This window comes from Ranitomeya imitator, chromosome 3, assembly GCF_032444005.1.
Source record: "Ranitomeya imitator isolate aRanImi1 chromosome 3, aRanImi1.pri, whole genome shotgun sequence".
NCBI lineage: Eukaryota > Metazoa > Chordata > Amphibia > Anura > Dendrobatidae > Ranitomeya > Ranitomeya imitator.
This window is the reverse complement of record NC_091284.1, coordinates 31,477,472-31,621,650: the sequence shown is the minus strand read 5'-3', so window position 1 is coordinate 31,621,650 and position 144,179 is coordinate 31,477,472. Positions and strand designations below refer to the sequence as shown.

General features: G+C 46.2%; 1 protein-coding gene across 1 annotated transcript; it reads left to right on the top strand.

Moving 5' to 3' along the window:
- Positions 1-44,159: 44,159 nt before the first annotated feature.
- On the top strand, positions 44,160-133,802 carry BACE2 (beta-secretase 2). Its single transcript, XM_069760713.1, has 9 exons — positions 44,160-44,560; positions 68,698-68,786; positions 82,351-82,567; positions 93,992-94,120; positions 95,358-95,492; positions 97,296-97,397; positions 100,782-100,931; positions 118,655-118,823; positions 131,573-133,802. The coding sequence occupies exons 1-9, from the start codon at positions 44,276-44,278 to the stop codon at positions 131,818-131,820; spliced, it is 1,524 nt and encodes a 507-aa protein (XP_069616814.1). The 5' UTR covers positions 44,160-44,275; the 3' UTR covers positions 131,821-133,802.
- Positions 133,803-144,179: the final 10,377 nt, after the last annotated feature.

Genomic DNA, 144,179 nt, shown 5'->3' with positions numbered 1-144,179 from the left:
TGCTTGCATCGTATATCGGGGCTCTCTGCTTGCACCGTATTTTGCGGCTCTCTGCTTGCATTGTATATCGGGGCTCTCTGCTTGCACCGTATTTCGCGGCTCTTTGCTTGCACCGTATATCGGGGCTCTCTGCTTACACCGTATATTGGGGCTCTCTGCTTGCACCGTATATCGGGGCTCTCTGCTTGCACCGTATATTGGGGCTCTCTGCTTGCACCGTATATCGGGGCTCTCTGCTTGCACTGTATATTGGGGCTCTCTGCTTGCACTGTATATTGGGGCTCTCTGCTTGCACCGTATATCGGGGCTCTCTGCTTGCACCGTATTTCGCGGCTCTTTGCTTGCACCGTATATTGGGGCTCTCTGCTTACACCGTATATTGGGGCTCTCTGCTTACACCGTATATTGGGGCTCTCTGCTTGCACCGTATATCGGGGCTCTCTGCTTGCACCGTATATTGGGGCTCTCTGCTTGCACCGTATATGGGGCTCTCTGCTTGCACTGTATATTGGGGCTCTCTGCTTGCACTGTATATCGGGGCTCTCTGCTTGCACCGTATATTGGGGCTCTCTGCTTGCACTGTATATTGAGGCTCTCTGCTTGCTCCGTATATTGGGGCTCTCTGCTTGCACCGTATATTGGGGCTCTCTGCTTGCACCGTGTATTGGGGCTCTCTGCTTGCACCGTATATCGGGGCTCTCTGCTTGCACAGTATATTGGGGCTCTCTGCTTGCACTGTATATTGGGGCTCTCTACTTGCACTGTATATTGGGGCTCTCTGCTTGCACTGTATATTGGGGCTCTCTGCTTGCACTGTATATTGGGGCTCTCTGCTTGCACTGTATATTGGGGCTCTCTACTTGCACTGTATATCGGGGCTCTCTGCTTGCACAGTATATTGGGGCTCTCTGCTTGCACTGTATATTGGGGCTCTCTACTTGCACTGTATATTGGGGCTCTCTGCTTGCACTGTATATTGGGGCTCTCTGCTTGCACCGTATATCGGGGCTCTCTGCTTGCACAGTATATTGGGGCTCTCTGCTTGCACTGTATATTGGGGCTCTCTACTTGCACTGTATATTGGGGCTCTCTACTTGCACTGTATATTGGGGCTCTCTGCTTGCACTGTATATTGGGGCTCTCTGCTTGCACTGTATATTGGGGCTCTCTGCTTGCACCGTATATTGGGGCTCTCTGCTTGCACTGTATATTGGGGCTCTCTGCTTGCACCGTATATTGGGGCTCTCTGCTTGCACTGTATATTGGGGCTCTCTGCTTGCACTGTATATTGGGGCTCTCTGCTTGCACCGTATATTGGGGCTCTCTGCTTGCACCGTATATTGGGGCTCTCTGCTTGCCTTTTTATAAAAATAATTTTTATATATTTTCCAGCTGTACATGTTGAACAGTCCCTTTATGTAAATTGTAGACGTCTGATGATCCAGAATTCCCGCATTGGTGTCTACGATCCCACATGTAATTTGGAGGACTGCGGAGGGTCTGCAGCATCTCCCACCTCCGCCCTCAGCACTCTGACTGTACGCCGCCCGCAGTCTCACTGTTGCCAGGGCAACCCTGGCCGGTCCAGCAGCTGATAGGAATACCAAGTCCTCCTGTGTGGGTCATTATACGCCAGCGACCGCCCTCCGGTAAACTGTACCCTGCACAGGACACATTCCCAAAAATGGATTTAAAGGAGCATTACTTATAGCAGAAGCTACTAAAGTGCAGACGTGTGATAAAGTGGAAAAACGCTACACTACAGCCTGGTTTAACTGATAACAGAGAGCAAAAATGAACAGAGGTTATAAACACTTTAGGGTCTGTATTATAATTTTTGCACTTTCGTTTTTCCCTCTCCTTCTTTTAAGAGCGGCAAACATTTCATTTCTCCGTCCACACTGCCATACGACGGCTCGTTGAATTGTACTTTTAAATTATTTTACCATATAATGTGCTAGAAAAATGGGGGAAAAATAATCAAAGTGCAGTGAAATGATGAAAAAAAAAAATTCCGGCATTAATATTTTTTGTTTTGTTTTTACAGCGTTCACCGGTCAGCGCAATTCTTGCGATAACAAAGTCGTGAAGTTTGTTTTAAAGTAATAAGAAAAAATCAGAACCTTGCACCCAAAAAAAAAATTGGTTTATTCCCCTACTGTATTTCCTGAGATCTGCATTTTTATTCTCTTTTTGCAATTGTGTGAGCGATAGTTTTTTTTCCTGTGGCGAGCTGATATTTATTTTATATTAAGTTGTTTTTTTTGCCCACCATTGGAACCTGAGGTCATTTGATCGCTTGTACTTTATTCTGCAATTTTACATATCGCAAAAATGATGATCTTCTATGAAGCCTGAGCTGTAGATGACCAAGATGGTGGCGGCGTGGATAATAATAATAATAATAATCTTTATTTTTTTTTTTATATAGCGCTAACATATTCCGCAGCGCTTTACAGGTTGCACACATTATCATTATAAGGCTCCAGGCTGCCATGGTGGCCACCCATTAGCTCAATCACAACCATTCAGGTGCCATTGGGCAATCGCCGCCTCTTAGGCGACTGTTTAGATGCAACTTTTAGAGTTTGACAGCAGCCTGTAAACTGTTCATCAGCAGTGATCTGAGCTAGCTCTGATCACGGCTGTTATGGGCAGGTGCCGGCTGTATAACGCAGCTATCACAGTTCCTGAGCCCGCTCCATACACCTATGTGTGTGACTCTGGGCCACTCTGCTAATAACTGATCTGATAATACCCCATCCCTTTAATATTACCAGGGGATGTGTTTTACCCCCTACCATTAGTATAGTGTTCAGAAGCCGCTGCAGATGGTAATTGTGATCGTACAGCGCCCTCTGCTGTCACAACCTTGTATTATTTTCAAAACCAGAACTGTAGAAATATTGTAAGCCCCTCATCCATCTCTTAAAGGGATAGTCTGTAATATGACAGTGATGGGGTCACATGACTTTATCTGCCCTCGGCTAGGTTGGCCTTTCTTTGGAGAGAACATGACCCATCCATTAAATATATGATAATATGAAAAATATTAAAATTGCTGAAATTTCAAGATAACTCATCTTTCCCCGACTCCCCATCAGGTCTTAACAGAGACTATCATCGCCTAACTAGTGAAATCTGCCATTCAGAAGTGTCAGAAAGTTGTGTTAGATGCCATCCAGCTTTCCCAGACTCCTGAATGAGTTCAGTGATGCAAGACGGATTGTAACGCCACATACAAATCTGGGAAAGCTGGATGAAAATTCCCAGTGTGAACTGTGGGAGAAAGTGAAACTAGACAATTTTATAAAGTCTTGTAAAGCTTGGTGACAGCTAGTGATGAGCGATTATACTCGTTACTCGAGATTTCTGGAGCGCGCTTGGAGGTCCTGAGATTTAGTTTTCATCGCCGCAGCTGAATGATTTACATCTCTTAGCCAGCATAAGTACATGTAACATAGTAACATAGTTAGTAAGGCCGAAAAAAGACATTTGTCCATCCAGTTCAGCCTATATTCCATCATAATAAATCCCCAGATCTACGTCCTTCTACAGAACCTAATAATTGTATGATACAATATTGTTCTGCTCCAGGAAGACATCCAGGCCTCTCTTGAACCCCTCGACTGAGTTCGCCATCACCACCTCCTCAGGCAAGCAATTCCAGATTCTCACCGCCCTAACAGTAAAGAATCCTCTTCTATGTTGGTGGAAAAACCTTTTCTCCTCCAGACGCAAAGAATGCCCCCTTGTGTCCGTCACCTTCCTTGGTATAAACAGATCCTCAGCGAGATATTTGTATTGTCCCCTTATATACTTATACATGGTTATTAGATCGCCCCTCAGTCGTCTTTTTTCTAGACTAAATAATCCTAATTTCGCTAATCTATCTGGGTATTGTAGTTCTCCCATCCCCTTTATTAATTTTGTTGCCCTCCTTTGTACTCTCTCTAGTTCCATTATATCCTTCCTGAGCACCGGTGCCCAAAACTGGACACAGTACTCCATGTGCGGTCTAACTAGGGATTTGTACAGAGGCAGTATAATGCTCTCATCATGTGTATCCAGACCTCTTTTAATGCACCCCATGATCCTGTTTGCCTTGGCAGCTGCTGCCTGGCACTGGCTGCTCCAGGTAAGTTTATCATTAACTAGGATCCCCAAGTCCTTCTCCCTGTCAGATTTACCCAGTGGTTTCCCGTTCAGTGTGTAATGGTGATATTGATTCCTTCTTCCCATGTGTATAACCTTACATTTATCATTGTTAAACCTCATCTGCCACCTTTCAGCCCAAGTTTCCAACTTATCCAGATCCATCTGTAGCAGAATACTATCTTCTCTTGTATTAACTGCTTTACATAGTTTGTATCATCTGCAAATATCGATATTTTACTGTGTAAATCTTCTACCAGATCATTAATGAATATGTTGAAGAGAACAGGTCCCAATACCGACCCCTGCAGTACCCCACTGGTCACAGCGACCCAGTTAGAGACTATACCATTTATAACCACCCTCTGCTTTCTATCACTAAGCCAGTTACTAACCCATTTATACACATTTTCCCCCAGACCAAGCATTCTCATTTTGTGTACCAACCTCTTGTGCGGCACGGTATCAAACGCTTTGGAAAAATCGAGATATACCACGTCCAATTACTCACCATGGTCCAGCCTATAGCTTACCTCTTCATAAAAACTGATTAGATTGGTTTGACAGGAGCGATTTCTCATAAACCCATGCTGATATGGAGTTAAACAGTTATTCTCATTGAGATGATCCAGAATAACATCCCTCAGAAACCCTTCAAATATTTTACCAACAATAGAGGTTAGACTTACTGGCCTATAATTTCCAGGTTCACTTTTAGAGCCCTTTTTGAATATTGGCACCACATTTGCTATGCGCCAGTCCTGCGGAACAGACCCCGTCGCTATAGAGTCCCTAAAAATAAGAAATAATGGTTTATCTATTACATTACTTAGTTCTCTTAGTACTCGTGGGTGTATGCCATCCGGACCCGGAGATTTATCTATTTTAATCTTATTTAGCCGGTTTCGCACCTCTTCTTGGGTTAGATTGGTGACCCTCAATATAGGGTTTTCATTGTTTCTTGGGATTTCACCTAGCATTTCATTTTCCACCGTGAATACCGTGGAGAAGAAGGTGTTTAATATGTTAGCTTTTTCCTCATCATCTACAACCATTCTTTCCTCACTATTTTTTAAGGGGCCTACATTTTCAGTTTTTATTCTTTTACTATTGATATAGTTGAAGAACAGTTTGGGATTAGTTTTACTCTCCTTAGCAATGTGCTTCTCTGTTTCCTTTTTGGCAGCTTTAATTAGTTTTTTAGATAAAGTATTTTTCTCCCTATAGTTTTTTAGAGCTTCAATGGTGCCATCCTGCTTTAGTAGTTCAAATGCTTTCTTTTTACTGTTAATTGCCTGTCTTACTTCTTTGTTTAGCCACATTGGGTTTTTCCTATTTCTAGTCCTTTTATTCCCACAAGGTATAAACCGCTTACAGTGCCTATTTAGGATGTTCTTAAAAATGTTCCATTTATTATCTGTATTCTTATTTCTGAGGATATTGTCCCAGTCTACCAGATTAAGGGCATCTCTAAGCTGGTCAAACTTTGCCTTCCTAAAGTTTAGTGTTTTTGTGACTCCCTGACAAGTCCCCCTAGTGAAAGACAGGTGAAACTCTACAATATTGTGGTCGCTATTTCCTAGATGCCCGACCACCTGCAGATTTGTTATTCTGTCAGGTCTATTAGATAGTATTAGGTCTAAAAGTGCTGCTCCTCTAGTTGGATTCTGCACCAATTGTGAAAGATAATTTTTCTTGGTTATTAGCAGAAACATGTTGCCTTTATGGGTTTCACAGGTTTCTGTTTCCCAGTTAATATCCGGGTAGTTAAAGTCCCCCATAACCAGGACCTCATTATGGGTTACAGCTTCATCTATCTGTTTTAGAAGTAGACTTTCCATGGTTTCTGTTATATTTGGGGGTTTGTAGCAGACCCCAATGAGAATTTTGTTACCATTTTTCCCTCCATGAATTTCGACCCATATGGACTCGACATCCTCATTCCCTTCGCTAATATCCTCCCTTAAAGTGGACTTTAGACAAGACTTTACATAGAGACAAACCCCTCCTCCTCTCCGATTTTTACGATCCTTTCTAAACAGACTGTAACCCTGTAAGTTAACTGCCCAGTCATAGCTTTCATCTAACCATGTCTCGGTTATTCCCACTATGTCAAAGTTACCTGTAGATATTTCTGCTTCTAGTTCTTCCATCTTGTTTGTCAGGCTTCTGGCGTTTGCGAGCATGCAGTTTAGAGGATTTTGTTTCGTTCCAATCTCCTTGCTGTGGATTGTTTTAGAAATGTTCTTACCTCCCTTCTGAGCATGTTTTCCTGGGTCTTCTTTGTTCGAGTCTAATGTTTTTCTTCCCGTCCCCTCTTCTTCTAGTTTAACTGTTGTGAATTCTGTGGCAGAGCTCCCTCCTGTGGTCACAAGTGGTACTGCGGCTTCTGAGTTTCCTTCCTCAGGTGATGTGGTGAAGTCGTTAGGTGCTGCTCTATTTAACTCCACCTAGTGCTTTGCTCCTGGCCTCCAGTCAATGTTCTAGTATTGGTCTTGCTTCCTCCTGGATCGTTCCTGTGGCCTGTCTGCTCTGCATAAGCTAAGTTTTGCTTGTGTTATTTTTGTTTGCTATTTTTTCTGTCCAGCTTGCTTTATTGGTTTTTCTGGCTTGCTGGAAGCTCTGGGACGCAGAGGGAGCACCTCCGTACCGTTAGTCGGTGCGGAGGGTCTTTTTGCCCCCTCTGCGTGGTTGTTTGTAGGGTTTTGTATTGACCGCAAAGTTATCTTTCCTATCTTCGGTCTGTTCAGTAAGTTGGGCCTTACTTTGCTAAATCTATTTCATCTCTGCGTTTGTATTTTCATCTCTACTCACAGTCATTATATGTGGGGGGCTGCCTTTTCCTTTGGGGTATTTCTCTGAGGCAAGGTAGGCTTATTTTTCTATCTTAGGCCTAGCTAGTTTCTCAGGCTGTGCCGAGTTGCATAGGGAGCGTTAGGCGCAATCCACGGCTGCCTCTAGTGTGGTTGGATAGGATTAGGGATTGCGGTCAGCAGAGTTCCCACGTCTCAGAGCTCGTCCTATGTCTTTTGGTTATTGTCAGGTCACTTTGTGTGCTCTGAACTTCAAGGTCCATTGTGGTTCTGAATTACCTAATCATAACAGTACTGGAGCCCCAAAGTACTAATGCTTCCCAATAGAGGGAAAAAAGAAGTTCTGAGACCATTTTTTTTTCTTTGCACTGTGTTTTGCCTTTTTTTTTCCCCTAGACATTTGGGTGGTTCAGGACACAGGTGTAGTGATGGACATTAAAGGTCTGTCTTCATGTGTGGATCATCTCACTGCAAGAGTACAAAATATTCAAGACTTTGTGGTTCAGAATTCTATGTTAGAACCAAGAATTCCTATTCCTGATTTGTTTTCTGGAGATAGAGCTAAATTTCTGAGTTTCAAAAATTATTGTAAACTGTTTCTGGCTTTGAAACCTCGCTCCTCTGGTGACCCAGTTCAACAAGTTAGGATCATTATTTCTTTATTACGTGGCGACCCTCAAGACTGGGCATTTTCCCTTGCGCCAGGAGATCCTGCATTATGTAATATTGATGCGTTTTTCCTGGCGCTCGGATTGCTGTACGATGAACCTAATTCGGTGGATCAGGCAGAGAAAAATTTTCTGGCTCTGTGTCAGGGTCAGGATGAGATAGAGATTTATTGTCAGAAGTTTAGAAAGTGGTCCGTGCTCACTCAATGGCATGAAGGTGCGCTGGCAGCTATTTTCAGAAAGGGTCTCTCTGAAGCCCTTAAGGATGTCATGGTGGGATTTCCCATGCCTGCTGGTCTGAATGAGTCTATGTCTTTGGCCATTCAGATCGGTCGACGCTTGCGTGAGCGTAAATCTGTGCACCATTTGGCGGTATTATCCGAGCATAAACCTGAACCTATGCAGTGCGATAGGACTTTGACCAGAGTTGAACGGCAAGAACACAGACGTCAGAATGGGCTGTGTTTCTACTGTGGTGATTCCACTCATGCTATCTCTGATTGTCCTAAGCGCACTAAGCGGTTCGCTAGGTCTGCCACCATTGGTACGGTACAGTCAAAATTTCTTTTGTCCATTACTTTGATCTGCTCTCTGTCATCTTATTCTGTCATGGCATTTGTGGATTCAGGCGCTGCCCTGAATTTGATGGACTTGGAGTATGCTAGGCGTTGTGGGTTTTTCTTGGAGCCCTTGCAGTATCCTATTCCATTGAGAGGAATTGATGCTACGCCTTTGGCCAAGAATAAGCCTCAGTACTGGACCCAGCTGACCATGTGCATGGCTCCTGCACATCAGGAGGATATTCGCTTTCTGGTGTTGCATAATCTGCATGATGTGGTCGTGTTGGGGTTGCCATGGCTACAAGTCCATAACCCAGTATTAGATTGGAAATCAATGTCTGTGTCCAGCTGGGGTTGTCAGGGGGTATATGGTGATATTCCATTTCTGTCTATTTCGTCATCCACCCCTTCTGAGGTCCCAGAGTTCTTGTCTGACTACCGGGATGTATTTGATGAGCCCAAGTCCAATGCCCTACCTCCGCATAGGGATTGTGATTGTGCTATCGATTTGATTCCTGGTAGTAAGTTTCCTAAAGGTCGACTGTTTAATTTATCTGTACCTAAGCAACCCGCTATGCGGAGTTACGTGAAGGAGTCCTTGGAGAAAGGTCATATTCGCCCGTCATCGTCGCCATTGGGAGCGGGGTTCTTTTTTGTGGCCAAGAAGGATGGTTCGCTGAGACCTTGTATAGATTACCGCCTTCTAAATAAAATCACGGTCAAATTTCAGTACCCCTTGCCGCTGCTATCTGATTTGTTTGCTCGGATCAAGGGGGCTAGTTGGTTCACCAAGATAGATCTTCGTGGTGCGTATAATCTTGTGCGTATTAAGCAGGGGGATGAATGGAAAACTGCATTTAATACGCCCGAGGGCCATTTTGAGTACCTAGTTATGCCTTTCGGACTTGCCAATGCTCCATCGGTGTTTCAGTCCTTTATGCATGACATCTTCCGAGAGTACCTGGATAAATTCCTGATTGTATACTTGGATGATATTTTGGTCTTCTCGGATGATTGGGAGTCTCATGTGAAGCAGGTCAGAATGGTGTTCCAGGTCCTGCGTGCTAATTCTTTGTTTGTGAAGGGATCAAAGTGTCTCTTTGGTGTTCAGAAGGTTTCATTTTTGGGGTTCATTTTTTCCCCTTCTACTATCGAGATGGACCCTGTTAAGGTCCAGGCCATCTATGATTGGACTCAGCCGACATCTCTGAAGAGTCTGCAAAACTTCCTGGGCTTTGCTAATTTTTATCGTCGCTTCATCTGTAATTTTTCTAGTATTGCTAAACCATTGACCGATTTGACCAAGAAGGGTGCTGATGTGGTCAATTGGTCTTCTGCTGCTGTGGAAGCTTTTCAAGAGTTAAAGCGTCGTTTTTCTTCTGCCCCTGTGTTGTGTCAACCAGATGTTTCGCTTCCGTTCCAGGTCGAGGTTGATGCTTCTGAAATTGGAGCGGGGGCTGTTTTGTCGCAGAGAAGTTCTGATTGCTCGGTGATGAAACCATGCGCCTTCTTTTCCAGGAAGTTTTCGCCTGCTGAGCGAAATTATGATGTTGGCAATCGAGAGTTGCTGGCCATGAAGTGGGCATTCGAGGAGTGGCGTCATTGGCTTGAAGGAGCTAAGCATCGCGTGGTGGTCTTGACTGATCACAAGAACTTGACTTATCTCGAGTCTGCCAAACGGTTGAATCCTAGACAGGCTCGTTGGTCGCTGTTTTTCTCCCGTTTTGACTTTGTGGTTTCGTACCTTCCGGGCTCTAAAAATGTGAAGGCGGATGCCCTGTCTAGGAGTTTTGTGCCCGACTGTCCGGGTTTGTCTGAGCCGGCGGGTATTCTCAAAGAGGGAGTAATTTTGTCTGCCATCTCCCCTGATTTGCGGCGTGTGCTGCAAAAATTTCAGGCTAATAAACCTGATCGTTGCCCAGCGGAGAAACTGTTTGTCCCTGATAGGTGGACAAATAAAGTTATCTCTGAGGTTCATTGTTCGGTGTTGGCTGGTCATCCTGGAATCTTTGGTACCAGAGATTTGGTGGCTAGATCCTTTTGGTGGCCGTCTCTGTCGCGGGATGTGCGTTCTTTTGTGCAGTCCTGTGGGATTTGTGCTCGGGCTAAGCCCTGCTGTTCTCGTGCCAGTGGGTTGCTTTTGCCCTTGCCGCTCCCGAAGAGGCCTTGGACACATATCTCTATGGATTTTATTTCGGATCTCCCCGTCTCTCAAAAAATGTCGGTCATTTGGGTGGTTTGTGATCGCTTCTCTAAGATGATCCATTTGGTACCCTTGTCTAAATTACCTTCCTCCTCTGATTTGGTGCCATTGTTCTTCCAGCATGTGGTTCGTTTACATGGCATTCCAGAGAACATCGTTTCTGACAGAGGTTCCCAGTTTGTTTCGAGGTTTTGGCGAGCTTTTTGTGCTAGGATGGGCATTGATTTGTCTTTTTCCTCGGCTTTCCATCCTCAGACTAATGGCCAGACCGAACGAACCAATCAGACCTTGGAAACATATCTGAGATGCTTTGTTTCCTCTGATCAGGATGATTGGGTGTCCTTTTTGCCTTTGGCTGAGTTCGCCCTTAATAATCGGGCCAGCTCGGCTACCTTGGTTTCGCCGTTTTTCTGCAACTCTGGGTTCCATCCTCGTTTCTCTTCAGGGCAGGTTGAGTCTTCGGACTGTCCTGGTGTGGATACGGTGGTGGACAGGTTGCAGCAGATTTGGACTCATGTAGTGGACAATTTGACCTTGTCCCAGGAGAAGGCTCAACGTTTCGCTAATCGCAGACGCTGTGTGGGTCCCCGACTTCGTGTTGGGGATTTGGTTTGGTTGTCATCTCGTCATATTCCTATGAAGGTTTCCTCTCCTAAGTTTAAGCCTCGTTTCATTGGTCCGTATAGGATTTCTGAGGTTCTTAATCCTGTGTCTTTTCCTTTGACCCTTCCAGATTCTTTTTCCATCTATAACGTATTCCATAGGTCATTGTTGCGGAGATACGTGGCACCTATGGTTCCATCTGTTGATCCTCCTGCCCCGGTTTTGGTGGAGGGGGAGTTGGAGTATATTGTGGAGAAGATTTTGGATTCTCGTGTTTCGAGATGGAAACTCCAGTATCTGGTTAAGTGGAAGGGTTATGGTCAGGAAGATAATTCCTGGGTCTTTGTCTCTGATGTCCATGCTGCCGATCTTGTTCGTGCCTTTCATATGGCTCATCCTGGTCGGCCTGGGGGCTCTGGTGAGGGTTCGGTGACCCCTCCTCAAGGGGGGGGGTACTGTTGTGAATTCTGTGGCAGAGCTCCCTCCTGTGGTCACAAGTGGTACTGCGGCTTCTGAGTTTCCTTCCTCAGGTGATGTGGTGAAGTCGTTAGGTGCTGCTCTATTTAACTCCACCTAGTGCTTTGCTCCTGGCCTCCAGTCAATGTTCTAGTATTGGTCTTGCTTCCTCCTGGATCGTTCCTGTGGCCTGTCTGCTCTGCATAAGCTAAGTTTTGCTTGTGTTATTTTTGTTTGCTATTTTTTCTGTCCAGCTTGCTTTATTGGTTTTTCTGGCTTGCTGGAAGCTCTGGGACGCAGAGGGAGCACCTCCGTACCGTTAGTCGCTGCGGAGGGTCTTTTTGCCCCCTCTGCGTGGTTGTTTGTAGGGTTTTGTGTTGACCGCAAAGTTATCTTTCCTATCTTCGGTCTGTTCAGTAAGTTGGGCCTCACTTTGCTAAATCTATTTCATCTCTGCGTTTGTATTTTCATCTCTACTCACAGTCATTATATGTGGGGGGCTGCCTTTTCCTTTGGGGTATTTCTCTGAGGCAAGGTAGGCTTATTTTTCTATCTTAGGCCTGGCATTTTCTCAGGCTGTGCCGAGTTGCATAGGGAGCGTTAGGCACAATCCACGGCTGCCTCTAGTGTGGTTGGATAGGATTAGGGATTGCGGTCAGCAGAGTTCCCACGTCTCAGAGCTCGTCCTATGTCTTCTGGTTATTGTCAGGTCACTTTGTGTGCTCTGAACTTCAAGGTCCATTGTGGTTCTGAATTACCTAATCATAACATTTAACGCCCTCCTGATGAGTGTAGCGAGTGTTCTGGCGAATGTGTGTTTCCCAGGTTTGTTGAGGTGTAGTCCGTCTCTGGCGAGGAGTCCATCGTACAAGTAATTTACACCGTGGTCCAGGAATCCGAATCCTTGTTGTCTGCACCATCGTCTTAGCCAATTGTTCGCATCAAGGATCCTGTTCCATCTCCTGGTGCCATGCCCGTCTACTGGAAGGATAGAAGAAAAAACTACCTGTGCATCCAGTTCCTTTACTTTCTTCCCCAACTCTTCAAAGTCCTTGCAGATTGTCGGTAGGTCCTTCCTTGCCGTGTCATTGGTGCCAACATGTATCAGAAGAAATGGGTGGACGTCCTTGGAGCTGAAGAGCTTTGGTATCCTATCGGTCACATCCTTGATCATCGCACCTGGAAGGCAGCATACTTCTCTTGCGGTTATGTCCGGTCTGCAGATGGCTGCTTCTGTGCCTCTCAGTAGCGAGTCTCCCACCACCACCACTCTTCGTTGCTTCTTGGCTGTACTTTTTGCAGTCTTGGCTGTACTTTTTGCTGTCACTTGTTGCTGTGTGCCCTTTTCTTTTTTGCTTGCTGGTATTGCTTCATCCTTAGGTGTGCCATCTTCATCCTCTACAAAGATTTGATATCGGTTCTTCAGTTGTGTGGTTGGTGATTTCTCCATGGTCTTCTTGCTTCTTTTGGTCACATGCTTCCACTCATCTGCTTTTGGAGGTTCTCTGACACTTTTTTCACCTTCTGTGACCAGTAGAGATGCTTCTGTTCTGTCTAGAAAGTCTTCATTCTCTTTGATGAGTTTCAAAGTTGCTATTCTTTCTTCCAGACCCCGCACCTTTTCTTCTAAAAGGGCCACTAGTCTACACTTCTGACAGGTGAAATTCGATTCCTCTTCTGGTCGATCTGTGAACATGTAGCACATGACATGTGGGGATTCCCTAGCAACCAGGCAACCCCCACATGTACTTATACTGGCTAACAGATGTAAATCATTCAGCTGCGGCGATGAAAACTAAATCTCCGAGCACTAAAAAATACTCTGAGGACACCGGAGCATGCTCGGGAAATCTCGAGTAACGAGTATATTCACTCATCACTAGTGACAGCCTTTATGCAGCGGCCACACCTAGCGGGGGTCCCAGTGCCTGGAAACACCACTGTGGGGATAGGAAGAAAATAAATAAAGGTTGTAATTTTTTTGGCCACCACTGGTCGGAGCTAGCTTCATATGAATTTATTATTGAGTTCAATGAAAGCTGTATAAACTATCTAGCAGGGGGTCCCCCTAGTGGCACTTACAGGAATATAGAATTGTGTCATGCTACACTATGGCTATGTGTATGTAACCCTGGATATCAACAAGAAAGTAAAAAGGAAAGACATTGTAGAAACACTATTAAAACTACTACTAGGCCATTTATTAACATAAAACAATCTAGAATTTTATATATATATATATATATATATATATATATATATACACACATACCATAATCAATTAAAGGGATTGTCTTGTAAAAGAAAGTTATCACCTACCCACAGTCTCTACCATTCACAATTAATGATGTCACAGCTCACCTCCGCCTCCTCCTGTACGATGACTGATAACACCTCTATATACAGTAGATAACACAGGATCCACCATTCACAATAGATGATGTCACAGCTCACCTCCTCCTCCTGTATAATGACTGATAACACCTCTATATACAGTAGATAACACAGGATCCACCATTCACAATAGGTGATGTCACAGCTCACCTCCTCCTTCTGTACAATGACTGATAACACATCTATATACAGTAGATAACACAGGATTCACCATTCGCAATAGGTGATGTCACAGCTCACCTCCTCCTCCTGTGCAATGCCTGATAACACCTCTATATACAGTAGATAATACAGGATCCATCATTCACAATAGGTGATGTCACAGCTCACCTCCTCCTCCTCCTGTGCAATGACTGATAACACCTCTATATACAGTAAATAACACAGGATCCACCATTCACAATAGGTGATGTCACAACTCACCTCCTCCTCCTGTACAATGACTGATAGCACCTCTATATACAGTAGATAATACAGGATCCACCATTCACAATAGATGATGTCACAGCTCACCTCCTCCTCCTCCTGTTCAATGACTGATAACACCTCTATATACAGTAGATAACACAGGATCCACCATTCACAATAGGTGATGTCACAGCTCACCTCCTCCTCCTCCTGTACAATCACTGATAACACCTCTTTATACAGTAGATAACACAGGATCCACCATTCACAATAGGTGATATCACAGCTTACCTCCTCCTCCTGTACAATGACTGATAACACCTCTATTGTTGTGAATTCTGTTATCGAACTCCCTCCTGTGGTCATGAATGGTACTTCGGCGAGTTCTGTCCATGGACTCCCTCTGGTGGCTGTGAGTGGAGCTGCTGCTTCTGAGGTTCCTTCCACAGGTGACGTAGTTTATTCTTTGGCTGGCTGCTCTATTTAACTCCACTCAGATCGTTACTCCATGCCAGCTGTCAATGTTCTTGTACTGGTTCAGTTCGCTCTTGGATCTTTCGGGTGACCTGTCTACTCCAGCAGAAGCTAAGTCCCTGCTAGATTATTATTTGTTCTTTGTTTTTCTTGTCCAGCTTGCTATCATTATTTTGCCTTGCTAGCTGGAAGCTCTGGGATGCAGAGTGGCACCTCCGCACCGTGAGTCGGTGCGGAGGTCTTTTTGCACACTCTGTGTGGTCTTTTGTAGTTTTTTTATGCTGACCGCAAAGATACCTTTCCTATCCTCAGTCTGTTTAGTAAGTCTGGCCTCCCTTTGCTGAAACTTGTTTCATTCCTGTGTTTGTGACTTTCATCTTAACTCACAGTCAATATATGTGGGGGGCTGCCTTTTCCTTTGGGGAATTTCTCTGAGGCAAGGTAGGCTTTATTTTCTATCTCTAGGGCTAGTTAGCTCTTAGGCTGTGAAGAGGCATCTAGGCCTGTTAGGTACGCTCCACGGCTATTTCTAGTGTGTGTGATGGGATTAGGGGTTGCGGTCAGCAGAGCTCCCACTTCCCAGAGCTTGTTCTGTGTTAGTTTTACTATCAGGTCGTTCCAGGTGCTCCTAACCACCAGGTCCATAACACTCTATATACAGTAGATAACACAGGATCCACCATTCACAATAGATGATGTCACAGCTCTCCTCCTCCTCCTGTACAATGACTGATAACACCTCTGTATACAGTAGATAATACAGTGTCCACCATTCACAATAGGTGATATAACAGCTCACCGCCTCCTCTTGTATAATGACTGATAACACTTCTATATACAGTAGATAACACAGGATCCACCATTCACAATAGATGATGTCACAGCTCACCTCCTCTTCCTGTATAATGACTGATTACACCTCTATATACAGTAGATAACACAGGATCCACCATTCACAATAGATGATGTCACAGCTCACCTCCTCCTGTATAATGACTGATAACACCTCTATACACAGTAGACAACACAGGATCCACCATTCACAATAGATGATGTAACAGCTCACCTCCTCCTCCTGTACAATGACCGATAACACCTCTATATACAGTAGACAACACAGGATCCACCATTCACAATAGATGATGTCACAGCTCACCTCCTTCTCCTGTACAATGACTGATAACACCTCTATATACAGTAGATAACACAGAATCCACCATTCACAATAGATGATGTCACAGCTCACCTCCTCCTCCTGTATAATGACTGATTACACCTCTATATACAGTAGATAACACAGGATCCACCATTCACAATAGGTGACAACTTAAGCACAACAGACCTTTAGGGATATTCCATCATAACCAATATTTATAACACACTTCAGTACTCCTACTTCTTCGCAGCCCACCAGAAGTATTAGGTATCCACATCTAAACCCCTGTAGACAACCAGGAATATGAGAGTAATACCATCTCTTACCCGGAACCATCTCAGGTTCAAGTGGATGATCTCATGTATGTACAAAGTTGGAAAGGTCCAGGGTCATGGTGCTGCCTCCATTGTGGACACTTCTTGAAAACGTCCTAGATCAGGAGGACATTACGGTTGTCACCCTCTTGGCCAGATAGGATGATGCAGAGACATCTGTGTTCAGGACATGGCTGACAGGTCGTAGGTATCATCCTGGAGTCATCCTGGCAAGAGATGTGTTTTTCTTTGAAGGTTGACAATGGACGCTTAATACAAGTGCTGTGCTGATTCTCGGAGGTCACCGCCAGCTCAGAGCTGGAGATAAACCACGACTATGCAAAAGTAAAGTCAGAATCTGCACAAACCATCGTCTGGCAGGAAATGGTCATCATCCATCTACAGATCAGAGCAATCTATGGCTGCAGGAGCGAAACTGAAAAATATGGGGCCCTATTGCAGAGCCAGGACCCCCACCCAGTAAAGGGGGTTTCTAAACTTGTTGAACTTACTTTCATGGGGTATTCCCTAACATCCCCTTCCCAGCAAGTTCTCCACCCTTTACTAGATTTGAAGTCACACTTCCCTTTCCACCCTCACATCTACATAGAGTGGGTACAAAAAGTATTCAGACCCCTTTAAATTTTTCACTCTTTGTTTCATTGCAGCCATTGGGTAAATTCAAAAAAGTTCATTTTTTTCTCATTAATGTTCACTCTGCACCCCATCTTGACTGAAAAAAGACAGAAATGTAGACATTTTTGCAATTTTATTAAAAAAAAGAAAAACAGCCATGAGTCTTCTTGGGAATTATGCAACAAGTTTTTCACATCTGGATTTGGGGATCCTCGGCCATTCTTCCTTGCAGATCCTCTCCAGTTCTGTCAGGTTGGATGGTGAACATTGGTGGTTGCCATTTTCAGGTCTCTCCAGAGATGCTCAATTGGGTTTAGGTCAGGGTTCTGACTGGGCCAGTCAAGAATGGTCACAGAGTTGTTCTGAAGCCGCACCTTTGTTACTTTAGCTGTGTGCTTAGGGTCATTGTCTTGTTGGAAGGTGAACCTTCGGCCAAGTCTGAGGTCCAGAGCACTCTGGAAGAGGTTTTCATCCAGGATATCTCTGTACTTGGCCGCATTCATGTTTCTTTCAATGGCAACAAGTCATCCTTTCCCTGCAGCTGAAAAACACCCCCATAGCATGATGCTGCCACCACCATGTTTCACTGTTGGGATTGTATTGGGCAGGTGATGAGCAGTGCCTGGTTTTCTCCACACATACCGCTTAGAATTATCACCAAAAAGGTCTATCTTCGTCTCACCAGAGAATCTTATTTGTCATTGTCTGGGAGTCCTTCATTTGTTTTTTAACAAACTCTATGCGGGTTTTCATATGTCTTACACTGAGGAGAGGCTTCCATTGGGCCACTCTGCCATAAAGGCCTGACTGGTGGAGGCTGCAGTGATAGTTGACTTTGTGGAACTTTCTCCCATCTCCCTACTGCATCTCCGGAGCTCAGCCACAGTGATTTTGGGGTTCTTCTTTACCTCTTTCACAAAGGCTCTTCTCCGATGATTGCTCAGTTTGGCTGGACGGCCAGGTCTAGGAAGACTTCTGGTGGTCCCAAACTTATACCATGTAAGGATTATGGAGGCCATTCTGCTCTTAGGAACGTTGAGTACTGCAGAAATTCTGTTGTAACCTTGGCCAGATCTGTGCCTTGCCACAATTCTGTCTCTGAGCTTCTTGGCCAGTTCCTTTGACCTCATGATTCTCATTTGGTCTGACATGCACTGTGAGTTGTGAGGTCTTATATAGACAGGTGTGCACCTTTCCAAATCAAGTCCTATCAGTTTAAATAAACACAGCTGGACTCCAATGAAGGGGTAGAACCATCCAATGAGTATCAATCTAAGATGCCGATAAAGAGACGATCCAAGGGCGGGATGAAGGCCAAATGAGCACAAAATCACAAAATCACTAAAAAAAATTTATATATACAGTGGGGCAAAAAAGTATTTAGTCAGGCAGCAATACTGCAAGTTCCACCACTTAAAAAGATGAGAGGCGTCTGTAATTTACATCATAGGTAGACCTCAACTATGGGAGAGAAACTGAGAAAAAAAAATCCAGAAAATCCCATTGTCTGTTTTTTTATCATTTTATTTGCATATTATGGTGGAAAATAAGTATTTGGTCAGAAACAAAATTTCATCTCAATACTTTGTAATATATCCTTTGTTGGCAATGACAGAGGTCAAACGTTTTCTGTAAGTCTTCACAAGGTTGCCACACACTGTTGTTGGTATGTTGGCCCATTCCTCCATGCAGATCTCCTCTAGAGCAGTGATGTTTTTGGCTTTTCGCTTGGCAACACGGACTTTCAACTCCCTCCAAAGGTTTTCTATAGGGTTGAGATCTGGAGACTGGCTAGGCCACTCCAGGACCTTGAAATGCTTCTTACGAAGCCACTCCTTCGTTGCCCTGGCAGTGTGCTTTGGATCATTGTCATGTTGAAAGCCCCAGCCACGTTTCATCTTCAATGCCCTTGCTGATGGAAGGAGGTTTGCACTCAAAATCTCACAATACATGGCCCCATTCATTCTTTCATGTACCCGGATCAGTCGTCCTGGCCCCTTTGCAGAGAAACAGCCCCAAAGCATGATGTTTCAACCACCATGCTTTACAGTAGGTATGGTGTTTGATGGATGCAACTCAGTATTCTTTTTCCTCAAAACACGACAAGTTGTGTTTCTACCAAACACTTCCAGTTTGGTTTCATCAGACCATAGGACATTCTCCCAAAACTCCTCTGGATCATCCAAATGCTCTCTAGTAAACTTCAGACAGGCCCGGACATGTACTGGCTTAAGCAGTGGGACACGTCTGGCACTGCAGGATCTGAGTCCATGGTGGCGTAGTGTGTTACTTATGGTAGGCCTTGTTACATTGGTCCCAGCTCTCTGCAGTTCATTCACTGGGTCCCCCCGCGTGGTTCTGGGATTTTTGCTCACCGTTCTTGTGATCATTCTGACCCCACGGGGTGGGATTTTGCGTGGAGCCCCAGATCGAGGGAGATTATCAGTGGTCTTGTATGTCTTCCATTTTCTAATTATTGCTCCCACTGTTGATTTCTTCACTCCAAGCTGGTTGGCTATTGCAGATTCAGTCTTCCCAGCCTGGTGCAGGGCTACAATTTTGTTTCTAGTGTCCTTTGACAGCTCTTTGGTCTTTACCATAGTGGAGTTTGGAGTCAGACTGTTTGAGGGTGTGCACAGGTGTCTTTTTATACTGATAACAAGTTTAAACAGGTGCCATTACTACAGGTAATGAGTGGAGGAAAGAGGAGACTCTTAAAGAAGAAGTTACAGGTCTGTGAGAGCCAGAAATCTTGATTGTTTGTTTCTGACCAAATACTTATTTTCCACCATAATATGCAAATAAAATGATAAAAAAACAGACAATGTGATTTTCTGGATTTTTTTTTCTCAGTTTGTCTCCCATAGTTGAGGTCTACCTATGATGTAAATTACAGACACCTCTCATCTTTTTAAGTGGTGGAACTTGCACTATTGCTGACTGACTAAATACTTTTTTGCCCCACTGTATATACAGTATCTCTATATACAGTATATATATAATTGTCTAAGGGGTGCTTCCGTCTGTCTTTCTGTCTGTCGGCAACTTCCATCACGGAAATTCCACGTCGCTGATTGGTCTCGCCAGCTGCCTGTCATGGCTGCCGCCACAAATCAGCGACGGGCACAGTCCGATTACTCCCTCCCTACTCCCCTGCAGTCAGTGACCGGCGCCCGCATACTCCCGAGTCCCCTCCACTCACCGCTCACACAGGGTTAATGCCAGCGGTAACGGGCCGCGGGTACTGCACTCCGTAACCACTTCTATTAACCCTGTGTGACCAAGTTTTTACTATTGATGCCTATGCCGTGGCTGTTTTGCGGTGACCAATCAGCGACTTGGATTTCCGTGATAGACAGAGGCCACGACCAATGAATATCCGTGACAGACAGAAGGACAGACAGACAGACAGACAGACGGAAGTGACCCTTAGACAATTATGTATATAGATGTGGCCTGTGCTATATACTATGTGACTGCTATATACATACATACATATTCTAGAATACCCGATGCGTTAGAATCGGGCCACCATCTAGTATATATATATATATATATATATATATATATATATATATATATACATACATATATATATATATATATATATATGTATATATATATATACAGTTAGGTCCATATATATTTGGACAAAAACAACATTTTTCTAATTTTGGTTATAGACATGACCACAATGAATTTTAAACAAAACAATTCAGATGCAGTTGAAGTTCAGACTTTCAACTTTCATTTGTGGGTATCCACATTAAAATTGGATGAAGGGTTTAGGAGTTTCAGCTCCTTAACATATGCCACCCTGTTTTTAAAGGGACCTAAAGTAATTGGACAGATTCAATAATTTTAAATAAAATGTTCATTTTTAGTACTTGGTTGAAAACCCTTTGTTGGCAATGACTGCCTGAAGTCTTGAACTCATGGACATCACCAGACGCTGTGTTTCCTCCTTTTTGATGCTCGGCCAGGCCTTCACTGCGGTGGTTTTCAGTCACTGTTTGTTTGTGGGCCTTTCTGTCTGAAGTTTAGCCTTTAACAAGTGAAATGCTGCTCAGTTGGGTTGAGATCAGGTGACTGACTTGGCCATTCAAGAATATTCCACTTCTTTGCTGTAATAAACTCCTGGGTTGCTTTGGCTTTATGTTTTGGGTCATTGTCCATCTGTAGTATGAAACGACGACCAATCAGTCTGGCTGCATTTGGCTGGATCTGAACACACAGTATGGCGGCTATGAAGACCTCAGAATTCATTCAGCTGCTTTTGTCCGGTGTCACATCATCCATAAACACTAGTGACCCAGTGCCACTGGCAGCCATGCATGCCCGCGCCATCACACTGCCTCCGCCGGGTCTTACAGATGATGTGGTATGCTTTGGATCATGAGCTGTACCACGCCTTCGCCATACTTTTCTCTTTCCATCATTCTGGTAGAGGTTGATCTTGGTTTCATCTGTCCAAAGAATGTTCTTCCAGAACTGTGCGGCTTTTTTAGATGTTTTTTAGCCTTTTTATTCTTGATGCTTATGAGTGGCTGCACCGTGCAGTGAACCCTCTGTATTTACTTTCATGCAGTCTTCTCTTTATGGTAGATTTGGATATTGATACGCCGACCTCCTGGAGAGTGTTGTTCACTTGGTCGGCTGTTGTGAAGGGATTTCTCTTCACCATGGAGATTATTCTGCGATCATCCACCACTGTTGTCTTCCGTGGGCGCCCAGGTCTTTGTGCATTGATGAGTTCACCAGTGCTTTCTTTCTTTCTCAGGATGTACTAAACTGTAGATTTTGCCACTCCTAATATTGTAGCAATATCTCGGATGGGTTTTTTCTGTTTTCGCAGCTTAAGGATGGCTTGTTTCACCTGCATGGAGAGCTCCTTTGACCGCATGTTTACTTCACAGCAAAACCTTCCAAATGCAGCACCATACCTCAAATCAACTCCAGGCGTTTTATCTGCTTAATTGAGAATGACATAACGAAGGGATTGCTCACACCTGTCCATGAAATAGCCTTGGAGTCAATTGTCCAATTACTTTTGGCCCCTTTAAAAACAGGGTGGCACATGCTAAGGAGCTGAAACTCCTAAACCCTTCATCCAAATTTAATGTGGATACCCTCAAATTAAAGCTGAAAGTCTGAACTTCAACTTCATCTGAATTGTTTTGTTTTAAAATTCATTGTGGTGATGTCTATAACCAAAATTAGAAAAATGTTGTCTCTGTCCAAATATATATGGACCTAACTGTTTGTATACAAATAAAAAAAGTTAAAAACACAAAAAGAAAGACATCCAAAAACAAGACGGTTAACTCGGACCATCAGTGGTTTATAAGACGGGGGCAAAGCTCAGGGATTCGTTGAGGCCCTTAGGCACCATAGTATCTAAAGCAGTAATCCACTTAGTCTCCATCTGGGTAAGTAGTTTTTTGTTATTGCCACCTCTAATGCCCAAATGGAGAATATCCATTCCCCAGATTTTAAGTGTCCTAGCATCACATCCGTGGTGAGACTGAAAATGCCGGGGAATCGTTTTCAATTCTGAAAGTTCAGCCAATGTGCCGCACATGCTCATGCACCCGTACCCGAAGTTCCCTTGTGGTGAGGCAAACGTATATCCTGGGGCAGCCACAGGTGGCATAATAAACAACATTGGTGCTGCCGCAGGATATACGCTGGCGACATGTATATCAAAAGTTCTCAAACCATCAGAAGATGCGAAACTAGAGCAGCGCAGGACATTGGCACTGGCGAGACAGTGTCCACATGGGACATAGCCCGACATAGGCCCACGTGTACCCAAGAAAGTACTAGGTGCAGGAGTGTAGTGGCTCCTAACTAGAAGATCGCTTAGATTTTTTGATCGTCTTGAAGTCATCAAGGAGAGTATCCAGAAGAAGTGATCCTAAGGAGGGTTCAATACTCAAAATGTCCCAATACTGGATTAGAATTTGGCGCATATTAAACCACTCATGATTATAAGTGGTGATGATGAGTCTAATTGGACCATCGCCACAAACTCTTTCCCAGGACGGACAAGTATGTAATAAGGTTGCTGCGTGGAGTCTTTCTTGCTCGATCATATCCACGCCTGATGCATCTACAGCTGTACCCCCGGGCCTCAAAACGGTCCCTCAAATTGAAGGCCTGAGTCTCAAACCTAGTGTCAGAAGAACAAATCCGCCTCACCCTGAGAAACTGTCTGACCGGGACAGCCCTAATGGTGTGCTGACTTAGCATGAATCAAAGAATTTACTGATGAGAACTTCCTGAAGACATCCGTCTGTACGCGACAATGAGGATCAACCTCCAGAGAGACATCCAGAAAGTCCACTTTAGTGTCACTATACATGTAAGTCAGCTGAATATTAAATGAGTTGCTATTTAGTTGTGTCCTAAAATACTTGAGTTGATGCACCGTCCTGTTACGGAGACGCGGGGTCAGTGGGTGCTCTCGTCCTCTGGCCCAGCTGTCTTTAGCAAGACTGCATGGACCACGGCTCATACCACTGAACGCCCGCTCTATCTCCCAGTGGGCAATACACTACACAGACAACACAGGGTCACTACTCCATCTGTGGATGAATGCACAGAGAAGGGGCAGCAACAAGCAAAGGGAGATGACCAAGAACTGTTCATAGAGTCTATACAAAGTCCAAAGCCAGTTGACATGATATCAGAGCTCCCAGGGTCGCTACTCCATCTGTGGATGAACGCACAGAGAAGGAGCAGCGACAAGCATAGAGAGATGACCAAGAACTGTCCATAGAGTCCATACAAGGTCCAAAGCCAGTTGACACGAGAGTCACCACCTGTCTTATCGGACCAGCTCCATGGAACCAGGCGACCAGGGGGTCCTAACCCTGTCTTTCTACAAACATTTCCATGGTGCAGAGATGGTCACTGGATCAGATTTGTGTCCTTCCAACCGGAACCGAAAACCCCTAGGTTGTATCCTATAGAATTCTAGATCAGTGTCCCTCGTGATGGTGCCATGATGAATTGGCTGCAGTCCGTTCTCTTGTCTGTTGGGTGGTTTGCAGAATGTCTGGCTGGTAGCACTGTGTACTTCAGTCTCCCCCAGGATGTGATTTCTGAGTCAATTTATACCCTAGGCATGTAAGCTATTTTTATAATTACCCAGTGTCCTTTAGTTCAACATCAAGATATGGAAAACAATGGTGATGGGATTAAGTAGCACTATTAGCATATAAGCACACATCAATAAACAAAGATTAACCCACTCAATGTACAGTCACTATTATAGACTTACACAGTATGTTAGATAGTATATCAGTGGGCAGTCTGTCTTTTTGACCCACCAGACATAAACACTTAAATTCACAAGCCAATATACAAATAAAAGATGTCCTTGAAGTCAAAGTAGTTGTGGGTAAGGACATAGTGCAGAAACTCGAGGATCAGCTCACACAAAGGGCTGTCCAGGTCGGAGGCACCCAGGAAGAGGCGGACTGCATCCAGACCATGGGAGTGATCAATACAAGTATAAGGCGACTCCACATCAGCTGTGACCAGAAGAACATGTTTGTCCACAAGGATACCATCAACCCGTGCCAGGATGTCCGCCGTGTCAGACATAGGAGGATAAGATTTTGACTATTGGTTTCAAATAAAAATCGATCAATTTGCATACGGCATAACACAATCCTCCAATCCCCGACACTATAGGACGCCCTGGGGGATTAAGGGCAATCTTGTGGATTTTAGGTAATAGGTAAAACATTGGAACCCTGGGTAGGTAGCTTGGTACTAAGGCCATCAAAGATACCCTTAGTAATAATATTTGCCTCGTAGGCCCTGAACAGAATAGATAAGAGCTCCGTCGAGAAGGAGGACATGGGATTATACGACAATTTGACATAGGTAGTAGTGTCTCTAAGCTGACGTAAATCTTCACGTTCGTATTTCTCCTTTGGCCAGATGAAGATGTTCTCCCCCTTGTCCGCCGGTTTGAAGACAACGTCAGTGAAAGTTTATAATTGCGTAATTGCCTGACGTTGGCTAAAGGTTAAATTATCATATTTACGTTTAGGTAACTATTTCTTAAGATCCTCAGAAACCAATCTGGTAAAGATCTCTACCTCTTTTTGCAATAGGTGTTGTTATCCATTACTGTTATGATACGGTGGTCTAGGAGCAACATGGAACGAGCTCTGAAGGAAGTGGTAACTGTACTGACCGCAGTCCCTAAGCTCAACACAACACTAGAAGTATCCGTGGAATGCTCCTAACTCTCCCTAGGCATCTCGTCACAGCCTAAGAGCTAACTACCCCTAAAGAAAGAAGCAGGAAAGCTATCTTGCCTCAGAGAAAATCCCCAAAGGATAGATTAGCCCCCCACAAATAATGACTGTGAGTGGAGACGGAAAAGACATACACAGAATGAAACCAGGATGAGCACAGGAGGCCAGTCTAGCTAAATAGATAGGACAGGATGGAATACTGTGCGGTCAGTATAAAACACTACAAAAATCCACGCAGAGTTTACAAAAAATCTCCACACCTGACTAAAGGTGTGGAGGGCAAATCTGCCTCCCAGAGCTTCCAGCAAGACAGAATTAATTCACACTGATAAGCTGGACGAACATAGAAAGCACAGAATGGATAAGTCCACAATCTATGGACAGAAAAGAGCAAGCAAAAACTTAGCTTTGCTGAACTGGTCAGGATAACAGGGAACTCCAAAGAGATGTGAATCCAACCAGGAACCATTTACAAGTGGCACTGGCTGAGGAAAGAGCCAGGCCTAAATAGCCGAGCAGAAGAGACGATAAGTGGAGGCAGCTGATGACAGCTAACTCCAAGGAGCAGCCATACCACTAGAAACCACAAGAGGGAGCCCAAGAGCAGAACTCACAAAAGTGCCACTTATAACCACCGGAGGGAGCCCAAGAGCGGAATTCACAACAGTACCCCCCCCCTTGAGGAGGGGTCACCGAACCCTCACCAGAGCCCCCAGGCCGATCAGGACGAGCCAAGTGAAAAGCACGAACCAAATCGGTGGCATGGACATCGGAGGCAACAACCCAAGAATTATCCTCCTGGCCATAACCCTTCCACTTGACAAGATACTGAAGCCTCCGCCTCGAAAAACGAGAATCCAAAATCTTCTCAACCTCATATTCCAATTCTCCCTCAACCAACACCGGGGCAGGAGGGTCAACTGAGGGAACAACGGGCACCACATATCTCCGCAACAAAGATCTATGGAAAACATTATGAATGGCAAAAGAGGCTGGAAGAGCCAAACGAAAAGACACCGGATTAATAATTTCAGAAGTTTTATAAGGACCAATAAACCGAAGCTTAAACTTAGGAGAAGAAACCTTCATAGGAACATGACGAGAAGACAACCAAACCAAATCCCCCACACGAAGCCGGGGACCAACACACCGACGGCGGTTAGCAAAATGTTGAACCCTTTCCTGAGACAACGTCAAATTGTCCACCACATGAGTCCAAATCTGCTGCAGCCTGTCCACCACAGAATCAACACCAGGACAATCAGAAGGCTCAACCTGCCCAGAAGAAAAACGAGGATGAAAACCAAAATTACAAAAGAAAGGTGAAACCAAAGTAGCCGAACTAGCCCGATTATTAAGGGCAAACTCGGCCAACGGCAAGAAAGACACCCAATCATCCTGATCAGCAGACACAAAGCATCTCAAATAGGTCTCCAAGTTCTGATTAGTTCGCTCAGTTTGGCCATTAGTCTGAGGATGAAACGCCGAAGAAAAAGACAAATCAATGCCCATCCTAGCACAAAAGGCCCGCCAAAATCTAGAGACAAACTGAGAACCTCTGTCAGACACAATATTCTCCGGAATGCCATGCAAACGAACCACATGCTGAAAAAATAATGGAACCAGATCTGAGGAGGAAGGCAACTTAGGCAAAGGTACCAGATGGACCATTTTAGAGAACCGGTCACAAACAACCCAGATAACAGACATCTTCTGGGAAACAGGAAGATCCGAAATAAAATCCATGGAAATATGCGTCCAGGGCCTCTCAGGGACCGGCAAAGGCAAAAGCAACCCACTAGCGCGGGAACAGCAAGGCTTGGCCCCGGCGCAAGTCCCACAGGACTGCACAAAAGCACGCACATCGCGCAACAAGGAAGGCCACCAAAAGGACCTAGCAACCAAATCTCTGGTACCAAAAATCCCAGGATGACCAGCCAACACTGAACAATGAACCTCAGAAATTACCTTACTTGTCCATCTATCAGGAACAAACAGCTTCCCCACTGGACAGCAGTCAGGCCTATCAGCCTGAAATTCCTGAAGCACCCGCTGCAAATCAGGGGAGATAGCAGAAAGAATCACCCCCTCCTTAAGAATGCCAACCGGCTCAAGGACTCCAGGAGAATCAGGTGAAAAACTCCTAGAGAGGGCATCAGCCTTAACATTCTTAGATCCCGGAAGATACGAGACCACAAAATCAAAATGGGAGAAAAACAGGGACCATCGAGCCTGTCTAGGATTCAGCCGCTTGGCCGACTCGAGGTAAATCAGATTCTTATGATCGGTCAGGACCACAACACGGTGTTTAGCTCCCTCAAGCCAATGTCGCCACTCCTCAAACGCCCACTTCATAGCCAACAACTCCCGATTGCCGACATCATAATTGCGTTCCGCAGGCGAAAACTTTCTGGAAAAAAAGCACACGGTTTCATCAAAGAACCATCAGACTCCCTCTGAGACAAAACGGCCTCTGCCCCAATCTCAGAAGCGTCGACCTCAACCTGAAAAGGAAGAGAAACATCCGGCTGACACAACACAGGGGCAGAAGTAAATCGGCGTTTAAGCTCCTGAAAGGCCTCAACAGCCTCAGAGGACCAATTCGTCACATCAGCACCTTTCTTCATCAAATCAGTAAGGGGCTTAACCACACTGGAAAAGTTGACACGGCGATAGAAATTAGCAAAGCCCAAAAATTTTTGAATACCCTTCACAGATGTGGGTTGGATCCAGTCATGAATAGCTTGGACCTTAACAGGATCCATTTCTATAGACGAGGGAGAAAAAATAAAACCCAAAAAAGAGACCTTCTGAACTCCGAATAGGCACTTAGACCCCTTCACAAATAAAGCATTATCACGAAGGATATGGAACACCATCCTGACCTGCTTCACATGAGACTCCCAATCATCGAAAAAATCAAAATATCATCTGTTGTGAATTCTGTTGTCAAGCTCCCTCCTGTGGTCATGAATGTTACTTCGCCTGGTTCTGTTCATGGGCTTCCTCTGGTGGTTGTGAGTGGGGCTGCGGCTTCTGAGTTTCCTTCCACAGGTGACGAGGTTAATTCGTTAGCTGGCTGCTCTATTTAACTCCACTTAGATCATTGCTCCATGCCACCTGTCAATGTTCCAGTATTGGTCTAGTTCGCTCCTGGATCGTTCTTGTGACCTGTCTTCCCAGCAGAAGCTAAGTTCCTGCTTGTTTTCCTTTGTTTGCTATTTTTCTGTCCAGCTTGCTATTTTGATTTTTGTCTTGCTTGCTGGAAGCTCTGGGATGCAGAGGGAGCGCCTCCGCACCGTGAGTCGGTGCGGAGGGTCTTTTTGCACCCTCTGCGTGGTCTTTTTGTAGTTTTTGTGCTGACCGCAAAGTTACCTTTCCTATCCTCTGACTGTTCAGTAAGTCGGGCCTCACTTTGCTAAATCTATTTCATCTCTTATTAGAAAACACCAGTGATTGTCTTACCGCTGTCTCTAGCATCATGTCCTCCCTCTATCTGAAACTAAACCTGTCAAAAACTGAACTCCTCGTGTTTTCTCCCTCTACTAACCTACCTTTGCCTGACATTGCCATCTCCGTTTGCGGTTCCACCATTACTCCAAAGCAACATGCCCGCTGCCTTGGGGTCATCCTTGATTCTGACCTTTCATTCACCCCCCACATCCGATCACTGGCTCGCTCTTCTTACCTGCATCTCAAAAACATTTCTAGAATTCGCCCTTTTCTTACTTTCGACTCTGCAAAAACTCTTACTGTTTCACTTATTCATTCTCGTCTGGACTATTGTAACTCTCTACTAATCGGCCTCCCTCTTACCAAACTCTCCCCGCTCCAATCTGTCCTGAATGCTGCTGCCAGGATCATATTCCTCACCAACCGTTACACCGATGCCTCTACCTTGTGCCAGTCATTACACTGGTTACCCATCCACTCAAGAATCCAGTACAAAACTACTACCCTCATCCACAAAGCACTCCATGGCTCAGCACCACCCTACATCTCCTCTCTGGTCTCAGTCTACCACCCTACCCGTGCCCTCCGCTCCGCTGATGACCTCAGGTTAGCATCCTCAATAATCAGAACCTCCCACTCCCGTCTCCAAGACTTTACACGTGCTGCGCCGATTCTTTGGAATGCACTACCTAGGATAATACGATTAATCCCCAATCCCCACAGTTTTAAGCGTGCCCTAAAAACTCATTTGTTCAGACTGGCCTACCGCCTCAATGCATTAACCTAACGATCCCTGTGTGGCCTATATTAAAAAAAAAAAAAAAAAAAAAAAAAAAAAATTAACTGGTTCATGCAGCTTTACATGAACACCCAAGCCTTACACTATGGCTGGTCCGAATAACTATAGCAATTGTTACCATCCACCTCTCGTGTCTCCCCTTTTCCTCATAGTTTGTAAGCTTACGAGCAGGGCCCTCACTCCTCTTGGTATCTGTTTTGAACTGTATTTCTGTTATGCTGTAATGTCTATTGTATGTACAAGTCCCCTCTATAATTTGTAAAGCGCTGCGGAATATGTTGGCGCTATATAAATAAAAATTATTATTATTATTATTATTATTATAAATTATTATTATTATCTCTGTGTTTGTAATTTCTTCTTATCTCACAGTCATTATATGTGGGGGTCTGCCTTTTCCTTTGGGGAATTTCTCTGAGGCAAGGTAGGCTTTATTTTTCTATCTTCAGGTCTAGCTAGTTCCTTAGGCTGTGACGAGTTGCATAGGGAGCATTAGGAGCAATCCACGGCTATTTCTAGTGTGTGTGATAGGATTAGGGATTGCGGTCAGCAGGGTTCCCACGTCTCAGAGCTTGTTCTGTATTATTTGTAACTATCAGGTCATTCCGTGTGCTCTTAACCACCAGGTCCATTATTGTCCTTACCACCAGGTTATAACAGTACAGGTGGCCAAAAGTATTAATGCAGCTCAATAGAGGGATAAGAGAAGTTCTGAGACCATTTTTTCTTCTTTGCAGTGTGTTTTGTCTCTCTTTTCCCCTTTACCTCTGGGTGGTTCAGGATACAGGTGTAGATATGGACATTCAAGTTCTGTCCTCTTATATGGATAATCTCACTACAAGAGTACAAAACATTCAAGATTTTGTGGTTCAGAATCCGATGTTAGAGCCTAGGATTCCAATTCCTGATTTGTTTTTTGGGGATAGATCTAAGTTTCTGAATTTCAAAAATAATTGTAAATTGTTTCTTGCTTTGAAACCTCGCTCCTCAGGTGACCCTGTTCAACAAGTGAAAATCATTATTTCTTTGTTACGTGGCGACCCTCAAGACTGGGCATTTTCCCTTGCGCCCGGAGATCTGGCATTGCGTGATGTTGATGCGTTTTTTCTGGTGCTTGGATTGCTTTATGATGAACCTAATTCAGTGGATCAGGCAGAGAAAATCTTGCTGGCTCTGTGTCAGGGTCAGGATGAGGTAGAGATATATTGTCAGAAGTTTAGGAAGTGGTCTGTACTCACTCAGTGGAATGAATGTGCCCTGGCAGCAATTTTCAGAAAGGGTCTCTCTGAAGCCCTTAAGGATGTCATGGTGGGATTTCCCATGCCTGCTGGTCTGAATGAGTCTATGTCTTTGGCCATTCAGATCGATCGACGCCTGCGTGAGTGTAAAGCTGTGCACCATTTGGCGGTATTATCTGAGCATAGACCTGAGCCTATGGAATGTGATAGGACTTTGACCAGAGCTGAACGGCAAGAACACAGACGTCGGAATGGGCTGTGTTTTTACTGTGGTGATTCCACTCATGCTATCTCCGATTGTCCTAAGCGCACTAAGCGTTTCGCTAGGTCTGCCACCATTGGTATGGTACAGTCGAAATTTCTTTTGTCCGTTACTCTGATTTGCTCTTTGTCATCCTATTCTGTTATGGCATTTGTGGATTCAGGCGCTGCCCTGAATTTGATGGACTTGGAGTTTGCTAGGCGCTGTGGTTTTTTCTTGGAGCCCTTGCAGTATCCTATTCCATTGAGAGGAATTGATGCTACACCTTTGGCCAAGAATAAGCCTCAGTACTGGACCCAATTGACCATGTGCATGGCTCCTGCACATCAGGAGGATATTCGCTTTTTGGTGTTGCATAATCTGCATGATGTGGTCGTTTTGGGGTTGCCATGGCTACAGGTCCATAATCCTGTATTGGATTGAAAATCTATGTCTGTGTCCAGCTGGGGTTGTCAGGGGGTACATGGTGATGTTCCATTTTTGTCTATTTCGTCATCCACCCCTTCTGAAGTCCCGGAGTTTTTGTCGGATTACCGGGATGTATTTGATGAGCCCAAATCCAGTGCCCTACCTCCTCATAGGGATTGCGATTGTGCTATCGATTTGATTCCTGGTAGTAAGTTTCCTAAGGGCCAACTGTTCAATTTATCTGTGCCAGAACACGCAGCTATGCGGAGTTATATCAAGGAATCCTTGGAGAAGGGTCATATTCGCCCGTCGTCGTCACCATTGGGAGCAGGGTTCTTTTTTGTGGCCAAGAAGGATGGTTCTTTGAGACCTTGTATTGATTACCGCCTTCTTAATAAGATCACAGTCAAATTTCAGTACCCTTTGCCGCTGCTGTCTGATTTATTTGCTCGGATTAAGGGGGCTTGTTGGTTCACCAAGATAGATCTTCGTGGTGCGTATAATCTTGTGCGTATTAAACAGGGCGATGAATGGAAAACAGCATTTAATACGCCCGAGGGTCATTTTGAGTACCTGGTTATGCCATTCGGGCTTTCCAATGCTCCATCAGTATTTCAGTCCTTTATGCATGACATCTTCCGAGAGTACCTGGATAAATTCCTGATTGTATATTTGGATGATATTTTGGTCTTCTCGGATGATTGGGAGTCTCACGTGAAGCAGGTCAGAATGGTGTTTCAGGTCCTTCGTGCGAATTCTTTGTTTGTGAAGGGGTCAAAGTGTCTCTTTGGAGTTCAGAAGGTTTCATTTTTGGGTTTCATTTTTCCCCTTCTACTATCGAGATGGACCCTGTTAAAGTCCAGGCCATTTATGATTGGACTCAGCCGACATCTGTGAAGAGTCTGCAAAAGTTCCTGGGCTTTGCTAATTTTTATCGTCGCTTCATCAGTAATTTTTCTAGTGTTGCTAAACCGTTGACTGATTTAACCAAGAAGGGTGCTGATGTGGTCAATTGGTCTTCTGCGGCTGTGGAAGCTTTTCAGGAGTTGAAGCGTCGTTTTTCTTCTGCCCCTGTGTTGTGCCAGCCAGATGTTTCGCTCCCGTTTCAGGTCGAGGTTGATGCTTCCGAATTTGGAGCAGGGGCTGTTTTGTCGCAAAGAAGTTCTGATGGCTCGGTGATGAAACCATGTGCCTTCTTTTCTAGAAAGTTTTCGCCTGCTGAGCGCAATTATAATGTTGGCAAACGAGAGTTGTTGGCCATGAAGTGGGCATTCGAGGAGTGGCGTCATTGGCTTGAAGGAGCCAAGCATCGCGTGGTGGTCTTGACGGATCACAAGAATTTGACTTATCTCGAGTCTGCCAAACGGTTGAATCCTAGACAGGCTCGTTGGTCGCTATTTTTCTCCCGTTTTGATTTTGTGGTTTTGTACCTTCCGGGCTCTAAGAATGTCAAGGCTGATGCCCTGTCAAGGAGTTTTGTGCCCGACTCTCCGGGTGTTCCTGAGCCGGCGGGTATTCTCAAAGAGGGGGTAATTTTGTCTGCCATCTCCCCTGATTTGCGGCGGGTGCTGCAAGAATTTCAGGCTGATAGACCTGACCGTTGCCCAGCGGAGAAACTGTTTGTCCCTGATAAATGGACTAGTAGAGTTATCTCTGAGGTGCATTGTTCGGTGTTGGCTGGTCATCCTGGAATCTTTGTTACCAGAGATTTGGTGGCTAGATCGTTTTGGTGGCCGTCTTTGTCGCGGGATGTGCGTTCTTTTGTGCAGTCCTGTGGGACTTGTGCTCGGGCTAAGCCCTGCTGTTCTCGTGCCAGTGGGTTGCTTTTGCCCTTGCCGGTCCCAAAGAGGCCCTGGACGCATATTTCTATGGATTTTATTTCGGATCTCCGTCTCTCAAAAGATGTCGGTCATTTGGGTGGTTTGTGATCGCTTCTCTAAGATGGTCCATTTGGTACCCTTGTCTAAATTGCCTTCCTCCTCTGATTTGGTGCCATTGTTTTTCCAGCATGTGGTTCGTTTACATGGCATTCCGGAGAACATCGTTTCTGACAGAGGTTCTCAGTTTATTTCGAGGTTTTGGCGATCCTTTTGTGCTAGGATGGGCATTGATTTGTCTTTTTCCTCGGCTTTCCATCCTCAGACAAATGGCCAAACCGAACGAACTAATCAGACTTTGGAAACATACCTGAGATGCTTTGTTTCTGCTGATCAGGATGATTGGGTGTCCTTTTTGCCTTTGGCTGAGTTCGCCCTTAATAATCGAGCCAGCTCGGCTACTTTGGTTTCGCCGTTTTTCTGCAATTCTGGTTTCCATCCTCGTTTCTCTTCAGGGCAGGTTGAGTCTTCGGACTGTCCTGGTGTGGATACTGTGGTGGATAGGTTGCAGCAGATTTGGACTCATGTGGTGGACAATTTGACATTGTCCCAGGAGAAGGCTCAACGTTTCGCTAACCGCCGGCGCTGTGTGGGTCCCCGACTTCGTGTTGGGGATTTGGTTTGGTTGTCGTCTCGTTATGTTCCTATGAAGGTTTCCTCTCCTAAGTTTAAACCTCGTTTCATTGGTCCGTATAAGATTTCTGAGGTTCTCAATCCTGTGTCATTTCGTTTGACCCTTCCAGCTTCTTTTGCCATCCATAATGTATTCCATAGGTCGTTGTTGCGGAGATACGTGGCGCCTGTGGTTCCATCCGTTGATCCTCCTGCCCCGGTGTTGGTTGAGGGGGAGTTTGAGTATGTGGTGGAGAAGATTTTGGATTCTCGTATTTCGAGACGGAAACTCCAGTACCTGGTCAAGTGGAAGGGTTATGGTCAGGAAGATAATTCCTGGGTCTTTGCCTCTGATGTTCATGCTGCCGATCTGGTTCGTGCCTTTCATTTGGCTCGTCCTGGTCGGCCTGGGGGCTCTGGTGAGGGTTCGGTGACCCCTCCTCAAGGGGGGGTACTGTTGTGAATTCTGTTGTCAAGCTCCCTCCTGTGGTCATGAATGGTACTTCGGCTGGTTCTGTCCATGGACTTCCTCTGGTGGTTGTGAGTGGGGCTGCGGCTTCTGAGTTTCCTTCCACAGGTGACGAGGTTAATTCATTAGCTGGCTGCTCTATTTAACTCCACTTAGATCATTGCTCCATGCCATCTGTCAATGTTCCAGTATTGGTCTAGTTCGCTCCTGGATCGTTCTTGTGACCTGTCTTCCCAGCAGAAGCTAAGTTCCTGCTTGTTTTCCTTTGTTTGCTATTTTTCTGTCCAGCTTGCTATTTTGATTTTTGTCTTGCTTGCTGGAAGCTCTGGGACCCAATGGGAGCGCCTCCGCACCGTGAGTCGGTGCGGAGGGTCTTTTTGCGCCCTCTGTGTGGTCTTTTTGTAGTTTTTGTGCTGACTGCAAAGTTACCTTTCCTATCCTCTGACTGTTCAGTAAGTCGGGCCTCACTTTGCTAAATCTATTTCATCTCTGTGTTTGTAATTTCTTCTTATCTCACAGTCATTATATGTGGGGGTCTGCCTTTTCCTTTGGGGAATTTCTCTGAGGCAAGGTAGGCTTTATTTTTCTATCTTCAGGGCTAGCTAGTTCCTTAGGCTATGACGAGTTGCATAGGGAGCGTTAGGAGCAATCCACGGCTATTTCTAGTGTGTGTGATAGGATTAGGGATTGCGGTCAGCAGGGTTCCCACGTCTCAGAGCTTGTTCTGTATTATTTGTAACTATCAGGTCATTCCGTGTTCTCTTAACCACCAGGTCCATTATTGTCCTTACCACCAGGTCATAACAATCATCCAAATATACGACCATGAATTTATCAAGATAATTGCGGAAAATATCATGCATGAAAGACTGGAACACAGATGGAGCATTAGAGAGCCCAAATGGCATCACAAGGTATTCAAAATGGCCTTCGGGCGTATTAAATGCAGTTTTCCATTCGTCACCCTGTTTAATACGAACAAGATTATATGCCCCTCGGAGGTCAATCTTAGTAAACCAACTAGCCCCCTTAATCTGAGCAAACAAATCAGTAAGCAAAGGCAAGGGGTATTGGAATTTGACCGTGATCTTATTAAGAAGACGATAATCAATACAGGGTCTCAAGGAGCCATCCTTCTTAGCAACAAAAAAGAAACCCGCTCCCAATGGTGACGAAGAGGGCCGAATATGCCCCTTCTCCAAAGACTCCTTAACATAACTCCGCATGGCGGCATGCTCTGGCACAGACAGATTGAAAAGTCGGCCCTTAGGGAACTTGCAACCAGGAATCAAGTTAATAGCACAATCACAGTCCCTGTGCGGAGGAAGGGAACTGGACTTGGGCTCATCAAATACATCCTGGAAATCCGACAAAAACTCAGGGACCTCAGAAGAGGGGGAAGAGGAAATTGACATCAAAGGAACGTCACTATGTACTCCTCGACAACCCCAACTAGTCACTGACATAGTTTTCCAATCCAGCACCGGATTATGTTCCTGTAACCATGGAAATCCCAGTACAACAACATCATGCAGGTTATGCAACACCAGAAAACGGCAATCTTCCTGATGTGCAGGAGCCATGTACATAGTCATCTGTGTCCAGTACTGAGGTTTATCCTTGGCCAAGGGTGTAGCATCAATACTCCTCAAAGGAATACGGCTCTGCAAAGGCTGCAAGGAAAAACCACAGCGCCTGGCGAATTCTAAGTCCATTAAGTTCAGGGCAGCGCCTGAATCCACAAATGCCATGACAGAAAAGGACGACAATGAGCAAATCAGGGTCACAGATAAGAGAAATTTAGGTTGTATAGTACTAATGGTAATAGACCTAGCGATTCTCTTAGTACGCTTAGGGCAATCAGAGATAACATGAGCCGAATCACCACAGTAAAAACACAGCCTATTCTGACGTCTGAATTCCTGCCGTTCTATTCTAGTCAAAATCCTACCACATTGCATAGGTTCAGGACTTTGCTCAGAGGATACTGCCATATGGTGCACAGCTTTGCGCTCGCGCAGACGCCGATCAATCTGAATGGCTAGAGACATATATTCGCGCAAACTGGCAGGCGTAGGAAAGCCCACCATAACATCTTTAAGGGTTTCAGAAAGACCTTTTCTGAAAATAGCAGCCAGAGCCTCTTCATTCCATTTAGTGAGCACAGACCATTTTCTAAATTTCTGGCAGTATAACTCTGCCGCTTCCTGACCTTGACACAAGGCCAACAGGGTTTTTTCTGCATGAGCCACAGAATTAGGTTCGTCATACAATAATCCGAGCGCTTGAAAAAATGCATCTACATTCAACAATGCCGGATCCCCTGTTTCAAGAAAAAAAGCCCAGTCTTGAGGGTCACCACGCAGCAAGGATATGATGATTTTTACTTGCTGAATGGCATCACCAGAAGAACGGGGTTTCAAAGCAAAAAAACAATTTGCAGTTATTTTTAAAGTTCAAAAACTTGGATCTGTCCCCAAAAAACAAATCAGGAGTAGGAATTCTAGGCTCTAAAGCCGGAGTCTGGACAACATAGTCCTGGATACTCTGTACTCTTGCAGCAAGTTGATCCACACGAGAAAATAAACCCTGAACATCCATGCCAAAGCATATATCCTGAACCACCAGATATCAAGAGAAAAAAAAAAGACAAACCAAAGCACAGAAAAAAAAAATGGTTCAGAACTTTCTTTTCCTTCTTTTGAGATACATTTAATTCATTGTTGGCCACTTGTACTGTTATGATACGGTGGTCTAGGAGCAACATGGAACGAGCTCTGAAGGAAGTGGTAACTGTACTGACCACAGTCCCTAAGCTCAACACAACACTAGAAGTAGCCGTGGAATGCTCCTAACTCTCCCTAGGCATCTCGTCACAGCCTAAGAGCTAACTACCCCTAAAGAAAGAAGCAGGAAAGCTATCTTGCCTCAGAGAAAATCCCCAAAGGATAGATTAGCCCCCCTCACAAATAATGACTGTGAGTGGAGAGGGAAAAGACATACACAGAATGAAACCAGGATGAGCACAGGAGGCCAGTCTAGCTAAATAGATAGGACAGGATGGAATACTGTGCGGTCAGTATAAAACACTACAAAAATCCACGCAGAGTTTACAAAAAATCTCCACACCTGACTAAAGGTGTGGAGGGCAAATCTGCCTCCCAGAGCTTCCAGCAAGACAGAATTAATTCACACTGATAAGCTGGACGAACATAGAAAGCACAGAATGGATAAGTCCACAATCTATGGACAGAAAAGAGCAAGCAAAAACTTAGCTTTGCTGAACTGGTCAGGATAACAGGGAACTCCAAAGAGATGTGAATCCAACCAGGAACCATTTACAAGTGGCACTGGCTGAAGAAAGAGCCAGGCCTAAATAGCCGAGCAGAAGAGACGATAAGTGGAGGCAGCTGATGACAGCTAACTCCAAGGAGCAGCCATACCACTAGAAACCACAAGAGGGAGCCCAAGAGCAGAACTCACAAAAGTGCCACTTACAACCACCGGAGGGAGCCCAAGAGCGGAATTCACAACACATTACTCCCAAACTGTAATAACCCTGTGAAGCCAGTCACTACTCTTGGACAAGCCGTGATGCAGGATTGTCAAACGTTCCGGGGTCTGATACCAAGAGAACATGTCGTAAACTAAGGGGAGAGACAAAGGTGTAGTCAGGTAATGGTTCGAGGTCAGAATACCAAAAAGGCAATGGATGAAAGCAAAGGGGCTAGGCAAATGGCTGGTCAAAGCAAGGTCCAAGGTCAGTCAGCAATGGATCAACAAACAGAGCACTGAGACACAAGGCAAACATGCACCACCGAGCAAATGCTACGACCGGCAGCGATCTGGGACTGACAGCTTAGTTAAGTAGCTGGGCAATTAATCAGAACAGGGAACACCTGAAGGAAGCTCAGCACCTCCAAATCACAGATTGCATGGCTGAGCTGTCTATCAAAATACTGACAGCTTAGCACGCCCTGTCACTAAATTGAACGATTGAGCTGTTACTCACCAAACAGCTCAGCACGACCATGATTCCATAGGGCAGCAAAAGTGTGAGCAGAGGAATTGTGACACCCCTCTCCATGATATTCCATTTCCAGGCCGTGTACTCTGAAAAGGAGATTTCCTAAAAACATTTCAGATGACCAACCATCATCTCCACGAGGTCTTGTCATCCCCTTCAACCCACCCCGTCTCCTGCAACGCATAAGATGCTCCTGGTTCCAGGGCCCAAGAATGAACAATCACACAGCACGACCCGTATGCAATGCAGTCTGTACATTTCATTTAATATACATATATACATATGCTAGACAGACGATTTGCCCAATATTTCATTGAGAGAAGCGGAATAGAGCATCTGATCAGCATGTGACCACACGTATGCAAATCGCCCACTCCCACAGGAAACATAGCAAAAATATTCTCTCTATCCGGCAGAACGTCCAGACGGAAAATGTTAAAATAATCCTTTATTTCACATAGTTAAAAACAGGATAAATAGGAAAAAATCTCAGAAGGCTGATCCGCGTGTTTCAAATTGTGACTTTCTTATTCATAGCAACTAATTGTAACAGTATGGGCATTGCACACACAGTTGTGTTTCGGCACAGAGACTGCAGACTTTTAAGCCCCATAAAAGCCCTTTTTAAAGCTGTTTAAAGCTCCAATTTTGGAACAAATCAAGCCATAGATGTCGCATAAAGCAAGGATCACCAAGCCATGCCTACTTTGGACACATCATACGAACAGAGCGATCACTGGAGAAGGAAATCACGGTCGGAAGAATAGAAGGAACAAGGCAAAGAGGAAGACCAACAACCTGATGGATTGATACTATCAAGATAATGGTGGAGAAGACCCTGGTGGACCTCTCTAGGCTTCACAAGATCGAGCTTCCTGCAGAGCATTCATCCATCAAGTTGCCATGGCTCGAGATCAAGCCAAAGGCTGTTACATAATAATTAATCTCCCTGACCTGTGGACAAAAAAAAATACATAAGCCTGTTGCTTTCCATCAGTCTTGTTGCGTTGATGCCCGCTTTCCAAAATAGGTAATCGGACCCATTGATGGAGGCTTCCTGTGGCCTCTGTTGTTTGGGCAGATTCATCTGTCACTCTATGGGTGGCATTGTCGTCATCTTCCACTTTCTTCCTTTTGGGACTTGATTTGGGTTGGTTTTTGCTGAGATGTTTCTTTTTTTGGCTCCCTGGGTCTGTGACACCACCATCTTTGACACCCCTCTTTCCTTCCACTTTATATTCCACTTGTTCTATTCCTTGCTGGAGGCTATGTAGATAACTGACTGTACTACCTTATTTCAGCCTAAAGACCCAGACGAAGAACTCTTAATGTTGGATCATGATGAAGAACGCAGCTAGCGGATAGAATTAGTGTAAAGAGACACCTCTTTGGTAGCAGGCGTTCTGTGTTCCTCAAACCTTCTCACCATCCCCTCCATTCTTTGATCTAATCCCAGACTCTCGTGACATTTTCTCTTTAATCAGAAGGCCCTTCCATACGATTCACACCAATTGATGGCAGATTTGCTCCTTAGGACTATGAGGAAAATTAGTTGATGACTCCCATATATTGATAACGTGTCCTTCGGATAGGTGATCGATATCAGATTGGTGGGGTCCTGCTAGTGTTGAGTGAACGTTCTCGGATAAGGTGTTAACTGAGCATGCTCAGGTGTTAACCAAGTGTCTTCGGCATGCTCGAATAATATGTTTGAGTCCCCGCGGCTGCATGTCTCGCGGCTGTTCACCTAACAAACAGTCTTTTCATGCATGAGTTACCGCTGTCAAACAGCCGTGAAACATGCTGTTGCTGCAACTCAAACATAGCATTCGAGCACACTGAAAATACTCCGCTAGGACCCAAGCATGGCGGACAATGCCTTATCCAACCACGTTCAATCATTGGCTGGTATCACACTTGCAAGTGTGATGTGAGAAACTCGCGCGAGTCTCTCGCATCAATACCCTTTGCTGCCACCGGCACTTGGGACTGGAATGTGCGGCTGCATAGAATTACACGTAGCCGCACGCTCCGGTCCTGAGTGTCGGTGGCAGCGCTGGGTATTGATGCGAAAGACTCGAGCGAGTTTCTCGCATCACACTTGCAAGTGTGACTCCGGCAATCAATACATCCTACTGTGGCCAGACGCAGATCTCCATAGTGGCTGTTCTTGGCACTGTTGCTCAGCTCCCAGTCACTTCAATTCGACTTGAGCTGCAGTACTGAAAATGGCCACAACACAATGCATGGCGCTATACTTTCCCACCTCTGTACACAGTTTACATGCTGCAGCAGCGGGAGCTTCATATAGTCGATCGGTGGTGGTGCCAGAGGTCAGATCCCCACCTGTGTGAAATTGATGACCTATCCCAGTGGTCCCCAACTCCAGGCCTCGAGGGCCGCCAACAGTGCAGGTTTTCAGGATTTCCTTAGTATTGCACAGGGGTTGGAATAATCACTTGTGCAGATGATCACATTACCACCGATGTAATACTAAAGAAATCCTGAAAACCTGCACTGTTGGCGGCCCTCGAGGCCTGGAGTTGGGGACCCCTGACCTATCCCATCATGTTATATATTTAATACAGAGATAGCAGAAAAGCCGGTAATTCAATTGTCGGCTTTTGCTAAATCCTTACTGAACCCGACAGGAAATGAGACATGGTTGCATACAGTAAACCATTACATATCCGATATATCTTTACATATTCCTCACTAATAATGTTAGTAGTTTGTGTGTGCAAAATTTGGGAGCTGTAGGTGTTAATTTAAAGGGTTAATTCGTGGAAAAAAATGGCGTGGGCTCCCGCGCAATTTTCTCTGCCAGAGTAGTAAAGCCAGTGACTGAGGTCCATGGTTATTGCCCCCCCCGGATAAAAACATCTGCCCCCAGCCACCCCAGAAAAGGCACATCTGGAAGATGCATCTATTCCGGCACTTGGCCTCTCTCTTCCCACTCCCGAGTAGCGGTGGGATATGGGGTAATAAGGGGTTAATGTTACTTTGCTAATGTAAGGTGACATTAAGCCAGGTTAATAATGGAGATGTGTCAATAAGACATCTATCTATTATTAGTCCAATAGTATGAAATGGTTAAAAAAAACACACACATTAAGAATAAAATATTTTAATGAAAGAAAGAAACACACAGGTTTTTTAATATCTTTATTGTACGTTCAATCCAAAACAAAGCCCTTGTTCTTCTGAAAAAAAAAAACCCAACAACAACAATATCCCATATCTGTCCGCCATACACTCAAGTCCCACAATGTAAATCCATCTGAAGGGGTTAAATACATTTACAACCGGGAGCCTGCTAATGAGGCCGCTCCTGGCTGTAAAAGACTGGGGAATGAATGAAATCCAGGGGACGGAGCTTCGATGACTAGCGGTGCCGTCACCGAAGCTGCACCCCCTTGAGGCATGAACTCATATGAACTGTAGCGTGGGAAAATATTCAGAAACTTTCTCACGCTACAGTTCATATGAGTTTATGCCACCAGGGGGCGCAGCTTCAGTCACGACACCGCTAGTCACCGAAGCTCTGTTCCCTGCATTTCATTCATTCCCCAGTCTTTTACACTGTATATATGTTTTCGAGAATATTTGAGCCCATGGATCCATTCTATGTCCATTTTCCAAGGCGGTGAGAAAATCTCGCCATACGGATGAAACGCAGATATCCTCGCATTGAATACGGATCACTGTTCAGGAACTTTTCTGTGTATCTCGGCCGTAAAAAAACGGACCGTATTTTTATACGTTAGGTGTGATGCCGGCCTTACAAAGCACTTAGATTCCCGTTCCTAAGCCAAACCTAATAGTAATGCACTGTGCAATCCCTGGTGGTCTAGGGTCAATAATGGTTTACAAGCTCCAGTCTAAGATAGTAGTGTCGGTTTTAGCAGGTGGATGATTCTGCAAGTTACCTGTGTCATGGGGGACCCTCAACCCCCTATTAATTTAGCACAGACCTTCTCAGCCCTGGAAGAATCTGAAATGGCAAGAAATAATTCCAGATAAGTCGCTTCTTGACTGATGCAAACGACTCCAGAATTTCCATTTACTGGTATTTTTACTTTTGCTGGTGGAAGCGCTTCTTATTAATTCCTTAATTATTCTGCATTTTCTCCCCCCATTTTCTCCCCTGAGCTGCGCTCTGGCTTTCTCATCCGTCCCGTGTAATGAGCCGTCAGTTCTTTACAGTTTACACAGCGCTGACATCCTTCCAGCCGTAGCCCAAGGCTTTGTCACAGCTCTCCTATCATGCAATGCCTGCCAACTGGAGGTCGGCCAACCGAGCCTGGCCAGCGGTGATGACGAGGAGTATTAAATCATATCAAATGGCAAAATCTGTTGCATTCGACATGAGGACGGCGTGAACATATTTGCAGTTTTTGGAGCTGTGATCTCTTCTTATTGAGAACACATCAGTGATTCCAGAAAAGATGGCGCACTGCTTCCCCCTCAACTACTCCTGTATCACCGTCGCTGGGCAGAGTACGATGGAATATGGAAGGTGCAAAAAAATGCTCCAGTGATGCTTATTATAGGACCTATGACCATAAATCAGGGTCAACCCCTCCAACATCCTAGTACTGGACAACCCCTTTAATGACTTATATCCTCAGGCCTCATTCAGCCTTCAGTGATTTTTTTTGTACTCAAAAAACGGACCGATCTTTATCAGTGATATTCTCATATGTCAAAAATGTAATAAAAAATGACAAATCTTCTCCTATCCACTATGACATTAACCATAGACAGCTCACACATTACTCCCTGATGCCGCCCGTATATCTCAAGGACCTGTAGTCTCGGATGGGTGATTTTGATCCATGACTTGGAAGAAAAACTGATAAGTTGCTGGGATTTTTGTGGTACTGCAGCCAGTGGCACAACTAGAGCGCATGATGTGACTGTCATGCGCCCCCAGTCACGTGCATGGCGACGTCAGCTGCTGGTCTCTGATTAGCCGGCAGCGTGTATCGCCAAGGACATACCCAGCAGGTCTCTGCGCTTCAATACACTACAGTTGAATGTACGTCCAAGGACGCACATCCAGTTGAAGTTTACGTTGGTGTGGTGCAGATGTCTCCCATTCGGTGGGGGTCTCAGTGCTCAGTGTTTAGGCCCTCATCAATCTTACAGTCTTTCTGGAAAACCCCTTTAAGAAAGTGCTCTGGGTTGCACTTTTCAGGAATGCTATGTCTGGCACTTCATGTTGATGCCACTTAAAGTGGTATAGCGGCTGGCACTTATGGGGTCACCGTGGTGAGTGCTGCTATGGGCACTTATATGGGTGTAATACCTGGCATTTATGGGGTCACTGTGGTGCTCCAGGCACTTATATGGGTGTAATACCTGGCACTTATGGGGTCACCATGGTGTGTGCTGCTCCGGACACTTACATGGGTGTAATACCTGGCACTTATGGGGTCACCGTGGTGGGTGCTGCTCCGGGCACTTATGTGGTGTAATACCTGGCACTTATGGAGTCACTGTGGTGGGTGCTGCTCCGGGCACTTATATGGGTGTAATACCTGGCACTTATTGGGTCACCGTGGTGGGTGCTGCTCTGGGCACTTATATGGGTGTAATACCTGGCACTTATGAATTTCTCATTTCTAGAGTTTTGGAGGCCCCTCTGCCAGCCCATGCCTCACCAGCACTACATATCAGATGGGGGCACATTTACCATCAATGACTCCAAAATAAAGTTTGGAAAGAAACAAAGAGAAAGTTGCCCTCCCCCACTGGCCTGTGATGTGACCTCTAGTGTGCAGGCGCTGTGCAGTACCCGTGTGTGTCCACCAGAGGGCAGCCAGGCTCCTCCCTCACCCTCTCCACACACTTTGTAACTTCAAGAGAAGTTTTGCAAAACTTTCCAGCTCGCTCCTCCCTGCTATTTCCGTTTGTGTAGCCCCAGGGCAGAGCTGCAGCTGAGCTGGGACTGCAGGAGTGGAGCTGGCACCATGTGGGCAGTGGAGGGTCAGCTCTTGTGACCACACATCATGGCTGTGAGGAGGGGGCTCCTGGCAGGGCAGAGCCTGGCCCTTCTGCTGCTGCTGGGGGAGGTGTATGCCTCTGCCAGGTTCTCCTTTCCTCTGAAGATCTCCCCAGCACTGGTCAGCCAGCCCATGCCAGTGTCTCCTGCCACTCCTAAGGACATCGTGGGCCTCTCCCTGGCATCAGACCCCAGCGGCAAAATCAACTTCATGGCCATGGTGGACAATCTGGAGGGGGACTCTGGCAGGGGGTACTACCTGGAGATGATGATAGGAACCCCACCTCAGAAGGTGAGTGCCCACCCAGATGGCTGCCCTGTAATGTCAGGTTGTGTGATCCTCCCCTGGGTGAGCCATGCAGGCTGCCATGTGTGAGGGGCTCAGGAAGTGCCTGTGGCTGCATGCTGGGAGTTGTAGTCTTACACCTACTAGTAGGTGATCATAGGCCCAATACTATGCACAATCCAAACCCTTAAATCTATATATTTTTTACCCCTTTAAAACTAGCTGATCACATGGGGGTCTCTATGTATTTGGAGCTCTATCTCCCCTCCCCCCATGGAAGCTTTTTGTTTCTTTGCCTATTGTTGTTTCCAATGTGAGATCCATCAGTCCTTTGCTGCCATTTCTGGGTTTTAGTGGGGGATTTATCCCTTTTTCTAGATTGGCTGTACAGATTATATGGCCGCATTTTAGGGTCTGTGTTACGGTTCTGGACCCTTAAATGCGGCTACGTTTTACCAGTCCATAAGGCCAGATCCCCCCCATAAAGGGCTGCTAACCTATACTCTATATATACCAGTGTAATGCGATGGGATCCTCTGTGTCTGGCCCTTTAAATACCCCCCCAGATGTGTTGTTCTCCTTGTGATACATTTTCTGTTTACAGTAACAGTGATGGAAACATTTATCATTGTTACAATGTTTCTTTCTGTCATTATTCTGGGTTTATGGGGAATTCTGCTGCTGGGAAGCGGCCACTGGGGCTTATGTGGCTGGAACTGGACCAGGACTGGACAAAACCCAGGAGAAAGGTCCCCAAAGGGCTTAAAAAAAAACCTGCCGCCGGCCCATTATTGCTGGGTTTATGTATTTCTTATAGGACAGTAAAAAGTGCAAGTGCTGCGTACACAATACGGCTATGACCGGTCTGACCCGTCAGTCATCTGTTAGTTCCTGGTTGGGAAGGAATGCCGCAAGGTGCGTGACTGGGTGACACATTTAAAGGGATATTTTCTGTATTTTTTGTAATTGTTTTGCAAAGTTCTAAAAAAACAAAACAAAATATATTATTTATTTTTTTTTTTCCGTAAATTTCAAGAGTTGTTTGCTGCCAGTGATTCAGATTATTCTTGTCTACAACTAAAGATGAGCGACTCCACAGAAATTTATTACAGACAAATTCGATCCATTAAATCTAAAAAAAAAAAAAAAAAAAATCATTTGGGGGAAAAACAGCAAAACCTATTAAAGTGTGGGCCAGATAGGGGTTAACAAATAAGATTGGACTGGCCCACCCCGCCCTGCTGTCAGGTCCTCCACTCAGCTTTGGTCCAGGAGGATTCTCTTATCACTGACGGCAAGCGGAAATCATGAAAACTTATCGGAAGAAAATGAAGGGAGGAATACAATGTTGGCAAACTCATCTGTAAGGACTATTGGACAGGACTGGATGTGAGCGGCTTTTATTAACCGGAGATTATGAAAATGGTGAAAAATTGAAACTCAGAGTTTGAGACCTTTTTGTTTATAGTGTGCTTAATAGGAAAACGTCCAGGTATAATCGGCCGATCGTTGCCTCTTTGACCACATTCACACAGTCAGTATTTGGCTGCTGTCAGCAACCTATAATCTTCACCGGTTTCTGGTTTCCCACCTCTTAACGGACACAAAAGGTGGATACACCGAAGATAGAGGTCAGCCATTAGCAATCACACCTGGTTTACCCCATTTATAAAAAAGCAAACCAGAGATTGGGCATGGTAATTCAACATGCCCCATCATTCTGCCCAATGAAAGGTGAGTCAGCAGAACCATCTGGAAGGAAGAAATAAAAAAAATTGGCGGATTTGGCAAACTAATGTGTATGGAGACATACTGTAGTTATAAAGGTTGACAAAAAACACTCAGGTCCATCGAGCGCCACCTCTTGCCACCAATTTAACAATGATAAATGTAAGGTTATACACATGGGAAGAAGGAATCAATGTCACCATTACACACTGAATGGGAAACCACTGGGTAAATCTGACAGGGAGAAGGACTTGGGGATCCTAGTTAATGATAAACTTACCTGGAGCAGCCAGTGCCAGGCAGCAGCTGCCAAGGCAAACAGGATCATGGGGTGCATTAAAAGAGGTCTGGATACACATGATGAGAGCATTATACTGCCTCTGTACAAATCCCTAGTTAGACCGCACATGGAGTACTGTGTCCAGTTTTGGGCACCGGTGCTCAGGAAGGATATAATGGAACTAGAGAGAGTACAAAGGAGGGCAACAAAATTAATAAAGGGGATGGGAGAACTACAATACCCAGATAGATTAGCGAAATTAGGATTATTTAGTCTAGAAAAAAGACGACTGAGGGGCGATCTAATAACCATGTATAAGTATATAAGGGGACAATACAAATATCTCGCTGAGGATCTGTTTATACCAAGGAAGGTGACGGGCACAAGGGGGCATTCTTTGCGTCTGGAGGAGAGAAGGTTTTTCCACCAACATAGAAGAGGATTCTTTACTGTTAGGGCGGTGAGAATCTGGAATTGCTTGCCTGAGGAGGTGGTGATGGCGAACTCAGTCGAGGGGTTCAAGAGAGGCCCGGATGTCTTCCTGGAGCAGAACAATATTGTATCATACAATTATTAGGTTCTGTAGAAGGACGTAGATCTGGGGATTTATTATGATGGAATATAGGCTGAACTGGATGGACAAATGTCTTTTTTCGGCCTTACTAACTATGTTACTATGTAATTACCCATTCTCTAACGCTAGATTATCTATAACCCATCGTGCCATTTGTTCTGAGGGAATCATCTGGCCCTTGTATAAGCGGTTATAATGTCGGCCATTATTGCCTCTTGTGGTCGCCATTCTGCAGTCTGACTGTAGAGAACCCTTTCCTGTTTAGCTGCAGGAATCGCCTTTCCTGCACCTATAATGAAATCCCCGGGTCCTTTGGCAGGAATAAGCCCTGTGCCCGTTCTTTATATTGACCACACATGTATTTAAACATATAAATGCGATCTCCTCTTAGGCTAAACGAGCCCGACTTCTCTCCACGTGAGGGGGCCTCCATCCTTTGTAATAATCTGTGGAACCGAAATCTTGGTCCCAAAAAATTGACAGGTAGAGATTGTAATTTTTATCTTTATATTTGTGGGTGAGTTGACCCTGCGGAGCCCTCTAAGCTCGTGGCCCATTATCGATTGTGTGTAGGATCAGATTTTGGGGGTTAGATTCTGTCCAGTTTTCCCTCCATGTAAGACGCAGGATGGATGAGATAAATCACGACTTCATGGAACATCTCCCTATATCTCCGGTTCCTGGTTCCCTGTGAATATAACATTGGGGCAGAATTGGGCACACCATAGGGAATGGTCAGTAATTATTATTATTTTTTTCATCCGTCAGTTGGAAAGACCCCTTAGTGACAAGTGATGTGGTTTTCTTCTGCTGGACCATATCGGGTCAATGCCAGGGTTCCTCTTCTACTTGGATGGTCTCTCCGAGCTCACATGTAATGGGATCCATATTGGGAGGAGAAGGGTCACAACTGGCATGTTGTGTAATGTCTGGTATCGTAACGCCCAGCAGGTATTCTGCTCCTGTCCTGTTAAGTAAGAGTTGTGTTTCTGAATACAACCCATGAACTCCGCAAAGCCGTCTCTGGGAGCCCAATATTTGGGATTCTTCTCTGCTCACAATTCACCGGAGAAAATGAGCACCAGCGCCAATCTTGACGTGTCCTTTTTATGACGGACAAGGGGAGATATTCAAAATGGCTTTACCACGTAGGAGTCCAGGAAAGATGGGTGACAATTGTTACCCTTGTCGCCCGGCTGACCCACACCCTGATTCTAACTAGCAGTATTCCTCTTAAAGAGGAATTTTTCTATTTGTCCTCCTTTTCGCAATTCTAGCGAGTCCCTGACGGACCTTTATAACTGATCCTGTTTTTGACAAAACTTGTTCTCTGCCTGGGACTAATTATCTGCGGCAGAAAGGAACCACAAATATGTTGAATAGCCGGGCCTGAGCGACAGGTTCTGCGTGTCACATGAGTGATGCAGTCATAGGAGAGTCTTCACTTATCCAGCTTGATTTAAAGGGGTTTTCCATATTTATTCTTCAAAGAATGTAGTTCGCAGTGCAGGTGTTCTCCAGGTTCCTCTTCCAGCCACAGATTGCATGGGACGTCCCCACTGTCCGCAGCGCTGGTGGTCTGCACTGGTCACAAGTCTGTACGACATTCGGGACAGGCAAGGTCTATATGACAGTGTATGGAGACCTTACAGCTGTGTAGTGTGGAGCCACATGGCCGTGAGCGCTAGAATTCCCATAGGAGACAATCAATAACACAAGTTTGGACACATCGTGGTTTTCTGTGAAAATACTAGATCTTGGCTACGTCTAGTGATCCTGGTTTTTCTGAAGTTTCTGACAGCGGCCTATGCTACTTTCACACTAGTGTCGTGCACTGCACGTCACAATGCGTCGTTTAGGAGAAAAAACGCATCCTGCAAAATTGCTTGCAGGATGCGTTTTTTCTCCATTGACTAACATTAGCGACGCTTTGCCACACATCGCAACCGTCGTGCGACGGTTGCGTCGTGTTGTGGCGGACCGTCGCCACCAAAAAACGTTGCATGTAATGTTTTTTGGTGCGTCGTTACCGTCTATTTCCGACCGCGCATGCGCAGCCGGAACTCCGCCCCCGCATACCCGCACCTCACAATGGGGCAGCGGATGCGTTGAAAAACAGCATCCGCTGCCCCCATTGTGCCGCACTTCCACAGTATGCGTCGGTGCACCGCAATGTCGCATTGCGATGTGCAGTGCACGACGCTAGTGTGAAAGTAGCCTAATTCTCTCCGGTGAAATAAACATGGACTCTTGGCTCGGCTGGTTTGTTTATGGGTGAAGGCGTTGTCAGCCAGGGGGTTTTCACCTGTGCGGCTGGGAAAAATAAAAATCTGTGGAAAAACAGATGATTGAGTGACGACAGGGCCAATCCTTCTGCAAATGTGGTGCGCACACGGCAGGGCATCGGCAGCAAACTCGAGGGCCAAGCTCGGGTTTCTAAACTTAAGTAAAGGCGACTGCTGCACCCAATAATGGCGGATCATTGTTTTGGGTAAGTGATCCAATGATCGGCCACAGATCGGTTTTACATCCTTAGTGCGTGGGGGCCCTGCAGATCGGTTTTACATCGTTAGCGCGCGTGGGGCCCTGCAGATCGGTTTTACATCCTTAGCGCGTGGGGGCCCTGCAGATCGGTTTTACATCCTTAGCGTGGGGGCCCTGCAGATCGGTTTTACATCCTTAGCGCGTGGGGGCCCTGCAGATCGGTTTTACATCCTTAGCGTGGGGGCCCTGCAGATCGGTTTTACATCCTTAGCGCGCGGGGGCTCTGCAGATCGGTTTTACATCCTTAGCGTGCGGGGGCCCTGCAGATCGGTTTTACATCCTGTGCGTGGGGGCCCTGCAGATCGGTTTTACATCCTGTGCGTGGGGGCCCTGCAGATCGGTTTTACATCCTTAGTGCGTGGGGGCCCTGCAGATCGGTTTTACATCCTGTGCGTGGGGGCCCTGCAGATCGGTTTTACATCCTTAGTGCGTGGGGGCCCTGCAGATCGGTTTTACATCCTTAGTGCGTGGGGGCCCTGCATATCGGTTTTACATCCTTAGTGCGTGGGGGCCCTGCAAATCGGTTTTACATCCTTAGAGCGTGGGGGCCCTGCAGATCGGTTTTACATCCTTAGTGCGTGGGGGCCCTGCAGATCGGTTTTACATCCTGTGCGTGGGGGCCCTGCAGATCGGTTTTACATCCTTAGTGCGTGGGGGCCCTGCAGATCGGTTTTACATCCTTAGTGCGTGGGGGCCCTGCAGATCGGTTTTACATCCTGTGCGTGGGGGCCCTGCAGATCGGTTTTACATCCTGTGCGTGGGGGCCCTGCATATCGGTTTTACAGCCTTAGTGCGTGGGGGCCCTGCAAATCGGTTTTACATCCTTAGTGCGTGGGGGCCCTGCAGATCGGTTTTACATCCTTAGTGCGAGGGGGCCCTGCAGATCAGTTTTACATCCTTAGTGCGTGGGGCCCTGCAGGTCGGTTTTACATCCTGTGCGTGGGGGCCCTGCAGATCGGTCTTACATCCTTAGCGCGTGGGGGCCCTGCAGATCGGTTTTACATCCTTAGCGCGTGGGGGCCCTGCAGATCGGTTTTACATCCTTAGCGTGTGGGGGCCCTGCAGATCGGTTTTACATCCTTAGCGTGTGGGGGCCCTGCAGATCGGTTTTACATCCTTAGCGCGTGGGGGCCCTGCAGATCGGTTTTACATCCTTAGCGCGTGGGGGCCCTGCAGATGGTTTTTCTGTCCTTAGTGCGAGGGGGCCCTGCAGATCGGTTTTACATCCTTAGCGCGTGGGGGCCCTGCAGATCGGTTTTACATCCTTAGCGCGTGGGGGCCCTGCAGATGGTTTTTCTGTCCTTAGCACGGGGCCGTTTGGTCTACGCAGGCTGAGCTGCTGAGTTCACTTATTGGCTGCCAACATTTCGTCTGTTCCGCAGCCAGTTCCAGACATGGGGAACAGCAGTGAGTTTCACTGGGGGATCTGGAGACATGGATTACGGTGCGGTTTATATATAACAACTTGCAGCCATGGCCGAAGATTTGATGAAGGGAAACAACCCCTAACTTCACTCCAGATGGAAATTGGTCGCCTGCAGCTGGGACACTGGGTGAAAAAAGTACAGATTTGCAGGGGTTCAGGGGAGCGCTCCAATAACAAGTGTCCTCTGGGTGTATCCTCGCTTTAGCTCCAGATTTGGTCGGGTACAATGGATATTGTGTTTTTTCTTTCTCGTCAGGCTGTCTGTGTCACGTGTGGTGTTAGTTGGCAGATTGCTTGTATCCAGTGAGGCGTCATGTGAAGCCATGTGATGGAGCGGAGGAGAAGGCTCGGAATCTCTCAGCTGATGAGGACGATTGGGGGTCTCGGTACTAATCCTATGACACATGCCCGGCAGCCATCTCTCTGAGGTCCTGTGAATCCCTTATTATTAATCGATTTCCCCCTCCCCCACTGCCCTAGTGAGGTATCATGTGATATCCTGCGACTAGGATTGCCGTGACGTCATTTCTCTGGAGGCTAGGGCTGATTTGCTAAGCTACAGACATCAGAAGTTTTGCTTAATTCGTGACTATCGTGTGTTAGACAACTTTTTTTTCACCCATGGAGCCTAAATCCGTATCCCATGTCTCTGTCTGCAAAATTTGTTGTAATTTTGTGGACCAGCTAACAAATGGATTAAACCCAGACTAGACCTTTTAAAGGCACGAGAAAAAAATGTAGCACGTTATGATTTATGACCCATTCTCATCATGTTGGATGGAGATCTATGAAGTGGGCTCTGGAGCAGTACAGTCAGCAACAAACAGCAGTGACCTAAATTCTGCGGTCAGTCACTAAGTGGTGCAATCCGCCTGGAGCGCTGAATTACTGCCCCTCATCCCCTCCTCTGACATCATCATTGGCATCATATTGTGTTGGGGCCTCGTACTGTGTGTGGGGCACTGTGGGGGCCTTGTACTGTGTGGGGGGCACTGTGGGGGGCCTTGTACTGTGTGCGGGGCCTTGTACTGTGTGTGGGGCACTGTGGGGGCCTTGTACTGTGTGTGGGGCACTGTGGGGGGCGTTCTACTGTGTGTGGGGCACTGTGGGGGCCTTGTACTGTGTGGGGCGCACTGTGGGGGGCCTTGTACTGTGTGTGGGGCACTGTGGGGGGCCTTTTCCTCTTGTGGGGCACTGTGGGGGGCCTTGTACTGTGTGTGGGGCACTGTGGGGGCCTTGTACTGTGTGTGGGGCACTGTGGGGGGCCTTGTACTGTGTGTGGGGCACTGTGGGGGGCCTTGTACTGTGTGTGGGGCACTGTGGGGGGCCTTGTACTGTGTGTGGGGCACTGTGGGGGGCCTTGTACTGTGTGTGGGGCACTGTGGGGGGCCTTGTACTGTGTGTGGGGCACTGTGGGGGTCATTGTTGAAAGTTATTAGGAGAAAGTGCAAAAAAAATCTCAAAAGCATTAAGTATACCATGAACACTGTGAAGATGTCATCAAGAAATGACGAAAATATGGCAGAACAGTGACATTACCTAGAACTGGACGTCTCTTGAAAATTGATGAAAAGACAAAAGGCAATTGGTCTGGGAGGCTGCAAGTGGCCTACAGCAACCTTAAAGGAGCTGCAAGAATTTCTGGCAAGTCCTGCATGTGACAAGAATCTCCTGTAGTCTTCATATGTCCAGCCTGTGGGTAGGGTAGCAAGACTAAAGCCTTATCTTAGCAAAGAAAAATATCAAAGCTTGGTTATATTGTGCCAAAACCTAAATCAAGTCAGCCAAAAGCACCTGGGAAAATGTTCTATGTACTTGTGAGACCAAGGTGGAAGTTTTTGGCCAGAATTCCAAAAGGTATGTTAGACCCAAATCCAACACAGCACAGCATCAATATAACACCATACCCACAGTGAGGCATGGTGGAGGCAGCATTATTCTTTGGAACTGTTTTTCGGCAGCTGTAGCTGAGACTCAAGGTGGAGGGAATTATGAACATTTCCAACTCAGTCAATTTTTCAATGAAACCTTCAGGCCTCTGCTAAAAAGCTGTAGATGATGAGGAATTTCACCTTTTTATAGCACAACAATGATCCTAAGTGACCTTCAAATCGCCAAAAGAATGGCTTGACCAGAAGGAGATCAAAGTTTTGTAACACTCCAGACTTAAATCCAATTGAAGATCTGTGAGTGACCTGAAGACGGCGCTGTACACAGGAAATGCCCTCGCGATCTGACAGATGTGGCGCCACTGCAAGGAAGAGAGGGCAAAGATCGCCAATTCTAGATCTGCCTGCTGTTAGATTCCTGCCCAAAAAGACTGAATGCTGTCAGAAACTCAAAGGGGACTTCAGCAAAGTATTAGTTCTATGGTGTGCAAATTTATGACCGTTTCGGCCTATGTCGTACTTGTGTGTATGGAGGCCTTAATGCGGTTTCTGTGGTTGTCATGGTGACTAGGCCGCTTCTTCCCTGCATCCAGTTTGCTTTTCCTCCATACACTATGCTCATGTTGTAGAAGCGCAATGTAGTGAATGGAGGCGGCAGGCGGAGGAATGTGCTGCCAGTCACCATTATCTCCCAGTCCGCTCCAGTCTACAGCACTGGGAAGGGGGAGAAGAGAGAGGAACACATGGCTTAGGGCTTTATTAAAGTTCTTTAAGAGCTAGACGAAAAGCCAGTCCACTGGAATTGGAATCCTGTTTAAAGGAGCCATCCTCCACCCTTTCCCAACATTTAAAGGGATTAAGTACCACATGACCGCTGGCTTACAAACTGATCTCGAGAACTGGGCACCGTGGCCACTGTGGCTGATTGTTTACACAAGCCGATGAATACCGATAGGAAAAGAATAACTGTTCATAGGCCCCTTGTCCTTGATGTACCTTTAATGTGTGTGTGTGTGTGTGTGTGTGTGTGTGTATATATACTATATATTATATTTTCCAGTTATTTCTGTGTATTTCTTAATCATTTTTCAGGTTTCCGCCATCGAACTTCTGAAATATGCATGAAAACTTTCTTGTCAGTTATATTGGATGTGCGAGAAATTACATGCAATTGCGGCTCGTGGGCCACATCCGGCCCTCTGGCTGTTCCAGTCTGGCCTGGGGACTGAGACAGCCAAGGGCTAATACAGGTCTGGGCTCACGCTGTGTGTGCACGTCTGGGCTGACGCTGTGTGTGTGTGCGCGCGTCTGGGCTCACGCTGTATGTGTGCGTCTGGGCTCACGCTGTGTGTGCGCGCGCGTCTGGGCTCACGCTGTGCGTGCGCGCGCGCGTCTGGGCTCACGCTGTGCGTGCGCGCGCGCGTCTGGGCTCACGCTGTGCGTGCGCGCGCGCGCGTCTGGGCTCACGCTGTGCGTGCGCGCGCGCGTCTGGGCTCACGCTGTGCGTGCGCGCGCGCGCGCGTCTGGGCTCACGCTGTGCGTGCGCGCGCGCGCGCGTCTGGGCTCACGCTGTGCGTGCGCGCGCGCGCGCGTCTGGGCTCACGCTGTGCGTGCGCGCGCGCGCGTCTGGGCTCACGCTGTGCGTGCGCGCGCGCGCGTCTGGGCTCACGCTGTGCGTGCGCGCGCGCGCGTCTGGGCTCACGCTGTGCGCGCGCGCGCGTCTGGGCTCACGCTGTGCGTGCGCGCGCGCGCGTCTGGGCTCACGCTGTGCGTGCGCGCGCGCGCGTCTGGGCTCACGCTGTGTGTGCGCGGTGTAATTCACGCTGTGAATGGGGGGCTATGTCAGCATACTTTTGCTCAATATTAAGTTATATAAATTTATATTATAATTAATGTTAAGTTCCGTCCTTTACACCAGTCATGGTCTCTCATGTGGCCACTCTGGAAAATCAACTACCCACCCTTGGCAGTAGTCAATTTGGTCACTGATCCGATGTTTCAATAGTTTTGTTTTGCAGAGAGATATAGCGATAAGCTTATTAGAAAACTTGACAACTTCTCCTTTTTGAGGAGAGAGTATAGATCTAATGCCTCTGTCACTCCAGCTCTATTCCTTGCCCAGCGCTGCCTCCTTCTGCTTGACTTCCATCAAAGGAACTGGCATTAAAGCAGTAGGAGGTGGCGCTGGATGGGGATTAGAGCTGGAGTGACAGAGGCATTAGATCTACAATGAGCTCTTCAGCCTTATTTGCATATGAATTATAATGCTTATTTCTCAGTAAAGGATTTGCCACGGTAAAATATTACTGGACTTGTCTTTGAAAGAGCAACATTCACATATAAATAGTTTGGAGTGTGAAATCATGTATGTAGATTCCTTTAAAAAAGGTTGTCCAGGACTTCTACCTAGGTGGGGGTGTTGGGTGTCGCCGTCAGTCAGCTGTTCCCGGTGGCGGTCGGATATGCTCAGGTGCTGCGCTGCACAGCTTCGTCAATGATATAGTGACCACTGTCGGATACTGCGTATCCATCCCCTATTTATTTAGAATATGGCAGATGTGCTGTACCATTGATGAAGCTGTGGTGTGCAGCTGGCAACTGAACACATCCAGGAACAACTGATCTGTGGGGTGCCGGGGGTCGCATCCCCCCCTATCAGATATTGATGGCCTATCCTAAATAAAAGTTCCAAAGAAACATTTAATTTGTGTGTCTTGGGAGATCCGCCATGTCTTCCTCCTCCATCTCCATACAATTGTCTGCAGCAGGAGCCTCTCCCCTTTTGTCCTTTCTAGATGAACCCTTTAGGAAGTCACGGGTTGAAAGAAAATAAATAAATGTAAGTTTCCCTTCTGTAAACTTTCAACCCTCAACCTTTTCTGCAAGACCTTTAATGGACAGCGAGGATGTACTCGCCTCATTCATTCCTAAGTTTAAGGTTTCTATAACCCTTTTCCGACCCCTGTATAGTGATTTTAGGGCAGATTCCTACTGGCGTGCCGCCGAGAAGATTGATCCGCTGTTAACCGCACAGTCGCAGTGCTCAGACTACTATTGGCCGCCATGGGCATCCGGTACAGATCGGAGACTAATAAATTTAGTTTTTCATTGTATAACCCCTTGGCTGCCATAGTCAAAAGCAAACCGCAGCATCTAAGGGGTTTAATGGTATTAGGAGGTTACGTGATATAAAAAAAATAAAAATGTTATCTTTTTCTCTATCCCCATGATGGCACCACGGAGAGAGGGGTCCGCCCCCAGGGACAGGAAACCTACAGATGAAAAAGGGCGTACCTCTCTCCCACATCAGTTGGTTTCCTGTCCCTGACGGGGAACCTACAGCACGTACCTGAAGGATTCTTCGTGGGATTCCAGGGAGCTGGCCGGTCGGTTCCGGACAGGGGGCGCCCTGTCACGGCTGGTTGCAGCGGGTTTTCTCCCCCCTTTTATTCCGACCCTGAAGCACCACCGCTGGGGTCGGCGGGCCCTGTGGGTGAGTGTGCCAGGGGAAGGCAGTGAAGAGGTTCCAGCCTGCCTTCCCCGTGGGGAAAAAAAAAAAAAAAGGGGGAGGAAGGAGGCAGGTGACGGCGGTCACCGATTCAGCCTCTGTACCGCTAGTCGGTACATGGAGATAGCGGTGGCTATCTTTCCATGGCGGGCACAGGAGCGCTAGAGCGGGAGCGCCCCACAGCACCGCTGATCACCGCCGCCCAAACCGGAAGTGCGGGGGCAGGCGGAACGAGAAATCGCGCGCACAGGCGTCCCCAATAATACCTTCCCTATAGGACGCCTGTGCCGCGAACCGGAAGTGACGCACGCGCCTGCGCAGATGGTCGCTTCTGCCGGCGGCAGATTCAAAAACAGCGTTCCCTAAGGCGTAAGCGTGGAAATCCCCTCTTTGTTGAAAAACTGCAGAGTGGAGCCACTATGAGTGGTAGAGAGGAGCAAGAGGCACAGGAGTGTGCACAACTGTCACCTGAGCAATTACAGGTGCAGCGGCACCCGCGTTCACAGCACCAGCGGAAGGGAAATGCTTCGTCCCAGCAGCGCAGCAGCAGTGGTCGCTCAGGGTCACAAAGCAGCCAAGTCTCTGGGAAATCTACACGACCGGCGACGAATCCAGTGGATGTAGTCCCGAGGCCAGAGACGGTATCTCTCATTCACAAGGGATGAGTGATCTACGTGAAAGTAATAATGTAATACGAGATTACTTTTTCTTCTAGGGAAGAAAGTGTACAACTAAATCAAAGCACAAAGTTTGTGCGATATGTTCGGAAGAACTACCTTCCTCCTGGGAAAAAAAGCTATGCGGGTCTTTCATAGAAAAAACCATTCAGGAGGAGTCCCCGGCGTTCGCATCAGACCTGAAAACATTAATAAAAAATCAGGTGGAGAGTGCCCTCAAAGGCATTAAAATTCCGAAGGAAAGACGTAGATCAGGTCATAAATCTCCTGAACCCAGCATAAACGAATCAGAAAGTGAAACATCTGACTCTAATGATTCATCAACATCCGAGACCTCTTCACTATCGTCAGAAGGGGGACGCAGTTGCTTTCCCATCGAAGAGACAGACGCACTGGTAAAGGCTATTAGAACAACCATGGGTCTGGTAGATGAACGTCCCAAAAGAACAGCACAGGACATAATGTTCAGCGGATTAGAACAGAAGAAAAGAAGGGTATTCCCGATAAATGAGAAGATTAATTCTTTAATCAAGAAAGAATGGAAAAAACCGGATAAAAAAAGTTCTCTTGACTCCCAAGAGAAAATACCCGTTCGACGACCCAGCCTGCTCATCCTGGAGCAAGGCACCCAAACTGGATGTGGCCATAGCAAAGGCCTCCAAAAAAATTTGCCCTGCCCTTCGAGGACATGGGCACTCTAAAAGAGCCGATGGACAAAAAAGCAGACACTTTCTTAAAACACTCATGGGAAGCAGCAGGAGGTGGTCTAAAACCAGCCATCGCAGCCACTTGCACGGCCCGTGCTCTAATGGTATGGCTTGAACATTTGGATTCCCAGCTAAAGGGAAAAGTCTCAAGAGACACAATACAAAAGTCAGTGTCCATGATGAAAGGGGCAGCAGCTTTTCTGGCGGACGCTTCGGTGGACTCAGTGAGATTAGCAGCCAGGTCGGCCTCTTTTTCCAACGCAGCAAGACGTGCCCTGTGGCTAAAGTGCTGGCCGGGGGACTTGCAAACGAAGACCAAGTTATGCTCAATACCTTGCGAAGGGGAATTCCTGTTTGGATCAACATTAGATGACATCCTCGACAAAGCGGGGGATAAAAAGAAATCTTTCCCCGGGTTCCCTAACCAGTCATATAGACGTTCCTTTCGGAACAGAAAGTTTATGCGGAGAAGACCCCCAAAAGGAAATAAGGATGGATGGGAAGACAGAAGAAATAAAAATAGGGGCTTCTTGTTCAACAAACCCCCCCCTCCTGATAATAAAAAATCCCAATGAAGGTATTCCCCAGGTCGGAGGGAGACTAGCCGAGTTTCTTCCAGCCTGGGAAAGAATTTCAAACAGCCCCTGGATCTTAGGCATTATACGAGAAGGCCTCAAATTCAAATTTCGTGTCCCTCCCGGCAACTTCAGGATAACGCCTCAAAAACAGTCACACGAACAGTCAGCTCTCCAGAAGGAAATTCTGAACCTAGTCCAGAAAGGGGTATTGCAAGAAGTCTCATACCAGGAAAGAGGCACAGGTTTCTATTCTCCCCTCTTCCTCCGCAAGAAGCCGGACGGATCATACAGAACGATCATCAATCTAAAAAAATTAAACAGTTTCCTAGAGGTACAACATTTCAAAATGGAGACAATAAAATCTTGCGTAAGAATACTCTTTCCCTTGTGTTTCATGACTGTTCTAGATTTACGAGACGCATATTACCATGTGCCCATCCACAGAGATTATCAAAAATATCTCAGACTGGCAGTGAATATCCAGGGGGAGGTAAAACACTTCCAATTCCGGGCTCTCCCCTTCGGGATAGCTATTGCTCCTCGGGTATTCACAAAAATAATGGCAGAAGTAATGGCCCACATACGGGAGCAGAACATCCTAATAGTTCCCTATCTGGACGACCTCCTTGTAGTAGGGAACTCATTCCAACATTGCGAACAACAGTTGAATCAGGTCATGACTTCACTGTCGAGTCTAGGGTGGCTGCTAAACATAGCCAAGTCCAAGATGGTGCCATCCCAGGTACAGATGTACTTAGGGATACTCCTAGACTCGATCACGCAAACATGCTATCTTCCTCAGGAGAAGATTCAGAAAATGACACAGGCAGTGTTGCAGCTGACGGTATCCCCAGTCACTACCCTGAGGAAAGCAATGTCCCTGTTGGGCTCCATGACTGCCTGTATCCCGGCCGTACAGTGGGCACAATGTCATTCCCGGGATCTACAGTGGGAAACTTTAGATTCAGGCATATCTCTGCACGGGAATTTAGACGAGCAGTTAAGTATATCACCAAACACAATACACTCCCTAGCATGGTGGGCGGACCCAGGGAATCTAACCAAAGGGGTTCCTTGGGCTCTACCGACAGAAAAAATTCTAACGACAGATGCAAGCCCCTGGGGTTGGGGAGCACACATAGACGATCAAGTGGCACAGGGGGATTGGAACAGAAGTCAAAAGCTAGACTCTTCCAACATGAAAGAACTGTTAGCGGTAAAGCTGGCCCTAACACATTTTCTATATCTCCTTCACGGGCATCATGTAAAAGTCTTCTCGGACAACCAAGTAGTGGTCGCATATCTAAACCACCAAGGGGGCACCAGGTGTCGAGCTCTGATGGAGGTAACCCAATCCATCTTCCACATAGCGGAACACAGTCTAAAGTCCTTGACAGCTCTCCACTTAAAGGGCTCAGAAAACCAGACTGCAGACTTCCTGAGCAGGACAAGCTTAAAGCAGGGAGAGTGGGAGCTAAATCAGTTGGTCTTCGATCAAATCGTGAATCTCTGGGGTCTACCAGAAATAGACCTATTCGCGAACAGCCAAAACCACAAAGTGAAAACATTCTGCTCAATAGATCCCCGGGGGAACCCTGTAGCTCTCGATGCACTAACAATTCCTTGGAACTATCATCTCGCCTATGCGTTCCCTCCAATGTCGCTCATCCCCTTAGTGTTGAGGAAAATTCGGGAGGACAGAGCTACAGTGATAGTAATAGCGCCATTTTGGCCCCGCAGAATATGGTTTTCTTGGCTAAGAAACATGTCCATATCGAGTCCTTGGGTTCTACCAGACTCTCCAAAACTTCTGTCCCAGGGTCCAGTATTTCACCCCAATGTAAAAAATTTACACATGACAGCATGGCTTTTGAAAGGAGGTTGCTGAGGGATAAAGGGTTCTCTCCCAACTTGGTGTCCACTCTATTACAGAGTAGAAAACCCGTAACCACTAGAATATATGGGAAAGTGTGGAAAAAGTTTATGTCGGTATCAGGGGCAGACCCGTCCGGGGAGATCCCAATAGGGAAAATACTTGAGTTCTTACAGAAAGGTCTGGAAAGAGGTTTAGCTACAAGCACTCTAAAGGTCCAGGTGGCAGCCTTAGGAGCACTGTATAATTACGACTTGGCCAAAAATCGATGGGTCATGCGTTTCATTAAAGCCTCATCTAGATCCAGACCCATTCCCCTCCACAACTCTCCTCCATGGGATCTAAACCTTGTATTAAGTGCTCTAACCAAACCTCCCTTTGAGCCCCTGACAGAAGTTCCTTTAAAGATCTTATCCCTAAAAACCACACTCCTAGTGGCCCTAACCTCGGCTCGTCGTGTCAGCGATATACAAGCGTTATCTTCATGCCCGCCCTTTACTCAGATACTTGATGACAGAGTCATTCTTAAAACTGACCCGGCTTACCTCCCTAAAATATCGTCACAGTTTCATAGAACGCAAGAAATTTCTTTGCCCTCCTTTTGTCCCAACCCTAAAAATGAGGGGGAAAGAACACTGCATACCCTAGACGTAAAAAGATGCCTGATCCAATATCTGTCAGCCACTAGGGAGTGCAGGAAGGATAGGGCTTTGTTTGTCTGCTTCCAGGGTCCACGGAAGGGACAAAAAGCATCGAAAGCCACGTTAGCAAGGTGGATAAGAGACGCCATCGCCCTATCCTACTCATCCTGCGGGACAGCCATCCCGGAGAATATAAAGGCTCATTCGACCAGAGCAGTGGCATCATCCTGGGCGGAGAGAGCTGGCGCTTCGATACAACAGATATGTAGAGCGGCCACTTGGTCTTCCCAGTCTACATTTTTCAAGCATTACCGCTTAGACTTGACCTCCTCTGATCCTACCTTTGGGCGAAGGGTTCTAGAGGCAGTGGTCCCTCCCTAAGAGCTATCTATTCAAATCTCTCCGTGGTGCCATCATGGGGATAGAGAAAATGGTAGTTACCTGCCGATAACGGTATTTCTCTGATCCCATGATGGCACCCGTATATTCCCTCCCTTTTCACACACAGGTGTGCACTTGGTAATGTACCAGTAATTAGTTTTAGTCACGGTGCCTCTGTTAAGTTAAATTGGTTAAGTTTAATTTGTGTAAATATTGAGTTGCAGCTGAAGTTCTGTATAAGGCTCTGTAATCCAACTGATGTGGGAGAGAGGTACGCCCTTTTTCATCTGTAGGTTTCCTGTCCCTGGGGGCGGACCCCTCTCTCCGTGGTGCCATCATGGGATCAGAGAAATACCGTTATCGGCAGGTAACTACCATTTTTTTTTTCTTCCACATTGATATTAGATAAAATAATAAAAATAAAAAAAAAAGAATGCACGCGCTAATAAAAATGGAAACCCCCTTTGTGTGGCGGACTCCTCCGGCAGACGGCGGTGTCTTCGGCGCAGGCATGATGCATGACTCCGCTCCTCGCCAGCTCCTTTTCACGAAACATATGTTTAAACAGATGAGCTGCTTTGTTAGTTATAAAGAGCCAAACGAGCATGATTAACAAAATGAGCGCCAATAATAACATGTAATAATCGCATGCAAACCCAGCAGAGCCCGGCCAGGAAGCCATTTACTATGCCGCGCTCGCGAGGCGCTGCAGCAGATGGGCTTGTAATGTAATTAGGAATCTTTGTGGTAAATGAGGCATTATTTAAATTGGCTGCTAATTTTCACATCTATTAACCCGCTGAAGAATCGAAGGAGCCGCAAATTCTAATTTTTAAATGTTTTTTTTTTTTCTTCTTCTTTCTGGCTAATGAGCAATAAAGAAATGTTAAATTTTGACGTCCAGCCTGATGGGAACAGATGCCAGTGACTGGGGCGGTCTCGGCAGTATAGGAGGACACACATTATATACACATTATATATCTGCGGGCTCTACATGGAGTGAAACTACAACCCTCAATATTCCCTGGAGTGGAGAGGAATCCACATGTAACTAGAGAATGTGTCTTTCTGCGCTATGGGACCCATAATGGCAGCAATATTGGGAATCACTCTGGTACCACTGGGCCAGAAATTGCCCCAAAAGAGTTTTTTTTTTCTTTTTATTAAAAACATTTTTTTTTTAAACAATTTTATTTTTTCTTTAAATTCCTAATACACCATTCCCTGACTGCAAACAAGTCTTTGAAAATATATTAGAACTTTTAATTACCGGTATATAATAAAGAAGCTTAGTTACCTTTTATGTACAGTGTAAATATGGTTTGTTCAGGGAGGACGAGGAACTGCTGCACTGTGTGTCTGACTTGGCCTCATGTTACATAATTCTACTAATTGGAATATTCTGTAAATTAGTATGGAGTGCTACAGCAGGGTACTGCCCGCGCCAACATGGCACAAAGAGCGGACGGGCTCCAGCACAACAATTTGTAATATTATGGACGCACAAGGTGCTTAGTGATTCAGGGTTAACTTCTAGCTAATTGACTCTTGACTTTCTGTGACTATTGTACTTAATATAAAAGAATGTAACTACTATAATACTGCCCCTATGTACAAGAATGTAACTACTATAATACTGCCGCTATGTACAAGAATATAACTACTATAATACTGCCCCTATGTACAAGAATATAACTACTATAATACTGCCCCTATGTACAAGAATATAACTACTATAATACTGCCCCTATGTACAAGAATATAACTACTATAATACTGCCCCCTATGTACAAGAATATAACTATTATAATACTGCCCCTATGCACAAGAATATAACTACTATAATACTGCTCCTATGTACAAGAATATAACTACTATAATACTGCCCCTATGTACAAGAATATAACTACTATAATACTGCCCCTATGTACAAGAATATAACTACTATAATACTGCCCCCTATGTACAAGAATATAGCTACTATAATACTACCCCTATGTACAAGAATATAACTACTATAATACTGCTCCAATGTACAAGAATATAACTACTATAATACTGCCGCTATGTACAAGAATATAACTACTATAATACTGCCCCTTATGTACAAGAATATAACTACTATAATACTGCCCCTTATGTACAAGAATATAACTACTATAATACTGCCCCTTATGTACAAGAATATAACTACTATAATACTGCCCCTATGTACAAGAATATAACTACTATAATACTGCCCCTATGTACAAGAATATAACTACTATAATACTGCCCCTATGTACAAGAATATAACTACTATAATACTGCCCCCTATGTACAAGAATATAACTACTGTAATACTGCCCCTATGTACAGGAATATAACTACTATAATACTGCTCCTATGCACAGGAATATAACTACTATAATACTACCCCTATGTACAAGAATATAACTACTATAATACTGCTCCAATGTACAAGAATATAACTACTATAATACTGCCCCTATGTACAAGAATATAACTACTATAATACTGCTCCTATGTACAAGAATATAACTACTATAATACTGCCCCTATGTACAAGAATATAACTACTATAATACTGCTCCAATGTACAAGAATATAACTACTATAATACTGCCGCTATGTACAAGAATATAACTACTATAATACTGCTCCTATGCACAGGAATATAACTACTATAATACTACCCCTATGTACAAGAATATAACTACTATAATACTGCTCCAATGTACAAGAATATAACTACTATAATACTGCCCCTATGTACAAGAATATAACTACTATAATACTGCTCCTATGTACAAGAATATAACTACTATAATACTGCTCCTATGTACAAGAATATAACTACTATAATACTGCCCTATGTACAAGAATATAACTACTATAATACTGCCCCTATGTACAAGAATATAACTACTATAATACTGCTCCTATGTACAAGAATATAACTACTATAATACTGCCCCTATGTACAAGAATATAACTACTATAATACTGCTCCTATGTACAAGAATATAACTACTATAATACTGCCCTATGTACAAGAATATAACTACTATAATACTGCTCCTATGTACAAGAATATAACTACTATAATACTGCCCTATGTACAAGAATATAACTACTATAATACTGCTCCTATGTACAAGAATATAACTACTATAATACTGCCCTATGTACAAGAATATAACTACTATAATACTGCCCCTATGTACAAGAATATAACTACTATAATACTGCCCTATGTACAAGAATATAACTACTATAATACTGCTCCTATGTACAAGAATATAACTACTATAATACTGCCCTATGTACAAGAATATAACTACTATAATACTGCCCTATGTACAAGAATATAACTACTATAATACTGCTCCTATGTACAAGAATATAACTACTATAATACTGCCCCTATGTACAAGAATATAACTACTATAATACTGCCCTATGTACAAGAATATAACTACTATAATACTGCCCCTTATGCACTAACTTTTAACTTTTTGTGACTAGTGCCTGGTAGCTGCTGTCAAGGCTAATAAAATAATAGGAAGCATGAAGAGGCATAGATGCTCATGGCTAGAACGTAGTTTTCCTCTGTACAAATCACTAGGGCAATTACACTTATAAACTGGAGACCAAAACTGTACAGCGTATTCTAAGGATGTAGATGAACTTGAGCGAGTACAGAGAAGAGTGACCGAGGTTTGAAGGAGCGGATGGACGGCAGGACCAGGACAGGTTATCAGACCTGGGCTTCCTCAGTTTGGAAAATGCTAAAACTTTGGGACCATGCTAATAAAAAGTACAAATATATGAGGGGATAGTACAGAAATATTTCAAATTATCTATTTACACCTGGGTCTCTGAGAGGCTTGTACTGTATAGGAACGACCTTGTGATGGCCCATACTACATAGGGAGGCTGTGTGGGGGCTCACACTGTATATAGGGAGGCTGTGTGGGGGCTCACACTGTATATAGGGAGGCTGTGTGGGGGCTCACACTATATAGGAGGCTGTGTGGGGGCTCACACTGTATATAGGGAGGCTGTGTGGGGGCTCACAATGTATCTAGGGAGGCTGTGTGGGGGCTCATACTGTATATAGGGAGGCTGTGTGGGGGCTCACACTATATAAGGAGGCTGTGTGGGGGCTCACACTATATTAGGAGGCTGTGTGGGGGCTCACACTGTATATAGGGAGGCTGTGTGGGGGGCTCACACTGTATATAGGGAGGCTGTGTGGGGGCTCACACTATATTAGGAGGCTGTGTGGGGGCTCACACTATATAGGAGGCTGTGTGGGGGGCTCACACTGTATATAGGGAGGCTGTGTGGGGGCTCACACTGTATATAGGGAGGCTGTGTGGGGGCTCACACTGTATATAGGGAGGCTGTGTGGGGGCTCACACTGTATATAGGGAGGCTGTGTGGGGGCTCACACTGTATATAGGGAGGCTGTGTGGGGGCTCACACTGTATATAGGGAGGCTGTGTGGGGGCTCACACTGTATATAGGGAGGCTGTGTGGGGGCTCACTATATAAGGAGGCTGTGTGAGGGCTCACAATGTATATAGGGAGGCTGTGTGGGGGCTCACAATGTATATAGGGAGGCTGTGTGGGGGCTCACAATGTATACAGGGAGGCTGTGTGGGGGCTCACAATGTATATAGGGAGGCCGTGTGGGGGCTCACTCTGTATATAGGGAGGCCGTGTGGAGGCTCACACTATATAGGAGGCTGTGTGGGGGCTCATACAAAATGGGGGTATGTGTGGGGCCTTATTGTATAGGGGGGCTTTGTGGAGGCTCATACAGTATATAGGGGGTGTCGGTGTACTTGATTCTGTTCAGTATTACGCTATACAATTATTACATAATTATAATGGCTATTAATACTGAAAATAATTAACTTCAGCCTATTGATTCAGCCCTCCACAACGGTCCTGGTCTCTCATATGGCCCCTCTTGAATGATAATTGCCCACCCCTCGTCTAGAAGAAACCAGGTATAGCCATAATCAGCCGTACATTCTCTCTGGAACTCTCTCCCACGTGACGTTGCAATGGTTGATTCACTACAAAAGTACAAGGACGTTTTGATGCCTTTTATGAATCCATATAATAACAGGTGTCGAGTCCCCGATTCTGTGATGAGACGTTAATCCAGAGAACTAGTCTTATTGCCGTCTGTGGAGTCGGGAAGGATTTTTTCCCCTAATATGGAGCATTTAGTATCTGCCCCATGGGGATTTCGCCTTCCTCTGGATCCGTAGGTCGAACTCGATGGATTTATATCTACCCTCGATATGGCCGTTCTGTGGGGTAACTGTGGGGCTGCGGATATATTCTCACTATAGATGTAGATGTTCTCCGCATTGCAGATAGGTGAGATAAAGCGGTGATAATGGGGGCAGGGATTCCGCTGGACTTCTGCCAGTGATCTTATGGAAGACGACCCACAGTCAGCAGAAATCAGCTGATAACAGGGAATGCTAGATTTCATTCCCCTGCACAGCTATGATGCCCCTGCTATACTTGTCTGCTGACCTTCGGTGTAGTGTCCCTTTAATTCCAATATTTTACAACTGATGCAGTGTATCATGCATGTAATGGATTGGTCTGTACAATATGTTGCATTGTTGGGCTGCACTGGATCTGTGGTGGGCCGATCCATGAATGTCCAGAGCCGTAGTGCCGAGGAGGAGGAGGGCGCCGCTGACATTCCTCAGCTGGAGACGAGACCTTGGCACATTTCTCAGTGACATGGTGAGACATGCCGCCGAGGGCGCCCCATCTATTTCTGTATTAATGTATTGCACCCTTACTCAGCATGGCATTAATCTCCCCTCTGGCATCTATTAAACTCCTGGCTCCCGGACAACTTCACCATTACTACACTTTGCCTTTTACAACAATTATTAACCCTTGAACCCTTGATTTTCCCCTCTGGACCCGCTCCTAATCCGTAATTCTGACATATTCTGTGTATATGCTAGTAAAGTCCAACATGGCCATATCCCTTTAAGTAGTAAGAAGTGTTTGTTTGTTTTTTTTTTACCTGGTGTAAATGCCACTGTTCTCCTGAATCCAACGTTGTTTTTCTTTTGTTTCTGAGCCTCTCCGTTCCGGAGATATGCACAAATCTTTCCCATATATAAATCAAGTCTTTTTTGACAAGTGGGCGTCTTCACACCCAGTTGGCTAATAAGACTAAATTTATTTACATTGAAGAAAAAGCCATATCTCAGGAACAGAGGCGTAGGACTAAAAGAAAAATGCTGGATTCAAGAGAACAGCGGCATTTACAAGGGTTGGGTCCTCTTTAAGAAATGTACATTTGTCCTGCACAAATACATGAAAGCAAACTAGTACAGGAATTTGTCTTGCTGGGTCAGGTATCTCACAGATGATTGACTTGCCATTATTGTAGCCAGACTTCGGTATGAAAAAAAAAAATATTAGGTCTTTATAGATAATAGCATTCAGTTTCCGCTTTCCCTGGTAAAATCGGTCTATCACTTATATTGCTTCCATTACAGATCCCACAAGGTTTGTTGCATACATTTTACCACTTCATTCATGCTTGATTTTGGGGATATCAGTGGTCAGGTTCCCAGAAGTAATTTGGATAGGTGATGTTTATGGGGGAAGACCCCTTTAAGGCAGATCAGCTGATCAATGAAGGTCTTGAGGTCCAATCAGTTGATTTTGCTGGTGCTGCCTGTTGTATCTGCTGGCGGCCACTGCTGGTGAAATACAGTACTGCATGTAGCCTTTCAAGTGAATGGAGATCCTGGTAATAGACGGATGGCCCACCAGAAATGGAACTGCTGCTAATTAACCTGTAAGTGAATTGTGGGTGTGTCGGTGCATTTGGAATGTATGTACACGCCCCCAATGCATATCCTGCCTGATTTGCATGTGGCGTCAAAGCTTAATTTCTCCACTCTGGCACATCCGATTTCTAATAGAAAGTATCATTTTTTATTGTACCAAGACCTTTATCGTGGCGGACTCACCATTGATGCAAATTATCTCTAGTAGTTTGTCAGATTATTTTGGGTTTGGGTGGATTCTTGGGAGTAGGAGTTCACTGGCTGCAATGTTTGCCCGCGGTGCGTGAGTTTCAGCCACTGTAGAGTTAAGAACCTGAATCCTCGGTCACCTGGTTCGTGAATAGAATGCCAAGATTTCAGTGAAGGGTAATTAAAGGGATAGGCGAAAGTGGATTTATTATATAGTTACTAAAATCTTATGGTATATTGTAATACTGAAGGTTTAATATGTTTTTTAATGTGAGCTTTCTTTCCTTATCTTTACAGCTAAATATATTGGTGGACACAGGTAGTAGTAATTTTGCAGTGGCTGGCGCCCCAAATCCTGATATTTCTGCATATTACCATTTGGACTGGTGAGTTTGTCTGCGTCTTACATTCTTTTGAGATAGATATATTATATATATACTAGATGGTGGCCCGATTCTAACGCATCGGGTATTCTAGAATATGTATGTCCACGTAGTATATTGCCCCGCCACGTAGTATATTGCCCAGCCACGTAGTATATTGCCCACGTAGTATATTGCCCAGCCACGTAGTATATTGCCCAGCCACGTAGTATATTGCCCAGCCACATAGTATACAGCAGAGCCACATAGTATATTGCCCAGCCACGTTGTATATTGCCCAGCCACGTAGTATATTGCCCAGTTACATAGTATACAGCAGAGCCACGTAGTATATTGCCCAGCCACGTAGTATATTGCCCAGCCACGTAGTATATTGCCCAACCACATAGCATATTGCCCAGCCACGTAGTATATTGCCCAGCCACATAGTATACAGCAGAGCCACATAGTATATTGCCCAGCCACGTAGTATATTGCCCAGTTACATAGTATACAGCAGAGCCACGTAGTATATTGCCCAGCCACGTAGTATATTGCCCAGCCACACAGTATATTGCCCAGCCACGTTGTATATTGCCCAGCCACGTTATATATTACCCAGCCACGCAGTATATTGCCCAGCCACACAGTATACAGCACAGTTACGTAGTATATTGCCCAGTGACGTAGTATACAGCACAGAGCCACATAGTATATTGCACAGCCCATGTAGTGTATTGCCCAGCCACGTATGACACAGGTTAAAAAAATAAACATATACTCACCTTCCGCAGGTGCGTTGTAGCACTGTCGCCTGTGTGGGGTGCAGGCGGCATCTTCCGGTCCCAGGGTGTGCTGACGTCGCGGTCACGTGACCGTGTCGTGGTCACATGACCGTGACATCACGGCAGGTCCTTGTCGTGCAGGACCTGTCATGACGTCACGGTCACATGACCGTGGCGTCACGACAGGTCCTTTCCACGCAGGCGCGCAGGACTTGTGATGACGTCGCGGTCACATGACCGTGACGTCATGGCAGGTCCTTCTGCCAGACCATCTGTGCGACCAGAACGTGCCGGTTGCATCGCGAGGAGCGGGAAAGGCGGCGTAGGTGAGTATATAATTATTTTTTTAAAATTATTTTTAACATTCGATGTTTTTACTATTGGCGCTGCATAGGCTGCGTCAATAGTAAAAAACTTGGTCACACAGGGTTAATGGCAACGGTAACGGACTGCATTACACCGCGGCATAACGCGGTCCGTTACCGCTGCCATTAACCCTGTGTGACGGCAGACTGGAAGGGAGTATGCGGGCGCCGGGCAGTGAGTGCAGGGAGTAAGGAGCGGCCATTTTCTTCCGGACTGTGCGCGTCGCTGATTGGTCTCGGCAGCTGCCTGTCATGGCTGCCGCGACCAATTAGCGAACGAATAACCGTTACAGACAGACAGAAGGACAGACGGAAGTGACCCTTGGACAATTATATAGTAGATATTATATAATTTGTTTCCTTTTTAACACCTTCCATATGTATAAGACCACAACCTGTAGTATTAGACTCGTGGATGGTGCGTATTTCCCACCCTCATCACACTGGAAAAAAATCAATGTAAAGTCCAGACCTGACACACTAACTAATACTAAGCTCAGAGCCGACCCCCTCATAATTAATACAGACCCCTGATTTGTGGTCCTCTTAAACTCTCAAGATCCATACAAATCCAAGACTAGATCCTCCATAATGAATTAACCCTCCCCCCCACACACACTCATCTCCCCTAAATTAATGCAGACCCCGGACTAGGTTCCTTGAAATAGATGCGGAACTTGCCATTTTTCCAGAATCGGCGCTATACTTGTCTCCAGGTTGTTTGCGGTATTGCAGCTCAGCTCTGTGCTTTAGAAGTAAGGGGCTGAAATGTAATACCGCATACAACCTGCAGACATATGGGGCGCTGATTTTTGGGAAATGGAGTCCATGACTCTAGTCATGGAGGCCTGAAGCTTCACAGCAAAAGTGGCTTGATACTCTTCAAGATAAATCTTCCAAGTCTGGTAGTTCATGACTAAGACCGCCACTCAGGACATGCTGATACCGACCAGTACAAACGGGAAGTCAGTGCTTTGTTTGTGAAGGTGATCAGATCGGAGGATTTTTCCATTAAGCCCAGGGATGTGCTCAGGTTTCCGCTTCTCTAATTCCTGACACATCGACATAAAAGCTCTGCGGAGAGATTTACTAACCAGGAGGTCAGCGACATGTCTTGTGATCCAGGTTTACATGTGGGGTAACGACTGACGCACTGATCCTTGCAAGATGGAGACACTGTGTGATCGACCGCCGCACTCGGGTCACTTGTCCGCCTTGTTCATATAAAGCCATGTGCACACAAATTGGTTCTTCAAGTTTTCGGTGCAGAAACGCCCAAGGTTTTGAGATTTAGAAAGTTTCCACCCAGTTTCTGCTCCAAAGGCTCCTAGAAACACTCTGTGCACTGAGCGGAAACTCTAAATACTGCTCAAAAAGTTGTCATAAGAAGGCCAGAAAAGACTTTACCTGGCCGTCTTACTCTCACCCAGAAGCAGGACCGGCAAGGTTCATACTCTGTGTTTTGGGGCCTCCTGATGTCGGAGGAGAAACGGATCGGGACTGTTGGATTTCAGCTGCTGATACTTTGGTTCCTCTTGGAGATGTCCCTCTCGGTGGAGATGTCCCTCTCGGTGGAGATGTCCCTCTCGGTGGAGATGTCCCTCTCGGTGGAGATGTCCCTCTCGGTGGAGATGTCCCTCTCGGTGGAGATGTCCCTCTCGGTGGAGATGGCTGCTGCTCTCAAGGGGCCTTTAATCATAAACGTTACTGGGATTGCACCTTCGGGCAGAAGACTTCTACTAAAATCTTGTTCATCTGTCTCCGGTCTATGGTGTCTCATGTAGCATGGCCCAGACCTGACCAGATGATGTAGCAACATCCGATGACCCTCTTAAATTCATCTGTGAAGAGAAACTGCAGAACATCACTGGAACCTCCTCCCTTCTTAGGTCGGCGTCACACACAGCGTAAAACAATACGGTCCGTATATTACGGCCGTAATACGCTGAAAAGTCCCGAAAATAGTGGTCCGTAGCTCCTCCGTAGGCAGGGTGTGTCAGCGTTTTTTGCGCATGGCATCCTCCGTATGTAATCCGTATGGCATCCGTACTGCGTGGTTTTCTCGCAGGCTTGCAAAACCAACATACCGCTATAGAAGTGATCCATGTGTCCCAAAAAGAAAAATAAATAAATAAATATATATATATATATATATATATATATATATATATATATATATATATATATATATATATATAATCTATCTATCAGTAGACACATATATGTATATATATTAATATTTTTTCCAGCGCTATACAGCTTGAAAGCCGGTAATTCAATTACCGGCTTTTTCTTTCTCCTTCCTAAAACCCGACATGATTTGAGACATGGTTTACATACAGTAAACCATGTCTTTTCTCCTTTTTTTTTTGCAGATACCACACTACTAATGTCAGTAGTGTGTATCTGCAAAATTTGGCCGTTCTAGCTCTTAAAATAAAGGGTTAAATGGCGAAAAAAATTGGCATGGGCTCCCGCGCAATTTTCTCCGCCAGAGTAGTAAAGCCAGTGACTGAGGGCAGATATTAATAGCCTGGAGAGGGTCCATGGTTATTGGCCCCCCCTGGCTAAAAACACCTGCCCCCAGCCACCCCAGAACAGGCACATCTGGAAGATGCGCCTATTCTGGCACTTGGCCACTCTCTTCCCATTCCCGTGTAGCGGTGGGATATGGGGTAATGAAGGGTTAATGCCACCTTGCTATTGTAAGGTGACATTAAGCCTAATTAATAATGGAGAGGCGTCAATTATGACACCTATCCATTATTAATCCAATTGAATGAAAGGGTTAAAAAAAACACATTATTAAAAATTATTTTAATGAAATAAAAACAAAGGTTGTTCCCACGATCTAGGAACAGCCAGCAGAGGGCGCCTCACCGCAAATGAAGCTAAATATAGATCATTGATCTATATTTAGCCTCATTCCCTGGGGTTTTGCAGCGAGGAGCAGCCTGCATTAGCGGAACTCCTTGCTGCAAAATGTTTTAACCCCTTCAGAAGGATTTACATCGTTGGACGTTACAGATCTGCGGAGGGTAAGGATATTGTTGGTTTATTATGTTTTTTCTTTCACAGAACGAGGGTCTTCAGTGACTGGATTGGGCGTTAAATAAAATATTACAACAACCTTTGTTTTTATTTCATTAAAATAATTTTTAATAATGAGTGTTTTTTTTAACCCTTTCATTCAATTGGATTAATAATGGATAGGTGTCATAATTGACGCCTCTCCATTATTAATTAGGCTTAATGTCACCTTACAATAGCAAGGTGGCATTAACCCTTCATTACCCCATATCCCACCGCTACACGGGAATGGGAAGAGAGTGGCCAAGTGCCAGAATAGGCGCATCTTCCAGATGTGCCTGTTCTGGGGTGGCTGGGGGCAGGTGTTTTTAGCCAGGGGGGGCCAATAACCATGGACCCTCTCCAGGCTATTAATATCTGCCCTCAGTCACTGGCTTTACTACTCTGGCGGAGAAAATTGCGCGGGAGCCCATGCCAATTTTTTCCGCCATTTAACCCTTTATTTTAAGAGCTAGAACGGCCAAATTTTGCAGATACACACTACTGACATTAGTAGTGTGGTATCTGCAAAAAAAAAAGGAGAAAAGACATGGTTTACTGTATGTAAACCATGTCTCAAATCATGTCGGGTTTTAGGAAGGAGAAAGAAAAAGCCGGTAATTGAATTACCGGCTTTCAAGCTGTATAGCGCTGGAATAAATACACCAGGGTTACTTACTGGTAACAGGTTTTTCCGGAACCCATGACGGCACACCTGAGAGAGGGGATCCGCCCAGCCAGGACAGGAAACCCTACTGAAAATAAAAGGGCGGTACCTCTCCCTCGCTTCAGTTGGTTTTCAGAGCATGAGAGGCCCCCCTGGTTAGTACACATGGCAATCCAACACCACATCATATTAACTAAAAAAGCACCCAAAACAATAGTGCACACCGAAAGGGTGATAAAGGGGGGGAATATACAGGTGCCGTCATGGGTTCCGGAAAAACCTGTTACCAGTAAGTAACCCTGGTGTTTTCCCTTCCCCCATGACGGCACACCTGAGAGACTTTTGTAGAATGAAACCTTAGGGAGGGACCACCGCTTGGAGTACCCTTCTACGAAAGGTTAGGTCAGCAGAGGAGGAAAGGTCTAGCCGGTAGTGCTTGAAAAAAGTTGAGGGTGAGGACCAGGTAGCGGCCTTGCAAATTTGATCAATTGATACCTCAGCCTTTTCCGCCCAGGAGGTACCCATGGCTCTGGTAGAGTGAACCTTGATGCCTTCAGGAACCGGAGTGCCACCCGCAGAATAGGATAAACTAATGGCCTCCCTAATCCATCTAGCAATAGTACTTTTAGCTACCCCACACCCTCTTTTGCTACCCTGAAAGGCTATGAATAGGGTTTGGTCTTTCCTCCACTGACTAGTCATAGATATGTACTGTAACATAGATCTTCTCACATCTAGCATGTGGAACTTTTGTTCCCCTGGATTTTTGGGATTACTACAGAAAGATGGTAAGGTAATCTCTTGACTCCTATGGAACTTTTGAACCACCTTGGGGAGATAAGCCGGGTCCGGTCTTAGAACGATCCTGTCATCAAAAACCTGAGTATAAGGAGGGGATATTGACAGGGCTTGCAAATCACTTACCCTACGTGCCGATGTTAGGGCTACTAGAAGAACTGTTTTAAGGGTAAGTAATTTAGGTGATAACTCCTGTAAGGGCTCGAACGGGTGTTTAGTTAGAGCTTCTAAGACCAAATTTAGATCCCAAGGAGGGATTTTTGGGTTAACGACCGGCCGAGATCTACTGCAAGATTTTATGAATCGTGAAACCCATCTATTTGAGGCAAGATTAGGGTATGTGTCCACGTTCAGGATTGCATCAGGATTTGGTCAGGATTTTATGTCAGTATTTGTAAGCCAAAACCAGGAGTGGAACAATTAGAGGAAAAGTATAATAGAAACATATGCGCCACTACTGCCTTTATCACCCACTCCTGGTTTTGGCTTACAAATACTGACATAAAATCCTGACCAAATCCTGATGCAATCCTGAACGTGGACACATACCCTAACAGTTATACAGGGCCCCCAAGGCTGAAACCTGAACTTTAAGGGTGCTGGTTGCTAACCCAAGATGTAATCCTGCTTGCAGAAATTCTAGGATAGGACCCACTGGAGCCACCTCCCCCAATGGTTCACCCAGGTAGTCAAGAAATTTTTTCCATGTCCTACCATAGATTCTAGAAGTTATGGGTTTTCTGCTTTTCAACAGGGTGGAGATTAAACCTGGTGAGAATCCATGGCGACTTAGTAACGCCCTCTCAAATTCCAGGCTGCCAGATGGAAGCCCTTCACCTGAGTGGGTTACTGGGCCCTGGGTTAGTAGGTCCGGAATTTCTGGCAAAATCCATGGATCTGTTAACGACATCTGTCTTAGAAGGGAGAACCATGGTCTCCTTGGCCAAAATGGAGCTATGAGGATAATCCTCGCCTGATCCTCTCTGATCTTCCGGATCACAGCTGGGATCATCACTATCGGGGGGAATGCGTAGGCCAGAGAAAACTTCCAAGGTATTAGTAGGGCATCTACTGCGAAGGGATGTTCTCTTGGATTCAAGGAGCAGAATTTTCTGACTTTTTTGTTGTGGGAATTGGCAAACAAGTCTATTTCTGGTGAGCCCCAGGCTTGGACTATTTGTTGAAATATCTGGGGGTTTAAGGACCATTCCCCCTGTCTTAAGCCTCTGCGACTCAGGAAGTCTGCTTGAGTGTTTTCTATGCCCCTGATGTGTAGTGCCGACAGAGATAACAGGTGTTGTTCCGCCAGTTGGAAGAGGAGTTTTGACGCATTCATGAGGCCTTTGGACCTCGTTCCTCCCTGATGATTGACATACGCCACCACTGCTCGATTGTCTGTTAGGATTCGAGTATGGCGACCCTGGAGTAAAGGGAGAAAATGTCTTAGGGCTTTCTCCACTGCCCATAGCTCTTTTTCGTTTGATCCATAGTTTTTTTTCTCTTATGGACCAGGTACCTTGTACAGAGTGAGATCTCAGATGAGCTCCCCAACCTGTACCGCTTGCGTCGGTCGTGATGATGTCTATGACCGGATTTTTCCACCGGACCCCCTTTGTCAGGTGGTGTTCTACAGTCCACCAAGCTAGGGAATCCCTTACGCTCAGGGAGAGACATAGATTTCCTTCTAAATGCCCTCTTAACAGTCTTTGAGCTGAGAGAACTTCCCACTGTAGTTGTCTTAGGTGGAATTGTGCCCATTCTACTGCCGGTATACACGATGTTAATGAGCCTAGAAGGGACATCGCCTTTCTGAGAGTCATTGCGGGTTGACGTATTGCTGTACTGGTCAGGTTTATTATCTTGTCCACTTTGTTTTGTGGAAGGAGGCAGAGCTGACGCTCGGAGTCCAGTATTAACCCCAGGAAGGACTGTATTTTTACTGGCAGTAGTCTGGATTTGGGGATGTTTATTATCCAACCCAGCTCCATTAGAGTTGATGTTACCACTGATATTTGATGAGTGCAGTGGGACTCTGACCTCCCTATTACCAGGAAATAGTCCAGATATGGGACAATTACTACATCCCGGGACCGGAGGTATGACATCACTTCCACCATCACTTTGGTGAAAACTCTGGGGGCTGTAGACAGGCCGAATGGAAGAGCTGTATATTGAAAATGCTTTACCTGATTTTGAATATAGAGAGCTACCCTCAAGTATTTCCGATATTCCTGATGTATTGGTATATGGTAGTAAGCATCCTTTAAGTCTATTACTGCCATGAAGCAGTGTTGGAAGAGAAGTTTTATGGTCGTGTTTATAGACTCCATCTTGAAAGTGTAGTTCTCTATGGATTGGTTGAGCTTTCTTAGATTTATAATAGTTCTCCAAGAACCATCCGGTTTTTGGATCAAGAAGAGGGGGGAGTAAAACCCCTCTCCTTCTTCCTGAACCGGGACCTCCTGAAGAACCTTTTTGTGGACAAGTCCCAAGATCTCGGTTTCTAGGGCAGATTGTTCCTGCTGAGACTTCCGTCGGGGAGTTCTTATGAAGTTTCGTCTGGGAGGACAGACGAATTTTATTTTTAGGCCGTCTCTGATGATGTTCGTGACCCAGATACTGGGGGAGATATTTACCCAGGCCGGAAAGAAGAGGGAGAGTCTTCCTCCCACTTCTTTTTTTTTTTCCAAACTGTTTTTATTAAACATTTTCAATTAAACATTTTCAACATTAGTATATTAACATGCAAACATAGGTACAAGGAATTACCTCCCTCTTTCCGGTATTACAGAAGCCCATTATTAAAGACGGTAACTATTTTAGCGTTCCAATTTGCAAATTAAGGCAAAGTACCTCTCAATCAAGATAAACATAAGGCTAAAAACATAGAATTCAACATGGAAATACAATACGAGTGGACTACCACTCTGTAACTAGATAACCCCAAATGATGAGAGAGGGGAAGTTATAGCTAGAGAAAAAATGAAAAACAAAAAAGAGGGGGGAGGGGTCAACAAACAGACTAGGGAAAGTCGAAGGGAGGGAAGGGGGGGGGGGGGGGACACACGGCTCCGCACTTCGCCCAATGTGTTATTTAGGAGACAACTCCGCTCACAAGGGTGTTCGGCCCGCTACCACCTGTTCCAGAAACCATGTAGTTGTACAGAAGCATTGTTTGAGCCTCTGTTGTATATGCGTTGGAAGGATGGGTATAAGTGGCTGCCATAGTTCAAAAAAATTTTGGGTTTTTAGTTCCTTCTGAAGGGATGCTTCCACCCAATCCATCCTAAATAGGAAGGAGAGTTTGTCCAGGAAGATCCTCAGGGTGGGCACATTAGGTGCCAGCCAGGTTTGTAAAATCGTTTTCCGGGCCGAGGCCGAAATCATGTACAAGAATTTTCTACCATGAGTGGGGATCACAGCCCCTTCATTAGTAATGTACCCGAAAAGAGCCCAGGCTGGGGTGAGAGCTACTCTATATGGTGTATGCGTATGAGTAAATACAAGTATGCGTTGCCAAAATTGTTGGATTTGTGAGCAAGCCCATAAACAGTGGAACATGTCTGCCTCGGCCTCTCCACACCTGGAACAGATCGGACTCGGTATATTACCCATAAGAAAGTTGCGCCTTGGCGAGATATAGGATCTATGCATAATTTTCAACGCCATTTCCCAATAAGATATAAACGGTGTAAATTTAAGCGTGTTCCTCAACATTTGTAAAATCAGAGTAGGTGTCAATGACGGGTCACGGAGCTGCCACTTCATTATTCCTGTGGAATGTTCTTCCCTCTTGGTCTCAGTTCTTAGGAATGTATAGTAGTCTGACACAAGCCGTTTCGTCAGCTTGCATGTGGTAAGTTTGGTTATCAGCTTATCCTGCCAATCATTATCACTGAAGCCACAAGTAACACTCGTCACATAGCTCTGTAGTTGCATGAAGTGGAAAGGGTGTGTATTGATGAAATCAAATAAAAGTGTCGCCTGGTTGAAAGTAAGGACCTTTTTGGAATGTACATCCACTATGTCTCCCACCCTGCCCAGGCCTAGTGTTTGCCAACCATGAAAAATGTGGTGTGCCTTCCCCGCCTGAAACCTAGAATTAGTACAAAACGTCTGTGCCAGTGACACCCGTGGCGATAGCCCCAACCCACGGCGTATGACAACCCAAGACCGCCAAATTGTTGTAAACAGAGGATTGGCTCTCAGCTCCTGGGGCATCAATGTATAAGGCTCATGTAATACGTTTACCAGTGACCTACCTCCCATTAGTGATGTTTCAACCGCTAGAGCTGAGTATATAGAGGTACCCTTCAACCAGTCTCGGAGAATTCGCATGTTTGCTGCCAGGTTATACAGCTTAATGTTTGGGAAATTCTTCCTCCCACTTCTGGCGTAATGTCATTGGGGGGATTTTTTTGCCGATGTGGAGGGCCCTTTAAACATATAGCCCGATCCTCTTTTATCTCTAAAGTCCCAATTTTTCCTCTCCCCTGGGGGGCGACCTCTATTATATCTTCTCCTCCGAAAAAAAGTTTTTTTAGGATCTTTAGGGATGTTGGGAAAACCTTTCTTCTTATCTCCTGCATGTTCCAGGATGTCTTCAAGTGTTTTACCGAAGAGAAGTTGGCCGTCACATGGGATAGAACACAGTTTGTGTTTAGATGGCAAATCCCCCGGGCAACCTTTGAGCCAGAGGGCTCTTCTTGCCGCGTTGGACAAACCCGCGGCTCTAGCTGTTAGTCTTGCGGAATCCGCAGAAGAGTCTGCCAAAAAAGCTGCTGCTCCTTGTAGCAAAGAAATATTTGCAAGGATGTCAGTTCTGGGTACTTTGTTTTTCAGTTGATCTTCTACCTGATGTAGCCAGACCATTAGGGCACGGGCCGTACATGTTCCCGCAATCGCCGGCTTAAGGCCCCCCGCTGAGTCTTCCCAGATGTGTCTCAGGAAACTATCTGCTTTTTTATCAAGCGGGTCTTTGAGATCACCAGAGTCCTCTAACGGAAGGGATGATTTTTTTAAACATTTGGCTACTGCCCCGTCAATCTTAGGGATTTTCTCCCAGGACTCAGAGTCTTTATCCTCAAAAGGATATCTCCTTTTGGATGAAGAGGGCAAGGAACCCATTTTTTCGGGCTTTTTCCACTCTTTGTCAATTAATGCTTTTATTTTTGCATTAACTGGAAACGTGCGTTTCCTTTTCTCTTCTAGGCCACCAAACATGACCTCTTCTAGTGACCTAGGTGTCTTCTCCTCTTTAAGCCCCATTGCAGATCTAACTGCTTTGACCAGTTTATCTACGTCCTCAGTTGGGAAACATGGACGACCTCCTGAATCACTGTCCGAGGAGGAATCTGAAGACTGGACAGAGGCCGAGGAGGTAGAGGGAGACCGGGATGTTTTATGACTCCCCTGTCTCTGAGAGGCATCTGAGTCTGTGGACGCCTTACGGCTTCTCCTTCTTGGTTCGCTAAGGGCCAATTTTAAGGAGTCTTTTATTTCAGCCTGTATTATGGCTTTTAGGCTAGTGGCAAAATTAGGGGTCTCTTCTTGTATGGTTTTCGTAATGCAGTCAGCACAGAGATCCTTCTGCCACTGAACTGCAAGCGGGTTTCTACAAAGGGCACACTCTCGGTTCTTTGTTTTACCAACCGCTTTCCTGGACCCCTAGTGATCAAAACAGACAAAAATGGACCCTGTTACCATAAGGGTTACATTCACGTAGATCACTCACCACCACCGACAATCAAGGGTACCGATTTTGGAGGCTGGACAGATGCACGTGAAGCGTCCCTCCTGGACGCCGACGAATCCTGCCGGACAGAGCGACTGCTGTTCCTACCACTTGAGCGGCTGCTCTTGGTATGCTGGTGGCTCGGCAAGGCATCTGGTGAGAGCTCCATTTGCTGCTGCTGCTGCTGCTGCTGTGAAGGCGGCTGCTGCTGCTGCTGCTCCTGTTGTCCTACTTCCATGGTGAAGTTTATGGACATGAGCGCGTCTTCTGTGGTCTAACCCCCTTTTATGGGGGGACCACTGCACTCCCCGCCTCCTTCGGTGCCCAAATTAACCCCCTCCCACTCTCTGCCGTGCCGCCGGAGTTCCCTTTCACCGGCCGGCGTTCTCATCATGGGCGCCGCCATCTTGGATCCGGCGCCCGCCCCCGACGTCACGCGGGCACGCCCATTCCCAGCGTGCCTTGCGCGTGACGTCAGACGAGCGACCCGGAAGCGGCCACCGCACCTGGACGCCGGCAGAGAGGGGAGGGCGGCGTGGCAGCCATGGAAGGGAACACAGCCCTCTGACCATGCTGCTCAACGCCCGCTCGGACGCAGAGACCCGGAGGACCTGCGGACGGCGCTTCCAGACCCCCGAACCCGACGCACAGGCGCTGCCTGTTCTTCCACGCCGGGACGGGACCTGGGTAAGTGAACCGCCGTGTTCAGTAAGAGGGTCCCTGTCAGGACAGGAAACCCAACTGAAGCGAGGGAGAGGTACCGCCCTTTTATTTTCAGTAGGGTTTCCTGTCCTGGCTGGGCGGATCCCCTCTCTCAGGTGTGCCGTCATGGGGGAAGGGAAAATTAATATATATATATATATATATATATATGTGTCTCACTGACATACATATATATATATATATATATATATATATATATATATATATATATATATATATATATATATATATATACCTATTCTATGTGTACACATTTATTCTACCTATTGGACTGTAAGCTGTCAGTGTGATTTTACTGTACACCGCACTGAATTGCCGGCTTTTCTCTCTAACAGCGCTGCGTATTTCTCGCAAGTCACACTGCTTGTCCGTGTGTAACCCGTATTTTTCACGCTTCCATAGACTTTCATTGGCGTATTTCTTGCGCAGTACGGTGACAAACGCAGCATGCTGCGATTTTGTACGGCCGTAGAAAGCCGTATAATACTGATCAGTAAAATACGGCAGATAGGAGCAGGGGCATAGAGAATAATTGTGCCGTATTTTTTGCGAGTTTTACGGACGTAGTTTCTGCGCTCTTACGTCCGTAAAACTCGCAAGTGTGAAGCCGGCCTTATTCCTACCAAGATAGAGTTGTAGAATAACAATAACAATGTCTCTGGATACAACAGTGGTCCCTCAGGGGCTGGATGTGCTGGAAGCCCCCTGAGGTGCCAGAAGTCCTATATTCTAATGGGCCGCATGTAGTGAATAGAGGGAGTCGCAGATGCGCAGCCACCTCGACATTCAAAGATTGGGCCACGTTCTTGAGATGTTGTGTCCCCCACATATAGCAGAAAGGAAATATACCATTCATGTCAGAGATAACTACCGCCTTGTCCGTTGTCACCTGCAGCCTTTTTCTGGCAGTCTTTGTTTGCTAATATGTCTTCCCGCATAATTCGATGAGCTGGAATGTCGCCACACAGGTCGCACCAGTTGCTGCCCTCAAATGTTCGTATTGGTCTGATGGATTGCGTGTTGTGTAGCACTGCGCAGAGGGCAGCACGGTGGCGCAGTGGTTAGCAGCGCCTTGCAGCGCTGGGGTCCTGGGTTCTAATCCCACCTTGTACAACATCTGCAAAGAGTTTGTATGTTCTCTCCGTGTTTGCGTGGGTTTCCTTCAGGCACTCCGGTTTCCTCCCACATTCCAAAGACATACTGATAGGGATTCTAAATTGTGAGCCCCCATCGGGGACAGTGATGATAATGTGTGCAAAACTGTAAAGCGCTGCGGAATATGTTAGCGCTATATAAAAATAAAGATTATTATTATTATTAAAGGGCGTCTAAGGGTTAAAATTGCTTTTAAATCTCAGGTGCTCACGTAGGATAGAAGCGGTCATATCAGGGGGTACCGAGACTTTATGTATGACCAACCCATGAGCATTTATTTTTTTATTTGTAGGTCCAGTACATACCAGCCTCTGGGAATTGATGTCACGGTCCGTTACACTCAGGGAAGTTGGACCGGAGTTCTGGGGAAAGATGTAATTACAATTCCCAAAGGTTTAAATGCCACCTTTGTAGTGAACATCGCCTCAATCCTGGAGTCGGAGAGTTTCTTTATGCCTCAAATCAACTGGCATGGAATTCTAGGACTGGCATACAGGACTTTGGCCAAGGTGAGATGTCGCGTATCCCCCCGGCATAGAAGCACTGGACCACCTTTACTTTTATACTCGAGGAGTTTACTTGGCTTTTTCAGCCTTCTCTTCGGCACATGTGCCAGATTTGCCATCACAGAAATTGGGAAAAGTTTCCATGGCTCCTGAATAGCGATGAGTTGGCTCATGGATGTTTGGGTTCAACTGAACTTTAGTCCACAGTTCGGATACCAGAACTGTACCCGGACCTCATAGAAGTCAATGAGGACCCATACTTTGGAGCTGGAAAATCTTTTGCTCTGCGCCCGCGCTCTCTTTTGCTCTGCGCCCGCGCTCTTTTGCTCTGCGCCCGCGCTCTCTTTTTTGCTCTGCGCCCGCGCTCTCTTTTGCTCTGCGCCCGCGCGCTCTTTTGCTTTGCGCCCGCGCGCTCTTTTGCTCTGCGCCCGCGCGCTCTTTTGCTCTGCGCCCGCGCGCTCTTTTGCTCTGCGCCCGCGCGCTCTTTTGCTCTGCGCCCGCGCGCTCTTTTGCTCTGCGCCCGCGCGCTCTTTTGCTCTGCGCCCGCGCGCTCTTTTGCTCTGCGCCCGCGCGCTCTTTTGCTCTGCGCCCGCGCGCTCTTTTGCTCTGCGCCCGCGCTCTTTTGCTCTGCGCCCGCGCTCTCTTTTGCTCTGCGCCCGCGCTCTCTTTTGCTCTGCGCCCGCGCTCTCTTTTGCTCTGCGCCCGCGCTCTCTTTTGCTCTGCGCCCGCGCTCTCTTTTGCTCTGCGCCCGCGCTCTTTTGCTCTGCGCCCGCGCTCTCTTTTGCTCTGCGCCCGCGCTCTCTTTTGCTCTGCGCCCGCGCTCTCTTTTGCTCTGCGCCCGCGCTCTCTTTTGCTCTGCGCCCGCGCTCTCTGCCCTCTTTCATGCTCGTCCTTCCAGGAGCAGTCAGTGTTTGGAGTTCAGTACTAGACATTGTGTCCGGTATGAACCCCAAACTTTACAGCTAGATCTACATACAGTACAGACCAAAAGTTTGGACACACCTCATTTAAAGATTTTTCTGTATTTTCATGACTATGAAAATTGTAAATTCACACTGAAGGCATCAAAACTATGAATTAACACATGTGGAATTATATACTTAACAAAAAAGTGTGAAACAACTGAAATTATGTCTTATATTCTAGGTTCTTCAAAGTAGCCACCTTTTGCTTTGACGACTGCTTTGCACACTCTTGGCATTCTCTTGATGAGCTTCAGGAGGTAGTCACCGGGAATGGTCTTCCAACAATCTTGAAGGAGTTCCCAGAGATGCTTACCACTTGTTGGCCCTTTTACCTTCACTCTGCGGTCCAGCTCACCCCAAACCATCTCGATTGGGTTCAGGTCTGGTGACTGTGGAGGCCAGGTCATCTGGCGTAGCACCCCATCACTCTCTCTTTTGGTCAAATAGCCCTTACACAGACTGGAGGTGTGTTTGGGGTCATTGTCCTGTTGAAAAATAAATGATGGTCCCACCAAACGCAAACTGGAAGGAATATCATGCCGCTGCAAGATGCTGTGGTAGCCATGTTGGTTCATTATGCCTTCAAATTTGAATAAATCCCCAACAGTGTTACCAGCAAAGCCCCCCCACACCATCACACCTCCTCCTCCATGCTTCACGGTGGGAACCAGGCATGTAGAGTCTATCCGTTCACCTTTTATGCTTTTATGCATCGCACAAAGACATGGTGGTTGAAACCAAAGATCTCAAATTTTGACTCCTCCGACCAAAGCACAGATTTCCACTGGCCTAATGTCCATTCCTTGTGTTCTTTAGCCCAAACAAGTCTCTTCTGCTTGTTGCCTGTCCTTAGCAGTGGTTTCCTAGCAGCTATTTTACCATGAAGGCCTGCTGCACAAAGTCTCCTCTTAACAGTTTTTGTAGACAGCGTCGGACTGGAGCACTTTGGGCCCACCAGAGAAAATCATTCTTGGGGCCCACTATGTAGCTACATAGAAATAGATACAAGACAACCAATTGTGCGGTAAAAAGCGCTAATATCAGGGTATAATATAAGGTAGTTCACGTCTTAATAATGTAGCAAGGGTTGGGGTAGCCCCCTCACAGAATATAATGTAGCCCCCTCATAAAATATAATGCAGTCCCCTCTCATAGAATATAATGCAGCACCCCACAAAATATAATGCAACACTCTCAGGTATGACGCAGTCCCCACCATAGAATATAATGTAGCACCCCATAGGGTATAATGCAGCCCCCCCCCCCATATAGTGTAATGCACCCACCACAGAATATAATGTAGTCCCCTGAGAGAATGCAGTTCCACCACAGAATACAATGCAGCCCCCCCATAGAGTATACTGTAGCCCCCTCATATAGTATGATGTAGCCCCCATAATATTATGTAGTCCCCTGAGAGAATAATGCAGCCCCACCACAGAATATAATGCAGCCCCTCATAGAGTATACTGTAACCCCTCATATAGTATGATGTAGCCCCCCATAATATAATGTAGAACCTTGAGTATAATGCAGTCCCGCCACAGAATATAATGTAGCCCCCCAGGGCCGTATTTAGAGTTTCTGCTGCCCTAGGCACTTTTAGTACTGCCTCCCCCTTTGGTGAGTATGACACTATCGGCAGTGACTTTGGCAAGAATCGCTGATGTGAAAGTCGCCTTTTGCAGCAGATCGGGCAGTTTTTCTGCATCTGCCACGTAACGGATCACTTACGGCAACACTGCGTTCGGCCTCATTCATTCCCTATGGGATTTGCGGCACTTGCCGTGATCTGGCAAATGTGGTACCATACCTCCCAACTTTTGAAGGGAAGGAGGTATTAAGTTTGCGGCGCTCGTAGTGCCACGCCTCTGACCAGACCCATTTCACAACTAGTCACACCCATATCCACGTCCCAACCACACCCATTCAGCACTGCTAATCACACTGTTTTATATACAATAATTATAAGCAAACAAAAATATGGCCACACATGATGCTCAATACTGTATAATGGCCACACATGATGCTCAATACTGTATAATGACCGCACATGATGCTCCATACTGTATAATGGCCGCACATGATGCTCCATACTGTATAATGGCCGCACATGATGCTCCATACTGTATAATGGCCGCACATGATGCTCCATACTGTATAATGACCGCACATGATGCTTCATACTGTATAATGACCGCACATGATGCTCCATACTGTATAATGGCCGCACATGATGCTCCATACTGTATAATGGCCACACATGATGCTGCATACTGTATAATGGCCACACATGATGCTGCATACTGTATAATGGCCACACATGATGCTGCATACTGTATAATGGCCACACAGTGCTCCATACTGTATAATGACCGCACATGATGCTCCATACTGTATAATAGCCACACATGATGCTCCATACTGTATAATGACCACACATGATGCTCCATACTATATAATAGCCACACATAATGCTCAATACTGTATAATGTCAATTGGCCACACATGATGCTCCATACTGTATAATGGCCCCACATGATGCTCAATACTGTATAATGACCCCCCTCCTGTATGCATGGCTCATCTCCCTCCTATCCCATATACATGGCTCATATCCCCCTCCTGTATGCATGGCTTATATTCCCCCTGTATGAATGGCTCATAGTCCGCCCCTGTATGCATGGCTCATATTCCCCTGTTATAGCTGGCAATCAGGCAACACAGCGTGCAGTAATCAGCGCACATACAGAGATCTGGCAATAACCAAAAACAATAGGACGAGCTCTGAGACGTGGAATCTCTGTAGACTGCAGTACCTGATCTATCCTCACAACAACTATAAGCAGCAGTGGATTGCGCCTATCAACTACCTATGCAACTCGGCACTGCCTGAGGAGCTGACTAGCCTGAAGATAGAAATACAAGCCTGACTTACCTCAGAGAAATACCCCAAAGGAATAGGCAGCCCCCCACATATAATGACTGTTAGCAAGATGAAAAGACAAACGTAGGAATGAAATAGATTCAGCAAAGTGAGGCCCGATATTCTAGACAGAGCGAGGATAGCAAAGAGAACTATGCAGTCTACAAAAAACCCTAAAACGAAAACCACGCAAAGGGGCAAAAAGACCCACCGTGCCGAACTAACAGCACGGCGGTGCACCCCTTTGCTTCTCAGAGCTTCCAGCAAAAGTTAATAGCAAGCTGGACAGAAAAAACAGAAAACAAACTAGAAGCACTTATCTAGCTGAGCAGCAGGCCCAAGGAAAGATGCAGTAGCTCAGATCCAACACTGGAACATTGACAAGGAGCAAGGAAGACAGACTCAGGTGGAGCTAAATAGCAAGGCAGCCAACGAGCTCACCAAAACACCTGAGGGAGGAAGCCCAGAGACTGCAATACCACTTGTGACCACAGAAGTGAACTCAGCCACAGAATTCACAACAGTACCCCCCCCTTGAGGAGGGGTCACCGAACCCTCACCAGAACCCCCAGGCCGACCAGGATGAGCCACATGAAAGGCACGAACAAGATCTGGGGCATGGACATCAGAGGCAAAAACCCAGGAATTATCTTCCTGAGCATAACCCTTCCATTTGACCAGATACTGGAGTTTCCGTCTAGAGACACGAGAATCCAAAATCTTCTCCACAATATACTCCAATTCCCCCTCCACCAAAACAGGGGCAGGAGGCTCCACAGATGGAACCATAGGTGCCACGTATCTCCTCAACAACGACCTATGGAATACATTATGTATGGAAAAGGAGTCTGGGAGGGTCAGACGAAAAGACACCGGATTGAGAATCTCAGAAATCCTATACGGACCAATAAAACGAGGTTTAAATTTAGGAGAGGAAACCTTCATAGGAATATGACGAGAAGATAACCAAACCAGACCCCCAACACGAAGTCGGGGTCCCACACGGCGTCTGCGATTAGCGAAAAGCTGAGCCTTCTCCTGGGACAAGGTCAAATTGTCCACTACCTGAGTACAGATCTGCTGCAACCTGTCCACCACATAATCCACACCAGGACAGTCCGAAGACTCAACCTGTCCTGAAGAGAAACGAGGATGGAACCCAGAATTGCAGAAAAATGGAGAGACCAACGGCAAAAATGACACCCAATCATCCTGGTCAGCGGAAACAAAACATCTCAGATATGTTTCCAAGGTCTGATTGGTTCGTTCGGTCTGGCCATTAGTCTGAGGATGGAAGGCCGAGGAAAAAGATAGGTCAATGCCCATCCTACCACAAAAGGCTCGCCAGAACCTCGAGACAAACTGGGAACCTCTGTCAGAAACAATATTCTCAGGAATGCCATGTAAACGAACCACATGCTGGAAGAACAAAGGCACCAAATCAGAGGAGGAAGGCAATTTAACCAAGGGCACCAAATGGACCATTTTAGAAAAGCGATCACAGACCACCCAAATGACCGACATTTTTTGAGAAACGGGAAGGTCAGAAATGAAATCCATCGAAATATGTGTCCAAGGCCTCTTCGGGACTGGCAAGGGCAAAAGCAACCCACTGGCACGTGAACAGCAGGGCTTAGCCCTAGCACAAATTCCACAGGACTGCACAAAAGCACGCACATCCCGTGACAGAGATGGCCACCAGAAGGATCTAGCAACCAACTCCCTGGTACCAAAGATTCCTGGATGACCGGCCAGCACCGAACAATGAAGTTCAGAGATAACTTTACTAGTCCACCTATCAGGGACGAACAGTTTCTCGGCCGGACAACGATCAGGTTTATTAGCCTGAAATTTCTGCAACACTCTCCGCAAATCAGGGGAGATGGCAGACACAATGACTCCTTCCTTGAGGATACTCGCCGGCTCAGATAACCCCGGAGAGTCGGGCACAAAACTCCTAGACAGAGCATCCGCCTTCACATTTTTAGAGCCCGGAAGGTATGAAATCACAAAATCAAAACGAGCAAAAAATAACGACCAACGGGCCTGTCTAGGATTCAAGCGCTTGGCAGACTCAAGATAAGTAAGGTTCTTATGATCAGTCAAAACCACCACGCGATGCTTAGCACCCTCAAGCCAATGACGCCACTCCTCGAATGCCCACTTCATGGCCAGCAACTCTCGGTTGCCCACATCATAATTACGCTCAGCAGCAGAAAATTTCCTGGAAAAGAAAGCACATGGTTTGAACACTGAGCAACCAGAACCTCTCTGTGACAAAACCGCCCCTGCACCAATCTCAGAAGCATCAACCTCGACCTGGAACGGAAGAGAAACATCAGGTTGACACAACACAGGGGCACAGCAAAAACGACGCTTCAACTCCTGAAAAGCTTCCACGGCAGCAGAAGACCAATTAACCAAATCAGCACCCTTCTTGGTCAAATCGGTCAATGGTCTGGCAATGCTAGAAAAATTACAGATGAAGCGACGATAAAAATTAGCAAAGCCCAGGAATTTCTGCAGACTTTTTAGAGATGTCGGCTGAGTCCAATCCTGGATGGCCTGAACCTTAACCGGATCCATCTCGATAGTAGAAGGGGAAAAGATGAACCCCAAAAATGAAACTTTCTGCACACCGAAGAGACACTTTGATCCCTTCACGAACAAGGAATTAGCACGCAGTACCTGGAAAACCATTCTGACTTGCTTCACATGAGACTCCCAATCATCTGAGAAGATCAAAATGTCATCCAAGTAAACAATCAAGAATTTATCCAGATACTCACGGAAAATGTCATGCATAAAAGACTGAAAAACAGATGGAGCATTGGCAAGTCCGAACGGCATCACCAGATACTCAAAATGACCCTCGGGCGTATTAAATGCCGTTTTCCATTCATCTCCCTGCCTGATTCTCACCAGATTATACGCACCACGAAGATCAATCTTAGTAAACCAACTAGCCCCCTTAATCCGAGCAAACAAGTCAGAAATCAATGGCAAGGGATACTGAAACTTAACAGTGATCTTATTAAGAAGGCGGTAATCAATACACGGTCTTAGCGAACCATCCTTCTTGGCTACAAAAAAGAACCCTGCTCCCAATGGTGACGACGATGGGCGAATATGTCCCTTCTCCAGGGACTCCTTCACATAACTGCGCATAGCGGTGTGTTCAGGTACGGACAAATTAAATAAACGACCCTTAGGGAATTTACTACCAGGAATCAAATCGATAGCACAATCACAATTCCTATGCGGAGGTAGGGCATCAGACTTGGACTCTTCAAATACATCCTGAAAGTCCGACAAGAACTCTGGGATGTCAGAAGGAATGGATGACGAAATAGACAAAAATGGAACATCACCATGTACTCCCTGACAACCCCAGCTGGTTACCGACATAGAGTTCCAATCCAATACTGGATTATGGGTTTGTAGCCATGGCAACCCCAACACGACCACATCATGCAAATTATGCAGTACCAAAAAGCGAATAACTTCCTGATGTGCAGGAGCCATGCACATGGTCAGCTGGGCCCAGTACTGAGGCTTATTCTTGGCCAAAGGTGTAGCATCAATTCCTCTCAACGGAATAGGACACCGCAAAGGCTCCAAGAAAAATCCACAACGTTTAGCATAATCCAAATCCATCAGATTCAGGGCAGCGCCTGAATCCACAAACGCCATGACAGAATATGATGACAAAGAGCACATTAAGGTAATGGACAAAAGGAATTTGGACTGTACAGTACCAATAACGGCAGAGCTATCGAACCGCCTAGTGCGTTTAGGACAATTAGAAATAGCATGAGTAGAATCACCACAATAGAAACACAGTCTGTTCAGACGTCTGTGTTCGTGCCGTTCTACTTTAGTCATAGTCCTGTCGCACTGCATAGGCTCAGGCTTACTCTCAGACAATACCGCCAGATGGTGCACAGATTTACGCTCGCGCAAGCGACGACCGATCTGAATGGCCAAGGACATAGACTCATTCAAACCAGCAGGCATAGGAAATCCCACCATTACATCCTTAAGAGCTTCAGAGAGACCCTTTCTGAACAAAGCCGCTAGTGCAGATTCATTCCACAGAGTGAGTACTGACCATTTTCTAAATTTCTGACAATATACTTCTACATCATCCTGACCCTGGCATAAAGCCAGCAGATTTTTCTCAGCTCGATCCACTGAATTAGGCTCATCGTAAAGCAATCCCAGCGCCTGGAAAAATGCATCAACATTACTCAATGCAGAATCTCCTGGTGCAAGAGAAAACGCCCAGTCCTGTGGGTCGCCGCGCAAAAAAGAAATAATAATCAAAACCTGTTGAATAGGATTACCAGAAGAATGAGGTTTCAAGGCCAAAAATAGCTTACAATTATTTCTGAAGCTCAGGAACTTAGTTCTGTCACCAAAAAACAAATCAGGAATCGGAATTCTTGGTTCTAGCATCGATTTCTGATCAATAGTATCTTGAATCTTTTGTACATTTACAACGAGATTATCCATTGAGGAGCACAGAGCCTGAATATCCATGTCCACAGCTGTGTCCTGAAGCACTCTAATGTCTAGGGGAAAAAAAAGACTGAAGACAGAGCTAAGAAAAAAAAATGATGTCAGGACTTCTTTTTTCCCTCTATAGGAAATCATTGGAGGGCTCCTTGTACTGTTATAGCTGGCAATCAGGCAACACAGCGTGCAGTAATCAGCGCACATACAGAGATCTGGCAATAACCAAAAACAATAGGACGAGCTCTGAGACGTGGAATCTCTGTAGACTGCAGTACCTGATCTATCCTCACAACAACTATAAGCAGCAGTGGATTGCGCCTATCAACTACCTATGCAACTCGGCACTGCCTGAGGAGCTGACTAGCCTGAAGATAGAAATACAAGCCTGACTTACCTCAGAGAAATACCCCAAAGGAATAGGCAGCCCCCCACATATAATGACTGTTAGCAAGATGAAAAGACAAACGTAGGAATGAAATAGATTCAGCAAAGTGAGGCCCGATATTCTAGACAGAGCGAGGATAGCAAAGGGAACTATGCAGTCTACAAAAAACCCTAAAACGAAAACCACGCAAAGGGGCAAAAAGACCCACCGTGCCGAACTAACAGCACGGCGGTGCACCCCTTTGCTTCTCAGAGCTTCCAGCAAAAGTTAATAGCAAGCTGGACAGAAAAAACAGAAAACAAACTAGAAGCACTTATCTAGCTGAGCAGCAGGCCCAAGGAAAGATGCAGTAGCTCAGATCCAACACTGGAACATTGACAAGGAGCAAGGAAGACAGACTCAGGTGGAGCTAAATAGCAAGGCAGCCAACGAGCTCACCAAAACACCTGAGGGAGGAAGCCCAGAGACTGCAATACCACTTGTGACCACAGAAGTGAACTCAGCCACAGAATTCACAACAGTACCCCCTGCATGGCTCATATTCCCCCCTGCATGGCTCATGTTCCCCCCTGCATGGCTCATGTTCCCCCCTGCATGGCTCATGTTCCCCCCTGCATGGCTCATATTCCCCCCTGCATGGCTCATATTCCCCCCTGCATGGCTCATGTTCCCCCCTGCATGGCTCATGTTCCCCCCTGCATGGCTCATGTTCCCCCCTGCATGGCTCATGTTCCCCCCTGCATGGCTCATGTTCCCCCCTGCATGGCTCATATTCCCCCCCTGCATGGCTCATGTTCCCCCCTGCATGGCTCATGTTCCCCCCTGCATGGCTCATATTCCCCCCTGCATGGCTCATATTCCCCCCCTGCATGGCTCATATTCCCCCCCCCCCCCCCGCATGGCTCATATTCCCCCCCGCATAGCTTATATTCCCCCCCGCATGGCTCATATTCCCCCCCGCATGGCTCATATTCCCCCCTTCATGGCTTATATTCCCCCCTGCATGGCTCATATTCCCCCCCTGCATGGCTCATATTCCCCCCCTGCATGGCTCATATTCCCCCCTGCATGGCTCATATATTCCCCCCTGTATGGCTCATATATTCCACCCTGTATGGCTCATATATTCCCCCCTGTATGGCTCATATATTCCCCCTGCATGGCTCATATATTCCCCCCTGTATGGCTCATATTCCCCCCTGTATGGCTCATATTCCCCCCTGCATGGCTCATATTCCCCCCTGCATGGCTCATAGTCCCCCCTGCATGGCTTATATTCCCCCCTGTATGGCTCACAGTCCCCCCTGCATGGCTCATATTCCCCCCTGCATGGCTCATATCCCCCCCCTGTTACTGTATGCATGGCTTTTCTCTCCGCTCCTGCTCGGCGCGCCGGCTTCTGTCCTCCTTCATCCCCCCCCCCCCCCCCCCCGTCCCTCATACTCACCTGTTCCACTGCACGGCCGTGCCGACATCCCTCGCGCTCTGTTCCGACTCCAGGCGGCGGCGCCGGCGCAGCACCTTCTTCCTGCTTGAGCGGTCATGTGACACCGTTCATTAAGATCATGAATATGCGCATATTCATGATCTTAATGAGCGGTGTCACGTGACAGCTCGTTCAGGACGAGCTGCAGTGCAGACGCCGAGACCATCGCTGGAGCAGGCAGGGTGAGTATTCAAGGCGGGCGGCGGCGGGGGAGGGGGCCCTGGAGCGGGGGGAGGCCCTGCCAGCAGGTGTCAGTGCCAGGGCCCACCGGAGGATCCTCCGGTTCCCCGGTGGGCCAGTCCGAGCCTGGTTGTAGAGATGTGTCTGCTGCTAGAACTCTGTGTGGCATTGACCTGGTCTCTAATCTGAGCTGCTGTTAACCTGCGATTTCTGAGGCTGGTGACTCGGATAAACTTATCCTCAGAAGCAGAGGTGACTCTTGGTCTTCCTTTACTGGGGCGGTCCTCATGTGAGCCTCTTTGTAGCGCTTGGTTTTTGCCACTGCACATTCAGTAGGACTATCAGCTGTGTATCCACCAGACTTCTGCACAACACAACTGATGGTCCCAACACCATTTATAAGGCAAGAAATCCCACTTATTATACCTGACAGGGCACACCTGTGAAGTGAAAACCATTCCCGGTGACTACCTCTTGAAGCTCATCAAGAGAATGCCAAGAGTGTGCAAAGCAGTCATCAAAGCAAAAGGTGGCTACTTTGAAGAACCTAGAATAAAAGACATTTCAGTTTCACACTTTTTTAAGTATATAATTCCACATGTGTTAATTCATAGTTTTGAAGCCTTTAGTGTGAATGTCAATTTTCATAGTCATGAAAATACAGAAAAATCTTTAAATGAGAAGCTGTGTCCAAACTTTTTGTCTGTACTGTAGATACATCCCCCTCATGTTTGGAACAAGTTAGATTTTGTGGTCAGGGCAGATCAGTTCATTACACATGACTGTGACTGAGTTGCAGTACCAGGCACAGCCACACCCATACATATGGCGCTTTTCCTAGGAAATCCATCTCTTTGACTCAGCAGCTCTGAGACGACGGAAAATCCGAGAAAACCTTCTTAAATCCTGCTAACATTTTTGTTTCATTTTTTTTTACTTTTTTTTTTTTTTTTCTCTAATATTCCAGCCTTCCAGCTCTATAGAAACGTTCTTTGACTCCCTGGTAGAACAGCAGAACATTCCGAATATCTTCTCCATGCAGATGTGTGGAGCCGGTCTGCCTACCACCGGCGAGGGCAGCAATGGAGGCAGTCTGGTAAGTACTTGTGATACATTCTCCTAAGTTCTACAATGTATCGGCTGCAACTAGGGGTGTAATTGGAGAGGTTGCAATCGCACCTGGGCCCTGGAGCCAATGAGGCCCCCAAAGGTCCCTGTGACCCACACGAAAATGCTTTTATTATTAAATAACTGCAACTGTTGGAAGCTTCCTTGGAGATTTTTAATTAGGGCCCATGAGTGTCAAATTGTAATTGTACTCACTGCTCCAGACTAGCAGTTATCGGGAGAACATAGCTCTGACTTCCATGTGAGGATTTAGCCCCTTTTTCTTTTTTCTTTTTTTTTTTTTATTGCGTTTTCTTTCTCCATCGAAAAGACATTTGGAAGGAACTTTAACCAAATTTGTCATGTTTACCTGAGCACACTAGACACACAATGCAATAATGGCTGCAGAGCGGAATAAAACATGTTTTATTTATTTTAAGTCAAAGTCGGTGTTGCCAGACAGTTTTCACTGAGGGGCGTGTCCTTCTTCTCCCTGTATTATGCTGACCAATCATTAGCAGGCAGCAACAGACAGGAGGAAGAAGAACACACCCCCAACATAGTTTAGAGCCGGTTTCTCGATGTGGGAGATTTTATGAGACAACTCTGATCACCTGGTGTAACCTCCTGCGTGAGTCAGTGGAGGAGGGGCATTGAAGTTTAGCTGTGTCACATTACAAAGCCCTTTATCAGCTCCCCTCCTTTCATAGCACTTTCAGCTCTGCTGCACCGCCCTTCCCCCAGACTGCCTAGATGTCTGTAATCACACTTGTGTCTCTTTACATCTCACACAGCAGTAGCCCAGTACAGGCTGCTTATATAGGAGATGTAATGACAGCTCTTATCTCACTGCAGAGCAATTACAAGTTGCTTGAGCACAACAGACATAAGTGTGATAACTGACACACTCAGTAATCAGGAAAGCTAATAAAGGGCTTGTAATGTGACACAACCAAATTAAGCTGTGCTTTTCTCCCTCACTGATTCATGTAGGAGGTTAGCCCAGTATGTCAGAGCAGTTTCCTTACATCTCACGCACTGAAAAACCTGCTCTAAGCTGTGGTGGGGGCGTGTTCTTTTGATTTGCTTATGATTGGTCAACAGCATAGAGGGAGAAGAAGTACACACCCCTAATGAAAACTCTGATAACACCCACTTTTTCTTAACCTCTCCTTCTTGGTCATAGTCTTGTAGCTGGCTTCTTATCATATGCTTCTATCCTGCAGGTCATGGGTGGTATTGAGCCGAGTCTGTACACCGGTGAGATCTGGTACACGCCGATCACTGAGGAGTGGTATTACCAAGTAGAGGTTCTCAAGTTTGAAGTTGGAGGCTTAAACTTAAATCTGGGTTGTACGGAGGTAAATTGGGGAAAATGTTTTGTATACGATGTAAAGTCGCTATAACGAATTTATGTTTTTGATTTTATGCTTTTCTAACTTACATTTTGGAATATATTTTTAGACATTCGGGGTCTGGGATGCTCTGGATTTTTTTTTTTCTATATTGGTAATGGTGCCACTCCACACTATACAATGCCTGGGCTGACCTTGGGACTCCCGACCCTAACTTATATCTTCATATGTACCTATGATGCTGTAAGTTCTGGTCAGGAGACCTGTGGTCAGTGAAAAATAATCAGAACTTGGCCTGAGGTTGCATTTAGTGACTTTGATAGATACAGCTCATAGGCAAGAGTGGCATTCGTTCAGCAAGCAGGACCTAATTGTATACAATGCCTTTACATGGATTTTCCACTTAAAAAAAAAAATGAAATTAAAAAATATCCCCTTAGAATAATAAGTTATGTAGCTTTAGTAATACAGTTCTTTTGGGTCAGGTTTTCAGGAAGGCTGGACTTGTAGAAAAATAAGAAGGAATCAAAATTGTTGACCATTCGTCTGGCAATCTTAAATACGCAGACAATAAAACGTTGATGGCAACAAGTGTATATGGAATGAAGGAATTATTACGGAGTGTCAAGATTGAAAGTTTGAACATGGGACTCCTACTTTATACAAGGAGAACAAAGATTTTGACTACTGCCAGGTACGACCGTGACACATTTGAGATGGATGGAGATGAACTGGTAGATGTAAAGCACTTCAACCTACTGGGATCGATGATCACTGAAGCTGCAGCGACAGCACCGGACGTTAATAGGAGAATGGCTATGGGCAAATCGACAACGAAGTCACTGGACAAGGTCTTCAAATGAAGGATCATTTCACTAGCGATGAAGACAGAGCTCATACGTAGTCTGGTCTTTTCTGTAGTAACATACGGTTGTGAAACCTGGACGATAAAGAAACAAGACAGAAGAAGAATCAACGACTTCGAAATGTGGTAATGGAGAAGGACGTTATCGATACCATGGATGGCAAGAAGAAAGAAGAAATCAAGCCAGGCATGTCACTTGACGCATAAATCGCAAAACTACGACTTGCCTACTTTGGACCCCTCAAACGAAGAGAGCAATCACTGGAGAAGGTCATCATGGTTGGAAGAATACAAGAAACAAGGCCAGAAGACCCTTGTGAACCTATCAAGGATTGCCCAAGATAGATCATCCTACAGAGCATTCATCCATCAAGACGCCATGGCTTGAGGTCGATCCAAAGACCGCTAAATAATAATAAATTAGTTCAGGCCCTTGATCCTATGAAATCTACTTCAGTCCTAGTTCTTGACAGATTCACATCCGGTGCTGTGCACTACACAGGGCAGTGCATATTTTCTTGGCTTGTGACCAGATTTTTTTTTAAACACTCCATACTGTTCCAGAGGAATCAGAGATATGGGCTTTTTTAAAATGTCCTGCTATTTTTGTGGTCTGTACTAAGGGGGCATGACTCAAAGGATCCTCAGGGGCGTGTCTTTAGGCTGCTCTCCATAATTACCCTGTGAGCCACACCCTCTTCTAAAGACCATAAAAATTACTAAATAAATAGGCCTATATCTCTGTAGCCGTAAGGCGCATTATATAAAAAAAAAAAATAATAAAATAAGCAGCGGGAATGACAGGGAAAACACATGTTTTAATCATTTTTTAATTACGTTTCTTTAAAAATGAAGGGCTGTAGATAAATTCTTCAGGATGCAATCATTCGGGTGGGTTTTCTGTCTGAATAATTTACTTTTTTTTTTTTTCCTTTTGTCTTTAGTACAATTCAGATAAAGCCATTGTGGACAGCGGCACGACCCTCCTGCGACTGCCTGACAAAGTGTTCAATGCAGTGGTCGAAGGGATTATTCAGACGTCTTTGGTGAGTTTTGATAAGGAAATATTCACTACAAGTCCTGACCGTGGGAGGAGGTGGCTTACACCATTTACTTAGAAACAAAAAAAAAATAAAAAAACAAAAACAAAAAAAAGCCAGAAGCTAAAAGATAAGAAGAAAAAAAAAATTTGTTCAAAAAGTTTAATCTAAAAATTAAAATTTATAGGGTAATGATTGAACCTTTTGATCCATCTCGCGCAGTCGTACCTTTAGCACCTTGTAGAATTATGGTGTTTGCTTTTCTGTCCTGGGATCGCGCCACATTCTCTCCTTTACCAAACACAACACGTCACTGGATAATACTGTCACCGAAGGAGACGGCGGCTCCACCTTGTATTATAAGCAGGGCCAGCAGAGCAGGGGCTTCAAGTTGTGCAAGTCTGAGGATTCACCCGAACCATATTGATCATGCAAAAAAAAAAAAATCTTAAATATATTGTATAGAATTTTTTAAAGTGTGATATTTGCAATGTTCAACGTGCAGGATTTAATCCACCCACTGTTCAGGGCGACGTTTCGGCTCAGACTGAGCCTTTCTCAAGGCTTGAGAAAGGCTCAGTCTGAGCCGAAACGTCGCCCTGAACAGTGGGTGGATTAAATCCTGCACGTTGAACATTGCAAATATGGAGTGCTGCCTCTTTTTTGCCTTATATTGATAGAGTTGGATACAAGGACTGTTATCCTGGGGCCGTGCACTTGAAGATAAGTACATCTTGTGCTGTTCCTTTTTTCTATATATATATATATATATATATATATATATATATATATATATATATATATATATATATATATATATAATATATAATATATATATACACAGTTAGGGCCAGAAATATTTAGACAGTGACACAATTTTCGCGAGTTGGGCTCTGCATGCCACCACATTGGATTTGAAATGAAACCTCTACAACAGAATTCAAGTGCAGATTGTAACGTTTAATTTGAAGGGTTGAACAAAAATATCTGATAGAAAATGTAGGAATTGTACACATTTCTTTACAAACGCTCCACATTTTAGGAGGTCAAAAGTAATTGGACAAATAAACATAACCCAAACAAAATATTTTTATTTTCAATATTTTGTTGCAAATCCTTTGGAGGCAATCACTGCCTTAAGTCTGGAACCCATGGACATCACCAAACGCTGGGTTTCCTCCTTCTTAATGCTTTGCCAGGCCTTTACAGCCGCAGCCTTCAGGTCTTGCTTGTTTGTGGGTCTTTCCGTCTTAAGTCTGGATTTGAGCAAGTGAAATGCATGCTCAATTGGGTTTAGATCTGGAGATTGACTTGGCCATTGCAGAATGTTCCACTTTTTGGCACTCATGAACTCCTGGGTAGCTTTGGCTGTATGCTTGGGGTCATTGTCCATCTGTACTATGAAGCGCCGTCCAATCAACTTTGCAGCATTTGGCTGAATCTGGGCTGAAAGTATATCCCGGTACACTTCAGAATTCATCCGGCTACTCTTGTCTGCTCTTATGTCATCAATAAACACAAGTGACCCAGTGCCATTGAAAGCCATGCATGCCCATGCCATCACGTTGCCTCCACCATGTTTTACAGAGGATGTGGTGTGCCTTGGATCATGTGCCGTTCCCTTTCTTCTCCAAACTTTTTTCTTCCCATCATTCTGGTACAGGTTGATCTTTGTCTCATCTGTCCATAGAATACTTTTCCAGAACTGAGCTGGCTTCTTGAGGTGTTTTTCTGCACATTTAACTCTGGCCTGTCTATTTTTGGTATTGATGAATGGTTTGCATCTAGATGTGAACCCTTTGTATTTACTGTCATGGAGTCTGCTCTTTACTGTTGACTTAGAGACAGATACACCTACTTCACTGAGAGTGTTCTGGACTTCAGTTGATGTTGTGAACAGGTTCTTCTTCACCAAATTAAGTATGCGGCGATCATCCACCACTGTTGTCATCCGTGGACGCCCAGGCCTTTTTGAGTTCCCAAGCTCACCAGTCAATTCCTTTTTTCTCAGAATGTACCCAACTGTTGATTTTGCTACTCCAAGCATGTCTGCTATCTCTCTGATGGATTTTTTCTTTTTTTCAGCCTCAGGATGTTCTGCTTCACCTCAATTGAGAGTTCCTTTGACCGCATGTTGTCTGCTCACAGCAACAGCTTCCAAATGCAAAACCACACACCTGGAATCCACCCCTGACCTTTTAACTACTTCATTGATTACAGGTTAACGAGGGAGACACCTTCAGAGTTAATTGCAGCCCTTAGAGTCCATTGTCCAATTACTTTTGGTCCCTTGAAAAAGAGGACGCTATGCATTACAGAGCTATGATTCCTAAACCCTTTCTCCGATTTGGATGTGGAAACTATCATATTGCAGCTGGAAGTGTGCACTTTCAGCCCATATTATATATATAATTGTATTTCTGAACATGTTTTTGTAAACAGCTAAAATAACAAAACTTGTGTCACTGTGCAAATATTTCTGGCCCTAACTGTATATCCATATATATATCTAATATATAATTGCCTAGAATACTACTTCCTGCAATTTGTGCCAACTTCCGTGGCTTTGTCCGGAGCTAATGTCCGGAGCTAATGTCCGGAGCTAATGTCCGGAGATAAGTGACGTCAACAGTGTCCAGTGTCTGATTGGTTGCCGCCTGCTGCGAGCGACCAATCAGAAACGTGCCGTACTGTGACACACTCCGCCCGCCATTTTGGTGTGATTTTTGAATTTTTACCTCACAGCAAGTTTCTACTGCGTGGAGGCGGGCCCAGTGACGTTGCTCTTCAAGCTCCTGCCGAATTTCGTCAAAAAAATGATAATACCATTTACCAAAACTATATATATTTAGTTGTGAAGTGGTTCAGTGACATTTTCACACCAATTTTGAACTTTTGTTTGGTGTTTTCTCCATATACTGCCTATTATTTTTGTTCTTTCTTACTATTATTTATTAATTGTATTATTCTTACATTTGAATAAATAAAGTATATATGGATTCTAGACTCCCGATTCTTTAGAATCGGGCTGCCATCTAGTATATATATAAATAATTGTATAGAATTATTTTTTTTTTACGTTACCATTCATCGAACTGGTCAATGGGGATGAAAGACAAAAGAAAAATAATTAAATATAAATATATATTTTATTATATATTATTACATTTATCATATTTAATTTTTTATTCATTCTTTTATCCCCACTGATCACTTAGTGTGAATGGTAAAGTTAAAATATTTTTCTTCCTTTTTGTTTCTTTACCATTCACATAATTGATCAGTGGGGATAAAAGAAAAATGATTAACATATATTAAATGTGTAACTACTGTATATACTAAATGTAATTTACGTATAATATAATTTCCGTCCTTTCGTTGGTTCTGTAGATTGAGAATTTCAATAACGAGTTCTGGACGGGCCTGCAGCTCGCGTGCTGGGAGAAGACGGAGGAGCCATGGGCGTACTTTCCGGACATATCGATCTATCTGCGGGATATGAATGCCAGCATGTCCTTCCGTCTCGACATAAAACCTCAGGTTCAATGTTTTTTTTTTTTTAATTATATTTGTACAGTCGTTTGATTAACAGACTTTAGGCCTCATACACACAAGCAATGACAAATTACTACTTAATGTGGTGAATGTGAAATTAGTCTGCACAGAAATAAGTAAGATGTCCATAGAAAAATGGATTAGCTGTATTAAACGACAGGCAAATCCACAATAGATATCAAAAGGTGCAGTTATGGATTATTCTGAAAAACTATACGTAGAAAAGTATTGGGCCAGTTTGGCCGGTGGTTCGGAGCTCACTGGTACCAGCACTGTCCTGTAATAAAGGCCACCGGGGTAACAAGTCCGTCCATCACATTTATTCTCTCCTAAATCTTCCCCATCACCTGTGAGTGATATTATTGAGACGTGGAAGGAACCGCAGAAACTCAGCCACAAAGTGGAGACCCCGTAATGTTAGAGTGGGGGGCCGAGAGCTGAGGAGCAGAGGTCAGAAAAGTCGCCACCGCTCTGCTGAGTCCAGACCTCCTTGGTATAACATCAGCACAAACACTGCACCCCCGCCGGGAGCTTCATGGCCGAGCAGCTGCATGCAACCGTACATCACCAAGCACAATGCCGAGCGTCGGATGGAGTGGTGTAAAGCTGCCACCACTGGACTCTGGAGGAGACGTGTTCTGTGCAGTGACGGATCACACTTCTCGGATGGAGGAGTCTGGGTTTGGTGACACCAGGAGGACGTTACCCCCTGACGGCATTGTGCCCCTGTACAGATGGAGGAGGAGGATAATACTATGGGCTGTTATCAGGGGGCGGCCGCGGCCTCTTGGTTCTAGTTTCTTAAGACATTATGGACAGTTATATCTTCAGCTTTGTGGGAACAGTTTGGGGTAAGATCCTTTCCTCTTCCCCATGACCGTGCCCAGTGCACAAGCTCCATACAGACATGGCGGGAGGACATGAGCGGCCGCACAGAGCCCGGTCCTCAGCCCCTCCAACAACTGGACCGGAGATGGTGGGCCCGACCTCCCCCCAACATCAGCGTCTGACCTTACAAGTGATCTTCTGGGTGAAGGGACAAAAATTCCTACAAACGCCTCCAAAATCAGGAGCCATTATATCTGAAGAGGGGCTGCTCCATATTAATGTCTATGGGGTGTGGGGAGCAGTAAAGCTCCTGGAGGGGAATATGGAGGGGGCACTGTTGTGATAGGCAATTCAGTATCACTATGGACATGGAGGTCAGAGCACATACAGTGATCTGACAATAACCCAAAATAAAAGAACGAGCTCTGAGACGTGGGAACTCTGCAGACCGCAATCCCTGATCCTCTCCAAACACAACTAGAGGCAGCCGTGGAATGCGCCTAACGCTCCCTATGCAACTCGGCACAGCCTGAGAAACTAACTAGCCTGAAGATAGAAAAAATAAGCCTACCTTGCCTCAGAGAAATACCCCAAAGGAAAAGGCAGCCCCCCACATATAATGACTGTGAGTAAGATGAAAAGACAAACGTAGGGATGAAATAGATTCAGCAAAGTGAGGCCCGATATTCTAGACAGAACGAGGATAGGAAAGATAACTTTGCGGTCTACACAAAACCCTAAAGAAAACCACGCAAAGGGGCAAAAAGACCCTCCGTACCGAACTAACGGCACGGAGGTACACCCTTTGCGTCCCAGAGCTTCCAGCAAAACAAATAGACAAGCTGGACAGAAAAAATAGCAACAAATAGCAAAGAAACACTTAGCTATGCAGAGCAGCAGGCCACAGGAATGATCCAGAGAAACACAAGTCCAACACTGGAACATTGACAGGAAGCATGGATCAAAGCATTAGGTGGGGTTAAGTAGAGAAGCACCTAACGACCTTACCAGATCACCTGAGGGAGGAAACTCAGAAGCAGCAGTACCAGTTTCCTCCACAAACGGAAGCTCCCAGAGAGAATCAGCCGAAGTACCACTTGTGACCACAGGAGGGAGCTCTGCCACAGAATTCACAACAGTACCCCCCCCTTGAGGAGGGGTCACCGAACCCTCACCAGAGCCCCCAGGCCGACCAGGATGAGCCACATGAAAGGCACGAACAAGATCGGGAGCATGGACATCAGAGGCAAAAACCCAGGAATTATCCTCCTGAGCATAACCCTTCCATTTAACCAGATACTGGAGTTTCCGTCTTGAAACACGAGAATCCAAAATCTTCTCCACAATATACTCCAATTCCCCCTCCACCAAAACCGGGGCAGGAGGGTCAACAGATGGAACCATAGGTGCCACGTATCTCCGCAACAATGACCTATGGAAGACGTTATGTATGAAAAAAGAATCTGGGAGGGTCAGACGAAAAGACACAGGATTAACAACCTCAGAAATCCTATAAGGACCAATGAAACGAGGTTTAAACTTTGGAGAGGAAACCTTCATAGGAATATGACGAGAAGATAACCAAACCAGATCCCCAACACGAAGTCGGGGACCCACACGGCGTCTGCGATTAGCGAAACGTTGAGCCTTCTCCTGGGACAAGGTCAAATTGTCCACTACATGAGTCCAAATCTGCTGCAACCTGTCCACCACAGTATCCACACCAGGACAGTCCGAAGACTCAACCTGTCCTGAAGAGAAACGAGGATGGAACCCAGAATTGCAGAAAAATGGCAAAACCAAGGTAGCCGAGCTGGCCCGATTATTAAGGGCGAACTCAGCCAAAGGCAAAAAGGACACCCAGTCATCCTGATCGGCAGAAACAAAGCATCTCAGATAGGTTTCCAAGGTCTGATTGGTTCGTTCGGTCTGGCCATTAGTCTGAGGATGGAAAGCCGAGGAAAAAGACAAGTCAATGCCCATCCTACCACAAAAGGCTCGCCAAAACCTCGAAACAAACTGGGAACCTCTGTCAGAAACGATATTCTCTGGAATGCCATGCAAACTAACCACATGCTGGAAGAACAATGGCACCAAATCAGAGGAGGAAGGCAACTTGGACAAGGGTACCAGATGGACCATCTTAGAAAAGCGATCACAGACCACCCAAATGACTGACATCTTTTGAGAGACGGGAAGATCTGAAATAAAATCCATAGAGATGTGTCCAAGGTCTCTTCGGGACCGGCAAGGGCAAAAGCAACCCACTGGCACGAGAACAGCAGGGCTTAGCCCGAGCACAAATCCCACAGGACTGCACAAAAGAACGCACATCCCGCGACAGAGATGGCCTCCAAAAGGATCTAGCCACTAACTCTCTGGTACCAAAGATTCCAGGATGACCAGCCAACACCGAACAATGAACCTCAGAGATCACTTTATTTGTCCACCTATCCGGGACAAACAGTTTCTCCGCTGGACAACGATCAGGTTTATTAGCCTGAAATTTTTGCAGCACCCGCCGCAAATCAGGGGAGATGGCAGACACAATTACTCCTTCCTTGAGGATACCCGCCGGCTCAGATAAACCCGGAGAGTCGGGCACAAAACTCCTAGACAGAGCATCCGCCTTCACATTTTTAGAGCCCGGAAGGTACGAAATCACAAAGTCAAAACGGGCGAAAAACAGCGACCAACGAGCCTGTCTAGGATTCAAACGCTTAGCAGACTCGAGATAAGTCAGGTTCTTATGATCAGTCAATACCACCACGCGATGCTTAGCTCCTTCAAGCCAATGACGCCACTCTTTGAATGCCCACTTCATGGACAGCAACTCTCGGTTGCCCACATCATAATTCCGCTCAGCAGGCGAAAACTTCCTGGAAAAAAAAGCGCATGGTTTCATCACTGAACAATCAGAACCTCTCTGCGACAAAACAGCCCCTGCTCCAATCTCAGAAGCATCAACCTCGACCTGGAACGGAAGAGAAACATCAGGTTGACACAACACAGGGGCAGAAGAAAAACGACGCTTCAACTCTTGAAAAGCTTCCACAGCAGCAGAAGACCAATTGACCAAATCAGCACCCTTCTTGGTCAAATCGGTCAATGGTTTGGCAATACTAGAAAAATTGCAGATGGGGGGCGTGGCCTAGCAGGCGATGTGAACAGACGTGCAACAGAGCTCTCCCGCTTCATTATCTCTGTATTAACCCCTTAGAGGCGCCGCCGAGCGCAAATCATACTCTCAGGAGTGCACATAGTCTCGGGGAGCGAGGTGTGACCCGAAGGAACGGAATCTTATCTGAGGATGACACGCAGGAGACAGAAGGAGCTGACAGCTGCGGGAAGCTCACAGGCCCAAGATGGCGCTGAGACTGCAGAGGAGGCGGCGAGGGCAAGCGCTGCTTATCAGAGGAAGATGGATGTGATTGCTAAGTTGGAGCGATTTGCCAGGTCAGAGGAGGCTGTAAATCTACAGTCAGAGGCTGGAAGTGTGGAGTCTGGAGCAGCTGGTGCCCCCGGAGATCAGCAGGAAGGAGGGGCTCAGCTACAGTGCAGTGGGTCAGACCAGGGATCTCCTACAAGGGCCGCAGGAGCTGTTCTGCCTGCACAGTCTGACATGCCAGAAATGGAGGAGCCGACTCTGAAGGACATATTTTCAGTGGTGATGTACTGTAAGTCTGCCCTGGGGGCTCTAAACCTACGAGCGGATGAATTAAAGGGAGAGATGGTCGCTTTAAACTCTGCTATGCGTAAAGTTGAAAAGAGAGTGGAAGAGGTGGAAGAAAGGGTTGGGAGTGCAGAAGATCGGATTGGTGAATTGTTAAACAGGGAAAAAAAGTATATTCAACGTATTGCTGATCTGGAGTTTAAGACTGATGACCTTGAAAACCGATCCCGCAGGAACAACCTAAGGATTGTGGGGGTCCCAGAAAAGGCGGAAGGGAGCAACCCCACGGCTTATATTGAGGCATGGCTAAAAAACGCTGTGGGTGGAGATGGCCTTACTAAGATGTTTGCCGTTGAAAGAGCGCACCGTGTGCCCACCAGACCCCTCCCCCCCGGCTCGGCCCCAAGAGTTATCTTGGCTAAAATTCTGAACTATCAGGACCGAGACATTTTGTTGAGGAAAGCCAGGAATTGTGATGAGCTGACCATTGATGGTAATCGGGTCTCCCTTTATCCGGATTACTCTGCGGCGGTCCAAAAGCTTCGGATGAAGTTTGGAGAGGTCAAGAGGAGGTTGCGAGACTTAGATGTCCGTTATTCAATGATTTACCCAGCAAAATTAAGGGTGGTGGCTCTGGATCGGGTGCATTTTTTCCAAAATCCAGAGGAGGCGTCACAATGGCTGGATCTCAATACTAAGCATGTCAAAACGGGGCAGACCCGCTGAAACTGATTTAAGTGCTACTGAGGCAATTGTTAACCCTTCACTGTTATGTTTGGTTTGATAGTTAACTGGTACTTATACTGTGACTTTATGGTATATTGATATCATCAGGTTGTGTTCGGCGGCGCAACGAAATTTGCATTTTGGCTATGGTGGGCGGGGGAGCTGAAGGAACGCAGAGTTTTTATCGTTAGGCTGTGAAACAGCGTTCCCAGATCTCAAATTGAGAGGGAGAGTTTATTTTGATATTCTAAGAGTAGAGAGGAGTTGGGTGGGCTTAAAGAGAGGGGAGAGATAGAGAGTTATTTCAGTTGGGAATTGGGGATGGGGGGGGGGAGGAGGGAGGGGGTGGGAGTTGGGGTTGAGACCTTAGGGAGCTTGAACTCATTCATTGTTTCTATAAGCTATAATGGGTGGGGAGGTTAAAATCCTAAGTTGGAATGTTAGGGGCCTTGCAAATGCTACTAAAAGAACAGCTATTTTCCAATATGTACTGAAACAGAGGCCTTCAGTGATATGTCTGCAGGAAACTCACCTAGTGAAGGAAAAGGTTGCTATTCTACAGAAGAGATGGGTGAGAAAGGCGTATCACTCAACGTTCTCAAATTATGCCAGAGGTGTGTCAATTTTGATACACGTTAGTGTTCCGTTTGAAGAGATTGAGGTAACCACCGATAAAGACGGCCAATTTGTGTTTTTAGTATGCAAGATATTTAACAGGTTAATTTGTATTGTGTCAATTTATATTCCACCACCATATTCCAAGAAAAAGATACAGGAGATTCTGGAAATTACGGGTAGGTGGGATGGGGTGCCCCTCCTTATAGTGGGGGATGTGAACAATATATCTAATGATCACTGGGACAAGGGTAGACATGCAGAGTTGAGAAGTGAAGGGAACTCTACTCCTTTTGGAAATTATCTAAGAGAAATAGGATGGATAGATTTGTGGCGGGTGCGTAATCCTAGGACATATGCCTACTCATGTTATTCAGCAACATACGGATCTTTATCTCGCATTGATGTGGCTTTGGGAAATGGGGGGGTGAATAATCTAATACATGAGGTGGAGTATAGGCCTAGAGTAATATCGGACCATAGCCCAGTACTGGTCTCTGTACAAATGACTGGGAAGAGTGGTCTGACGGGGTTGGGATGGAAATTTCACCCCTCCTGGCTACAGTATTTGGATATGGAACAGGTGGGAACTGAACTCGGGGAGTTTTTCAGGATAAATGAAGGGAGTGCGGGGAATCTTGTAGTGTGGGACACCATGAAGGCATACCTGAGAGGAATTTTATTCCGGGACATCTCGAGACATAAAACTAAGTCTAAAATTCAAGACAATGCAGTGATGGAGGAACTGAGGGTGGCGGAAGAGACACTGGCCTCTCAGAATTCAAGAGAAGCACAACTTCGTATGAGGGCGGCTCAGGTAGCGGTCGATGAACTCCATATGCGTAGGGCAGATAGGTTGAGAGCCTTTCAAAAGGAAACATTTTATTCTGAGGGAGAGAAGGTAGGACATTTGCTCTCGGTGGTGGTTTCTGCGCAGCGGGATTCTTCACATGTATACTCCATAAGAACAGAGGAAGGTAAAACGGTTACTCAGGGGGGGGAAATTTTAGACGTTTTTCGGAGATTTTATAGTAAATTATATTCCTCTAGGGTGGATAAAAGTCCTGAGGAAATGAATAGATATCTGAAAGAGGTTGACTTACCCAGACTAGGTAGAGAGGAAAGGGAGTGGATGGATAGACCGCTTGGGGAGGAAGAATTGAAGGCGGCTTTGGCGAATATGGCGGGGGGCAAGGCTCCGGGGACGGACGGTATCCCAGTAGAGGTTTATAAAATTCTTAATGCAGAGTTAATGCCCAAATTGGAGCGAGTGTTCTCTGAGTCGTTGGAGAGGGGAGTGCTGCCCCCATCAATGAGAGAGGCCATCGTGGTGGTTATTCCTAAAGCTGATAAAGATCCTCAACAGCCGGAGTCGTATAGACCAATTTCACTTCTAACGGCTGACATAAAGATTTTGGCGAAGGCCCTGGCGAACAGGCTGACCCAAGTGATCGATAAATTGATTCACCCAGACCAGTCTGGCTTTATGCCCAATAAATCCACGGCAATTAACTTGAGAAGGCTATTTTTAAATATGCAAATTCCTGCAGACAATGCCGGAAAAAGAGTTGTGGTGTCTTTAGATGCCCACAAGGCCTTTGATTGTGTGGAGTGGAGTTACTTGTGGTCGGTACTGGGTCGCCTGGGGTTTGGTCCAAAATTCATCTCCTGGGTTAAGTTGCTGTACTCGTTCCCAATGGCAAAAATTAGAGTTAATAATAATTTGTCAGAGAGTTTCCCGCTGTTTAGGGGTACCAGACAGGGGTGTCCGCTGTCCCCGTTGCTCTTCGCTCTGGCCGTGGAGCCGTTAGCGGCTAAAATAAGAGGTGCTCAGGAGGTTAGAGGTTACATCTATGGTAGGAGGGAAGACAAAATTGCATTATATGCTGACGATATTTTGTTGTTCCTGGAGGATTCTGAAAGGTCCCTGTGCAATGCGGTTGCTTTGATTGAGGAGTTTGGTCGGTTTTCGGGTCTCACAATAAACTGGGATAAGTCTTGTATGTTGTTGATTGAGGGGGACAGTATGGGCAGTGGAGAGAGGGCGATAACCACAAAATTAAAGATTGTTCAAAAATTCAAATATTTGGGTATTCAGATTGCTCTTCCTCTAACTACCTTTGAGGAACTGAATTTAAGTCCATTAATGCAGAAAATTCGTACCAAGATTGCGGCATGGAACAAATTACATTTATCGGTGGTTGGTAGGGTGAACCTCTTAAAGATGATTGTAATGCCACAGTTGTTGTACGTGCTACATAACTCTCCCATTTGGATTACACAATGCAGATTCCGTAAGATTAGGTCTTTGTTTGGGGAATTAATATGGGGAGGAAAGAGTCCTAGGTTTAAACAGGAGATACTTCAGAGGGCCAAAACAGAGGGGGGTCTTGCACTTCCTAATCCATGGCTATACTTCTTAGCAGCACAGTGTCAACATCTCAAAGGATGGGGGGAGGAGGCAGGGAGTGTGCAAATACCTAATAGCTTGAGGTTCTTACTACAGGCAGACGTTTTGAGTGACAGTTTGGAGGGAGGACAATTCAAAAAAATGGGTTCACATGGGTGCACTATCAAATTAATTCACAGAGTATGGGAAAAAGTCAAACTCATTAGGGAAGTGAGTGGGTTCACCAGATTCTCGCCTATTTGGGACAACATTTATCTACCGGAATTTAGGCAGAGGGAGGGTTTTCACTTTTGGTCTGCAGCAGGTATTAAATGGCTGGGGCAGCTGATAAGTCAGGGCAGACTTAAAACATTTGAGGAGTTGCAGGAAGAATTTCAGTTGCCACGGTCTGAATTGTTCCAGTATAATCGTATCTCTCATGCTTATCAGGCACAGAATAAAAGGGGAGCCATAGTGGTACAGATTGATCTCATGATCGACTATATCCTTAAGAATAGCTGCACGAAGGGGGCGATTTCAGAAATATATGGGTTTCTACTTTTTTCTTTCCTGGAAAAATATCCCATCCGAGCCAAAGGGAAATGGGAAGCTGAATTGGGAATAATTGACAATGATAGATGGGAGTCGGTCCTAGAATATGTGCCCAAGATATCAATGAGTGAACCAGGCAGGCTATCACAGTTATTCGTAATCCATAGGGCCTATAGAACCCCTGACAGGTTGTTCAAGGCTGGGCTTAGGCAGAACTCGGACTGCCCTCGGTGCTCACAATCCCAGGCGGGGATATTGCATATGATGTGGCAGTGCCCTAGACTGTCCTCCTTCTGGATAGTTGTTTTAAATCGTATTGAACTGGTGTATGGATGTTCTGTCCCTAGGGTTCCACTGACTTGCATATTGGGATATGTGGAGGAAATTGTTACGGACAACATGTTTAAAATAGCTATTGCACGATTGTTATTCATTGCTAGGAAATTGATCGCCAAATTTTGGATTAGAGAGGAACCTCCAACAAGAAGAGACTTTCTTAAGCAAGCGGAGCATATACTTACTTTGGAGAAAAGTATCTACACCAAAAGGAATAAGCTGGACATCTTCCACAAGCTGTGGCAACCGTGGATGGACTTGAATTAGGATGATAAATGAGAATATAGGGAACCTAGTATTCAATGGAAATATAACGGATGTTTATTCAAATGGTTGTATGATGATGGGAAGTGGGGTGGCTCTGGCTGAGGTCTCGGGTTGGGCAGGGTGGGGGGGCTCTGGGTCGGGGGGGAAAAAGTTATCTGTAAATGTTTAATGAAACATTGCCATGAGAAATATTCTGATTGTTTATTCTTTGCGGATAATAAAAATCTATCTGATAAAAAAAAAAAGAAAAATTGCAGATGAAGCGACGATAAAAATTAGCAAAGCCCAGGAACTTTTGCAGACTTTTCAGAGATGTCGGCTGAGTCCAATCATGGATGGCTTGGACCTTAACAGGATCCATCTCGATAGTAGAAGGGGAAAAGATGAACCCCAAAAATGAAACCTTCTGCACACCAAAGAGACACTTTGATCCCTTCACAAACAAAGAATTAGCACGCAGGACCTGAAAAACCGTTCTGACCTGCTTCACATGAGACTCCCAATCATCCGAGAAGATCAAAATGTCATCCAAGTACACAATCAGGAATTTATCCAGGTACTCTCGGAAGATGTCATGCATAAAGGACTGAAACACTGATGGAGCATTGGCAAGTCCGAATGGCATCACTAGATACTCAACATGACCCTCGGGCGTATTAAATGCAGTTTTCCATTCATCGCCTCGCCTGATTCGCACCAGATTAGACGCACCACGAAGATCAATCTTGGTGAACCAACTAGCCCCCTTAATCCGAGCAAACAAATCAGATAACAAAGGCAAGGGGTACTGAAATTTAACAGTGATCTTATTAAGAAGGCGATAATCTATACAAGGTCTCAGCGAACCATCCTTTTTGGCTACAAAAAAGAACCCTGCTCCTAATGGCGACGATGACGGGCGAATATGCCCCTTCTCCAGGGATTCCTTCACATAACTGCGCATAGCGGTGTGCTCAGGCACGGATAAATTAAACAGTCGACCTTTTGGGAATTTACCACCAGAAATCAAATTGATAGCACAATTACAATCCCTATGCGGAGGTAGGGCATCGGACTTGGGCTCATCAAATACATCCCGGTAATCAGACAAGAACTCTGGAACCTCAGAAGGGGTGGATGACGAAATTGACAGAAATGGAACATCACCATGTACCCCCTGACAACCCCAGCTGGACACCGACATGGATTTCCAATCCAATACTGGATTATGGGCTTGTAGCCATGGCAACCCCAACACGACCACGTCATGCAGATTATGCAACACCAGAAAGCGAATATCCTCCTGATGTGCAGGAGCCATGCACATGGTCAGCTGGGTCCAGTATTGAGGCTTATTCTTGGCCAAAGGCGTAGCATCAATTCCTCTCAATGGAATAGGACACTGCAAGAGCTCCAAGAAAAACCCACAACGCTTAGCATATTCCAAGTCCATCAAATTCAGAGCAGCGCCTGAATCCACAAACGCCATGACAGAATATGATGACAAAGAGCAGATCAAGGTAACGGACAGAAGAAATTTTGACTGTACCGTACCAATGGTGGCAGACCTAGCGAACCGCTTAGTGCGCTTAGGACAATCAGAGATAGCATGAGTGGAATCACCACAGTAGAAACACAGCCCATTCAGACGTCTGTGTTCTTGCCGTTTAACTCTGGTCAAAGTCCTATTGCACTGCATAGGCTCAGGTTTAAGCTCAGGTAATACCGCCAAATGGTGCACAGATTTACGCTCACGCAAGCGTCGACCGATCTGAATCGCCAAAGACATAGACTCATTCAAACCAGCAGGCATAGAAAATCCCACCATGACATCCTTAAGGGCTTCAGAGAGACCCTTTCTGAACATAGCTGCCAGCGCAGATTCATTCCATTGAGTGAGCACTGACCATTTTCTAAATTTCTGGCAACATACCTCTATCTCATCTTGACCCTGACAAAGAGCCAGCAAATTCTTTTCTGCCTGATCCACTGAATTAGGCTCATCGTACAGCAATCCGAGCGCCAGGAAAAACGCATTGATATTGCTTAATGCAGGATCTCCTGGCGCAAGAGAAAATGCCCAGTCCTGAGGGTCGCCGCGCAAAAAAGAAATAATAATCAAAACCTGTTGAACTGGATCACCAGTGGAACGAGGTTTCAAGGCCAGAAATAACTTACAATTATTTTTGAAACTCAGAAACTTAGTTCTATCTCCAAAAAACAAATCAGGAATAGGAATTCTTGGTTCTAACATAGATTTCTGATCAATGGTGTCTTGAATCTTTTGTACTCTTGCCGAGAGCTGATCCACAAATGAAGACAGACTTCTAATGTCCATCGCTACACCTGTGTACTGAACCACCCAAATGTCTAGGGGAAAAAAAAGACAAAACACAAAGCCAAGAAAAAAAAATGGTCTCAGAACTTTTTTTCCCTCTATTGAGAATCATTAGTACTTTTGGGCTTCCTGTACTGTTGTGAGAAGCAATTCAGTATCACTATGGACAAGGAGGTCAGAGCACATACAGTGATCTGACAATAACCCAAAATAAAAGAACGAGCTCTGAGACGTGGGAACTCTGCAGACCGCAATCCCTGATCCTCTCCAAACACAACTAGAGGCAGCCGTGGAATGCGCCTAACGCTCCCTATGCAACTCGGCACAGCCTGAGAAACTAACTAGCCTGAAGATAGAAAAAATAAGCCTACCTTGCCTCAGAGAAATACCCCAAAGGAAAAGGCAGCCCCCACATATAATGACTGTGAGTAAGATGAAAAGACAAACGTAGGGATGAAATAGATTCAGCAAAGTGAGGCCCGATATTCTAGACAGAACGAGGATAGGAAAGATAACTTTGCGGTCTACACAAAACCCTAAAGAAAACCACGCAAAGGGGAAAAAGACCCTCCGTACCGAACGAACGGCACGGAGGTACACCCTTTGCGTCCCAGAGCTTCCAGCAAAACAAATAGACAAGCTGGACAGAAAAAATAGCAACAAATAGCAAAGAAGCACTTAGCTATGCAGAGCAGCAGGCCACAGGAATGATCCAGAGAAACACAAGTCCAACACTGGAACATTGACAGGAAGCATGAATCAAAGCATTAGGTGGGGTTAAGTAGAGAAGCACCTAACGACCTCACCAGATCACCTGAGGGAGGAAACTCAGAAGCAGCAGTACCACTTTCCTCCACAAACGGAAGCTCCCAGAGAGAATCAGCCGAAGTACCACTTGTGACCACAGGAGGGAGCTCTGCCACAGAATTCACAACAGGGCACATACTTCTGTCCATAGTCCAGGGCTGTGCGGAAACCAGAGTCTGGGTTTGCTTAAACCAGAGAACCCTTCCTGGTGACAATACAAGGTAAACAGGGTGGAGTGCGGTCTGCGTCACGCTCAGTTTGACATGTGCCAGAGACCGGTGACGTTTCCCTATGAAATGTCCGGTAAAGGCAAAAAATTGTATAATAAAAAAGAATGAAAGTAAATCGTAACCTCCATGTTGTGTAATGTAGAAGGTGTTTTATATTATACATGTGTGATGTTGTGTATTATACATGTGTGATGTTTTATTATACTTGTGTGATGTGTATTATGTGTGTGGGATGTTGTGTATTATTATATGCAGAGGCGTAGCTAGGGTTTTGGTTCAGGGGGTCGAAACTTCTGAGTGGGCCCCTAACCACGTAACCCCGATTACAACTGGGTGATGCGCCCTAATGGTGGAGGAGAACCTCAGCAGATGACCGCGCTGTTACTGAAGATAATCTATCTATAATCGTCTAAGGGGTACCTCTGTCTGTCTGTAACGGAAATCCCGGAAATGCCGGCAGTGACCAATCAGCGACAGGCACAGTGCCCCCTGCATAGGTCACTGTTGACACATGACCCGCACACAGTGCATGAGGTTATAATGGGGAGGAAGCAGTGAGCGCTCACAATGCGGGACACGGAAATACAACTGGGAGATCACAGCAGCCGCCATCATCTGACCTGTGCCCGGGGCTCCGCACACTCCCAGGAGCAGCCACGATGTCCTCCGCCAGCAGCGGCCTCCGTGCTGCACTACGGGATGGGCGGACTATCACCCCGCACGTGAACAGCTCTTCGGAGCCAGCCCATGTGCCGACACTGTGAAGTCCCGCAGGGCGCCCCATGTGAGCCACACTCCCGGCCGGGCCCTCGGCCTCTCCGTCATCTACACACGTGTCCTGTTATTGTTATGCGCGGACCGTGTGCTGTTCCTGCACTGCCGAAGATGGCGCCTCCGCCGCTCTCACCACCGCCCGTACATCTGCTCCTGTCATGGATGGACAGCCGGGGACAGTCTCCAGAAAGCTGCCGCAACCACCCCCCTCCACACTCCCCTCCAGTGTTATATACGTCTCTGTGCTGTATACTTTGTGGGCTGTGCTATCTACTACATGGGCTGTGCTATTTACTGCGTGGGCTGTGCTATCTACTGCGTGTGCTGTGTTATCTACTGCGTGGGCTGTGCTATCTACTGCGTGTGCTGTGTTATCTACTGCGTGGGCTGTGTTATCTACTGCGTGGGCTGTGTTATCTACTGCGTGGGCTGTGCTATCTACTGCGTGGGCTGTGTTATCTACTGCGTGGGCTGTGCTATTTACTGCGTGGGCTGTGCTATCTACTGCGTGTGCTGTGTTATCTACTGCGTGGGCTGTGCTATCTACTGCGTGTGCTGTGTTATCTACTGCGTGGGCTGTGTTATCTACTGCGTGGGCTGTGTTATCTACTGCGTGGGCTGTGCTATCTACTGCGTGGGCTGTGCTATCTACTGCGTGGGCTGTGCTATCTACTGCGTGGGCTGTGCTATCTACTGCGTGGGCTGTGTTATCTACTGCGTGGGCTGTGCTATCTACTGCGTGGGCTGTGTTATCTACTGCGTGGGCTGTGTTATCTACTGCGTGGGCTGTGTTATCTACTGCGTGGGCTGTGTTATCTACTGCGTGGGCTGTGTTATCTACTGCGTGGGCTGTGTTATCTACTGCGTGGGCTGTGTTATCTACTGCGTGGGCTGTGTTATCTACTGCGTGGGCTGTGTTATCTACTGCGTGGGCTGTGTTATCTACTGCGTGTGCTGTTATCTACTGCGTGGGCTGTGCTATCTACTACGTGTGCTGTGTTATCTACTGCGTGGGCTGTGTTATCTACTGCGTGTGCTGTGCTATCTACTGCGTGGGCTGTGCTATCTACTGCGTGGGCTGTGCTATATACTACTATACACATTCTAGAATACCCGATGCATTAGAATCGGGCCACCATCTAGTCTCTCTATAAAGACCAATATGGATATTACCGCCATATAGTCAGTGGTAGATACCAGCCCTACAGAACATAGGCCCCATAGCGGAAGAGCAGGCAGATCGATTCTCCCTGCTCTGCCGCAGAATGTAACAGTTAGGGTATGTGTCCACTTTCAGGATGGCCGGCGGTATCACCGGAGCGGCTTTGCCGCTCTGCGGTAAGCCCCGCCCCCTTTCTGGGACGCGATGATGCCGGATGTGTTCACAGCACACATCCGGCATCATCGCTCCCCACCATAGGGCCCTGTGCTATATCTTGCGGCGACGCAGCGTCGCCGCAAGATATACGACATGCTGCGATCTGAAAAGACGCGCAGCATGTCCGGAGTCGCAGGGCCGCCGCGTGCGTGTTACCACGCATAGTGGAGACGGGATTTCATTAAATCCCCTCCACTATGCTGTAACATCTGGACGCTGCGTGTTTGACGCTGCGGCTCTATGCAGCGTCAGACACGCAGCGTTTCCTGCACGTGGACACATACCCTAACAGTAGCGTAGCTCCTGGTGGGCCCCCTCAGAGCACCGGCCCCCTCTGCCTCACCCAGTAGCTACGCTACTGATTATACGTGTGTGATGTGTATTATTATACGTGTGTGATGTGTATGTTATACATGTGTGATGTGTATTATATGTGTGTGATGTTGTGTATTATACATGTGTGATGCTGTGTATTATTATTTATATATGTGATGTGTATTATTATGTGTGGGATGTTTGATATACGTGTGTGACATTGTTTATTATTATTATTATTAATAATAATAATAATAATAATAATATTATTATATGTGTATTATACGTGTGTGTATTATATGTGTGATGTGTATTATTATACATGTGTGATGTGTATTATATATGTGTGATGTGTATTATGTGTGGGATGTTTGATATACGTGTGTGACATTGTTTATTATTATTAATATTATTATTATATGTGTGATGTGTATTATACGTGTGTGTATTATATGTGTGATGTGTATTATTATACATGCGTGATGTGTATTATGTGTGGGATGTTTGATATACATGTGTGACATTGTTTATTATTATTATATGTGATGTGTATTATATGTGTGATGCGTATTATACATGTGTGATGTGGTGTGTATTATTATTATTATACATGTGTGATGTGTATTATGATTTATTATTATTCATGTGATGTGTATTATGATTTATTATTATTCATGCGATGTGTATTATTATTATACATATGTGGTGTGTAATATTATTTATTATTATTATTATATATGTGTGATGTGATGTGTTGTGTATTATTATTATACCTGTGTGATGTGATGTGTATTATTCAACCTGTGTAATGTGGTGTGTATTATTATTCTCCATGTGTGATGTGTAGTATTATACCTGTGTGGTGTGCATTATTATTATACCTGTGTGATATTGTGTATTATTATTATTATTATTATTATTATTATTATGTGTGATGTGGTGTTTATTATTATACTATATGTGTGATGTGTATTTTTATGTGTGATGTAGTGTGTATTATTATTGTATATGTGTGATGTGGTATTATTATTATACCTGTGTGATGCAGTGTGTATTATTGTTCTATATGTGTGATGTGTAGTATTATTATTATTATTATTATTATTATTATTATTATACCTGTGTGATGTGGTGTGTATTATTATTCTATGTGTGGTGTGTATTATTATTATATGTGTGATGCCGTGTGTATTATTATTCTATATGTGTGATGTGTGTATTATTATTATTATACCTGTGATACGGTGTGTATTATTATTATTATATATGTGATGCGGTGTGTTATTATTATTACTATTATTATTATATGTGATGCGGTGTGTATTATTCTATATGTGTGATATGGTGTGTATTATTATTATGATATATGTGATGTGGTGTGTATTATTATTCTAGATGTGTGTATTATTATTATTATACCTGTGTGATATGCTGTGTAATTATTATTATTATTATATATGTGATGCGGTGTGTATTACTACTACTACTACTACTACTACTACTACTACTACTACTACTACTACTACTACTACTACTACTACTACTACTACTACTACTACTACTACTACTACTACTACTACTACTACTACTACTACTACTACTACTACTACTACTACTACTACTACTACTACTACTACTACTACTACTACTACTACTACTACTACTACTACTACTACTACTACTACTACTACTACTACTACTACTACTACTACTACTACTACTACTACTACTACTACTACTACTCGCATCACACATATAGAATAATAATACACACCGCATCACACATATAGAATAATAATACACACCGCATCACACATATAGAATAATAATACACACCGCATCACACATATAGAATAATAATACACACCGCATCACACATATAGAATAATAATACACACCGCATCACACATATAGAATAATAATACACACCGCATCACACATATAGAATAATAATACACACCGCATCACACATATAGAATAATAATACACACCGCATCACACATATAGAATAATAATACACACCGCATCACACATATAGAATAATAATACACACCGCATCACACATATAGAATAATAATACACACCGCATCACACATATAGAATAATAATACACACCGCATCACACATATAGAATAATAATACACACCGCATCACACATATAGAATAATAATACACACCGCATCACACATATAGAATAATAATACACACCGCATCACACATATAGAATAATAATACACACCGCATCACACATATAGAATAATAATACACACCGCATCACACATATAGAATAATAATACACACCGCATCACACATATAGAATAATAATACACACCGCATCACACATATAGAATAATAATACACACCGCATCACACATATAGAATAATAATACACACCGCATCACACATATAGAATAATAATACACACCGCATCACACATATAGAATAATAATACGTATAATATTATTATTCTATATGTGTGATGTTGTGTATTTGTTTTCCAGTTATACATCCAGTCGGTGCTGACGTTGCGGGAGGATCTGAGCTGTTTCCGCTTCGGCATCTCGTCGTCCTCCAGCGCTCTGGTGATTGGCGCCACCGTCATGGAGGGCTTCTACGTCATCTTTGACAGGGAGGAGCGGAGGGTTGGATTTGCCGTCAGTCAGTGCGCAGGTGAGCGTGGAATAAATGTGGCTGCTGAGGAGATTGGACAATGGTCAATTAGGGGGGAAATAAATCTACAAATCGCGTCCGTCCATTTCCAGAATCTTCGTTTTATAATATAAAGTCTCCAGCGCTTCTAATACTGAGCCAGTCTGCCATGTGGAGAGATCTAGAAGTCGCACAATTCGGGAGCAATAACCCGGGACTCGTGGGAATAATCTGCCGACTTATTCCGGCCGCCCCTGTGTGTCTGTGGCTGAGGCGCAGTGGCCGCCCCTGTGTGTCTGTGGCTGAGGGGCAGTGGCCGCCCCTGTGTGTCTGTGGCTGAGGCGCAGTGGCCGCCCCTGTGTGTCTGTGGCTGAGGCGCAGTGGCCGCCCCTGTGTGTCTGTGGCTGAGGCGCAGTGGCCGCCCCTGTGTGTCTGTGGCTGAGGCGCAGTGGCCGCCCCTGTGTGTCTGTGGCTGAGGAGCAGTGGCCGCCCCTGTGTGTCTGTGGCTGAGGCGCAGTGGCCGCCCCTGTGTGTCTGTGGCTGAGGCGCAGTGGCCGCCCCTGTGTGTCTGTGGCTGAGGAGCAGTGGCCGCCCCTGTGTGTCTGTGGCTGAGGCGCAGTGGCCGCCTCCGTGTGTCTGTGGCTGAGGCGCAGTGGCCGCCCCTGTGTGGCTGAGGCGCAGTGGCCGCCCCTGTGTGTCTGTGGCTGACGCGCAGTGGCCGCCCCTGTGTGTCTGTGGCTGAGGAGCAGTGGCCGCCTCCGTGTGTCTGTGGCTGAGGCGCAGTGGCCGCCTCCGTGTGTCTGTGGCTGAGGCGCAGTGGCCGCCTCCGTGTGTCTGTGGCTGAGGCGCAGTGGCCGCCCCTGTGTGTCTGTGGCTGAGGAGCAGTGGCCGCCTCCGTGTGTCTGTGGCTGAGGCGCAGTGGCCGCCTCCGTGTGTCTGTGGCTGAGGCGCAGTGGCCGCCCCTGTGTGTCTGTGGCTGAGGAGCAGTGGCCGCCTCCGTGTGTCTGTGGCTGAGGCGCAGTGGCCGCCTCCGTGTGTCTGTGGCTGAGGCGCAGTGGCCGCCTCCGTGTGTCTGTGGCTGAGGCGCAGTGGCCGCCCCCGTGTGTCTGTGGCTGAGGAGCAGTGGCCGCCCCCGTGTGTCTGTGGCTGAGGCGCAGTGGCCGCCCCCGTGTGTCTGTGGCTGAGGCGCAGTGGCCGCCTCCGTGTGTCTGTGGCTGAGGCGCAGTGGCCGCCCCTGTGTGGCTGAGGCGCAGTGGCCGCCCCTGTGTGTCTGTGGCTGAGGCGCAGTGGCCGCCCCTGTGTGTCTGTGGCTGAGGAGCAGTGGCCGCCTCCGTGTGTCTGTGGCTGAGGCGCAGTGGCCGCCTCCGTGTGTCTGTGGCTGAGGCGCAGTGGCCGCCCCCGTGTGTCTGTGGCTGAGGCGCAGTGGCCGCCCCTGTGTGTCTGTGGCTGAGGAGCAGTGGCCGCCCCTGTGTGTCTGTGGCTGAGGAGCAGTGGCCGCCTCCGTGAGCCGTCATGTCCCGAACACGCCACTTTATTTGGGAATATTTATGGCCATTGTTGGGGTCACATATAGACATAGACACACCCTGTACATTTTTGGATGTTCTCCATAACAGGTGCCTTTTCTATTGCCCCGGTGTGAGTATTTTTGCCCCCTTAGTGGTTTTGTCAGTGGTGTTACAGGGCGACCCTTTAATCCACGGCCCCATTACTTGCACATTTGGTGTTTGCTTTGGCTTTCACTCCAGGAAACGACACAATGAGAAGATTTCCCGGCTATTTCTCTGTGATGGCCTCCTTATTAACCGCTTACCTCCCTGAAGACAGCTTGATATGTAAACCCCAAAAATGGCGACCGCCTGATAGAGCCAATGCCCCTGCCCTATTGTTGGCCTTCCTATAGGTCGTCGGTGACCTCGCCCTGTTTGTCACTTCTTCTTTTTTTTTTTTTTGCAGTAAATAAAAATTCAAAAATTCCTTTAATCAGGAATCCAATAATCCAAAAATGTTGATAATCCATCAGTACTTTTTCATATCAGGTTTGTTATAGAAGGGATTTTTTATACCGCACAGTGACGGTGCGGCCCGAATCATCTGTCCGTGCAGCACTGATGGATATAATCCAGTGATTATCGGAGAAGTGATGAAACGACGATATTTTCAAATCCTTTAGTAAAACTAAAAAAAAAAAAAAAAAAAAATCTAAAAACAATCTCAAACTTTTTTAATTACGGTACATTTTTTTTTGTATTATCAAATACACTGGCCTTTTTATTTCTTTCTTTTTTTTTTTTCTTTAATTTAAAGTTTGCAGCTTTCTTTTGTGGCGACGGAATATAACTTACGGGGTAACTAAAATCAGGTGAGGGTAAAAAGGTGGTCTTAAAAACTAGTTTTGATGTGGTTTTACTATGAGTATTTTAATTTATTTTTTTCCCATAATGATTTAGAAGGGGAAAAACAGTTGTTGTTTTTTTTTTTTTTTACATTTTTATTTTAATTGTGACGACCCATAAAATGAAATAAAAAGGAGTGTCCGAACAAGAAAATACTCCACCCCCTCCCCGACTCAAAAGCATAACAATTGAATACATTATATTTGCCCTAAAACTACAACTCGTCCTGTAAAAGAAACAAACGCAAAAACATCGGAATGTGCTGATGCAAAAACAATGTAAGGAATAAAAAAAGGGACTTTATGGCGCAAAAGTGATAAAACGTACAATATTAATGTAATCGTACTGACCAGCAGGATAGAGCTGATTGGTCATTTATACTGTACTAGATGGTGGCCCGATTCTAACGCATCGGGTATTCTAGAATATGTATAGTAGTATATACCACAGCCCACATAGTATATAGGAGGCATGCAGTATATAGCATACAAATAGTACGTGGCCTGTGCTATATAGTATGTGGCTGTTATATACATACATACATATTGTAGAATAGCCGATGCGTTAATACAGGCCACGCAGTATATAACACAACCCAAACAGTATATAACACAGCCCATGTACTATATAACACAGCCCATGCAGTATATAAAAGCCACGCAGTATATAACACAGGGCACATAGTATATAGCACAGCCCACGCAGTATAACACAGCCCACGCAGTATATAGCACAGCCCACGCAGTATATAGCACAGCCCACGCAGTATATAGCACAGCCCACGCAGTATATAGCAGTGTGTGCACCATATCCCTGTTAAAAAAAAAAAAAAAAAAATTAAAATAAAAAATAGTTATATACTCACCTGCCGGGATCCAGTGAAGCTCTGTCGATGCGCGCGCAGCTGTCACCATCTTCCGTTCCCAGGATGCATTGCGAAATTACCCAGAAGACTTGGCAGTCTCATGTTGGACGACGGAAGGTGAGAATAGCAGGTTTTTTGTTTTTTTATTATTAACGTTACATCTTTTTACTATTGATGCTGCATAGGCAGCATCAATAGTTTAGGCAGCATCAATAGTTAAAAGTTGGGGACACACAGGGTTAATAGCAGCGGTAAGAGTGCGTTACCCGTGGCATAACGCGGTTTGTTACCGCCGGCATTAACCCTGTGTGAGCGGTGACTGGAGGGGAGTATGCGGGCACCGGGTGCTGACTGCAGGGGAGGGACTAATCGGACTGTGCCCGTCGCTGATTGGTCGCGGCAGCCATGACAGGCAGCTGGCGAGACCAATCAGTGACGCGGGATTTCCGTTACGGAAGTTGCAGACAGAAAGACGGAAGTACCCCTTAGACAATTAGATTATGAGGGTACAAAAATAGAAAAAAAAATAATTTAGCAAATTATTTTTTCTTTGTACTCCCCACCTAAAATAAAATAAATATGCACCCTTAAATTCTGTTATTACAATTTTTAACTTGTCCAAACAAAAAAATAATCCCCTATGTTGATGTCGCTAAACAAAAAATGGTTAAAGAAATAAAAAAGAAACTAAAAATCATTAGAGAGGTGGTTTGTTAAAGGGTCATCTTCTTGTTTTCCTCTCCTACCCTTATAATCTGCTGTGATTTTTATTTTTCTATGATTAATTAATCTTGGATTACACAGTAGATTTAATAACCTGACGCATTCCTGTCCATGTGATTGGAGGATATTGGTCACCATCTAGTGGCCAAATGTAGCACTACGTGTGTAAATGTATGTATGATATAAATTAAAAATAAAATATATATATATATATATATATATATATATATATATATATATATATATATATATATATATATATATATATATATATATATATATATACACATATACTAGATGGTGGCCCGATTCTAACGCATTGGGTATTCTAGAATATGCATGTAGTATATTGCCCTGCCACGTAGTATATTGCCCAGGCACGTAGTATATTGCCCAGCCACGTAGTATATTGCCCGGCCACGTAGTATATTGCCCACTCACGTAGTATATTGCCCAGCCACGTAGTATATTGCCCAGCCACGTAGTATATTGCCGGCCACGTAGTATATTGCCCAGTTATGTAGTATATTGCCCAGTGACGTAGTATACAGCACAGAGCCACGTAGTATATTGCCAGCCACGTAGTATATTGCCCAGTCACGTAGTATATTGCCCGGCCACGTAGTATATTGCCCACTCACGTAGTATATTGCCCAGCCACGTAGTATATTGCCCAGCCACGTAGTATATTGCCCAGCCACGTAGTATATTGCCGGCCACGTAGTATATTGCCCAGTTATGTAGTATATTGCCCAGTGACGTAGTATACAGCACAGAGCCACGTAGTATATTGCCAGCCACGTAGTATATTGCCCAGGCACGTAGTATATTGCCCAGGCACGTAGTATATTGCCCAGCCACGTAGTATATTGCCCAGCCACGTAGTATATTGCCCGGCCACGTAGTATATTGCCCGGCCACGTAGTATATTGCCCGGCCACGTAGTATATTGCCCGGCCACGTAGTATATTGCCCAGTTATGTAGTATATTGCCCAGCCACGTAGTATATTGCCCAGTGACGTAGTATACAGCACAGAGCCACGTAGTATATTGCACAGCGACGTAGTATATTGCCCAGCTACGTAGTATATTGCCCAGTGACGTAGTATATTGCCCAGCCCACGTAGTATATTGCCCAGTTATGTAGTATATTGCCCAGTGACGTAGTATATTGCCCAGCCCACGTAGTATATTGCCCAGCTACGTAGTATATTGCCCAGTGACGTAGTATATTGCCCAGCCATGTAGTGTATTGCCCAGTTATGTAGTATATTGCCCGGCCACGTAGTATATTCCCCAGTTATGTAGTATATTGCCCAGTCACGTAGTATATTGCCCAGTGACGTAGTATATTCCCCAGTTATGTAGTATATTGCCCGGCCACGTAGTATATTGCCCGGCCACGTAGTATATTGCCCGGCCACGTAGTATATTGCCCAGTTATGTAGTATATTGCCCAGCCACGTAGTATATTGCCCAGTGACGTAGTATACAGCACAGAGCCACGTAGTATATTGCACAGCGACGTAGTATATTGCCCAGCTACGTAGTATATTGCCCAGTGACGTAGTATATTGCCCAGCCCACGTAGTATATTGCCCAGTTATGTAGTATATTGCCCAGTGACGTAGTATATTGCCCAGCCCACGTAGTATATTGCCCAGCTACGTAGTATATTGCCCAGTGACGTAGTATATTGCCCAGCCATGTAGTGTATTGCCCAGTTATGTAGTATATTGCCCGGCCACGTAGTATATTGCCCAGTTATGTAGTATATTGCCCAGCCACGTAGTATATTGCCCAGTGACGTAGTATACAGCACAGAGCCACGTAGTATATTGCACAGCGACGTAGTATATTGCCCAGCTACGTAGTATATTGCCCAGCTACGTAGTATATTGCCCGGGCACGTAGTATATTGCCCGGGCACGTAGTATATTGCCCGGGCACGTAGTGTATTGCCCGGGCACGTAGTGTATTGCCCGGGCACGTAGTGTATTGCCCGGGCACGTAGTGTATTGCCCGGGCACGTAGTGTATTGCCCGGGCACGTAGTGTATTGCCCGGGCACGTAGTGTATTGCCCGGGCACGTAGTGTATTGCCCGGGCACGTAGTGTATTGCCCGGGCACGTAGTGTATTGCCCGGGCACGTAGTGTATTGCCCGGGCACGTAGTGTATTGCCCGGGCACGTAGTGTATTGCCCGGGCACGTAGTGTATTGCCCGGGCACGTAGTGTATTGCCCGGGCACGTAGTGTATTGCCCGGGCACGTAGTGTATTGCCCGGGCACGTAGTGTATTGCCCGGGCACGTAGTGTATTGCCCGGGCACGTAGTGTATTGCCCGGGCACGTAGTGTATTGCCCGGGCACGTAGTGTATTGCCCGGGCACGTAGTGTATTGCCCGGGCACGTAGTGTATTGCCCGGGCACGTAGTGTATTGCCCGGGCACGTAGTGTATTGCCCGGGCACGTAGTGTATTGCCCGGGCACGTAGTGTATTGCCCGGGCACGTAGTGTATTGCCCGGGCACGTAGTGTATTGCCCGGGCACGTAGTGTATTGCCCGGGCACGTAGTGTATTGCCCGGGCACGTAGTGTATTGCCCGGGCACGTAGTGTATTGCCCGGGCACGTAGTGTATTGCCCGGGCACGTAGTGTATTGCCCGGGCACGTAGTGTATTGCCCGGGCACGTAGTGTATTGCCCGGGCACGTAGTGTATTGCCCGGGCACGTAGTGTATTGCCCGGGCACGTAGTGTATTGCCCGGGCACGTAGTGTATTGCCCGGGCACGTAGTGTATTGCCCGGGCACGTAGTGTATTGCCCGGGCACGTAGTGTATTGCCCGGGCACGTAGTGTATTGCCCGGGCACGTAGTGTATTGCCCGGGCACGTAGTGTATTGCCCGGGCACGTAGTGTATTGCCCGGGCACGTAGTGTATTGCCCGGGCACGTAGTGTATTGCCCGGGCACGTAGTGTATTGCCCGGGCACGTAGTGTATTGCCCGGGCACGTAGTGTATTGCCCGGGCACGTAGTGTATTGCCCGGGCACGTAGTGTATTGCCCGGGCACGTAGTGTATTGCCCGGGCACGTAGTGTATTGCCCGGGCACGTAGTGTATTGCCCGGGCACGTAGTGTATTGCCCGGGCACGTAGTGTATTGCCCGGGCACGTAGTGTATTGCCCGGGCACGTAGTGTATTGCCCGGGCACGTAGTGTATTGCCCGGGCACGTAGTGTATTGCCCGGGCACGTAGTGTATTGCCCGGGCACGTAGTGTATTGCCCGGGCACGTAGTGTATTGCCCGGGCACGTAGTGTATTGCCCGGGCACGTAGTGTATTGCCCGGGCACGTAGTGTATTGCCCGGGCACGTAGTGTATTGCCCGGGCACGTAGTGTATTGCCCGGGCACGTAGTGTATTGCCCGGGCACGTAGTGTATTGCCCGGGCACGTAGTGTATTGCCCGGGCACGTAGTGTATTGCCCGGGCACGTAGTGTATTGCCCGGGCACGTAGTGTATTGCCCGGGCACGTAGTGTATTGCCCGGGCACGTAGTGTATTGCCCGGGCACGTAGTGTATTGCCCGGGCACGTAGTGTATTGCCCGGGCACGTAGTGTATTGCCCGGGCACGTAGTGTATTGCCCGGGCACGTAGTGTATTGCCCGGGCACGTAGTGTATTGCCCGGGCACGTAGTGTATTGCCCGGGCACGTAGTGTATTGCCCGGGCACGTAGTGTATTGCCCGGGCACGTAGTGTATTGCCCGGGCACGTAGTGTATTGCCCGGGCACGTAGTGTATTGCCCGGGCACGTAGTGTATTGCCCGGGCACGTAGTGTATTGCCCGGGCACGTAGTGTATTGCCCGGGCACGTAGTGTATTGCCCGGGCACGTAGTGTATTGCCCGGGCACGTAGTGTATTGCCCGGGCACGTAGTGTATTGCCCGGGCACGTAGTGTATTGCCCGGGCACGTAGTGTATTGCCCGGGCACGTAGTGTATTGCCCGGGCACGTAGTGTATTGCCCGGGCACGTAGTGTATTGCCCGGGCACGTAGTGTATTGCCCGGGCACGTAGTGTATTGCCCGGGCACGTAGTGTATTGCCCGGGCACGTAGTGTATTGCCCGGGCACGTAGTGTATTGCCCGGGCACGTAGTGTATTGCCCGGGCACGTAGTGTATTGCCCGGGCACGTAGTGTATTGCCCGGGCACGTAGTGTATTGCCCGGGCACGTAGTGTATTGCCCGGGCACGTAGTGTATTGCCCGGGCACGTAGTGTATTGCCCGGGCACGTAGTGTATTGCCCGGGCACGTAGTGTATTGCCCGGGCACGTAGTGTATTGCCCGGGCACGTAGTGTATTGCCCGGGCACGTAGTGTATTGCCCGGGCACGTAGTGTATTGCCCGGGCACGTAGTGTATTGCCCGGGCACGTAGTGTATTGCCCGGGCACGTAGTGTATTGCCCGGGCACGTAGTGTATTGCCCGGGCACGTAGTGTATTGCCCGGGCACGTAGTGTATTGCCCGGGCACGTAGTGTATTGCCCGGGCACGTAGTGTATTGCCCGGGCACGTAGTGTATTGCCCGGGCACGTAGTGTATTGCCCGGGCACGTAGTGTATTGCCCGGGCACGTAGTGTATTGCCCGGGCACGTAGTGTATTGCCCGGGCACGTAGTGTATTGCCCGGGCACGTAGTGTATTGCCCGGGCACGTAGTGTATTGCCCGGGCACGTAGTGTATTGCCCGGGCACGTAGTGTATTGCCCGGGCACGTAGTGTATTGCCCGGGCACGTAGTGTATTGCCCGGGCACGTAGTGTATTGCCCGGGCACGTAGTGTATTGCCCGGGCACGTAGTGTATTGCCCGGGCACGTAGTGTATTGCCCGGGCACGTAGTGTATTGCCCGGGCACGTAGTGTATTGCCCGGGCACGTAGTGTATTGCCCGGGCACGTAGTGTATTGCCCGGGCACGTAGTGTATTGCCCGGGCACGTAGTGTATTGCCCGGGCACGTAGTGTATTGCCCGGGCACGTAGTGTATTGCCCGGGCACGTAGTGTATTGCCCGGGCACGTAGTGTATTGCCCGGGCACGTAGTGTATTGCCCGGGCACGTAGTGTATTGCCCGGGCACGTAGTGTATTGCCCGGGCACGTAGTGTATTGCCCGGGCACGTAGTGTATTGCCCGGGCACGTAGTGTATTGCCCGGGCACGTAGTGTATTGCCCGGGCACGTAGTGTATTGCCCGGGCACGTAGTGTATTGCCCGGGCACGTAGTGTATTGCCCGGGCACGTAGTGTATTGCCCGGGCACGTAGTGTATTGCCCGGGCACGTAGTGTATTGCCCGGGCACGTAGTGTATTGCCCGGGCACGTAGTGTATTGCCCGGGCACGTAGTGTATTGCCCGGGCACGTAGTGTATTGCCCGGGCACGTAGTGTATTGCCCGGGCACGTAGTGTATTGCCCGGGCACGTAGTGTATTGCCCGGGCACGTAGTGTATTGCCCGGGCACGTAGTGTATTGCCCGGGCACGTAGTGTATTGCCCGGGCACGTAGTGTATTGCCCGGGCACGTAGTGTATTGCCCGGGCACGTAGTGTATTGCCCGGGCACGTAGTGTATTGCCCGGGCACGTAGTGTATTGCCCGGGCACGTAGTGTATTGCCCGGGCACGTAGTGTATTGCCCGGGCACGTAGTGTATTGCCCGGGCACGTAGTGTATTGCCCGGGCACGTAGTGTATTGCCCGGGCACGTAGTGTATTGCCCGGGCACGTAGTGTATTGCCCGGGCACGTAGTGTATTGCCCGGGCACGTAGTGTATTGCCCGGGCACGTAGTGTATTGCCCGGGCACGTAGTGTATTGCCCGGGCACGTAGTGTATTGCCCGGGCACGTAGTGTATTGCCCGGGCACGTAGTGTATTGCCCGGGCACGTAGTGTATTGCCCGGGCACGTAGTGTATTGCCCGGGCACGTAGTGTATTGCCCGGGCACGTAGTGTATTGCCCGGGCACGTAGTGTATTGCCCGGGCACGTAGTGTATTGCCCGGGCACGTAGTGTATTGCCCGGGCACGTAGTGTATTGCCCGGGCACGTAGTGTATTGCCCGGGCACGTAGTGTATTGCCCGGGCACGTAGTGTATTGCCCGGGCACGTAGTGTATTGCCCGGGCACGTAGTGTATTGCCCGGGCACGTAGTGTATTGCCCGGGCACGTAGTGTATTGCCCGGGCACGTAGTGTATTGCCCGGGCACGTAGTGTATTGCCCGGGCACGTAGTGTATTGCCCGGGCACGTAGTGTATTGCCCGGGCACGTAGTGTATTGCCCGGGCACGTAGTGTATTGCCCGGGCACGTAGTGTATTGCCCGGGCACGTAGTGTATTGCCCGGGCACGTAGTGTATTGCCCGGGCACGTAGTGTATTGCCCGGGCACGTAGTGTATTGCCCGGGCACGTAGTGTATTGCCCGGGCACGTAGTGTATTGCCCGGGCACGTAGTGTATTGCCCGGGCACGTAGTGTATTGCCCGGGCACGTAGTGTATTGCCCGGGCACGTAGTGTATTGCCCGGGCACGTAGTGTATTGCCCGGGCACGTAGTGTATTGCCCGGGCACGTAGTGTATTGCCCGGGCACGTAGTGTATTGCCCGGGCACGTAGTGTATTGCCCGGGCACGTAGTGTATTGCCCGGGCACGTAGTGTATTGCCCGGGCACGTAGTGTATTGCCCGGGCACGTAGTGTATTGCCCGGGCACGTAGTGTATTGCCCGGGCACGTAGTGTATTGCCCGGGCACGTAGTGTATTGCCCGGGCACGTAGTGTATTGCCCGGGCACGTAGTGTATTGCCCGGGCACGTAGTGTATTGCCCGGGCACGTAGTGTATTGCCCGGGCACGTAGTGTATTGCCCGGGCACGTAGTGTATTGCCCGGGCACGTAGTGTATTGCCCGGGCACGTAGTGTATTGCCCGGGCACGTAGTGTATTGCCCGGGCACGTAGTGTATTGCCCGGGCACGTAGTGTATTGCCCGGGCACGTAGTGTATTGCCCGGGCACGTAGTGTATTGCCCGGGCACGTAGTGTATTGCCCGGGCACGTAGTGTATTGCCCGGGCACGTAGTGTATTGCCCGGGCACGTAGTGTATTGCCCGGGCACGTAGTGTATTGCCCGGGCACGTAGTGTATTGCCCGGGCACGTAGTGTATTGCCCGGGCACGTAGTGTATTGCCCGGGCACGTAGTGTATTGCCCGGGCACGTAGTGTATTGCCCGGGCACGTAGTGTATTGCCCGGGCACGTAGTGTATTGCCCGGGCACGTAGTGTATTGCCCGGGCACGTAGTGTATTGCCCGGGCACGTAGTGTATTGCCCGGGCACGTAGTGTATTGCCCGGGCACGTAGTGTATTGCCCGGGCACGTAGTGTATTGCCCGGGCACGTAGTGTATTGCCCGGGCACGTAGTGTATTGCCCGGGCACGTAGTGTATTGCCCGGGCACGTAGTGTATTGCCCGGGCACGTAGTGTATTGCCCGGGCACGTAGTGTATTGCCCGGGCACGTAGTGTATTGCCCGGGCACGTAGTGTATTGCCCGGGCACGTAGTGTATTGCCCGGGCACGTAGTGTATTGCCCGGGCACGTAGTGTATTGCCCGGGCACGTAGTGTATTGCCCGGGCACGTAGTGTATTGCCCGGGCACGTAGTGTATTGCCCGGGCACGTAGTGTATTGCCCGGGCACGTAGTGTATTGCCCGGCCACGTAGTGTATTGCCCGGCCACGTAGTACATTGCCCGGCCACGTAGTACATTGCCCGGCCACGTAGTACATTGCCCGGCCACGTAGTACATTGCCCGGCCACGTAGTACATTGCCCGGCCACGTAGTACATTGCCCGGCCACGTAGTACATTGCCCGGCCACGTAGTACATTGCCCGGCCACGTAGTACATTGCCCGGCCACGTAGTACATTGCCCGGCCACGTAGTACATTGCCCGGCCACGTAGTACATTGCCCGGCCACGTAGTACATTGCCCGGCCACGTAGTACATTGCCCGGCCACGTAGTACATTGCCCGGCCACGTAGTACATTGCCCGGCCACGTAGTACATTGCCCGGCCACGTAGTACATTGCCCGGCCACGTATGTCACAGGTTAAAAAATAAAAAATAAATATACTCACCTTCCGAGGGCCCCTTGTAGGTCGGTCACATGACCGTGACGTCATGGCAGCTCCTTCTCCCATACACGGCACCGGAACCTGTCGCTTGCATAGAGCGGTCACCGCAGCGTCGCGAAAGGTGAGTATATAATGATTTTTTATTTTTTTAAATGATTTTTATCATTAGATCTTTTTACTATTGATGCTGCCTAGGCAGCATCAATAGTAAAAACTTGGTCACACAGGGTTAATAGCGGCGGTAACGGAGTGCGTTACCCGCGGCATAACGCGGTCCGTTACCGCCGGCATTAACCCTGTGTGGGCGGTGACCGGAGGGGAGTATGCGGGCGCCGGGCACTGACTGCGGGGAGTAAGGAGCGGCCATTTTCTTCCGGACTGTGCCCGTCGCTGATTGGTCGCGGCAAAACAGCCACGACCAATCAGCGACTTGGATTTCCTTGACAGACAGAGGCTGTGACCAATGAATATCCATGACAGACAGACAGAAAGACAGAAGTGACCCTTAGACAATTATATAGTAGATATAAATATATATATTAATTATATAATGTGCTTCATTAGTATTAATGTCCCCTCTCCCTGTAATTTTATATCTTTTATATCTTTTTCCTGCAGAAGTGAAAGGCGTGGTGGTGTCTGGGATCTCCGGCCCGTTCAGTACTGTGGATGTAGCCAGTAACTGCATTGCCAGGAACCCCCTCCGGGAGCCGATCATGTGGATTATCTCTTACGCCCTCATGACCTTCTGCGGCATAGTTCTTCTGATTCTCGTGATCTTGCTGCTCCTTCCCAACAGACGTCACAGCAATGACCCCAGGGTGGTGAACGATGAATCCTCTTTGGTGCGTCACCGTTGGAAATAATTTTGGGATGGTGTTTTATCCCCGTGGTCTTAGTCTCCAGGATGGCGGGATGGACCTGTCGATGATTCCTCATGATTCGTTTCTTGCTGCTGGGAACTTTTTGGTTTACGAACCTGTCACTTGTGAGACGTGACCTTCTCTTCCTAACTTTCAAAAGTCCAAAGTATGCCAGAATTGGCAACATCGTAACACTACTACTAACTGGAGCCACCGTTTCATTTCATCTTTTATTTTTTATTTTTTTCCTCCCCTAAAAGCCCTAGGCCCTGACCACTCACCTGCAGTACTGAATACTGAAAGAGAATCTGTGACCGTGGACTTAGTGTCTCATCTGACGGCATCTTGTGATGGAGCAGGATTTACTGAGTCGCTTGATATACAATTTTATGGGAAAATATTCTTGTAATATATTCAAATATCTGTTCTGCGCCTAGGAGTCCAGTGGGTGGTCCTACTCAGAGTTCCGCCCACTGGACTCCGATGTATAAATCATGTGTTTAATTGAATAAATGAAATGTTTTACTGAATCTTTTCCCATAAAATTATATATCAATGTGATCGGCTCCTTCTGCTCTATTACATGCCGCCAACGGATCGGCAATTTTTGAGGTTCCCTTTTAAAATGTTTTTTTCTTGATTTTTCAAATTTTTTTTTTCCTTCCCTCCAAAAAGGAGCAATTCCTCTTTTGACCGTGTGCACTTGTGTGTTTGGCTCTCTACATTCCACATGGACTTGTCACTTCCGGTTTTCTTAGTTTCTAATCAGGGATGTTTGTTCTCAGACTGAACATGTCGATCCTCCGCGATGAAATCCATTCAATAAAATGAGAATTGGTGTTAATGTGACCGTAGGATCTGAAGGCGCAGTCTTACCTTCCCGCCTACTTGTCGTCCCTCTATCTCTGCCCCACCGCTATCTTTTTTTTTTTTTTTTTTTTTTATGGATCCGCCCTTCTGGATCCAGGAAAGGGTGGGGATAGGTGGAAATCAAGCAGGTGGGAGGGGTCACTGAACTGATCGACCACGCCATGGTCGCACCAAGCGCCAGTGCTAGGTCTGAACAGTCATTCTGTGCTGACAGCCCCTTTAATTGATTATGGAGGAAGCCATCTTGTTGGACTACAGTCAGCAAGTCTGCTAGCCTTAAAGGGGCGGTTCTAACATGAATTTTATTGCAAAGAAATCCATCTTATCTGGGATAAATATGGGAACCCTGAGACAGTCACTTGGCGACTAACACATTTACAAAGTTTGTATCTTACTTTTTTTCTTACTTGCCCTTTAATTTGGATTTTTTTTTTTGTTAATTATTGATTAGGACATTTATGCAACACAATTATGACCATTTTCCTCCCCAAAGAGCTCGAAATTGGCTTGTTACATTTGGCTTTCTCATGACTCTTCCTTCAATACCTACGTTAGAAGTCAGGTAGTCGGGGCTTTCCATGTAAATTAGGGCAGCAGTTGATATTCCAATTTGCATAAGAGGTTCCTAGTTCGTGCCATTGTACCAATAGTGCAGATGCCCTAATTTAAAGGGAACCTGCTTCTCAAAGAAAGTTCTGCGATGCCCCCGTCACCCAACCGCTTCCTGTACTGACTCCAGACCCCTCGGGACTGAGCTTTACTTCTACGATGAGAGTTGTAGTAGAGACTAATGTAGATGGTACGAATGAATAGTGCACCTGATGAGCTATAATCTGTGCTCTGTTTACTTGCTGCTCTCGTGCTCCGTTCTTGTTTCCATGTTTTTTTTTTGTTTTTTTTTTGTGGGTTTTTTTTTTTTTGGGGGGGGGGGTTACCTCCCGGTGGCCAATAAACCAATATATATATAAATATTTTTTAAAAACATTTCTGATTAATTGTGCTCTGATTTTTAAGTGTTATCACTGCGATCTGACACCTGGATGTCTACTTTTTTGTTGTATTTATAAAACTGTAAATGAGACTGAACACACGAATAAACCAAAATTTATATCTATTGACTGAATCTCTCATTATTTATTAATAATAATTACTTTTTTGGGCACATAACAGTTTAATATGTCCCAAAACTTTCTGTAATTTGCCATCCATTACTATTCAGTTGGCGTTTCCTCTTTATTAACATTCTGACAGCACTATAGGTGCAGGGATATACTTTCCCCACACTTCCTCCTCCACCCCCCCCCCCAAAAAAAAAAGCCTCGCTTTTATTCTTATATACAGTTTAAGCAGAACAGGAGACAATTCTCTGCCTCCAATTCCTGTAGAAGGGCAAAGTACTTTTTTGCTGATCGTATTAAATAGAATAGGTTTTTGATACTTGTCCATCACGTGTGCAACTTGGCCAGTATGAGTAGATGTGAAGTCATCGGACCCTCTCTCCTTCTGATGTGGAAGTGAGCAATGTCATTAGCGCCACTTTCTTCCCAATACGGAAGTAACCGGCGATGCACAACCCCTTTAAGACAAGCACGGCAAAGCAACGCCTTCCTGCCTTGATTCTAGAAGGAGAGCTTTTACCTGACACGGGTACATTGTAACAGACTGCAGCAGCGTGAAAACAAATGGAGTATATAAAAACAGATAAATAAATGTATAGGACAGATGTTTCTAAACGGTTTAATAAGCAGCAAGAAATGATTTAATTCTGCAGAAAGTATTCTTACATTTATCCACCAGGTGGCAACAAAAGTCATACAAAATCCATCATTCACTTCACTTGTTACCTGTAAGAGCAATTCCCTTTATACCCTGGAACAGGGGCGAAACATTTAGGAATATGGGCCTGAGATCATTAAATTGTTTTTGTCAGAATTCTGTTTTAAAGTGTCACAATTTTATTTTATTTTTTATTTGAAACTTTTTATTTATTTTTCTCACTTATATAGCGCCATTAATTCCGCAGACATTAACTTGTGGTTGTTCTAAAATTTTGCAACTTTTGCCAGCCACCCCGGTCAGCAAAAAGTCATTCTCGGCAGAACATTGCCCGGTGTAATAGGAGAAGAGCCGCTGGTAACGTGATATGTATGGGGACAGAATATATTAGTGATTTGTTTTGTATCCATGGTTTTCCGTCCGCCGCTGTAACGAGGCCGGGAGGATAAAGTGCCGAACGACTCGAATATTGTCCGTCGCTCGCTCGATCGGGTACGTCTGATTTTGGACTGCCGATTGCGTTGTTCTCCTGGAGATAAACTGTCTGGCCCATGTGTTCTTCGATAGGTTTCACATAGAGAACACTGGACAGTTTGACCGAACAAGTTCTCCTGCATATGGGAGAGTTGGCTGGGATTGCTGTTGGCCAAATGATTGGCCAACAATCGTCTGTTATACATGGCGGCCTCAAGCCAAAGTGCTACACTGGGTAAGGAAGACGTTTCACGACAACGATTTCTTACAGTCGATTTGTAGGACAAGTTAAACAGTCGGCCTTTGTGCTCCGATGACGGGGCAGAAGAGCCCACACTGAAAAGCTGTTGGTGGTAACGAGAACCAGAAAGGGGTGACTAGGAGGTGATGGCATCACAGCAGAAGGGTTTTTTTTACATCAGTTATAGAGCGAAGTGGACGTCTAGCCAAAAGACCCTACTGGGGGGATCTTCTGCCCTTCGCTCTGGAGCTGCTACAACTGCTGCTGGTGGAGGAGGCACGACAATGCCTAAAAGCTCTGGTCATGGTGGTAACAAATCCTACTTGCAGGCATCTCCAAGTGTGGACATTCTTTTCCATTTTGCTGGCCAATAAATCCCCCTGCAGGAGTAAAAAAGGCCGTGGATCTCCAGGTTTAGCATGGATTAGGAACTATAGGTCTCCACCAACACATCTCGTCCACAAACATGAGCCAGGTTCTGTCCTCCTACCCCTTCTCCTCAAGCTTCTCTGGTAGCCAGGTGGCATCCTCAAGTATTACCCAGTCGGTGTCATAATCATCCACAACTATTGCTTGTCGAACTCTACTTCTCCTTCACAACATCAGATATCCATACCCGATTGTGTGGCCAGGAAACTAACGTATGCACTTAATGACTTGTGTATCAACGTAATTCCTACCTCGTTAACTTGCGAGTTGTGCAGTTGTTGCCGTACCACTTAGTGGATTCTACTGTCTTTCGAGAAATGATAGCGAGTAGTCAGCCTGGCTGGAAGATGACAAGCCACCATTAGTTCTTAAAGAAAAGGGTTCCAGCTCTGTGCCATCATGTGCAGGAGACATGGCATTGAGCTCAAAGGGACACATAGAGCAGCAATTATGGACAGGGACCGTTCCCGTCTTTCATGGTACATTGGGACAATTTTTTGAGTGGAAGTGATGCACATGGAAACCAAGACAGTTGGTGAAGCTACCATGGTTGGGCGCTAGGGCAGGTCCCACTGCAAGATAATGCTTTTATGCACTGTTCAAAAAAAATAAAGGGAACACTTTGACAACACATTGTAACTCCAAGTCAATCACACTTCTGTGAAATCAACTTGTCTATTTATGAATCAATACTGATTGTGAATCAATTTCTGTTGTGCAAATGGAACAGACAACAAGTAGAAGCAATAGGCAATTAGCAAGATCACCCCTATTAAGGAGAGATTCTGCAGGGGGTGACCACAGACCATTTCTCTGTCATCCTTTTTAACTGTTATTTTGGTCACTTTTGCATTGTCATTGCTCTCACCCCTAGAGGTACAGTAACATGAGGCTCAGGTAGTACAGCTCATCCAGGATGGCATGTCAATGTGGGCTGTGGCAAGAAGGGTAGCTGTGTCTGTCAGCACAGCGTCCAGAACATGGATCAGATAGCAGGAGACAGGCCAGGACACCAGATGTGGAAGGGGCAGTATGAGGGCAACAACCCAGCAGCAGCACCTGTACCTCCTTCTTTGTGCAAGGAGGAGCAGTGCCAGAACCCTGTATAATGACCTCTAGCAGACCACTAACATTCATGTATCTGAGGGTGGTATTAGTGCCTGACGTCTACAAGTGGGTGTTGTACTTACAGCCCATCACCTTGCAGGGCGTTTGGCATTTGCCAGAGAACACCAAGATTAGCAGATTCGTCATTGGCACCTTGTGCTCTTCACGGATGAGAGCAGGTTCACACTCAGCACATGTGACAGATGTGAAAGAGTCTGGAGACGCCGTGGAGGACATTCTGCTGCCGCAACATCATCCATCATGACTGGTTTGGCAATGGGTCAGTAATGGTGTGGGGTGGCATTTCTTTGGAGGGCTGCACAGCCTCCTTGTGCTCGCCAGAGGTAGCCTGACTGCCATTAGGTACCGAGATGAGATCCTCAGACCCCTTGTGAGAACATATGCTGGTGCCCAGGGTTCCTTCCAATGCATGACAATGCCAGACTTCATGTGGCTGAAGTGTATCAGCAGTTCCTGTATGATGAAGGCATTGATGCTATGAATTCAATCGAGCACATCTGGGACATCATGTCTTGTTCCATCCACCAACGTCATGTTGCACCACAGACTGTCCAGGAGTTGACTGATGCTTTAATCCAAGTCTAGGGAGGAGATTCCTCAGGAGAACATCAGTCTTCTCTTCAGGAGCTTGTCCAAGCATTTTAGGGAGGTCATACAGGCACGTGGAGGCCACACACACTACTGAGCATCATTTACTTGTCTTGAGGCATTTCTACTGTAATTTGATTTTCCACTTTGGTTTTGAGTATCATTCCAAATCCAGACCTTCATGGATTCGGAAGAGCCACACTGATACATTGAGCATCAAAACTGATCTCTCTTTATTACATCATGATGACATCATCTTATATAGGTAATTAATGGTCTTGTATTGTAACAATGTAATTGGCTCCTCTTATCGGTAAAAATGTGCTGGCATTAGCCAAGGAGTTGTACAGGTCCTTCTCAAAAAATTAGCATATAGTGTTAAATTTCATTATTTACCATAATGTAATGATTACAATTAAACTTTCATATATTATAGATTCATTATCCACCAACTGAAATTTGTCAGGTCTTTTATTGTTTTAATACTGATGATTTTGGCATACAACTCCTGATAACCCAAAAAACCTGTCTCAATAAATTAGCATATTTCACCCATCCAATCAAATAAAAGTGTTTTTTAATAACAAACAAAAAAACCATCAAATAATAATGTTCAGTTATGCACTCAATACTTGGTCGGGAATCCTTTGGCAGAAATGACTGCTTCAATGCGGCGTGGCATGGAGGCAATCAGCCTGTGACACTGCTGAGATGTTATGGAGGCCCAGGATGCTTCAATAGCGGCCTTAAGCTCATCCAGAGTGTTGGGTCTTGCGTCTCTCAACTTTCTCTTCACAATATCCCACAGATTCTCTATGGGGTTCAGGTCAGGAGAGTTGGCAGGCCAATTGAGCACAGTAATACCATGGTCAGTAAACCATTTACCAGTGGTTTTGGCACTGTGAGCAGGTGCCAGGTCGTGCTGAAAAATGAAATCTTCATCTCCATAAAGCATTTCAGCCGATGGAAGCATGAAGTGCTCCAAAATCTCCTGATAGCTAGCTGCATTGACCCTGCCCTTGATGAAACACAGTGGACCAACACCAGCAGCTGACATGGCACCCCACACCATCACTGACTGTGGGTACTTGACACTGGACTTCAGGCATTTTGGCATTTCCTTCTCCCCAGTCTTCCTCCAGACTCTGGCACCTTGATTTCCGAATGACATGCAAAATTTGCTTTCATCAGAAAAAAGTACTTGGGACCACTTAGCAACAGTCCAGTGCTGCTTCTCTGTAGCCCAGGTCAGGCGCCTCTGCCGCTGTTTATGGTTCAAAAGTGGCTTTACCTGGGGAATGCGGCACCTGTAGCCCATTTCCTGCACACGCCTGTGCACGGTGGCTCTGGATGTTTCCACACCAGACTCAGTCCACTGCTTCCTCAGGTTCCCCAAGGTCTGGAATCGGTCCTTCTCCACAATCTTCCTCAGGGTCCGGTCTCCTCTTCTCGTTGTACAGCGTTTTCTGCCACATTGTTTCCTTCCAACAGACTTACCATTGAGGTTCCTTGATACAGCACTCTGGGAACAGCCTATTTGTTGAGAAATTTCTTTCTGGGTCTTACCCTCTTGCTTGAGGGTGTCAATGATGGCCTTCTTGACATCTGTCAGGTCGCTAGTCTTACCCATGATGGGGGTTTTGAGTAATGAACCAGGCAGCGAGTTTATAAAAGCCTCAGGTATCTTTTGCATGTGTTTAGAGTTAATTAGTTGATTCAGAAGATTAGGGTAATAGGTCGTTTAGAGAACCTTTTCTTGATATGCTAATTTATTGAGACAGGTTTTTTGGGTTATCAGGAGTTGTATGCCAAAATCATCAGTATTAAAACAATAAAAGACCTGACAAATTTCAGTTGGTGGATAATGAATCTATAATATATGAAAGTTTAATTGTAATCATTACATTATGGTAAATAATGAAATTTAACACTATATGCTAATTTTTTGAGAAGGACCTGTATGTATGCTAAAGTTAATACCAGCTGAAGAGTCTAGGAGTGGTTCTACTGTTAGACAAACCGGAGAAACGAAACTAAGTCTTTAGGCAAAGAAATTCCTAAAACTCCTTATCTCGCACACACAGACCCTCATTTCGGAACACAGGAGATACGTGTAGAATATAGAAAGTGGAGTCAGGATAGATAAATATAAATCCTGCTCTCACAATGGGATATTAGTTGTGACTTACAATGATAATTTTTTGTTTTATTGTTCTCAACGCATTCCACTATGTAATGAATAAAGATTTGCAACTGGAATATTTCCTTCAGTGATATCTAGGATGTGGGATTATAGTGTTCCCATTAATTTTTTAGAGTAGTGTACGGTACTTTTTCCACATCCTCCTCAGCAGATATGACCCCTGTTGGCAGATATGCAACAGATACAGACTTATGTGTGCAGGAGGAGTTTACACTTTTCTGACAGTAGATGGCGATGTTGTTACTGTTATATGCTTAGTTGAATGTATTGCATATACTTGTTGTACTTTGATTTCACTTTCACTCTGGTAAAAGGTCCTTCAGACTTCCTGTTTTGCTGTATTAAGAAGCTGATGCATGTACCTCATGTTCTGTGATGATAAAAGTTGAATTACCCTATATAATCTACTCTCAAAAGTTTCTTCTGTGACCAAACTGTGCAACAACCCCATCCTCAAAAGACAAAAGTCTTTTTGTTCTTGTAAGCTTAAGAGTTACAAAGCCGCTTTCCACCTTGTGCACGAAGGAGACAATGGTGATACAACGGGCGCCATGCTCCTTTGCATCGGCAACAGTGAATCTCATGCTGGGTGGCTCCAGCATTTATTGGCGACGATGCCCAGAACAGTGAGATCGCATTCGGGCAAAATAACACCGGCTCTCTGGATGGCGCACATCCTGAATTTAACCACGCACAAAATTTCTTAAGGAAATATATGTTATATTTTATTTTGGGGAAAAATGTGGCAAAATCGAATGTCTAAATATTTACTCATATGTATAATCAGCTGAAAAATTATCTGGCCAATGTCTATCTAATGTGTATCTCCACCAAAAGCTGGCACAGTGACTGCTGTTAGGCGGGTGCCGGCTGTATAACACAGCTGGCACCTGCTTTGTATGGAGCAAGTTCAGCTCTATGCAGCACACCGGGCGGTGGGAAAGGTTAAATACCTTGCCCTTTCAGCACCCATGTTATGCCATGCTGACAGCCATCATTCCTGCTGCTGCTGTGTAAAGAAATGCTGGCAGGAAACCAGAGGTGTTGGGGCTAAAACTTCAGGAGATGGAACAGGTGAATATGAGGTGGGGTTGGGCGGGACATTCTACTAACAGATTATTTTTTGTTCTTCCTCATTTCTGGTAAATTCACTTGCATAACTCGCACCTTGCAGGTCTTCGGGTTCCTACATTCTTTACACCAGATTCCTTAATGTTCACAAGTTTCGCCCTTCTCAGGAGCCGGAAAACCCTTGAAGGCAAAAGTTATAGAAGAAGCGGACATGTTTTGTGGACTTTACATTTTTCTACTTGTATGATTTAAGGAAAAATTGTATGTATCATACACAATTGTTTGCTTAATGTAGGTGCCCTGAAGGGGTACAAAAGTTTTAGGCAGGTGTAGAAAAAAATGGGAGTAAGGTAAGAAATGTTTCCAAACTTGAAGTAGTTTTAACCAATTAAAAAATGCTAAGTGAATGAACAAAATAGAAATCTAAATCTCAGCAATATTTGGTGACCACCCTTTGACACCATCAGTTCCTCTAGGTACCTGTCACTTACACACAGTTTTTGAAATCACTCGGTAGGATGTTATTCCAAACATCTTGGAGACCTGACCCCAGATCTTCTGTGTATGAGGCTTGTGCAGATCCTTCCTGTGATCCCAGACAGACTGGATGATGAGATCAGGGCTCTGTGGGGGCCGGACCATCACCTCCAGGAGTCCTCATTCTTATTTACATTGGCTGGATGTTTGGGGTGGTTGTTCTGCTTTCAAACTTTTAATTTTTCAAACTTTTAATTCTGACACCCTTAAACCAGAGAGTTATGTCACACAGAGTATTAAAGGGAATCTGTCATCCCCCGGGGCCGTATATGACTGTATTCTGGTCTAGTGATCTCCAATATGCGCGCCGATAAGGTGCTCTCCCCACTTCCTCCCTTCATAGTCATCACTTATGTGCACATGGTTCCTAGCGATGACTATGCAGGGAGGAAGTGGGGAGAGCACCTTATCAGCGCACACGCTGGAGGTCGCAGAAACTCGCCTGCGCAAGAGATCCCTGAATGCAGCGCCCACAGAAGGGAGAATCCGGTATGAACTGTGGAGGGAGTGCAGGACTTCTCCTGGATCTGTCCTCTGGTTTTGACATAGAGGACCATTCTCTCTTACTACAGATTCTCTCCTCTTTTCTGGCATCACAGACTTGGCCCTATCCTGGATCTCATCATACCTAACAGACCGGACATTCAGCGTCTCCCACTCACACACCACCTCCTCACCTCGCCCCCTATCTGTCGGACTCCCACAAGGTTCAGTTCTAGGGCCCCTGCTCTTCTCCATTTACATTTTTGGCCTGGGACAGCTCATAGAATCTCATGGTTTTCAGTATCACCTCTATGCTGATGACACACAGATCTACATCTCTGGACCAGATATCACCTCCCTACTAACCAGAATCCCTCAATGTCTGTCCACTATTTCATCCTTCTTCTCCGCTAGATTTCTAAAACTTAACATGGACAAAACAGAATTCATCATCTTTCCCCATCTCACGTGACCCCCCCCAACGAACCTATCCATTACAGTAAACGGCTGCGCACTCTCCCCAGTCCCACAAGCTCGCTGCCTCGGGGTAACACTTGACTCTGATCTCTCCTTCAAACCACATATCGAAGCCCTTTCCACTTCTTGCTGACTCCGACTCAAAAATATCTCCAGGATCTGCACATTCCTCAAGCAGGAATCTGCAGTAACACTAGTGCATTCCCTCATCATCTCCCGCCTTGACTACTGTAACCTCCTGCTCTGTGGCCTCCCCTTGAACACTCTCGCACCCCTTCAATCTGTTCTAAACTCTGCTGCCCGACTAATCCACCTGTCCTGGCGCTAATTTTAATTTAATTAAAAATCATACAATGTAATTTTCTTGTTTTTTTTTTAGATTCTGTCTCTCACAGGTGAAGTGTACCTACGATAAAAATTACAGACCTCTCCGTTGTTTGTAGGTGGGAAAAATTACAAAATCGGCAGAGTATCAAATATTTATTTTCTCTACTGTAGCACTCGGCTGTGTTTTGCATTAGTGTGAAATAAACCAGGTACGGACTGTGGCGGAAATTCAACCCTGGCATTTGAAATCACACAGGCCCATGTTGCCCCCGTCCCCATGAACCAGATGAGATATATTACTAATATTACCTAGGAGGGAGGAAAGAAAGATTTTCTACCAGACCAATAATTCTAATGATACCCGTGGCCTGATGGGGTAAGTGATGGGTGTCTTGAGAACATGGATTCTATTAACGTAGCAGACAAGGCGGCCCATGACCAGACAGGCCCTTCTGGCATTTGCCAGAATTGCCAGATGGGCAGTCCGGCCCTGGAGAGAACCCTTAGTCGTATACTACACAAATCTAGCCTTTATGGAAGAGTGGCAAGTAGAAAGCCATTTTTGAAAGCAAAGCCATAAGAAGTACCGTTTGTAGTTTGCAAAAAGCCATGTTGGTGATACAGACAGAATGTGCAAGAAGGGGCTCTGGTCAGATAAGACTAAAGTAGAACTTTTTGGGCTAAATGCAATACGCTATGTGTGGCGGGAAACTAACACAGGACTTCGCCCTGAAAAAACCATCCCCATTGGTACACATGGTGGTGGCAGCATCATGCTGTGGGGAGACTTTTCTTCTGCAGGGGCGGGGAAGGTGGCTAGAATTGATGGAAGATAGATTTAATACTAACTGTGTTGTAGTAGCCACCATAGGCCAATGGCGCAGTGTTTGTGCTGATGCCAGAGGAGGTCTAGATTCTACAGTTATGGGGTCAGCAAAGTGTTGGTGACTTTAATGTCCTCTGCTCCTCAGCACTTGGTACCCCCACTCTGTAACGTTACGTGGTCTCGATCTCTCAATAATCTCACTGATGGGGGAAGATGCAGGAGAAATGTCATGACTGGTCTTATTACCCTGATGTCTCCTATAACCGGACCGCGTTAGTATCAGTGAGCTCTGCACCACCAGTCGTTCTGTCACATACTGGTAAATGCAGATGGCATGGTGGGGGGCCGGAGGTTATACACCGAGGCAATGGGGCTGGATATTTACACTGGGGTTGGGAGGATGGAGGTTATACACCGGGGCAATGGGGTTGGACGTTATACATCGGGGTTGGGGGAAAGGATGTTATACACCAGGGTCAATGGGGCTGGATATTATACACTGGGGTTGGGGGAACGGAGGTTATACACCGGGGTCATTGGGGCTGGATATTATACGCTGGGGTGGGGGGAACAGAGGTTATACACTAGGGAGCAATAGGGTTGGATGTTATACACCCGGGTTGGGGAACGGATGTTAGACACCAGGGTCCATGTGGCTGGATATTATACACTGGGTTTGGGAGGATGGATGTTATATACTGCGGGCAAATGGACTAAAAAAGAAACCTGAAGACAATGATTAAAACCTGTGTCCGCTTTCCTTTTCCCATATAGTGTACATGACCCGGTGAAGAATGAGGAAGTCTTGGTGTTAAATAAGTTACCAAGTGAACTATGAAGTCTGATAAGATGAAGTCCTCCAGATATAGCCACGTGCCGTATATTGAGCTCCTCCAGCCCGGTATATGGCCCATAGAGCGGTGGGGGGCTCC

Bases quoted from the DNA above. Each gene is read 5' to 3' on its own strand.
- BACE2 (XM_069760713.1), top strand. From the start codon at position 44,276: ATGGCTGTGAGGAGGGGGCTCCTGGCAGGGCAGAGCCTGGCCCTTCTG. The intron at 94,121-95,357 runs GTAAGTACTTGT...TCTATCCTGCAG, and splicing joins GCAGCAATGGAGGCAGTCTG to GTCATGGGTGGTATTGAGCC. The intron at 95,493-97,295 runs GTAAATTGGGGA...TTTTGTCTTTAG, and splicing joins TAAATCTGGGTTGTACGGAG to TACAATTCAGATAAAGCCAT.